Source organism: Meriones unguiculatus, chromosome 11 (assembly GCF_030254825.1).
Source record: "Meriones unguiculatus strain TT.TT164.6M chromosome 11, Bangor_MerUng_6.1, whole genome shotgun sequence".
Lineage (NCBI taxonomy): Eukaryota > Metazoa > Chordata > Mammalia > Rodentia > Muridae > Meriones > Meriones unguiculatus.
Genome location: NC_083359.1, coordinates 100,231,980 through 100,376,158, shown reverse-complemented (window position 1 = coordinate 100,376,158; position 144,179 = coordinate 100,231,980). Strand labels below are relative to the sequence as shown.

The 144,179-nt window shown below is 41.8% G+C and overlaps 3 protein-coding genes and 1 non-coding gene across 12 annotated transcripts in view; 2 read left to right on the top strand and 2 right to left on the bottom strand.

Moving 5' to 3' along the window:
* Positions 1-14,161, bottom strand: part of Cnih4 (cornichon family AMPA receptor auxiliary protein 4) — a 16,221-nt gene extending 2,060 nt beyond the window's left edge. The window contains exons 1-4 of the mRNA XM_060364833.1: positions 14,024-14,161; positions 10,923-10,991; positions 7,916-8,028; positions 2,366-2,506 (exon numbers count right to left, since the gene is read on the bottom strand). Of these exons, the coding sequence (XP_060220816.1) occupies positions 2,366-2,506; positions 7,916-8,028; positions 10,923-10,991; positions 14,024-14,092 (392 nt within the window). The 5' untranslated portion in view covers positions 14,093-14,161. The remainder of the gene's footprint in view (positions 1-2,365; positions 2,507-7,915; positions 8,029-10,922; positions 10,992-14,023) is intronic.
* Positions 14,162-24,680: 10,519 nt separating this feature from the next.
* On the top strand, positions 24,681-101,880 carry Nvl (nuclear VCP like). Of its 9 annotated transcripts, none has more exons than XR_009584664.1 (24): positions 24,685-24,836; positions 26,584-26,657; positions 27,921-27,973; positions 28,058-28,154; positions 30,052-30,109; positions 31,360-31,632; positions 39,538-39,670; positions 39,850-39,926; positions 40,674-40,808; positions 43,337-43,438; positions 46,475-46,592; positions 49,614-49,758; positions 54,664-54,913; positions 57,782-58,000; positions 59,596-59,700; positions 62,081-62,143; positions 66,236-66,355; positions 67,851-67,950; positions 74,100-74,206; positions 76,285-76,361; positions 77,838-77,926; positions 79,567-79,637; positions 80,957-81,099; positions 95,387-101,880. XR_009584664.1 is itself a non-coding variant. In XM_021655564.2 (23 exons), the coding sequence occupies exons 1-23, from the start codon at positions 24,780-24,782 to the stop codon at positions 80,999-81,001; spliced, it is 2,568 nt and encodes an 855-aa protein (XP_021511239.1). In that variant the 5' UTR covers positions 24,685-24,779; the 3' UTR covers positions 81,002-81,260. The 9 variants fall into 9 exon arrangements, 5 of the variants coding, with proteins under 5 accessions (XP_060220814.1, XP_021511239.1, XP_060220811.1 ...); XR_009584665.1 differs by lacking the exon at positions 95,387-101,880 and adding an exon at positions 89,577-91,232; XR_009584662.1 differs by lacking the exon at positions 95,387-101,880 and adding an exon at positions 83,226-85,212.
* Positions 101,881-112,953: 11,073 nt separating this feature from the next.
* Positions 112,954-113,098, bottom strand: LOC132646601 (small nucleolar RNA SNORA48). Its single transcript, XR_009584863.1, has one exon. It is a non-coding gene; the product is annotated as a small nucleolar RNA SNORA48 (small nucleolar RNA).
* A 4,771-nt stretch (positions 113,099-117,869) lies between these two features.
* LOC110559919 (sphingolipid delta(4)-desaturase DES1-like) lies at positions 117,870-126,571 on the top strand. The gene is made up of 3 exons (XM_021655566.2): positions 117,870-117,999; positions 121,728-122,473; positions 126,241-126,571. The coding sequence occupies exons 1-3, from the start codon at positions 117,918-117,920 to the stop codon at positions 126,385-126,387; spliced, it is 975 nt and encodes a 324-aa protein (XP_021511241.1). The 5' UTR covers positions 117,870-117,917; the 3' UTR covers positions 126,388-126,571.
* The last annotated feature ends 17,608 nt before the right edge of the window (positions 126,572-144,179 follow it).

The following is a 144,179-nucleotide window of genomic DNA, read 5'->3' as shown; positions in this document are numbered from 1 at the left end:
CCTAGTCCACAAAGAGAGTACAAGACAACCAAAATACATAGAGAAACCCTGTATTGAAAAAAAAAAAGAAAAGAAAGAAAGGAAGGAAGGTGGGGGGAGAGAGAGAGAGAGAGAGAGAGAGAGAGAGAGAGAGAGAGAGAGAAAGAAAGAAAGAAAGAAAGAAAGATAGATAGTCAGGCATGGTGGCACACACTTTAATCCCAGCACTTGGGAGGCTGAGGCAGGCAGGTCTCTATGAGTTTGAGGCCAGCCTGAGAGTGAGTTACAGGATAGGGATAGCCAGGACTACAAAAATAACTATAATCCTTTCCTTTGATGTGCAGGGATTAACCTTGTTCTTGATCAACCTTGATTAACAGACCACAATGACTACAATGCTCAGAAATAACCTCAGTGTCACTCAGTTACTAACAGAATAAACAGGCATATTAAGCATACTCAATGTAGATTAAAGGTGGCCACTGATATCTTAGATGTTTGAGTTACCACAGGTGATAAACTTCACTTTACAGGCATTTAGTTCATGCTTCCACCTCATTAGGTAGGTATGAGTAAGAACCATTTTCAGAAGAAAACCTGAGGCACACAGATCCATTTGGCAAGCATCTTGGCCTGTAAGCCAAAGGCATGGGCTCTACCATTCTCTAAACATGGGAACATTATGCCTTCTATGTGAAAGGTACTATAGCAGGTGTGAGAGAATCATATAAAATAGCTGAAATAAAAGCTGATAATTTGATAATAACTTTTTAAACAAAAGCATCCATCCCAACCCTCTCAACTATGGATGACATTCAGGGGTAAGGTAACAACAATATGGCCAAAAATGACAAGCTGACAAAGGAAAAGATAGAAAAGGAGGCTATGCCCCACAGGGGCACAGCAGCCCAGAAAAAAGTTACACAGGCTGCCCTTTACAAAGTTGTAAAGAACCATAACTTAAACCTGCCCCTAAATCACTACTCCCACATTTTTGTTTTCTTGTTTTTAAGGTAGGTTCTTGCTGTAACTTGGAAAACATGGAACTTACTAAGTAGTCCTGGATGGCCTTGATTTTGTGATCCTCCTGCCTCAGCCTCTCAAGTGCTGGGTTTACAAATGTACACCACTATTCCTGGCTAAAATAATGGTTTTTAAAAACCAGTATCTTGGGGCTGGAGGCATGGCTCAGTGCCTGGGTGTACTTCTTGCTCTTAAAGAGAACCCAGTTTCAGGTCCCAGCAGTTCATGACTGTAACTCAAGTTCTAGGGGACCTGAAGCCTTCTTCTGGGCTCCAGAAGCACCAGGCACAAATGTGGGTACATAAGCACAAACACCATACCCAAAAATACAAAACTGAAAACCAAAACCAAACCATTATCTTTCCACAGGTTCACACCTATAATCCCAGCACTAGGGAGACTTAGGCAAGAAGACTGCTACAAGTTCCAGGCCTGACTGGACAATATAGCAAGATCTGGTCTAAACAAAACAAAACAAACAAAAACCCACGCAAACAAACAAACAAAACTACTTTTAAAAAACCAGTTTTACTCATGAGTCTGTCTGCATTTGTATCTGGTGAGAAGAGAGTGTCGGACTCCCTGTAACTAGATCTGGAGATGGATGTGTGGGTGCTAGAACTTGAACCTGGGCCCCTTTCTCTTCTTCCTTCCTTTTCTTTTATTTGACAGGATCTTACCATGTTGTCCTGGCTGATCTGGACTCAGTATGTAGACCAACTCAGAGACCAACTCAAAGTAGGCCTTTGCCTCCTGACAGCTGAGATTAAAAGCATGTACCACTATGCCTGGCAGAACAAAAGTTTCTAATCATTATAGAAAAAATATATTATATATATTTATTATATAATAATATATTATTATATTATAATACATTATAGAGCATATTGTATATTATATATTTGTATAATATATATATTATATTACATGTTATATTAGATGTATAAGAATATCATATATGATGTCTAATACATTATTAATATAGAATATAAATTAATAGATAATATAGTATATAAATATAATATAACTATATTATAAATATATAAAATATTACATATATTTTTTCCTTTTTGGCTTTTTGAAACAAAATAGTAAAACCTCTCAGGTGGATTATGAATAGCAATGGTAGTTTTAAGAACATTAATAGTCTCAACAGCTAAGGAGTAACTTAGGTAGTATAGAAAACTCTACTAGAGGTTAGATAAACACTAATTTAATGACATAAAAATATACCAGCCATAATAAATTCACATAATTCCTGAAGTTTTACAATGTTAACACAAAATTGTACCATACAGTAATACCTCATGGACTAAAAGCAAGCATGGCATCCAGTGTGCTGTGAAGAGGACTCTAAACTCACCTGTAGAGATACATGAAGAAACAGAGCAAATAGAAACCAAGCTTGATCATGGCTTCTTTCATGTGTGACTTTAGCTGTCCCCGATTGTGTATTTCTGTTGGATCAAACACTCCCATGTTACCACTTGGCACCATAATGAACCTGATAAAAGACAGGCATTAGAAGGAAATCAGATCTCAGCATGAATACTGACAGTCTCAAGACAGTAATCAACCTGAAAATGTGAGCCAGCCATTGCATCCAAGCAGCAGGATGACGTCTACCATCTGGTTTCCCTTTGGAAGCTACTGCTGACTTTTCATTTAATTTTCTACCCATGGAAACAAATAGAGTGGTAATACCTACTAAATACTGAGAACCTTTTATACATCTTCTGTTTCTCTTTAGCTCTTTCTCATTAGATACAAGTTAAAGGAGATTCCAAAACCAAACTAATGTTATAAAATTCTCAGAAACTTCTAAGGATGTTTTTGTGTATGTTTGTGTGTGTGGTGTACATGTATGTATGCTTATGTGTGTGTGTGCGCATGTGGAGGCCAAAGGCTGGCATCAGTGCTTCCTTCAGTTGCTTTCCACCTTATACACTGAAGCAGGGTTTCTCACCTGAACCAAGAACTCCTTAACTCTGCTAATTTACATAGCCAGCGTGCTCCATGGATAACCTGCCTCCACCTAAGTCAGACTACAGGCCCAAGCCATCTTGGCCACCTAGGATTATGTGGGTGCCAGGTTCTGGACTCCAGTCATCATGCTTGTACTTTGCCCACTGAGTCACTTCCCTAGCCACCCTTTTTGTGAGACATGGTCCCACTCTGTCACTCAAGCTGGCCTCTAACTCACTACAGTCTAGTCTAGCTTTGAACTTGAGCATCATCCTTTCCCAGCTTCCTGAGTGCTGATATTCCAGGCCTCTATCACCTCACCTAGCTCTCAGTAACCTATTTATATGACCCAAGAAGGGAAACTACAAGATAATCAATGGCTACATGCCTGGGCTTCACCATCCAGATGGTGCCAGATGTGAAACATGCATGTCTGTCTGTATGTCCAGGCTCCCTGATTTCCTCACTCTCGCCACATACCGTTTCTCAATACCATTTCTGTGAATTGTGAAAGTGTCTCTGAGCTTCACAGGTTTTAAACTCTTTCTTATCCTACTGTACCTGAACAGAGGGTGTTATTACTTGAATGTCCAAATAATACCCCCAAACAGTCTCAAAAGGACTGACAATTCAAAATCTGTTACCTAAGTTCCTTGGTGATCCTTAAAACTTTCTCCTCCCCAACCCCCCTTCCCCAAACCCGCCCTTGAGACAGGGTTTCTCTGCATAGCCTTGGCTGTCCTGGGCTTGCTTTGCAGACCAAGCTGGCCTTGAAAACACAGATCCACCTGCCCCTGCCTCCTGAGTGCTCAGATTAAAAGCGTGTGGCATTACACTCAACTAAAACTTTCTTCTCATCTGGCTCTTCCCCTCACCAGGGTTTCTCTGTGTAGCCTTGGCTGTCCTGGACTATGTAGACCAAGCTGTCCTTGAACTCAAGAGATCCACCTGCCTCTGCCTCTCTGAGCACTGCCACCACACCCAGTATCCTTCCCCAGCTCGTCTCATCTTTCACAGCTTGCCCACTGAAGTCCTGCCATTTGTTCTTTCTACTACCCCTTGTAAGCTGATTCTTTTTCATTCCCACTAATACAACTCTGTTCCAAAAATATAATCTCTTCTCCATTCTCTGAACCGAATTCTTAATATACTGACCCTTCTCTGTTAAACACATCCTGCTTATGACAAAATCTCTGCAAAGCATAATCTTGCTGTTTAAAAACATAAAATGTGGGCTGGAGATGTGACTCAGGGGAGCAACTTTTCCCAAGCATGCACAAACCCCGAGTTCAGCCTTTAATCCTAGATGGAAAAAAAAAAACAATCAAGTACTGATACAAGCTGCAAATAAAACCTGCTGTGCTTAGAGGCCAGTCAAAAAAGACCATGCATGCACTTATCTTTATGATGTCTTTCTGGAATCTGTAATGTAGAGGTCAAAGTAGCTAGGGCTGTGGCAGTAATTCAGTTAGCAGAGTGCTTGCCTCGAAAGCACAAAGCACTGAGTTTGGCCCCAGCACTGCATAGAGTGAGCACGCCAGTGTATGCCTACTGGCTCAGTACTTAAGGGAGAGAAGTGAGAGAAATCCAAGGACCCCTCATCTACTGTGCTGGCTAGTTTTATATCAACTTGATTGTCTTAGGTAGGGTTGCTATTGTCTTACACTTCCGTATCATGGTTAATCGATGAAGGAAGTCAGGAAAGCAACTCGAGCCAAGCAGGAACCTGGAGGCAGCAGCTGCTACAGAGGCCACTAAGCACTGCTTACCCAGCTCCTCATGGCTTGCTCAGCCTGCTTTCTTATAGAACCCAGGACCACCATTCCAGGGTTGTACCCACCCAAATGGGCTGGGTCCTCCCCATCAATCACTAATTAAAATTACCTATAGGCTTGCCTGTCCACACAGCCTGATCTCATGAAGGTATTTTCTCAATTGAGGTTCCATCCTATCAGATGACTTTGACTTATGACAAATTGACATAAAACTAGATGGTACACTCATACAAGACAGAGTCATTCTGGAAGAAGGAACCTCAAGGAAAAAAATGATCCCACTTGACTGCCTGTGGTAAATTTTCTTGACTAATGATTGATGTGGGAGAGTGGTTCAGGGAGAGCAAGCCAGTGAACAGTACTCCTCCATGACCTATGTATCAATTCCTATCTCAGCTGTGGAAAAGCTGGTCAGTCTTTGCACTTTTCTATAGCACAATATACACTTGGCATAAAGTCTTTTATGTTTTTTTTTTCCAGCTTTCTTATTGCTCTCTCATAAGAATCCAACATCCTAATCTGAGCCTTATCCTGGGAACATAGATTCCTTACAGCTGGTTAGGGCCCAGTCCTCGGAAGACTTTGGTTTTTGAGACAGAATCTTGCTGTGTAGCCCAGGCTGGCTTTAAATTTTAAATTCTTCTGTTTCAGTTTCAATTTCCCAAGTCAATACAAATGTGTTCTGCCAGGCCTAGCTCCAATGCTTTATGCTTTTCCATGCCCCCCCTTTTTTAAAGATTTATTTATTTATTATTTATATAACATTCTGCCTGCATGTGTGCCTGTGCATTGGAAGAGGGCACCATATTTCACTATAGATGGTTATTATGAGCCACCATGTGGTTGCTGGGAATTGAACTCAGGAACTTTGGAAGAACAGCTCATGTTCTTAACCCCATAGCCATCTCTCCAGCCACCCTTTTTTCCTACTTTATTATTTAATGTTTGTGTTCAAGCACAAGTATAGGTGTCAAGGGATGAAGGAGAGGACACATGCTTCTGTCATTAAGAAACATGAGGAGATCAGAGGAGCAAACATGAGGTCAAAGAACAACTTGCAGGAATCAGTTCTGTCTTACTATGTGGGTTTCAGAGAGCAAACTTAGGCTGTTGAGCTTGGCAGCCAACACCTTACCCACAGAGCATCTCACTAGCACTCCTTAACCTGTTTTGTTTTGTTTCAGATGGGGGTCTCACTGGGTCCCTCTGGTTGTCCTACAACTCTTTATATAGACCAGGCTGATTTCAAACTCACATATTTGCCTGCCTCTGCATCCCAAGTACTGGGATTAAAGATGTTTGTCACCACACGAGTCATTGTTATAACATCAGACTTAATCATCAGCCAATAATTCTAGGGAATTCTTTTTATGTTAAATGGCTCAGTGGTTAAGAGCAATGGCTCATTACCTACTCTTACATAGAACCCAGGTTTGGTTCCCAACACCACATGGTAGCTCCAAACAATCTGTAACTCTAGTTCCAGGGGATTGAACACATATATGCACACATAAGTAAATAAATATTATTCTATAATTCTTCACTAGATAATAAACTATTACAGCTTGACTATGAATGTTTCCCCTGGACTATTTGTAAACAAATTTTCTGTGATGATGACAACGATAATTTGGTTTTAATTTTTTTAGAAAACAGGGCTTCTTTGGGTAACCCTGGATATTCTGAAACTTGGTCTGTATGCTACCCTTGAACTCAGATATCAGCCTGCCTAGGCCTCCTGAGTACTGGGATTAAAGGCTCTCCCATCCCACCCCCATACCTGCCCAGCTAGGGATGGCTAACTTTGATCCTCAGTGCAGATGATAAAGAAAGACCGCATTAGTAAAGCACACCTCTGAGCGTGTCTGTGGAGTTCCCCAGAGCAATTAGATCATGAGAGCTGTGCTCAATCAATGGATTAATCCCTCCATGGATTCAAATATGATGCTATTATTGGAAAGTGGTAAAAGGCAGCAGGTGGGGCCTAAATAGAAATATGTCACTGGGTACATGTGCTAGGGGCTGTCTCTTGCCCTAGTTCTTTTCTACTCTCCTTCTTCTCTGCTTCCAGCTGCCATGGAGTAAAGAAGCACCTCCTGGTCAAGCAACCATGAACTGAACGTTCTGACATGCTCAGCTAAAATAATTCTTCCTTCTTTTAAGCTGTTTCTCATTTTGATCATAGCAATGAGAAAAGTGACTAACATACTTTCTAAATTAAAAAAACAATCTAATTCTTATTTGTTTGTACACGCACTTGTCTGTCTGTGTAGAATATAGGATGCTGTGCAGGGATTCAGGATGAGAGCTGGATCTAAACTCCCACTCATTACTGTGCAGTAAGTGCTCCTGACCACTGAACCATCTAGCTCCCTATGTCCTAATTTTTTTAACTAAATTTTTATTTTTTATATTACAGTTTATTCACTTTGTATCCCAGCTGCAGCTCCCTCCCTCCTCCCCTCCCAATCCCACTCTTCATCCCTCACCTCCTCCCATGCCCCTAATTTTGTTTTAAATAAAAAATTTAGTGTTATTTAATCTGCACTACAAAAACAAAAAGCTCAAAATAAACAAAACAAATCCCAAACCCAAATACCTACTTTGCAGGCAGTAAAAATGCAATTTTCTTTGACATATTTCCAGTATTATAGATACAAATAAAGGCCTTATTGTCTCAAGCCTTTGACTATCCTCAGAAGAAAATGATATTCAGGGCATTAAGACATTTCACAAGTCTTTAGGCATCACAAGTAAACATTAGCTAACTCTTATGCACGTGAGTTTTGTGCTTTATCCAAGACTGAGTGGCCAATGATACCCTTGGGGAAGGAGACCCACAAACTACTATCTGACCGATACGCCAAAGTGAACAATAATTTATTCTGATTTCATAAAATATTTTGTTGTTCTTTATTTTAATCACTGGGACATTTTGGGGGGGGACAACCTGCTGTTAATTGTTTTCTTTTATCTACGGTTTCATGTAGCTTAGGATGTCCTAAAATTCACTAAATGGCCAAGGACTTAAACTCCTGATCCTCCATCCTAACTCCACCTCTCAAACACTGGGATTACTACCAAGTGCTGGGATTATAAACATTTTCCACCACGTCCAGATGTTAATGTTTTTAAGAACGACTTACTGTATAAAATAGTAGTTACACGCTTACCTATATATATTCCAAGTGGCGACAGGTAAGTTGAGAAGAAAGAGGAACCAGTGCAACGAAATAAGCATTAACACAGTGACAATGGTGTGGCCAATCAGCTCTGGTATTACCCACTGCAAGCCAAGAACAAAGCATTACACCTCTGTGATCCATCTTTCCTGCCTGAACATGACACCTAAGCCAAATCAAGAGTTTTTATTTTTAGACTCAGAAACCCTAGGCACAACTATATCTTCTTAACCTACGCAAGTATATCAGGTAACAGCTCAAAATTAAAGCAATTAAATTTCAGTTCTATTTTACCCTAAATAAACGCTTAGACTCTTTCACTAAGCAGGTCTGAATTACTAGGGTAAAAGCAGAATATTACTTACTTTCTATTCAGTTTCTATGCCAGTATGCTAAAGCCTCCTGCTCTAAATTAGCATGGCTCATATCCATAGAAATGTCTTTTCAGTTAGACTGTCAATATTAAAATAACAATCTCCCCCCCCCAAAAAAATTTCCCCATCTCCAGAATCCTGAGGAAGCAAATGCTGTGCAGAAAGATAAAATTAAAATAAATGGCCAGGTATAATAAGTGCCAGCAATCCCAGCACTACAAAGGCAAGGGTATCACTGCAAGTTCAAAACCAGCCAGGACAACCTAATGAAACTCCGCCTCAAAACAACAAAACAAGAATAGAAATTCTAGCAGGGCCTGGTGGTGTACACCTTTAATCCTAGCACTTGGAGCCAGAGGCAGGCAGATCTTTATGAGTTCAGAGGCCAGCCTGGTCTATAAAATGAATCCAGGACAGCTAGGCTATTACACAAAGAAACCCTGTCTCAACTCCCCCCCCCCACACACACACACACAAAAAAACAACAACAAAGAACAGAAATTTCAAAATAGGGGACTGGAGAGATGGTTCAGTGGTTGAGGGCACTTGCTGTTCATAGAGGACCTGAGTTTGCTTCCCAGCATCCTATGGGGTGGTCCATAACTGCCTGTAACTCTTGAGGCCTCTTCTGGCCTCCTCAGGCATCTTCACTATGTGTCATCAACTCACAAACACATAAATAAAACATAAAAATAAATATTTTTTTAAAAGATTAAAAAGTAGGACTAGAGAAGTGGTTCAGTGATTAAGAGTGTGCACAGTTCTGGCAGAGGACCCAACTTCAGTTCCCAGTACCCACATCAGGTAAGTAAAATCTTCTAGAATTCAAACTGCAGTGGAAACTGACATCCCCAGCCTCAGCAGGCACCTGTACTCACTTGCACATACACATGCGCATGAACTTAACTAAAAGTAAAACAAAAGGGTATTAACTTGAATAGCAATGGACAGTAGAAGATTACTAAGCAATTTCTTTCAAAGTCAGAAAGAAAACATACTTGTCAGGCTATAATTCTGTACTCAGATAGAATCAAGGATACAGGTAAGATATGTTCAAGCATAGATATTTCCAAACTCTAATTCCTGCATGTTGCGATGTCCACCAAGAAGTTATTCTGCCAAAATGAAGTAGCAGCAAAGAAGGAAGACACAAGACTCAAGAATCAGGGGATACACTACAGAATGAGAACTATGAAACATGTTCAGAACAGCCAGCCAACCAGAAGACAGCATGAGGATGTGGGTCTGAGAAAGAAATTGGCCATGGAGGAAAAAATAAAAAAAATGACACATCCTTAGAACCTTTTGCTAATTAATTTTCAGGAGAGACAGTGGAAAGGATCTTGCTATGAAGCCCAGGCTGGCCTCAAAATCATGGCAAAACTCATGCCTCAGCCTCCTAAATACTGGAATGACAGGCACTCACTACCATGTCCAGCATTTTATCATATAGAAAACAGTACTGAAGGGCTTATGGTAAAAGGTAAACAGAAAACTACAGAAATAAAAGAAATATTTGATAGCCGCCCCTTTTCTTTCTCTTTTCTTCCTCTCTCTCTCTCTCTCTCTCTCTCTCTTTCATTTGTTTTCAAGACAGGGTTTCTCTATGTAGCCCTGGCTGTCCTGGAACTCTCTCTGTAGACATGGCTGGCCTCAAACACTGAGATCCTGTCTCTGCCGCCTCAGCACTAGGATTAAAGGCCTGGAATTAAATCACTACTGCCTGGCTGAAATAGTGACAATTATTAACACAAGGAAAGTACTGATACAGGGGTCGGGGAAGAAGGGGTTCAAAGAAAATGTTACTACTGTCTACTCTGAGAATCAGCAATGAAGACTTACATTTTTGTAAAGGTAGATTGTAATGATACAAATACTAGAACATCAACTTACTCTGAAAAGAAAAAAAGAAACTACCACAAGCTGGATATGGCAAGATGAGGAAGCAGGTGTTTTCAGTGAGGGAATACCTAACAACCAACTCCTCTGAACCTCTTGCTTTTTTGTTGTTCTTTTTTTTTTCCCCAATAGACTGAAGATGTGATGTCACACGGGAACTGTTTTTCAAGTCATGCAAAATGTGCCCGTCAATATATTTTTCCATTAACTTTTATCCAGAAAGCTTCTTTGTCTGCTCCTCTCATAAACTGAGTCAGGGACAAATGGTTTCCTGTATCTGTATTATACTACCCAACTTAGAGGAGTTATGTCAATATAAAGTTCTTATTATACTAAATACAAAATGGCCTTAAAACAAATTAACAAGGCCACTTTTTTCCACAAACCACACAAGGAACGTCTTCTTTCATTCAACAAAAAACAGTCTGAAAATTTTTCCATGAGTGGGAGGTGGCAGTATGGGCACCGAAAACAAGAACAATAAGCCTCATACAGACAAGACCAGGAACATGCACAGTGAAGAAACAAAATTTAAAGTCATATCTAGCACAACTTCATGATCTAAAATGCTGTAAAACATAGCAGTTCAATCTACAGCATTACAATGAATACACAGAATGAATACACAAAATGTATATACAAAATAAAAATGCAAATGTTGATTATCTATAGTAAAACTTAATAAGAATTGGCTGCCACCAAAAATGAGCAAAGAAATGTCTTACCTTGTTTAATTTTGAGCAACATGATCTAGCATTAATGTAATCACATTCTAAATCAGACAATGTAATGATCTGGTGAGCAAGATAAGGAATTATATACATAAAACTTCTGTGCACATGCATGCGTCAGACGGTGATGCTGCCCAGCTCCTTCTATTTCTCTCCACCTTATTTTCTGAGACAGGGCCTCTAACTAAACCTGACACTTGCTGTTTGACTACAAGCCAACAAGCCCCGGAATCCTCTGTCCACTCTCTGCCCAGTGCTAGGGATCAAAACCAAGTTCTCACACTTGTCAAGCAGGCACTTTGCCCCAGTGAGCCCCTCAAGTCTCAGCTATTATCCTTCCTGTTTAACAACAAAGTATTATTTATGTTTCAAAAAACAATTCCAGCACTAAGGAGATAAGTGGATTAGAAGTTCAGGGCCTCCTGAGCTACACAGTAAATTTTAAATTTCAAGGCTAGGACAGAATATATGAAACACTGTCTCAAAAAGAAAAAGGTAAAATTTAGTAAAAATGTAAAATGTTCTCACCCAAGTATCTCCTATCTCAACCACCTTCCCCACAAATTCATAATCAGTTGATACCAGCACCACAATTAACACTAAAATTCAAATTAAGAATTGGTTTATCTTCCAATCTTCCTATTTTCAATCTACTCTGCAGAACCTTCTTCCTAATAAACTACTGTATTTGAGCTTTTAAACTGACTGAATTGTATGTACTTATCATATATAACAATATATACATTATAAACCTCTGTACAGATGTAGCCCATGGCAGCTCAGTGTCCAAGTGGGTCCCTAATAAGGGGAACAGGGACTGTCTCTGACATGAACTCAGTGGCTGGCTCTTTGATCACCTCCCCCTGACAGGGAAGCAGCCTTACCAGGCCAGAAGAAGAAAATGCAGCCAGTCCTGACATGACCTGATAGGCTAGGGTCAGAGGGAAGGGGAGGAGGACCTCCCCTATCAGTGGACTTGGGAAGGGATATGGGAGGAGATGAAGGAGGGAGTGTGGGATTGGGAGGGGATGAGGGAGGGGCAACAGCTGGGATACAAAGTGAATAAACTGTAATATATAAAGAAATTATATATATATATTCACACACACACACACACACACACACACACACACACACATTGTAGAATGATAAAACCTAGCCAAGCAAGATGCACTACCTCACATGGTTACCTTCTGGTAAAAACAGGCTACCCTCACAGTCTTAGCATTTTTCACAAATGGAATACATTAGTACTGTAGTCACAGATGAATGCATTTCCCCTACTCTCTTGGTAAAGCTCCTTATCTATTCTATGGAGGTACTCTACCACTGAGCCACACTCCAGAACAACAAAGAATCACTTGAACTTGTTTCTAACAGAAATTGTGTATCTTTTACCTAAAACCACTTTATCTCAAAAGTTTGAAGTGATTCACTACTGCTTGCAGGATAAAACAAACAAACAAACAACAAAAAAAAATCCTCCTTGATTTAATTCTTCCTTCCCAACCTGCTCCCTTGCTACAGTCTAAAGTAACCATGTACTTCTGATGATCTTTAACCATCACCCAGAAATGAACATGCCTGCCCCTGCACCTTGTTCTTGCCAGGAACTGCAAATATCTGTCTCCTTTTCCCCTTCAGGTTTCTTCACTACTCGAATTCCAAACACTGCTAAGTCTACATAAAATCTATTCTGACCACTTTCGTAGTAATAAAGCTATTACTCCAACTACCCTACAAAACAGTACTATATGATGAATATTCACCAAAATGCACCCTGAATTTTGTTTAACCACTATTAAACATTCCAGTTAACATGTACATATAGACATGATCTGATATAGACCAAGACTGTTTTAATGATCAAATCTACTTTTCCAAACTATTATAATAATAATAATAATAATAATAATAATAATAATAAACTGTTGCATTTCTGTCAAACAACTCTGGTGCCTTATACACAAGCTAAACACAGGTCATCAGGACTTAAGCAAGAGACGTTGCCCTTTCAGTCAGTTCCTCAAAGCTAATAAAACATAGGGCTCTTTTCATTTGAAATCATTAAAGCAAGCACTGCTGTTAGATAATTCCAACAGGGCAGGCACTGCTGGGTGTTTAACCTAAGTTCTCCGGGTGTGTATCTAGGAAATAAACATTTACATTCCTAAAGAAAATCGAAGCAGGCAAGATACAGTGCTGGGCAAAGATTCCTAATTCCAAATTTTGTATTTTCCTATTTCAAAAAGAAAAACCCCAAACAAACCGTCAGTTCACAACAAAGTGGAGAATACACTGTGCAGCTATCCCAAAGTTGCACAGTGCCAAACAAAGTCAAAGTCTATCAGAAAAGAGGATGTGATTCTGAAGGAAAGGGTTAACATTCGAAGGTCCTAATGCACTTTTCTAGTCATATTTAATTACTTAAAACTGGACTGTGCTACAACAAAGACTATGACAAACGACGGGAAGCGCTGTAGCCACACAAATACTACAGTGCTGAACACCATTTATTGGTCTGGAAGAAAACTGTCTGAAGCCTGTAACAGAAACAATTGTACAGAAAATATTGAATTTTCAGACAGACAAGATTTTTAAAGTTTAGAAACTGGCCTCTAAGTCACATGCACTTATTGAATTTACAGATCTTCCACCTCCGAAGGCAAAAACACCTTGCGGATGCTTTCTGCAGTAACTCCTTTCAAAAACTCTCTGAAGAATTTGCACGTGCAGGAAGCGCATCGCCGGTTCTCGGAATGAGTCATGTCCTGGGTGTGGGGAGTCCCCAGAAGCGCAGACACCCGCGAGGACAAAGGGGTAAGGGTGCAGCCGGGGACCAGGGAAGGCAGCAAAGCCAACCTCTCGGGACCGCTTCGCTCTCCCGGAGGCACAGGCGGAGAGGAGGCAGGGGGAAGCCGGCTCAGGCCGGCCAGAGGCGCAGCGCGGCTCCTCCGCTCGCGACCCGGGCCCGCGACGCCGACCCCTCACCCCACACCTGCCAGCGCCTGCCGGGCCCACCCACCCTCCGCCCATTGCCCCAGCGGCGGGCCTGGGAATGAGCGGCGGCCGCGGCCCCTCTCAAGCAAGGATACGAAGTAGACGGAGAGGAAAATGAGCGCGCAACAGTCGAGGAGAGAGAAGAGGAACACCACCGACTCCATCCTCCGCCGCCGCTCCTCCCGTCAAACCAGCTCCGGGCCGCGCCGCCGGGACAGGCGGCATGCCGGGAGTTGTGGTCCAGGAGAGCCACCGGTCCGACGCGATGCATGATGGGAAATGCAGTTCGCTAATGCCCAGAGAGCATGGTTAGCTGCGGGCCTCACCCTTACTGAATATTGACTATAAGGAATTAACGTGTATGAAATTTTCTGTTTTTCTTTTTCTTTCTATCCATCCTTCCTTGTTTACCACTGTTGATTTGGGAGTGGAGGGAATATGCTCTGTGTGTGTTAGGATCTCACTTTGTAGCCCAGGCTGGCCTCCAACTTGTGTCTCCCCAGTGTTGGGATTACAGTCTCCACACGTGGCTGCTTCGGTGTCTGCTCTCTACACACTTGCATTCTATAAGCTTTTCTTCTCAAATACAAACCCCAGCCATGCATACCACTCTTGGCTTCAAGACTGAGGCCTGCCCTAAAGTTCCTAACCAATTTCTCCAGAGCTTGCCGAGTCTCGATGACGACAAGCATTCTGAATTTTAAGATTTTTACAGAATCCGATGTTGACTCAGACGTCCATTCTTTAGCAAACAGTATTGAGATGTATTCCAGGAGATGTACACTTCAGGCGCAGAAATGAACACATTCGTGCTCTGGTGGGTAATAAGCCTTTGGAAGCCAGTTAAACAGTGCTCCATTCACTCACCCATTTATTTAGCCTGTATTCTCCGAGCAGCTGTTGTATGTGAGGCTCTGTTCTAGGCCCTCAAGATACAAGTGAACGGAGAGTATGCACAAGCCTCTACCTTGCATAAGAAGTGTGCGTTGTTTTTTTTTTTTGGGGGGGGGGAGGGGTATCAAAATAAACCTTATCAATGAAAAGCAGTTCTACTTTGGACGGTGTGAGGAAACGTGCCAACACCAGCAGAGACCAGGCTGAGGAACTGGCACAGCAATGAAAAAAATAGTGTGGTAAGATTTGCAAGGGACCAGATAGGCTCAGGACAGTAGAAGCATGATGTGTTTAGGAAGTAGGAAAAAAAAAAAATCGGAGTTTTAAGAAGTCAAAGCCATGCAGGTTAAGGTCACATGGGCCTTGGAAACTTTTGGCGATAGATAAACAAATGACTGTTTTGAAACTGTTTACATTTATTTAGTTAGTTTATATATAGATAGGTGGGTGCTTATGTGGAGGTCACAGACAACCTGTAGGAGTTACCACATAGGTTCTGGGGACTGGACTCATACTGTCAGGCTTAGCAGCATGCCCCTTAACTTTCTGAGCCATCTTCCCAGCCTATTGAACTTTTTAAAAATAATTTGTGTTTTATATACAGTGGGGTTTTGTCTGCATGTGTCTGTGTTGAGGGTGTTGGGTCCCCTAGAACAGGAGTGATAGACAGGTGTGAGCCAACATGTGGGTGCTGGGAGTTGAACCTGGCTCCTCCTGAAAGAGCAGTCAGCACTCCTTAACTGCCTATGGCTCTCTCCAGCCCCGCCTATCTAACTTTTATTCTGAGAAACCGCCAGAGAGTTTTAAGGGGGAAAGTACCCTGATCAGCTTTACATGGAAAAATACATTGTTGTAGCTGTTTGGAGCGTTAAATGTGTGAAAGAACAAGTTTATCAGTAAGAAGGTCACGGAAGAGAGAAGCTAGATAAGAGAATTAGAGTGAAGGCAAAACCAAACTGGATTTGCCTGATAGCAGCGTAAACTCATAGATTCATTAAGGGGTCAAAGGTTAAAACTCAAAGGACAGTTAAGATTTATGTAGCAGATTATTACTATGCTCCACTGTACCTTGTACATGCCTCTATCACATTGTCTGTGTGTGAGGACTGTTCTAAAGTACAAACACTACAAACACAGGCAATCATACCCTGGTCCTTCAGAAGAGCAGCAAGTGCTCTTAACTACTGAACCATCTCTCCACACCCCAGCTTTATGCTTTTAATCAAATATCTTCTGATGATCATTCATAACCATTTTATTAAGCACTAGCTATTTACAGTGAAGGTGCTAGGACTATAAAAACCAACAAAATATGGTGCCTTTTAGAATAATCTATGGAATGACTGGCTAAGTGTGCTTATTTGACTGCCTTTGACTTCTCAAAACCTTTTTTTTATAGATTTATTAATGTATTTACTTATTTTCAGTGTGTGGCTGTTTTGCCTGCAAGTATTATTGGTACCAATGCCTTCAGTGCCTGCAGAGACCATAAAGAGGGCACTGTCCTAAGCCTGAGAGATACAAGTGAACAGACAGGGAATACTGCATTACTTTTTTAGACTATTTTATTTATGTTTCTTATGCTTCTTCCTTCTCCACCCCGATCCTTTCTGACATGCCAACACCAGGTAGGAGAAAAAGAAAGTGGGGAGAGGAGGCATAGTTTTCCTTAGCTGCTTCCTGCTGTTTAGGGTCGTCAGGTGCCTTGTGGCAAGTCCAATCCTCTGTTCAGGAGATCTCCAACTTCTTCTCGCCACACTACATCAACAGCAACCAGGAGCAGCAGCGGGGAAGCACCAGCAGCATTCTTCAACACACTCAACACTCTCTGGACTCTGCCGTATTCCATCTCTGAGTCCTTAGAGTTAAACCATCTGCAGCTGGCAGAGAGCCCTTCTCAGTAGTTTGCTGCTGTGGACAATCTGAATCAGCCCCATATCCACACCTGGGATTAAGACAAAAACTTCTGCAACAAGGGAAGATACCCAAGCCTGTACTGTTGTTTTAAAAATTAGAATCCCAGTTAGGCATGGTGGCCCATGTCTGTAATCTCAGCACTCTGGGAGACTGAGGCAGGCAGATCTCTGTTGTTAGTATTTTGGAACACAACCTGCTCCTGGGTTACCCAGCAACTTATGATGTCATCATGTGTTGCAGGCCAGGTGGCCACACCTGGAAGGTGTGGTTACCTTGCTCCTTAAAGGGCCAACCTCGACACTTGGTCTCCTCTTTCTCTCTCATTCCTTCTCTCTTACACTCTGTCTGTCTCTGTCTCTCTCTGTGTGTGTCTCTCTCTCTCTCGGGGCGCCCCCCTTTCTCTTTCTTTCTCTCTCCCCACCATGCCCTGTTTCCCACTCCCTTCATACCCTCCTGATAAACTTCCTGCATAGAATATCGGTTGACCAGCCTCAAGCTTTTATTTAATAGCTAACATCTGTGAGTTTGAGGCCAGACTTGTCTACAAAGTGAGTCTAGGACAACCAAGGCTACACAGAAAAACCCTGTCTCAAATAAAACCAAAAACTAAAATTTTTTTTTTTTTTAGATTTTATTTATTTATTATATGTACAATGTTTTATCTGTATGTAGACCTGCATGCCAGAAGAGGGCACCAGATCTCATTATAGATGGTTGTGAGCCACCATGTGGTTGCTGGGAATTGAACTCATGACCTCTGGAAGAACAGCCAGTGCTCTTAACCTCTGAGCCATCTCTCCAGCCCCAAAAACTAAAAATTAATAAAAAATAAATAAATAAAACCCCAGTTGTTTGATTTTTTTTTTTTTTTTTTTTTTTTACTCTCAATTTTACTCACCCTCACTGTGTTACATCCAGTTCGTGAGCCCCCAAAAGATCTACAGGAATCGACTCCGTTGCAAAACACATGAGGGTCTTTTTATTGTAAATTACAAGCTGCAGCTTGGGCCCACAACACCCACCGGCTGAGCGCGCCATGCCCAGGTTAGTTGGGTGATTTAAAGATTCTGGTCCCTCCCAACATGCCCAAGGCAGGGGCAATTTCTGCCTGGCAAGCATCTATTGGTCAAAATGCTACATTTTGAATTGATTGGCTATAGGAAGGTCCCCAGACCATAATGACCTGGTGTCCCTCCCTAGGGGGATGGGCCAGTTTCCTAGCAACTGTTATCTCTAGTGGGTAGGGAAAGAATGCAGTAAGGCAGTCCTTCCCCTCAGGGCATTACTAGACTTCTCCACCCACATAGTTCAGGCCTTAATAATAGCTGCTAATTTTTAATCTTTTTGGCCTCTCAACCGCACCCCCTTATGATCCAAGCTCGTCCATGTGTCCTTCACTGCTTTCTCCTCATCCCAGGTCCATGTTCGGGAGGGCCAAACTGCTGGAGCTCGCCAGCAGAGTCGAATAGTACCTGAGTGGGGAGTGAGGATTTAAAATACTTAAAACAAATCACACTACTCACAGGATGGCTTGAGAGCGCTGTCAATATGACTGAAGCAGCTTGGGTTTATTCCAGGTTCATTTTTTTAATACATAAAACAAAGACAAGTCACATCAATTCAAAAAGAAAAGATTCATGGAAACGCCCAACTTACATTTCAAAAACTATCTCCTTATAGCAGATAAAGTTCTATTCTAAAACTAATTCCCTAAAGCAGTATGGTCTAAGGTCACACAGACAAGCATTAAGGAATTTGGAACAAGCTTTTAATGAATTTGGCAAAACTTCCTCTTTTCTTTGTCAAGGTCAAGGCCAAGATGAAAACATAACAATGCAGCTTAAAGAGTGGCTCTCCACAACTAATGAAGACTCAGGAACCAGATGCTGGGGTGAGAGAGTCAGAGAAAGTGCCCAGCTAACCCTCCTACTCAGCAGATATCCCAAAAGAAAAAAGCTCCTTCTCTACAGCCTTTTAAATACCCTTCAACTCAATGCTCCTCCTTTCTGTTTACTCCCTGTCAGCTGGTGTATTGTATAACCTCTTGAACTATGGTTGACTTTATTTAGCTCTTGAATTAAGGGTATGTGCTAGGGCTGGGCCATACCACAATTGCTTGTTTACAGTAAATGGGAAGCTCTAGGATCAAAGGCTGAGCCATACCACAGTGAGAAACAGGTTCTTACAGTTCACAATGTGATCAAATATTCTTTTATTTCTTTTTTGTTTTATTTTGTTTGTGTCTTCTTCGAGACAAGGTTTCTCTGTGTAGTTTTGGCTGTCCTGGACTTGCTTCATAGAGTAGGCTGGCCTTGAACTCATAAAGATCCTTCTGCCTCTGCCTGCCTGAGCACTAGGATTACAGGCGTGTGCCACCACACCTCCCTCCAACTGTGTTTTCAAATGCTGCTTTCAGTGCCGTGAGATGTGGTTGCCTCCCTGCCATGGCCATTGTTATGAATATTGAATGTTGTGGATATAAACATGTTTTTGGTCCCAGGTGTGGGACTGACTCAGATGGTTCACAGCAGCAGACTATTTGCTTTGTGTGGGTTCCGAGAGGAGCTCCTTGCCAGCTGCAGAGTTTAAATCTGGAGAGAGAATAAATGCCAGAACCCACAGAGTGCAGAGGATCCGAGAAAGAACAAAGCTGCTGCTTCTGCTCCCCCTTTGCTGCTTGCTCTGGTTGCTGTTTTGAGACAAGAAGTTGGAGATCTCCTGAAATGAGGATTGGACTGGCTTCAAGGAACCAGACAACCCTGACCAGCAGGAAGCAGCTAAGAAAATTGCACCCTCTCTCCCACTAAACCTTTTCCACTCCTACTTGGTGTTGGGGTGTTGAAAGGATTGGGGTGGAATAAGGAGAAAAAGATAAAAGAGATGCAGGAAAAAGAAAAATATAAAAATTGTATTGATAAGAGTTAAGCCTTAGAAGAAAAATTAGAAAGACCTATATTTGGAAATGAGAAATATGCTCAGAGAGAGAGAGCAATTAAGATAAGAGCCCACTGTACTACTGCTGTATAATGAAATTGAAGAAGGTCAGCCAAAAATTTGTTTAGGAAACCAATCTCAGCTTATCTGGATACTATATGACAAATACTAACAGACAATAGGTTATGAAGAATTTAGATGGCATCCTGTAGAAATGCTAGATTAAAAAAAAAATTAAGAATATATTGTTTCATATGGTATGCATTCACCATATGTGAAGCAGATCTTAAATTCTTGGGCAATTCAAAATAGAGTAATTTCCCCAACAGGAAAAATATGACAAAAGCAATATTAGAAGCTTGTCCTCAGTTACAGCAGTGATCCTGGTGGAAGGAAGAAGCTAAGGAGATATGTAGAAGTCCGTTTGTGTCTGTACGGAAGCATCACCTGTCAATAAAAAGATAATGGTTTGTGAGCTGAGGCAGGAAATAAGGAGGCGGAAATTCCAGAGGGAGAGAGGAACTCTGAGATGTAGTCAGAGGTAGGGATTCGCTGGGATTCTGAAGAAGATAGACTTATGAAACTAAGCAAAGATAACCAGCCAGCCAAGTGCATTACTAAGAATAGGATAAATGGGATATTAGTTATGAGCAAGTCAAGGAACATGCCTAGCTATATTATCCTAGGCTTTTTTTTTTTTTTTTAATATACTTAAGCCTCGAGTCATTTCAAGAGCTGAGTTGTAAGAGGAAAACATGCATTTACAAATGGTGCCTGTCACGGTAGACATATAAGGATTTTTTTGACAACAAAACATGTCAGCTCCTAGAAACATCCCCTTTTGACTCCAAGGAAGACCAAACTTCTTATGGAATTTGCTTGAATGTGGCAAGCCAGTCCTTGTGTGTGTGCGTGTGTAACAAAACCGCCCTTGCTTCAATTGCTGACAGTATGCTGTCCAAAGCGGACAAACTTCCATGCAGGGAAGTCGACTGTCAAGCTTTACAAGGACAGGGTAGGCTCATGCTTCATAATTCTTGCTTCACCAAAAGATCTGTCATATATTCTGGGCCAGAAGGCTGAAGATGGAAACTTCAACATTATGGAGAAACACGGGTGACTTTCCAGGTAGCCAGCTACCGCTATCGTTTCTCTAACTGGAAGAACTGCTTCCTTTGCACTTCCTACAAACTCAGGATAGTTCTCTGATTCCTTCTCAGGTCTCTGATTGTCCGGGGGCCTTCTAGCACCTTGCTGCCCCCTGAATTTTGGCATCTGGCTTGATGGCCTACTGCTCAGATACAATAGTGCATTCCTGGCTGACCTGGAGCTTTCGATAAGATCATCTTTCTGAAACACCTTAAACCCTCCTCTCCCTCAGGGCTTCCTAAGTAATACTTCTGAGGACCTTTCCAAATAACCATTAAAACTCATCTTGGTGGGCCATCCTGTGATTTCTAGTCACTTAGTAATCCTGCAAAAGGCAATTACACTCCTTTCGCCCTGCCTATATAAAGGATATACTAAAAATAATAAATGGAGACTTTGATCAGAGAAACTGTCTTGGTCTTCATTTCTTGCGCCCTTGTTCCCTTTTTCATTCCCACTCCCCCATTCAGGATCTCCGGTGACAGACCTGCAGGACGGGTCATCTGATAGGGTTGCAGACTAGATAGTAACAGTCTCACAATTAAGCTTATGTTGTTTAGCATCTAAGAAAATGTTTTAGGTCTAAAAAATTGTTTTTAGTTCGGAAATACAAGTTATAATAAAAAATGGTTTAGGTGCAAAACTCTATAAACTCACCAAGATAGGGGAGACAGTACTTTCTCCAAACTCACAAAATACGTATGGCCTGGACATTGTGAATGTAAATCTTAACTGATTGATTCATAATTGTTTTTTTATTGTGTATGGTTTCTTGTTGTAAGAGAAAGGGCTTTCTTATTGGACTGAAAGGGGGAGATATAGAAGGAATCTCTTGTGTTTGTATAGAGGCATCACCTGTCAATCCTCTGTTAACACCTACTGCCACCTTTAGCACACCAGAAGCCATTTTGCCTCCCAGTCTCCATTTTGATTATAAGGTGAAATTAAGTTCAAGTTCTCAGGGGCTGAAGAGATGGCTCAGAGGTTAAGAACACCAGCTGCTCTTCCAAAGCTTTTGAGTTCAATTCCCAGCAACCACATGGTGGCTTACAACCATCTATAATGAGTCTGGTGCCCTCTTCTGGCGTGCAGGTGTACAGACAGGCAGAACACTGTACACATAATAAATAAACCATAAAAAAAAAAAAAGTTCAAGTTCTCAGGCCCTATGTGCCTGAGACCAGGATACAATTCAATAATTCGATACAATACTTGCTGCTTAGAATAAAACAATAGACGATAAATGGATGTTCTGCTGTGTTCCTCACTCCCACAAAGCTGGAAAGTTCCCAAGAGCTCCTCACCCCTAAATCCCAGCCAATTAGCTTGAAGTGCTTTGTATAGCTACCTAGATACAATACACTTGGAACAAAATCAATTATGTTTTGGAACAAAATCAATTATGTTTAGCTAGTCAAAATGTTGTAAAACCACCGCCTCTCCCCAACTTCCTACCCCTGGTTAGCTGGTTGTTACCTGGTTATGTTTTTTTGTATAAAAATCCTGCCTTAGAAACAGATTGGCATCATAATCTGGCTCCCAAGTTAGATTATGTCCCTGACTGGTCAGTTTTTATTCAGGTTCAGAACTTCCATCAATCTGAGTCTGATGTTTGAGTGGTCAGTGGGCAGCTATTCCTGAACCTATAACAGGCTTACTCTCAAACCTGTAGCAATCTTGTTGCCTTAGCCTCCTGAATGTTGGAATTATAAAATTAGCCTCGGTGTTCAGCTTGAATAACTAATTCTTACACATGTTGGTGGCAATGTAAAATTATATACCTGCTATTGAGAGCATTGTGACACAGGGAAATGCAAACAGCTTTGCTGCTGGGTTTCCATCTCTAGTCAGGAAGGCTATTACAAATAATTAACAAGAAATGCTGACAAGGATTTGGAGAAAAAGGAACCCTTATATACTATTTGTGGGAATATAAACTACTACAGATACTACGAAAGAGAGTAGGAAGTTTCCTAAAACTAGAACTATTGTATGATCTAATTGGCCCACTCCTAGATATATAGCCAAATGACTGTCAGCACGCCAGAGATACCTATATATCTATATTTTATTACAACACTACTCCTACAGCAGTCCAGTTATGGAACCAACCCAGACACCCACCAAGACATGAGTGGATTAACATATAAGCATATACAATGGAATATTATTCTGGCATTATGAAGAACGACATTTGGAGCTAGAGATATAGTTCACTTGGTGTAGCTCATTTGGTGGAGTGTTTTTGGGTTTGATATACAAAACTGAAATATAAGGACTGCCAGGCATGGTTACTGTGGTGTTTGAATAGATGTCTCTCACAGTCTTGGGCGTTTGAACCCTTGTCTACTGTTGACGGCTGTTTGGGGAGAACTAGGTGTTGCCTTGGGAGAGGAAGCATGTCATTGGGGGCAGGCTTTGAGGTTTCAAAAGAGTCCTACCAACTTGAGTTACTCAGGGCTGTTTGTGGTTAGAGGCATGTACTTTCAGCAGCTGGCCCAGCTTCCTGCAACCTCTGCTTTGCTATCAAGGACAGTTATCCCTCTGTAAGGTCCAAAGAAACCCTTCCGTAAGTTGCCTTGGTCATGCGTTTTATCACAGAAACATCATGGCCATTCTGTATTCTCAGCACTTCTCCCTCATGAGTTCAGTTTTCTTTTTTCTTTTTGGCTTTCGAGACAGGGTTTCTCTGTGTAGCCTTGGCTGCCCTGGAACTTTCTCTGTAGACCAGGGTGGCCAAACCCAACTTTCCTAACAACCATTTAAACCCTATTGTAAATTACTCTTTGAACAATATACCTTAAAAACAGACACCAATTAACAACTCTTGCAAAACAAAAACAACAACAAAAACGCTCCCTTGAAAAGGCCAAGAAACCCATACTCACTTGGGTTATTTATGTTACTCTTGGGTTATTTATATGTTACTCGTTTCCTGAGCATCTCTTTATTAACCACTGTGCTTACGACTGTTAAAACTATCTTTTTTAAAACAATTTTTTTTAATTTTGTGTGCATTAGTGGTTTTGCCTGCATATATGTCTGTATGAGGGTCTGGATCTGGAGTTTCAGACAGTTGTGAGCTGTCATGTGGGTGCTGGGAATTGAACCCAGGTCTTCTGGAAGAGCAGCCAGTGCTCTTAACTTCTGAGCCATCTCTCTATCTCTCCAGCCCCTAAAATTATTTTTTAATAAATTCTAATTTTTCTTTATATTGGTTCATCCTGAAATTCTTTTCTGCAACAAAGCCACGAATCTTCCTGAAAAGACGTCTCTAAGGGGAAAAGTCCTCAGGCTGCAGTCTGAGTTCCACACTATCCTGAATTTACAGTGTAAGACACCCCCCCACCCACACACACACACTGTCTCAAAACAAAAAACAAAAGCAAAGCAAGCAAGCAAGCTAACAAAGAAAAACCCCACCAACATGTTGCGGTTCCTAGCCTGGAAGGCGACACATCCAAACTTTTTTTTGTTTTGTTTTGAGACAGCATCTTGATACTTGGCCCCGCTGCCTTTGAACTCTCAAGCAATCTTCCTGGCCTCAGCTTCCCCAACATTGAAATGACAAGCAGGTGCCGCAAAGCCTGGCTCGGCATCAAGTTTTCTAATTCCTTAAGAGAGTCTGCGCAGCCGCTAACGGTGCCCGTGTCTGTTTGCTCAGTTGAGAACCAATAAAGTTGAACATCTTCAAAGCTGGCCCACCCTCCTAGGCCCTGTTGGACCGATAGTCTTGGGAAAGAACCGGAGTAGAAACTCGCGCGCACTGCCAGGTCTCCCCGATCTCCTTAGCAGTACAGTGGTCCCTGCCCGCGGAACTTTCCTGCTGGAGGGAGAGTGCGGCGGACATTTCCGGTGCCGCGGCACGCCGCGTGCTCCGCGCTTCCGGTGCGGCGGGAGGGCGGCTGCGACAGGCTTCCCCGGCAACGGGAGGCGCGAGCTGCTTGCTCGGGCAGCATGAAGCCCAGGCCTGCGGTGTTCGTAGACGGGAAGCTCAAGCAACGGGTCATTCAGGTGCGTGTGTGTCCGCGGACGCCGCGTCCCCCTTTTTCGCGCGGCTGCGCGGCCTGGCGCTTCACGCCGCCGCTGGGTCCCGGCGTGCTCTGTGAATGTCCGCATCCCGGAGGCCCACGCCGGCCTGCCTTTCCCGTTGAGGGTGGGATTCCGACCTCTTCTTAAATCAGGACAGAAAGGGGTTTTCTTTCAGTGCCCTCGGCGTCCATAATTCCAACATTAAATCCCCTTCTCCAGAGCTTGCGGTTGCCTCAGGGAACAGGAAAACAGCCTTAGGAGCCTGGATGCTTTGCCTGTGTTTGGTTTTGTTTTTCCTTTATAATCCTTTCCATAATGACGTCAGTGGTGCAGTCAGCAGTACGAATTGGAGGGAGGGAGAGACCTGATTTCTGTTTGGTTTTGTTGAGACAGCGTCGCACCGCGCAGCCCTGCCGGGCCTGGAACTCCCAGAGAGCCGCCTCCTGAGTGCTGGGATTTAAGGCGTGCAGCACCGCCGCCCAGCCTGAGACTTACTCTTTACACTGAGGATGTACTCGTGTATCTTTTGGTTACTGTTTTGAGACAGTGTCTCTTGAATGCTTTATATCCAGCCTCCTAGTTGTTACCGCTTATCAGCGACTGGACGCTGTCTGCAGCCCCAGATTTCACCTTTTTTTTTTTTAAGAGTATTTTTATTTTATAAGCACTTTATGTGAATTGATGTTTTGCCAGCATGTATGTCTGGGTGGGGTGTCGGATCCCCTGGAACTGGAGTTATAGATAGTGTGAGCTGCCATGTAGGTGTTGGAAATTGAACCTTGGGCCCTTTGGAAGAGCAGCCAGTGTCCTTAACTACTGAGCAATCTCTCCAACCCAGAGGTAACGCTTCCCCCCCCTCCAGATTTCTTTAGTATTTTTATTTCAGAAAATGACACAACCTTCTTCATCTAGTTGTTAAAGTGTAAAGCCTCTTTTGGATTTACTCCTTTTTATTCTGTATTTAATCCCTTAATAATCTAGTTAACTATTCCAAAAACAGGTCAAGTGTAGTATTATTTCTCTAATTCCAGCACTTGAGAATCTCAGACAGGAGAATTCGAAATTGAAGGTCAACCTAGGTTACAAATGACTGAAGAAAATAACCATACCAAACAGTAATACCTCCAGTTGATCATCTGTCCTTCCAAGTATTCACTGGCAGCCTGTTTTAAATTCTGGTAAAGCGTAGAACTGATCATGGTCTTACTTTCCAGCTCCGCAGAACAGCCATTGAGATCATTTTAAAGCTAAATTGGAGCTTGGCAGAGTTCTAGTCAGAATATTCAGTGGTCTTTGAAATATCTGGAATACCAACTGTATGCATTTTTTTTCATGAAGGAATGATACTGGGAGATGGAACACAGGGCTTTGCATTTTAAGACCCGCCTGGGCAACAGCAAGACCCGCATCTCAAAAAAAAAAAAAAAAAAAGGTGATTAAATGGTAACACTGAATTGCCTTCAGCTGATAGTCAAACATTGCTGCTATATTTTTTGTGTTTGGGACATAGGTTGTATACTAAGCTCTCACTGCCTTAAAGATACTGAATTGTAGTGCCTAATTATGCTAATTCTCTAATTACAGATGTGGTAATTTTTTTAAAAAAATGTGTTTGTGATGCGCTTTTCTATTTCTTGGTACACTTCATTGCTGAAGAACTTACATTAAGTATGTGTTGGAGTAACTCAGCCCCTTGTTTATTGGTTGAAATATATATTTTCTCTTTTAGTACCTCACCAGTAACAGATGTGGCAAATATGTAGACACTGGAATCTTAGCCTCTGATTTGCAAAGAATGTACAGGTAAAGAAGTATACCTCTGAATCTTTGCTTATTTTTTTAAGCGCACCCTCCCCCCTCATTTAAAATATTCCATCTTGCTTAATTTTTCAGTTGATATCATTGGCTGCTGGCATCATTTTACAATTCATAAACCTGGATCTAAATCAGTTATACAAACATCTGTAATCATGTATAATATATAGTGTTAATTCCTTACACCAGAGGAATTGGCTACTTTTTATCTTTTCCTCTTTGATTGTCCAGGAGATAGAGATACTGCTGTATTACTTCCTTTTCTGTTCCATCAGAAAATTAAAACCACTAAGCCGTCCTCAGCTTTCAGACTCTATCAGGGAATGTGAGTCAGGTCTGATGGCTGTGTCTATAATCCCATCACCTGGAAAACTGAGGAAGGAAAATTTCAGGTTGAACAAAAAGCAACAGTGAATTCTCAATCTGTAAAGTGATTGAATTTGTTAAACTATTCAAAATTAGTTTACATAAAGAGCAGATGGATTACAGCTTAGATAACTAAACTCAGGTTTTTCATTGTCTGAAGGAATGGCTTAACAGTTGAAAGTTGAAGAACAGATTTTTTAGGTGGAATTGTATGTGAGTAAGAATATCCAGGAGCTGTGTCCTTACTCACTGAATCTCTTAATGTTCTTCAGTCTTTGTTACCATATAAACTGCCCCTCACAAGTTCATAGTACCCTCTCAGTGGGTCACTGTCATTATCATTGAAAGCTACTCCTCAGACCTATTGCTCACCAAAGTCATTGAAGGATGTCTTTAGAGCATATGTTTATTTAGCCTGAACACCTTCCTTTTTTTTTTTTTTTTTAAAGACTTATTTATTATTTATACAGTGCTCTGCCTGCATGCCAGAAGTGGACACCAGATCTCATTATAGATGATTATGAGCCACCATGTGGTTGCTGGGAATTGGACTCAAGACCTTTGGAAAAACAGCCAGTGCTCTTAACCTCTGAGCCATCTCTCCTGTCTCGCGCCTTCCTTTTTTTTTTTTTTTTTTTTTTTCAAAGCTGTTAATTCTGTCATTTTGTGTCAATGGTACCTTCTTTCTCCTCCCACTCCAGGAAGCAGGTGGATTTCTTAGGAAGTTCCAAGACAGCCAGGGTTACAAGACCCTGTCTTTAGTCTGAGACAAGGGTCCCTCATCTTAGTCCCAGAGTAGCACATGACAGGTTACCAGTATAACCAATAATATTTAGTGGAAAATATTTATGAAAACTGTGTGCTAAAATTATTTTCTTTTCCCAGTGTAGATTATGGTCGAAGAAAAAGAAATGCTTTTAGGATTCAGGTAGAAAAAGGTAAGTCTTTCACCGTTTGAGTAGAATTATCAACAGTTGCAGAAATAATTATTTTAGCTCATGGCATTTTGTTATTTTTTTCAGTATTTAGTATAATTAGCAGTGAGAAAGAACTTAAGAATCTTAAAGAACTAGAAGATGAACATCTGGCAAAAAGAGCAAGACAAGATGAAGAAGATGAGTAAGTACTGCAAAGCATTTTCCCTCAAATCCAACATTCATATGTAGAGAATTGCCAGTGCCTCCTTTTGGCCAACAATGCAGTTGTACCTGAACATTTTTCTACTTTACTTTGTTGTTTCCTACAGCCATATTGATTGTTCTCTAGTCCCTAAAGACATTTTGACTGGTTTTTAGTAACTTGACTATTCATTTCTATTTCACAAATCTCACTCAGCCATGTGAAAAAGTCAGGGAAGATGTCAGTCTTTCTTGGGCCTTCTTGGGTCCCTTGTGAGTGTTTTCTTATGATCTGGTTATAGAAATATACTGTATTTTAGTATCATGTGGCGTTGAAGTTGTTACAGTTTTATATTACCAACACAGTTGTCTCATTATCTTTCTTATTCTTTGCTTTACCATAATGCCAGGTATATTAAAAAGATGACAGTAAATTTTGATGTTTAAATATGTTATGGCTGGAGCACTCACATTAAAAATGCAAACATTTTTTTGACCTGGAGTGATGGCTCAGTTCTTCCAGAGGAAGCAAGTTTGGTCCCAGCACTTACATAGCCACTCACAGCTGTCTGTTACCACAGTTCCAGGGGATCCACACCCACTTGGCTTCTTCGGGCACTGCACACATGGTATACTACATACATGCAGGTAATAAACCTATACACATACAGAAAAAACACCTCAATGAGACATTCCTTATTATTTGATAGATTAGGGACATGGCACTCAGAGGCACTAAGCACGGGGTTCTAAGTAGTTAAAATGGATTTCTAGTTTACTTTAGTTTTGTTTAGTTTTGAGACAGTCTCTGTGTAGTCCTGGTTGTCCTTGAATTCTCTGTGTAGATCAGGCTGGCCTCAACTCACAGAGACCAGCCTTTCCATGCTCCTCAAATGCTGGGAGTAAAGGCTTCCACAACCAAGCCTGGCTGTTTAAAGTTTAAAATTTAGTACAGTGTATTTTGATCATCCTAGATTATCCCCACCTCCCAACCCACCCAACTTCGTGATCCCGATCCCTTTCTCTCTCCCTCTCAAACATAAAATGAAAATCAAAATAAACAAAAAGCTAATAAGACAAAACAAACAAACAAACAAAAAAAAAAAACAAAAACAAAAGGGCCAAACAGAAACTTTGGAGTTGTTTGTGTTCGCCAGCTAACTACTCCCAAATAAGGGGCTTTCCTTAGAGTGTGGTTAATCTATCCAGTGACCTCCACTGGAGGAAAGGATTTCCCTTCCCTGGTAGATATTAATTGGAATTAATGGCTTGTGTTCGCTTGCCCCTCTCAGTGCGGGGTGTGTCTGGCTTGAGCCTGTGCAGGTCCTGTGTGTGCTGCCGCAGTCTCTGCGTTTACATGTGCATTAGTCCTGCCGAGTCTGCAAGACACTGTTTCTTTGGAGCCATCTGCCACCTCTGGCTCTTGCAGTCTTTTTGCCTCCTCTTCTGGGTAAATCCCTGATCCTGAGGGAGGCTTGGTGAAGACAGTCCATTTAAAACTGAATACTTAAATTCTCTCACACTGCGCATGATCCAGTTGTGAGTCTCTATTAATTCCCATTTCTATACAAAGAAACATCTCTGATGATGGGTGAGTGGGTGAGCAATACACTGAGCAATACAGTGTGTGTGTGTCCCCGTGTGTCCTTTGGAGGCCAGAATAGGGCATCATGCCCCTTGTGAGCTGGAGTTGGAGGTCATTGTGATAGGACCCACCCTTGGTCTTCTGTAAGAACAGCAAGCGCTTGTAATTGCTGAGCTGTTTCTCCAGCTCTCAGCCCTAGGACTCTTAATCATCATGTTTTTGCCTTAACATACTGACTTGTTTGGGATAGTAGTATTTTAGGTTATCAGAGAAAAGGCTTTAAAATGTTTTTTTCACTCTCTTTAATATTGAGGTACACTGAAAGCTCTTCTGATGATGATTCAAACATGGACGATTACCCAGATCCACAGGTAAGCAAAACATGCAAAAAGCTCACTTTGATTTCTTTCTTTCTTTTAAAGATTCATTTATTTTCATTTAATGTGTATTACTGTTTTACCTGCATGTATGCATATGCACCATATGTGTGTCTAGTGCCTGAGGTCAGAAGAGGCCGTACCTTGGAACTGGAGTTGGGAGCCATCATGTGGGTTCTGGGAACTTAACTTGGGTCCTCTGCAAGAGCAGCCAGTGTTCTTAACAGCTGAGCCATCTCTTCAACCTAATTTTTCCCCTTTGCTCATTATGATCCTTTTTTAGAAAAGAAGCCAAAAATAGAATAAAGGACCTTGTCCATCTTTATCAATACATAATTGAATGCTTCCTATACGCACCAGTGAAGGTTTAATCATCCAGTACTTATGTTTGATAATCAGTTATATAATGGAAAAGCCAAATAGCCAAAACTAAAGGCAGATTAAACTATTGTATTGTTTTTGTTTTTGGAGACAGTGTTTGTCTGCATAGCCTTGGCTGTCCTAAACTCACACTGTAGACCAGGCTGGCCTCAAATTCATAGAGATATCTCAGCCTGCCTCTGCCTCCCGTCCCAGAGTGATGGGATTACAGGCATGCACCATCATGCCTGGCCAGATTAGAATATTAAGGGAAATAATAATAAAAAAATTCATCAGGTCTATGTGACTTTTAATCTCAGCATTTGGGAGGCAGAGGCTGGCAGATGTCTGAGTACTGGACCATTCTGTTCTATGTAGTAAGCTCCAGGTCAGCTAGATCTATATAATGACATGTTTCAAACAAAAAGGGAGGAGATAGACATGCTTTTCTGCCAGGGAGACAGCAATTACTGATGACAGGCCTAACTACAACGATAAATCAAAATGCACCAAGGTACTTGGTTCTTCTTAGCTTTTCCTCCTTGGTAAATGAAGCTTTGAATTTATGGTTACAGTACTCCATTATATTTGATCCAGTAGTGAATTGATGAGATAATACTGACTCACGATTACAGTTCATTTTCATATCTCTTCATTTTATTCAATCACCAACTTTGAATTGGGCTGGTTTTCTGTTGACTTAGACTAGTTATAGTGTTTTGGATAGTAAAAGTTTGGGAGTTTCCTAATCGATAACCTGTGTATTCTGGCTGTAAATGTTGTGAGAAAAGTTGTTTAAAGCAAAATACACAAAGCTTTTTAGTTTAGGTACTGGAGTTTTAAGACTTACTGAGTAACTTACACTGAAATCATGTTTCTGCCAGTCAGCAAATCACATGAACAGTTCCCTGCTCTCTTTGTATCGGAAAGGAAACTCTGAATCTGTTTCAACCACTCCGAAGCTAGAACAAAGAGAAGCTGCCACTTCAACACCGTTGCTGACTTCTAAAGTGGGCTCCATGCCAGTGAAGACCCCTGCCCGCGAGTCTGAGGGAGGATGGTTTATTGACAAAACCTCAGGTGGAAAGAAAGAAAGTTTTACCTTGGACCTATCAGATGACCAAAGCAACTATAAAAAGCCAGATTTTGAGATACAGGTATTTTTATACTGAAAGTTTAGTTTGTGTAGTTGGGGTATATTACAATCTCTTCAATCAAGCAGATCCTTATGTTTTGTTTTTAAAAATCATAAGTACTTTGAAATACACAGTTAGCTTCTGTAAAAGTAACTTTTGTTCACCTGATTTAACTATCGTCTTGGAAGCTTACTGCCTCTGTCTGCTAACCTAAGCCTCATCCTGGAAGCTTCTAGTCTCCATACAATCTAATCTAGGCCTAGAATGCTTTCAGCCTTTGAGATTTATTGCTGAATAAGCTCACCCTTTCTAGCTCTTTCTGAACTCTTGCTGTCTGGTTCAATTCAGCTATTCTAGCTCAAACTCCTCTCCAAGCTGACTGATTTAAACTGACTTCTCTCCCAGCCTCTGACTGAATTGCTCTGTGTGGCCTCATACTAGCTTTGACAATATGTTCTAATCTCTTTTTTTTTTAATTTATTTTTATTTATTTATTTTTATTATTTATTTTTTAAATATGTTCTAATCTTTTGGTTCCTTCTCATTTTCTGGCTTGTTTTCTTCACCTGTGTCTAGCTTGTTCTTCCCTCAACCTGTCTCTGTAAAAGTCCTGGTAAAACCGCCTCTGAATTTCACAAACTGCACTCCACAAACTGAACTTCACTGCACTGCCTCTCAACTCACTGATTCAACCAAACTGATTGAACAGAACTCAGTAATCTGCTTGCCTCTGTCTTTTGAGTGCTGGCATTAAAGATGTGTACCACCATGCCTAGATCTAAGCTTTTCTTTATCTGAAACCTACCCTGTACCAGGCTGACCTTGATTCAGAGATCTCTTTGCCTCTGCCTCGTTGGGTTAAAGGCGTGTCTGCCTTCTAGTTTGTTCACACTGATTTAGAAGGTCTTTGGATATGATCTCTTGCCACAGCAGCCATGTTCTTAATTAAAATTCCTCTACAAATTGCATCACTTTTGACTACTTCTGTCATTTCTTATCTTAGTCCAGGATCTTTATTGCCTTAACTGTTGAATAGATTTCTAAGTGTGATCTGTGTCTTTTTACTCTACTCTATGTTTCACATACAGTATTTTTTCATGAATTTTTGGGTCACTGCCGTTCGTGTCAGCCTTTTAATTGCAGTGGGAAATGCCCGAGAAATAGTTTCAAGGAGGAAGAACCTATGAAGTAGTATTGCTCCTAGGCCAGAGGAAAGGTGTGGCAGCATGGTGAAAAGAGTAAGGCAGAGCAGAGTTACTCACCTCGTTAGACAGTAAGGAGTGATAGGAAAGGAACACAATTCCAGAATTTACTTCAGTGACATCCACCATTCTCCAGTGACCCTTTTCTTCCAGTTTGGTTCCACCTTCTAATAACTATTTAGCAATGAACTGTTTAGCTATGAACTCAAATGGATCAGTCATTCTATTGATGAAGCTAGTACCCTCATGATCCAGTCTGGGGACCAACTCTTCAGCATATGAGCTGTGGGATACTTCATACCCAAACCACAGTACGATTCTGTTTGTAATCTTTAGTGCCTTCATTCAATCTCGGATCAAAAGCCACAAAGCCCGGTATGATTTGGTTACCCTGCTGTTCCTTGATGTCATTGTTTGTCTCCCCACCCCTTCTCCTCTTCAGTGACAGCAAGTTTGTGCTGTTCTAGAGCACTAAGCTCTCTCACTTGGGGTCTGAGCACTTGAACTTTCTAGCTGGAGCACGTTCTCCAGACTTCACATCTCTTTCTCTTACAGTCTCTTTAGAAAACCTTTCAGACCATGCAGAGTTAAATTGTGATGTGCCGGCTATTTTCCTAAATCTTCCTCACTAGCTTATTAGGTCACTTAGCTTATTAAGTAGATGTTTCTTTTCTTTTTTTTTTTTTTTTTCAAACCTCAACGCTTTGTTTTAAACTCCAGGAGAGCAAGGACTTTTTTAAAATTTTTTTTTTAAGATAATCAACCTTTGTTTTGTTTTTAGATTTATTTATTTATTATGTATACAATGTTCTGTCTGTATGTAGACCTGCATGCCAGAAGAGGGCACCAGATCTCATTATAGATGGTTGTGAGCCACCATGTGGTTGCTGGGAATTGAACTCATGACCTCTAGAAGAGCAGCCAGTGCTCTTAACCTCTGAGCCATCTCTCCAGCCTAACAGCAAGGACTTTGTTTTTTTTTTTTTTTTAATAATGTGTTCCTGGCTGAAGTTTGTCTAACACAGGGTAGACATTTGTTGCATTTGTAGTGCCAGATGAACTTGTGGAGACACAGTTATTTAGGAGTTTATCCTCCTTGGGGATAGAATTGATAGCTTCAGTTCTTGAAAAAGGATAGCTGCTGAAACAGCAAGGCAGTTTGTGTCCAGTGAGAATAATACCATAAGAAAGAAATAGTGTAGAATAGGCAAATACCTATATATATATATATGACCTGTTAGTTATTTGCTGCAAAACTGTAATATCAGTTCTTGGGAGATTGAGGCAGAGACTTAGAGGATCAAGGTTATCTACTCCATAGCAAGTCCAAGGCTGGCCTGAGCTATATGAGATCCTGTCTCAAAAACTCAAAAATGGAGCTTGGGAAATGGTTAAGTCATTAAGTGCATATGATGAGAGCATGGAGACTGGAGTTTAGTCTCTACCGTCCATATGAAAGCTGCTTGCAATAGCACAGTTCTGTATACTCGGTGCTGAGCAAATAGAGACAGGAAGGACTCTTTTTTTTTTTTTTTTTTTTTGTTTTTGCTTGTTAGTTTGTTTTGGTGCCTTTCCCTGAGATCTTACTTGTCATTTCCATTCTAGGCCCAGCTATAAAAAAGAGGGGTTCCAGGTCCCAGTTCCCAGGCCAAGTGGAACTGAAGACCTGGAGGACAAGGGGCTGCTAGGCTCAGCATAGATTCCTAATCTTCAGGGCTAAGATTGGCCCAGGTTAATGAACCACTGGGAGGACTGGCAGGGATCAAAGTCTAGCCCTAAATAGAAGGGCCTGAGAGGAGGCTGCAGGCAATGCCCAGGTAGGTAGAAGGCTCAACTCCTGTCACCTGTTACTACAGGCTGGCATAGGGATCAACCCCTAGAACAGAGGTTTTCAACCCTCAAACCTTTGGGGATCTAATGACTTTCACAGGGTTTGCCTAAGACCATCAGAAAACACAGATATATAAAATTCGAAATTACAGTTATGAATTAGCAATGAAAATAATTTCATGGTTGGGGGTCACTAAAACATAGGACTTGTGTTAAAGGGCCATACCATTGAGAAGGCTGAGAACTACTGCTCTAGAACCACTATAGGCTACCCTCTACCCACTAATGAGCACACAAACCCTGTAGAGGAGTGTTAATTCAGAACATGGCTGTTCTCGCAAGAATTCACTTACAAAGACGTAAGGTCTGTGTGATCCAACTGGAATACAAACACTTCTTTAGTCCAGGAGACGGAGGCAAGCAGAAACTTGTCTAAAGTAGAGCATGTTTCAGGTAAAGAAAAGCTAAGGTCCACGTGTGGTGGTACATGCCTTTAATCCCCAAAAGGGAAGCTAAAGTAGTGTGTAGAAGGAAGCACCCATGTTTGAAAGTGATGTCTAATTGATTGGCAGAAATAGTGACGAATCAGAGAAAAGCTTGACAAAATAGGATACGCCCAACTCTCACAAGAAGAGAGACGAAAGGGAAGCTACTTAAGGGACAGTACAGAGAGGAGGCAGTTTTACTGGGACAGTAATAGACAGGTTGCAGAGAGAGAACTGAGGTGAAGACCAAATGAGCCAGAGAATGAAAAGGAGCCAGGAGATTAGAGCAGATTGCTTGAGTTAGTTTGAGGCCAAGTAGAGCAATTCAGAGACCGAGAGAAAAGCCAGAATGTAAAAGTCAGTTGGGAGAGGAGTTTGAGCCAGAACATCTGAGTTGAACCAGACCTCAGTAAGAACAAGAAAGGGTGAGCTTATTCAGCTGTAAGTCTCAGACTGAAAGCGCTCTAGGCCTGGGTTAGATTGTTTGGACGCTAGAATCTTTCATGACCAGGCATAGCTTAGCAGAAGGAGGTAGTAAGCCTCCCAGACAACAACTGAAAAGGCAAATAAAAATTCCTTTTACAAAACCCAGCTTTCCCCACCCACCAGGGGTGGCCAGTCCCATCAGACATCCCTTAGGCCCAGCCAGCTCCTGCTTGGTATGTATGTTCCAGTTCTTTCCCCTTGGGTTTCTTAGCCAGTTAACTTAGCCAAATGGGCCAACTGCAGCTTTAGTGAGAGATCCTGTCTCAGAAAATAAAGAGGAGTGAGGTTTAGTGGCCGACGCATGCCTTTAATCTCAGCACTGGGGAGACTGAAACCAGTGGATCTCTTTGAGCTCAAGGCTAGCATGGTCTCCATTGATAGTTTCCAGACAGCCAGTCTATGTAGAGAGATCCTGTCTCAAAGGAAAAAGGTGGAAAATAATTGTAGAATACACTAGATGTTGACCTTTGTTCTTCACACTCATACATATACATAACACAAATAAGACTCAACAGATGTACGTAAACATATATGGACATTTGCTGTCTTAACTGATTATTCTAAAATAAATTCATAGCCAAGCAAATGAGGCTTTCTGCTAATTTACCCCATTGTACATTGACAGGTTATCTACCTCCATACTGTCTCGAGGCACCAGCACCCAAGTGATGACACGGAGACTTTTTATTTATATATAAAACTTGGCCTTAGGTTAGCTCATACAACTTTAAAAAAAAAATATTCTTTTTTTTTTTTGAAGATTTATTTATTATTTATAGAACATTCTGCCTGCACACAAGATCTTACTATAGATGTTTATGCGCCACCACGTGGTTGCTGGGAATTGAACTCAGGACCTTTGGAAGAGCAGCAAGTGCTCTTAACCTCTGAGCCATCTCTCCAGCCCTTATTTTTTTATTTTATGTGCCTGCATATATGTCTGTGTGAGGGTGTCAGATCTTGGAGTTACAGACAGTGGGTGCTAGGAATTGAACCCTGGTCCTCTAGAAGAACAGTCAGTGCTCTTAACTACTGAGTCATCTCTTCAGCTCCAGCCGTTATAGCTTAAATTAACCTGTTTATATTAATCTACATTCTCCCATGTAACTTGTTAACTGTTTTCAGTCCTGGCACCTCTGTTCCTTCATGTCTGGCTGTTGAATCTCCTGTTCTTGATTCTTTACCTGAGTTCCTGGCTCTGCCCAGAAGTCCTGTCTATCTTCTGCCTAGTTCCAGGCTCTTCAGCTCTTTACTAAATCAATCAGAAGGTGAAGGAGAAGAATGTGTACAAAATATGATGCAGCCATAAGAATAACAATAGCAGAGTTGCTGGTACAGAAGGACAACTTTACACAGTGCATAAAAAGAACATTCCAACACAGGTATCCTGTAGGGCTCTCCTGTGTGGTAAGTGCTAGCCACAAGTGGTTTCATAGTACTTGAACTGTGGCTGGTGCAACTAAGGAGTTGTGTTTTTCATTTAAATGTGAAGTCAATACTTGGTTTTTGAAAAACCTTGAAATAGGAGGCTCTATAGAGAGATGGCTCAGCGGTTGAGAGCACTGACTGCTCTTTCAGAGGTCCTGAGTTCAATTCCCAGCAATTACATGGTGGCTCACAACCATCTGCAATGGAATCTGATTTCTTCTTCTGGTATGCATGAAAACAGAGTGCCCATATACATTAAATAAATAAATAAATCTAAAAAAAAAAAAAAAAAAAGGAAAAACCTTGAAATATATTTGAAACAACCAGATATAGGGACCAACCTTTTCAGGTATAAATTTTCCAAAGTCCAAATAAAGTACTACCCTTAAAAATTTTGTATCCAAATTGGGTTGTATTATGAATTTTCAGTATACTTTAGCATGTGAAGAGTTAACTAAAAAGCACAATATAAAATCTTAGTGCTGGGCAGTGGTGACACACACCTTTAACCCTAGCACTCAAGAGGCAGAGGCAGGCAGATCTTTCTGAGTTTGAGGCCAGCCTGTACTTTTACAGAGCTAGTTCCAGGACAGACAAGGCTACACAGAGAAACCCTGTCTCAACCAACCAACTTACCCACCAACCAACAACCAAAGAAACCTCATTAGTAACTTGTTTTGAGACAGAATTTCTCTCTATATTGTTCTGGTTGCCCTAGAACTTGCTCTGTAGACTAAGATGCCCGTAAATTTGAGGCAATCCTACTTGTGTCTTCTGAGTGCTGAGATTCTAAGTGTGCATCTCTATGCCTAGCTCTTTACTAACTTTTCTAAACTGTTGAATGGTGAATGTTTGTGATGTGTTACTTAAAAAGGAGTATGGCTCAGTGGTACATTTAGTGTTTAGTATATGTAAAGCCCTGGGTTCAGTAGTCCCCAAGAAAAATGAAATGCATTTGGTTCTTTACGTTTAAGTGGTTATTAGAATATGTAAAGTATGTGTGGCTTGTATTGTATTTCTCTTGAACAGTGCTGCTATAATTAGTTTCTAAGCACTGAGCCTTGATTTGACAAATTTTTTCATGAGTGCATATGTGTTTGGAGGGGGTGTGTGTTGTGTGTGTGTATGTGTGTCTGTTTGTGTGCGCATATTTGTGTGCAAATGCATGTGTGGGGTAATATACCAGAGATGAATGTCAGATGTCTTTTTCAATTGCTCTCTATCTTTTCTTTGAGAAAGAGAAGTCAGCTGGGAAATGCTAACTCATTTTCAAGGCCATCCTGGTCCACAGAGTGAGTTCTAGCCAGGACTACCCAGAGAAACCCTGTCTCAAAACAAAACAATAGAACAAACACATACACAGAGGGGCGTGTCTGTGGTTTCCAAGTATCTCACTAAATCTCGGCTATACTGGTAACCAGCAAGCTCTGGGGAGTCTCTTGTCTTCTCCCTAGCACTGGCAATACAGACCCACCCCATTATACACAGCTTTTTAGTGGGGTGGGGCTGGGGGGTTCTGAACTCAGTGCTCATGATTTTATGATAAAGATTTTACAACCTGTTTTGATTTTGGATTTTGAAATAGGGTCTCTTGTAGCCTAGTCCATCCTTGAAATTGCCATGTAGCTAACTTCTGATCCTTCTGGTTTCACTCCCAAAGTGTTGGAGTTACAGGTTTTTCTTTTATGTTATTAATGGGCCTTTTTCTAGTGGGTTTTTCTTGGACCTGCCAGCGGATGAATGAAGACACTTATTATTTATAATTATAATTGTAATTATTTATAATTTAGGCATTATAGATGGACAGATTCTCAGATATTCTAACCTGACAATTCCTGGCCTACATCCTGTTACCTCTCTCTCTCACTCAGTTCCTGCATCTGTTCCTTCCCATGTTGCCCCTGCAAATCCCTACATTTGGTTCTTAGCCTCGAGATTCTCTCTCAGCCCAGAAGTCCTGCCTTTTTTCTCCTGCCTATCAGCTGCAGCTCTTTATTAAGCCAATCAAAAAGTGAGAGGAAGAGTGTTTACAAAATATGAGGCAGGTGGTAAGACATAAGAATAACAATAATCTGCACAGTACTCAGCTTTCTGCCTGTTTAGCAATCAGTGATTGCATATACAAAGACACCCATGACAGTATACTAAAGATTACCCCAACTTCTTTTCCCAAATACCTTTGCTTTAAGCTGTAACTATTCATCAATGGAGAACATTATTACAGTTGATAAGAACCTGATGTTAATCTGCCTTAATTCAGATTAAGTTTAACTGGTCAATTGGCGGAGCCTAGAAAGAAAGTTAGTAAATTTTAAGATTTAATCTATGCATTTAGGTTTCTGAAAGAAGGGAGCATCTTCGAGCAAAAAGGTTGGCAGCAGTTAGCAGTGCAGCAGCACAAATGGATCTATGTCTCTATATATTTCTGTCTTTGAAAACTATCTATTAGCATTGTAATTGAAGTACAGCATATTTAAATTTTATTTTCTCCCCAGAATTTAAAAGATTCTTCTCTTCTGGAAAGTGATAAGAAAAGGAAAGGTAGGCCAAAGAGCAAAAGAAACAAAAGAAAGACAGAGGATCTTCAAGAAGTAGATGGAGAAATACAAGCTGTTCTACAAAAGAAAGGTGAGCTGTGGGCTGCAGTGGTGTGTTTGCTCTGAGAGAAGAGGGGTCACTGTTTTGAATTGTTTTGCTTGAGAACTATTTGTGTGTGGAAATAGCCAGTTGAAAACATTTGTTATCTAATGGAGCTTTAGTTGTATGTTTGTATGGAATCACTCATCTTTCCACCTTTTTTTTTCCAGCTAAAGTAAGAAGTACAGAGTTGCAGATTTCCAATGTGAAGTTTGAAGATATTGGAGGCAATGATGCAACATTAAAAGTTAGTGCCAACTGAGAAATGCCATTACATGAAATGGGTATATTGTTAAACATCTATACAAGCCTACCTGTTTGTAATTTAAATTAAAAAATTACTTTATGTATATAGGTGTTCTGCTTACATGCAAGTCTGTGTACAACCTACATGCCTGGTGCCCTCAGGCTGGAAGGGGTTGGCAGATTCAGACAGTTACAGACAGTTGTGAGCCACCATGTAGGTGCTGGGAAAGGAACCCAGGTCCTCTTCAAGAGCAGCCAGTGTTGTTAACCACTGGCCCTTCTTTCCAGCACTTTTGGTTCTTAATGTGAAGTAAGTATAGAAAAGACTGGGAAGGTGAGATTGGCAAACATGATCCTTAGGGTTCCAAAGAGAAATGAAGTTTCCTGTCTTCTCATATTTTTAGTTCCAGTGTGTGTGGAGTACATGCTTTATAAGTTGCACTGATGATAGTGCACTAACAGCACTGATGATAGTGGCTACAGGTTTTTAGTGTCTCCTCTTTTACGGTCACTAAGTCACTTTTCATGGTGTTTTATGAGATAGATATTTTCCAGCATAGGAAATAGAAGCATGTCGATACTGAAGTTATTTGCACGGTATACTAAAAGCTGGCATTCAAGCTCAAGTCCCAGCCTAAAGTGTGTTCTAACTGCTATATTTTGGTGTTCCAAAAAAGGGACATTTCATTCTGCTTTGACTTTCTTTCTTGGGCTGAGGAAGACATCTTTTTTGTTTAATCCTTGACAGGAAGTCTGCAAGATGCTCATACACATGCGCCACCCAGAAGTGTACCAGCACCTTGGTGTCGTGGCCCCTCGCGGCGTTCTCCTGCATGGGCCACCAGGCTGTGGGAAGACGTTACTTGCACATGCAATAGCTGGGGTGAGGCTACTCGGTGCTGGGCTTTGATTTTTGTTGTTTGCTTTTACCTTTGGTCAATTTCAACTTCAGTTAAACCTGATATCTCCTTAGAAAGCAAGTTTGACCAGTAAGAAATATCCCTTCCTTCTCCTCTCTCTTTCTTCCTCCCCCATCATCTTCCTTACTACTGTCTTTTTGTTGTTGTTTTGAGACAGGGTTTCTCACTGAGCCTGGCTCTCAAGTGATTTAGCTAGAATGTGTAGCCAGCAAATTCCAGGGATCATCCTTTACCCTGCTCATTCTGGGGTTGCAGACAGGGAGCACCACTGGCTGGCTTTTACATCAGTGCTGTAGTCCAAACTCTGGTTCTCATGCTGCAAGCACTTTACAGACTGAGCCTTCCCTAGCCCCAACTTTCCTTTGTTTACCTTTTTCATGCTGCTACTTATGCTGTGTTTTTATTTTTAATTTTTAATGAATGCAATTATTGTGTCTGACAAAAATTGGGTGAGGAGCAAAACATAACTGTAAAAACTCTGAACACTTAGTTTACATTATATTTACTTTTCTTCCCCTTTATCCTAGTCATTCTTAAAATCACCAAAATAGGAAAACAGTATTTTTTTTTCTTGGAGCTAAATTAATTTAAAATTTTCATTATTATAATGCCCTATTTAAATAGTTTTAAAAGATCACTTAGGCATGCATGGCAGTATACACTTGAAATTCCAGGTGGGAAATTCGTATGCTTAAGGCAGGATTGCAAGTTTAAAGCTAGCCTAGGCTTAAACTTTGTATAGTGTAATTCATTGTGTTGTCAGATACGCATGTTTCTAAAACTTCTCAAATGCAGTGTATCTAATGCAATATATCAACCACACCCACCCCTGCACTCGCAAAAAGAGATTTCTTTTGTAAAATAAAAAGCTAGCACTCCCAACTTTGTCCTATCAAGTTTTTCAGAATCTTATTTCATGATACAGTATAACATAGTTCAAGGAACTTCAGTTAGCAGAACAAGTATATTCTAGTCATTCATAGAGCAAGCGCTCAGTTTTTAAAGTAAACTTGCTTTGTTATTTTAAAAATAAATTTATCTTATGGCCACTGCATAGCAGACCTTAGGACATAGTGTTTGCATATATGTTTGAGGAAAGCCTTAGGTTTCGTTAAAGACAGGGTCTCACCCTGTTAGCCCACACAGCATTGAACTCAAAAGTCTCCCAAGTGCCAAACATTACAGGTGGAATGCATTGCAATTACTAGTTAGATCTATAGACTTTTTTTTGTTTTTTTGTTTTTGTTTTTTGTTTGTTTGCTTTTTTGAGATAGCGTTTCTCTGGCTGTCCTGGAATTCACTCTGTAGACCAGGCTGGCCTTAAACTCGGAGATCTACCAGCCTCTCCCTTCTGAGTGCTGGGATCAAAGGTACACGCTACAACCACCACCCAGCTGACTTTTTTTTGTTTTGTTTTGTTTTATTTTGTGAATATTTTGCCTGCATGTATGTCTATGCACCATGTGTGTGTCTGGTGTCCATGGAAGGCAGGAGAGGGCATGGCATCCCCTGGAGCTGGAGTTACAGATAGTTGTAAATTGCCATGTGGGTAATCTTAGCTGCTGAACCATCTGTCCATACTTTTTAAGTAGCATTTGGGCCCATACAGAGAAATCAGGAAATTGTGGAGGCTGGAAAGATGGCTCAGTGGGTAAAGGTGCTTTCCACCATTCTTGATGATCCTATGTTGAAACCAGAAAGAAACAAGGTAGAAGCAGAGAACCAACTTTTACAAGCTGTCCTCTGACCTCCATTTGTGCACAGTGGCACACACATGCTTGTGCTTGTACATGAACAGACACACTAACTGATAAATACAGACACACACTAACTGATAAATGTGTTTTGTTTTGTTTTTTTTCTGACAGGCATACCTACTTATAGTTTATTTCTTCTTTTTTTTTAATTTAACTTTTATTAATTACACTTTATTCATTTTGTATCCCCCCATAAGCCCTTCCCTCCTCCCCTCCCGATCCCATCCTCCCCCCTCCCGATCCCATCCTCCCCCCCCCCGATCCCACCCTTCCCCCCCCTTTCTGCATGCATGCCCCTCCCCAAGTCCACTGATAGGGGAGGTCCTCCTCTCCTTCTTTCTGATCTTAGTCTATCAGTTCTCATCAGAAGTGGCTGCATTGTCAGGGTTCTAGGTTATCTCCATGAATAGTCCTTGGTTGGAGTATGAGTCTCTGGGAAGTTCCCTGTGTTCAAATTTTCTTGTTCTGTAGCTCTCCTTGTGGAGTTCCTGTCCTTTCCAACTCTTGCTATTTCCCACTTCTTACCTAAAATTCCATTCACTCTGCCTGTCAGTTGGCCATCAGGCTCAGCATTTGCTTTGACAGTCTGCACGGCAGAGGCTTTCAGAGGCCCTCTGTGGCAGGTTCCGAGGTTGTTAGAAAACCCATTTTGATGGGAGAGACTGTATAAGGAAAATGTGGGGAAGTTAAATATTGTTTAATGTTTGGTCATTCTTTTCTGTATTTGTACACAGGAACTCGACTTGCCGATTTTGAAAGTGGCTGCTCCAGAGATTGTGTCAGGAGTTTCTGGAGAGTCTGAGCAAAAGCTCAGAGATTTATTTGACCAAGCTGTGGTGAGTCAGCTCTTGCCTATGACAGCTTGTCACATGCTGCAGTTTTCAGTAGAGACTGCTTTTCTGGTGCTAGTATTTTTTATCCTGCTCACTGACCTTCCTTGTGTAAAAATTTAAAGTGGATTTAATGATACAGACTCTTGGGTAAGTAATCTGTTTCATATGAAACAAACCTAAAGGTAATTAGTGACACACTTTGAGCTGTTGTACCCAGGAGTTAAAAATGTTCAAAACATACTGACCTTAAGATACTTTATTCACTTTGTTTCTCCAGCTTATGTTTACTAAACAACTTGCAAATAATATAATAGTTATCATATTTAGGATTATGCACACACTAAAACTCAAGGGCAAAGTCCAGTGTGGTGGCACATAACTTTAATTCCAGTGCTCAGGGAGGCATTGGCAGGCAGATTGCTGTGATTTTGAGGTCTACAGGATACCCAGGGCTGTTAAATGAAAACCAAAAACAACCAAAAAAAGAAAAAACTCCAACCCCCCCCAAAAAAAAAAACCCTCAAGGACAAATGCTGTTTATATGATTAGAAGTGTGAAAAGAAAATTCTTATCAGAGAGAGATTAAATCTAACTACAGTTTCTGTATTAAAATTTAGAAGAGGATATGTGGATCCTGTTGAAGCTCTATCTTCAGCACAGTATGGTGGTTAAATGACTGTATTCTCATAGAGAAATGTTGTAGTAACTTAAAATTGAGTATTGGACTATATATAAGGTTTATATTAGCCCTAAGATTATCATGGCAGTATTATTTAACCTGCTGTCACAAATAACAAGGTACAGATACCTGTTAGATTTATAATTGCCTTATTTACCTTAGGCTGGGCAGATATTTCACTTACACTGTCTCAATATCCTCACCATCTATCTCCCAGCCCCCATCTAATGCCATCCGCTTTAATCCTCAACTGGACTATCTTTCATCCATAATTCCATGGTACTTGCTTATATTCCTCATCTGGGTCTTTTCACACTATTACTGGAGTTCTTTTTCTTGGCCCGTGTGTTGTTTTTTTTTTTTTTCCTCCACTCTAACCCATTGTGGCATCCTCCTTCCTCCTCTCTTCCAGTCTCAGGTGATTCTCTCTGTCTTCTCCAAGCCCAGGAACCTTAGCCATACCTACCCCTTTCTGCCTGCCCAGGTATAGGCTGTTTAATTAGCCAATCAGGTAGGTTTACACAACATGGATAGATGTAACCAGATCTTGAGGGCTAGTAACATGTGTCAGACCAACCTTCAACAAGAAAGATGAAAACCAATTCAGTATCTTCACATAACATTAGGGAAGAGACCTACCCATCTACTCTGTCTCCTAGTAACCTGGGATGCTAACAGCACCCAGTTCTCATGGGGCTTTGAGTGTTTAAATCAGAAGATGCATTTATTTTCAGATGGTGTGTTGCTATTTTGTCTGGCCTGGCCTTAAATTCCTGGCCAGCCAGCCTTCCAACCTCAGCCTCCTAAGTGCTGTGATATAGGTATGCACCACAAGGCCCAGTTGAAAGTGTTCTTAAAAAACCTTTAATTATGTGTAATACATAGCAAGAGTCTTGTAAATCATGACATGTGCATTTTAGCAGACATGAATCACCTCTGTAACTAAAACTAACAAATGATAAAAAGTTTTAATGTTTCCTTCCCCACCTACCCCTTTCAGACAGGGTCTTATGTAACAGAGTGTGGTCTCAAACTGCTTATGTAGCTGAGGTTGACTTTGAACTTCTGATCCTTTTATTTCCACTCAAGTGTTGAAATTACAGTTGTGTGCTACCACACTGGATTTAATTTTAGGTCTTTATTTGTAGCTAAAGCATATAGTGTCTCATAAACAGACCATTGTAACTACCAGAAGCTGATGTGAAATTAGGAGAGAAATGTATTTTAGCAGCAATAATAATAAGTAATTATATATATTTGTACTAATAAATAATTAGTATAAATTATAAGAGCAATTCATTAATTTTTGAAAGAGTCTTACTGTGTAGCCCTTGCTAGCCTAGAACACACTGTACAGATCAGGCTGGCCTGAGCTTAACAGAACCTGCCTCTGTCTTGCTCTGTTGTGTCACTATGTCTAGCAGAAAAGATGGGAAGAAGTAGAGGCTGGCTGCTAAGTTTGTTACACAGACTGGCATGTTGTGTAGCAGTCATCACCACCCACCTCTAGAGCTGCTGCTTCCCCGGTGAAGCTGTAGCTGGTACACAGGAACTGCCCATCCCACCCTCTCCCTGTCTCTAGCATCCACTATCCACTACTTGATGCCTTGGAGAATTTGGCTCTAGTAAGTGGCTGATCTTTATTTTGAACATTCTGTCTAAACTCTAGTGTCTAGTTTATTTTTATGTATGAAAAAATAACGATCTGGGGGCTAGAGAGATAGATCAGTGTTAAGGGCACTTACTGCTCTTGTAGAGACCTAGATTTAGTTCCTAGCACTCACATGGTGGTTCACAACCATCTATAGCTCCAGTTCTAGAGCATTTTATGTAATCATTTTGCCTCTGCTGGCGCCAGGGGCCCACGTGGTACAAAAACATGTATACAGACAAAACACTAATACTAAAAATATTTTTTTAAGTAACATGAATTTTAAAAACCTGAGCAACAACAACAACAACAAAACACCCAAAACGTTCTGATCATGTGTTAACTGAAAGATTTAAATGTCTTATCCTTCCTAGGATGTCCTTGAAGTCTTGATCTCTCTAAGTGCCAGAATTCTTAGCATGTACCACTATGCTTAGTTTCAGTCTTTTAAATTTGCTGCTATATTCTTAGCATACGAATGTGTGACTTACGGAAGCATTTCAGATTATTTCACAAACCATGATACGTTCTGTTCTTTATGTCTCCTGGTTCTCTTAGAACACAACAGTAAGAAGCATTAATGTGAACTGCCTTCTTTATGGTTATTTTGCTGATTGATCCTTCAGCTTAAAATTCTATGACTACATAAACACTGTGTGCCAGTATAATTTATTTTATAGTTATATTGCTGTGGTATTTTTATTTTTAGTCAAGTGCACCCTGTGTTGTTTTTATTGATGAAATTGATGCTATTACTCCTAAACGAGAAGTTGCTTCCAAAGACATGGAACGAAGAATTGTAGCTCAGCTTCTAACGTGCATGGATGGTAAATAACCAGATCATTTTTAAGATAATATGTTTCTTAATGTAATGTAAAAGTCATACATGTGTGGATGAACCACTTAAATAGTGAATCTCGTAAAACAGGATCTTTTTTTTAAAGTGATTTACTTATTTATTTATTTATTTTTATGTACATTGGTATTCTGCCTGCTTGTATGTGTGTGTGAGGGTGTTAGATCTTCTAGAACTGGAGTTACAGTTTATGAGCTGCCATGTGGGTGCTAGGAATTGAACCCAGGTCCTTTGGAAGAGCAGCCAGTGCTCTTAACTGCTGAGCCAACTCTCCAGCCCCTAAAACAGGATCTTTTTTGATGTTGTTTTGTTTTTTTCCAGACAGGGTTTTTCTGTTGTAGCCTTGGCTGTCCTGGAACTCACTCTGTAGACCAGGCTGGTCTTGAACTCACAGAGATCTGTCTGCCTCTAATGTCTGAGCGCAGGGATTAAAGGCATGTATCACCACATCTGGCTCAGGATCTTTCTTTTGTAAAAGATTTTCCATTCATTTCAAATTGTATTATGCTCTGTTTGTGTATGTATGCATTTATGTGGGTGCACATGTGTGTGCCAGGAGTGTGTGAGAGAAGGGAGCGTGTCTGAGAAGGGAGACCAGAGGTCAATCTCAGATATAATTCTTCAGGAGTCTTCATTGGTCAAATTGGCTTGGTGCTTACCAAATGGGCTAGACCAGCTGGCCAGTGAGCGCCAGGGGTCTGCCTGTCTCCAGCTCCCCAGCACTGAGATTACAAGCATGCCACATTAAATGCATTTTTTTAACATGAGTTCTGAGGCTTGAACTCAGAACTTCATGCTTGCATACCAAGCAATTTTCTACCTGAGCTGTCTCCCCAACTCTGTGTAAGTAAATTCGCCTATACTAGTGTATTGGTTTGCTTTTGCTGTTTATTTTCAGGGTTGCCTAGTACCTTTGTCCCTTAAGAAATGTTGAAAATTTAATGAATTTATTTACTCTGAAAAAGTATTTTTATGGTGATGGAGAGCACTGGTTGTTCTTCCAAAGGCCCTGAGTTTAATTCCCAGCAACCACATGGTGGCTCACAACCATATGTAATGAGATCTGGTGCCCTCTTCTGGCATGCAGGCACACATGCAAGCAGAATACTGTATAAATAATATATAAATCTTTTATTTTTTTTTTAATCTTTTAGCCTGCTGTAACATCAGGTACCTTTAATCCTAGCACTTGGGAGGCAGAGGTAGACAAGTCTCTGAGTTCGAGGGCAGCCTGGCCTATATAATGAGTTCTAGGCCAGCCAGAGCTACAAAAGTGAATCCTTGTCTATATCCTCCTTTCCTCCAAAAATTATTTTAAGTATGTGGGGCAGTGATTGTGTATGTGACTGTAATACCTGTGGATGCTGTAAGAGCTCTCACAGATACAGGTGATTTTCAGCCTTTAGGCCTGGCTATTTGATATAAAACTAGGGTCTTATGTAAGAATATGAGCTCCTAACTGCTCTGTTTACCTCTTTAACTGTTAATAATATTCTTTAAACTTACTATGCAGATTTAACATTTAACATTTCCATTATATGGAAGCATTTCTACCAATATTTCCATATAGAGTTTGAGGCCAACCTGGGCTGTTTAGTGAGTTATAGGCCAGCCTATGTGTCATGAAAACAAACAAAAGCAAGAAAAGGAAGAAATAACATGTTTTGGTGTCATATGCCTGTAATCTATTATCCAGACACAGTCTGGGGACAGGATAATTGCTGTGAGTTGTAGCTAGACTGGTTTACATAGTGAATTTCAGGCCTAGTCTAGTCTGCAGAGTGAAACCCTGTCTTAAAAAAAGAAAGTTAATTTGAAATATTACATAACATCATATGTATTACAAGTTTCTCTGGTGCCCAGTTGTAAATTACTTGTATTTTACTTTTTGTGCAGTCCCAGGGCTTGAACCTGTGTCCTGGTGTGTGTTCTGTAAGCTTTCTGTTATGGAATTACACCCTAGTGCCCGAAACTGTTTTGTTTTCGTCTCAATTTTTTCTACCATGTTTTTGTGGCCTATATTCTGAGAAAAGCTTTTCACAGATTCTTGCTAATCAGATATTTATAATGTACTTAGATTTGAATATCATGTTATTTCCAGTGAGGCAGTATAACAGACTCTTTTATATAATTCTGGTTCAACTGGCAGAACACTTATGAAAGATAAAACTGACAAATTTGTGAAAGATAAAATTTAAACTCTGTATCCTGTTCACTCCTAAAAATGTATCTCTAAAGTAAACCAGAGCAGCTTAGACTGTTCTGTCTGCTCTTCTGGTTTCTCCTGTACTTGTGGGGCAGCATTGCTGTCTTCCCCAGGCTCCCTGGGCTGCTCACATTGTCTGTGTGCCTTGCATGTGCCACATATGTGCTGTTACTCATGCTGCTGCTCATGTAGAACTTGGCTAACTTTTACCTTTGCTTATGGAAACCGTACTTGCCCTGCAGGCTTTCCTGAAGTGTCTGGTTCTATGGTGCCTCCATCACTGTCTCCCTTGATCTATTACAGTGCTTAGTTTATGCTGATGTTATTAAACTTCTTTAAACTCGTCTTACACCATGTTTCCTTACTTATATGCTTTATATTTCTCAGTAGATTGTGAATTGCTGGTAAGAAAGGCAGTCTTTATCCTCACACTTTTTATCTATTAGACAATGTTTATAAGTATGTATATGTCAAAGTACACAAGTTTTTTTATAAAGATTTGTGTAAATATTGTTGTCTTCCTATGAAAGACAGTCCTGATGAGACCTGATAGGCTAGGGTCAGTCAGGTGGAAGGGGAGGAGGACCTCCCCTATCAGTTGACTGGAGAAGGGGGATGGTAGGAGATGGGAGAGAGGAGGAGGGAAGGATTGGGAGGGGACGAGGATGGGGGCCGTAGCTGGGATACAAAGTGAATAAATTGTAATAAAAAAATGATTAAAAAAATTGTTGTCTTCAAATTCCGGATGTCTTATTCTCTACTCTTTTTTTGTCTGGTTCTTACTAGATCTGAATAACGTGGCAGCTACAGCTCGAGTCCTAGTTGTTGGAGCTACTAACCGACCAGACTCATTGGACCCTGCTTTGAGACGTGCAGGAAGGTTTGACCGAGAAATATGCCTGGGCATCCCAGATGAAGCATCCAGAGAAAGGTATATTCTTACAGAGTGATGTCGTTTGCATACGGAGCTGAATAGCGTGTTTTGAAAATAAGTGATATGAGATACCATGTAGTTCATGTTCATTCTCTCCCCTGTGTTTCACCTGTCTTGCTCTCTTTCATTGTTCTTTTTCTTTTTACTTTTTTTGGTGTTGGGCTTGTACTAAGGACCTCAAATGTGTTGCCAAACAACCTACCACTGAGCTATATTTCCAGGCTCTTCCCCCTGTCTCTTTAAAATTGACTTGGAAATGAAAAAAATAAGACGATGTTTAACAAAACAACTCACTCATTTGTTTTGGGTTGTTGGGTAGTGATAATCATTGTGTTTTCTTGATTGTTGTGTGTGTTTTAGTTGGCTTACCAGCTAAGTGTCTGTACCTACGGAGTCGTGTAGTGCCGTGTAGTGCATATCCTAGGTATGTCTGAGTACCATTGCACTAGTACCCAAGGCCATATAGCTCATGAAAAGATGCTAGTGAATGCTACCTAATGGTTGGTATAGAAAGAGCAAAAATAGCTGTACACCAAGAACCAAAATAACCAGTATGTCTTTTTTTTTTTTTTTTTTTTTTTTTAAGAAGCACCCTTGAGGCCGTGTGCAGTGGTGCATGCCTGTAATCCTTGTGCTTGGGTGGCAGAGGCAGGCACATTTCTGTGAGTTCAAGGCCGGCCTGGTCTACAAAGCAAGTCCAGACAGCCAGAATTGTTACACCGAGAAACCCTGTCTTGAAAAACAAACAACAAAAGATTGTATTTACTGTTTATGAGTGTTTCGCCTTCATTTATGTCTGTGCACCACATGCATGCTTGATGCCCATGGAGATACGAAAGAATATCTGGAATGTGCAGTTACAGAAGGCAGTTGTGAGCTGCCAGTGGGTACTCGAATCAGATGCAGGTCTTCTGCAAGAGCAGCAAGTGCTTTAAATCACTGAGCCATCTCTTAACACATAACCCTCAACCCTGCCTTTTTGCTTTATAAGAAATTTCCATCATACATGAAAGGAAACCTGTTTTAATTGGTTATTTTTTATATAAAGTTTTTTGAGAACTTCATGCATGCATACAGTGTGTTTTGATCATATTCACCTCCTACTCTGAGCCCTATCCTTGCATGTATACATCCCCACTACTCCATTCCCTCCCGGCTTCAAGTCTGCCTGTCTGTTTTTCTCCTTCCCTCCCTCCCTCCCTTTCTCCCTCCCTCCCTCCCTCTCTCCCCTTCTGTTCAATAACCCAGAGCCTGTGCTGAGGTTTGGGACCATTTACTAGACAGGGTCAGCCTACCACTTAACCTTAAAAGAAAAATAACTCTTCCTCCTCCCAGAACCTATCATTTGTCAGTCTTCAAGAGCAGGAGATCATGAGTTCTTTTCCCCTTCATTGTTACAAAACACCTGAGAATTTTGTGCCCTAAACAATTTATTTTATCTTTACTTGTCATTTCTGCGAATTAAAAGTTTAGAAAGATCTGAGTTGAGCCAAGTATTTCTTTGTGTCATATAGCTTCCGTAGCTGAAGCAAGAGTATAGTTGTGGGTTTATACATCCATGCTTGTGTACATACATACATACATACATACATACACACATACATGTATATTAGATCTGTCTTAACAGTATCTTATCATTTCCCTTTCCTTTCTCTTGTCTAACTTAGGACTTGAAGTGGCCAGTTGCTTACGTGACAGCTTAGGGATTCAATAAGAGACTTTCAGGAAATAGGCCTGGCCAGCATTGCTTTTTAAACCTAGCTTTAGAAGTTACAACATATTAATATCATTATACAAGATGGTTTTGTTACTGAAGTCGGCCCAAATTCAAAGAAAAGATACACCAAATCTTCCCAGTAAGAGAAGGGTCATGCATCTTTGGACGTATTTTAAAACCATTGTAGTGATGGAACTTCATGTATTTATTACCCAGTGTCAACAATTACCAAACAGTTTCAGCCTTTCTGGATTGCCAAAAAGAACTCTGTCCTTTCGATGTAACCTTAATAGCTTTGGATAGTTTTTCCTACTATGTATCCTGGCTAGTTTTATGTGAACTTGATACAAGCTAGTCATTTGAAAGGAAGGAACCTCAATTGAGAAAATGCCTTCATAAGATCCAACTGTAAGGCTTCTTAAAAAAAAAAAAAAATAGTGATTGGGAGAGTGTCCAGCCTATGGTGGATAGTGCCATCCCTGGTTTGGTGGTTCTTTTTCTATAAGAAAACTGGCTGAGCAAGCCTATGAAAAACAAGCCAGTAAGCAGTACCCTTTCAGTAAATAAATGGTTAAGAATATATAAATAATTTGGAGGTAGAAGGCAGATGATCTGTAATTCAAGCCTACTTCTAGGCCAGCGAGGGCTACATAGTGAGACCCTGTCTCCAAATACACACAGACAAGAATTGCAAATAATTATTGTAGATATAGCACCATTAATACTATTAAAATGCTACCAGTGATGTCTTTTTCTTTCTAAAGAGTGTAGTTTGAGGAATAAGTTGTAAAAATTATTAGTGTAGTTTGATTAAGTGTAGTTTAATAAAGTGTAGTTTGATTAAGGAATAATTGTATAATGACAAAACTTACATATCATCTCAGACCAAATAGCCAGGGCCAAAGTCCGCAGCACTGAGCTGCCCATGTATCCTCCCTATCGTGTGAAGAGAATGACACTGCTTCTGTGGTTTTCTTCCTGAGTCTGGACATGAGAAAACCCCAGACAGTACCAGACAAACGCCAGTTGGGAGCATCTTGTAAACACTGGACCAATCCTAGCATGAAATGGGTTGGGGTATACAGAGTTCTCTGTGCTGACTTTGAACTTAACTTAAGACTTAACAACTTAACTTAAGACTTAACTTAAACTTAACAACTTTAGAACTAAAGTTGTTCTAAAAATAAAAAGGTTTTGTTTTGTTTTAAGCTGGGACAAGGTGGTTGTACACTTTTAATCCTAGCATTTGGGAGGCAGAGTCAGGTGGATTTCTGAGCTCAAGGGCAGCCGGGGCTATGTAGAAAGACTTGCTCTCAAAAAAAAAAAAAAAAAGGCAAAAAAGCATTTTTTAGAGCATTAGTCAAAAATGGTAGGAAAGTGGTGGTTGCCTATAATCCCAGCACCTAGGAGGTGACAGTTAGAGAATTAAATGTTTAAGGCTAGCCTGAGCTATATAATATGTATGGGACTAGCCTGGATAATATGAAATCCTGTCTCCAAAAACAACAAAACCTGAACCTTTTAAGCTAAGCTCATCCTGTTACTTACCAATGAATTGTTTAGACTTGTACTGTTAATTCTGAGAACTCCTAATTGTAGTTTGTTTTTTAGTTTTTCGAGACAAGAGTTTCTCTCTGTATCCTTGGCTGTCCTGGACTTGCTTTGTAGACCAGGCTGGCCTTGAATTCACAGAGATCTGCCTGCCTCTGCCTCTGCCTCCGTGAGTGCTGGGCTTTGTACTGACATGGAAAGACCCAAATTGGATAACCTTTCTTTTTGCTAGTGAAATATGCATACACTAGGATCTCCAAAATATGTTTCCTTGACAATTCTCTACAAGTATGAGCACCTCTTTGTATATAATTTACCTTGAAGCCTACATGCTTAGGAAATGGTAGTACCTTAAAGACCTTTTAAAAATAAAGTCTAACACCATTTAGATGCCATCTTAAAAAATTGAAAAAGCATAGATTAGAAGCTGGATGTGATGTTATGTACGTGCAGTCTCTTATACTCAGGAAACTGAGACGGAAAAATCACTTAACTAAAGACAAAAAATTCACCAGGGTAGCATAAGAAGACCCTCATCTTTTAAAATAAACAACATTGATGTATACTGTATTGCCACTTGGACTTAATGATGTGTTTTACATGTACGGTATAGGTCTGAACAACTGGAAATGGTGTAAATTGGAACAGAGCTATCCTAATATAAGATGATGTTAGCTGATCATGGTGGCACACATCTGTAATCTTAGTACTTGGGAGGCGGAGCCAGGAAGATCGAGAGTTCAAGGCCATCCTCTACTACATACAGAGTTTGAGACCACTTTGAGCTGCGTGACCCTGCCTCAAAATTTAAACCCCTGAAATGTTGGATGTTAGATATATCAAGATAAATACCATTATGAAACCTCCATTTTGTATAATGAATTATGTGCTTGTAAAAAATAACTTTTATACCTGGACATGATGGAACATGGCTTTAATTCCAGTTTTTGGGTGGCAGAAGCAGTCTGAGTTCAGCCTCTTCTGTATATCAAGTTGCAGGACTGCAAGGGCTACACGCTAAGACCCTTTTTAAAGAGGAAAAAGACAACTTTTGGTGCTCAATAGAGTATGGTTTGAGTGTGGCAGTTTCTCTTTCTGATAAGTGCATATTTAATTTGCTCTGCAAGTATCCCCAAAGCTGTTTGCTCTACAGTATTGCAAAACACTTAAACATGGATTTAGAAAACCAAACAACTGTTTATAATCATTTTAGTGCATAGGATAGTTCCCAGTAAGCAGATACTTAGCAAAAGCTTTTCCGTAATAAAGTTGGGTATATAGTAATGATTATGTATTTATTGAATGAATGACTTATTTCATTATACTGTATTAGGAATTAATATACTATAACCTTTCACGTAAACATAGGTACGAATTTGCTTTTACTGTTTGTCTAGGAGCTTGAATTTTTTTTCTTTTCTTTCTTTTTTTTTTTTGTTTTTTTTTTTGTTTGTTTGTTTGTTTTGAGACAGGGTTTTTCTCTTTAGCCTTTTCTGTCCTGTACTTGCTTTGTAGACCAGGCTGGCCTTGAACCTATTGCAGTCCGACTGCCTCTGCTTCTGTGGATGCTGGGAATACAGGTGTGTGCCACTGCACCCTGCTAGTCTGAATTTCTTAAACTGTCTTTTCTGCAGAATTCTCCAGACGTTGTGCCGAAAACTGAGACTTCCAGAAACGTTTAATTTTTGTCACCTAGCACACCTAACGCCAGGCTTTGTTGGTGCCGATCTGATGGCACTTTGCCGAGAGGCAGCTATGTGTGCAGTCAATAGGGTCTTGATGACTCACCAAGAACAGCAGAAGAAAAATGCTGAGATTGAAGGTTCGCCCTCTGAAGGAGACCAGGAGAAAAGGCTGGGAGCTGAGCCCACTTCTGAAACACAAGTACTGTTCTTTCTCTTGCTTTCTACTCATGCCATGTCAGTATGATTGAGAGTTAGTCCTTTACAGAAAACACTTGCAGCCCCTGCTAGGCCATTGGCAGTTAGTGACACTTATGGTTAAACTGGCAAGTCATATCTCGTAACAGGTAACATACAGCATTATGTAATTTAGGTAGGTGGCTTCTGGAAGTTATGTGAAGAAAATAGTATTTTTCTCATTTGTTTTGAAAGACAGTAAGTTTAACATGCTGTGACTTTCCCAGGTCTACCTTCTCTGCTATACTAAGCAGGTACTCAAATCCAGTCTTCTGTTTTTAAACCAGTTGTTTTCCCTTATTTGAAACTATCATTATGTTAACCATGATAAACTCTTTTTTTATATATAGCATTGTATTCAATTTAGGATTTTAATTTCATTTGTTTATTTGGAAGTAGGTTTTACTTATTTTTTTTTAATTTTTAATTTAATTTAAAAAAATATTTATTATTTATACACTATTATACCTGCACGTGTGCCTACAGACCAGAAGAGGGCACCAGATCTCATTATAGATGGTTATGAGCCACCATGTGGTTGCTGAGAATGGAACTCATGACCTTTGGAAGAACACCCAGTGCTCTTAACCAGTGAGCCATCTCTCCGGCCCTTATTTTTATTTTTTTAAATTGCAGTTCCAACTGACTTCAAGCTTAAAACAGTCATCCTGCTTCAGCTTCTAAACTATAGGCATTAGCTCTCATGGTGATAGTGCAGGATTATGACCTGATTTGATGACTGGTTGATTTTTAAAAATCAGTTTAGTAAAGCAGGTTTTCTAATCTGTAAAAAATAAAATAGTTTCACAAAAATGTTAGAAATACTATGTTTCTCAATTTCCAGTTAGGTAACTATTTTCATACATACACTGGAAGATGGTGCTGGATGCCTTATATGGGATTTACCACATAATTCTACTAAGTAGAGCTATATTTTATTTCACTTTTCTTTTAGATTTTATTGTTTTTGTGTATTAGTGTTTTGCCTGCATGTGTCAATGTGCAAGCATGTGTGCTAGTGGAAGTCAGAAGAGAGCTTCTGATCCTCTGGGACTAGAGTTACATACGGTTGTGAGCCACTTGTGGGTGCTGGGTGGGAAACTGATCCCAGGTCCTCCATGAGAGCAGCAAGTACTATTAACCACTGAGCCAATTCTCAACTCTAGAGCTGTATTTTAAAACTTATTTTCTTCAATTTAACTTTTATATGAACTTAGCTTAACCTTGGGGCTTACATTAGTCCAGGTTTGTCTGTTATTAATAAATAATTATCACTAATGTTTCTAAGTGCTAGAAACAAAAAATGAAAAATCAGGTTTTGCATTTAAATACCTTGACACAGTATGACTTCAGGGAGAAATAAAAGAGCACAATAAGTATCAGAATTTCTCAAATAATACATTTACAAAGGTATTGGTTATTTGTTTCATTTTAATTTATTTTATGTGTACTAATGTTTACATGTGTGCATGTCTGTGCACCACATGCGTGCCTGGCATCTGAGGAAGCTAGAAGAGGACATTGGATGCCTTGGAACAATAGTTACACCCAGTTCTGAGTGGCCATGTGGGTGCTGAGGGTTGAGCTTGGGTCCTCCGGATTTGCAGCCAGTGTTTAGCCGTCACTCCAGTCTGGGTCTGGTGGCTTTAATGGCAGCAGTTTGCTACATAGTCTTGCCTACCTTGATAATCTGGCTGAGTCAAATACAGGTTTTTCTATTTTAATCTTAGTTACTAGTATTAACTTTCCTAGCACAAAGCACACAGAAAAAAAAAATCAGTGTCTGTCTATATGTATAGATGTTGGATATAGAATAAATAAAAGCTAAAACGGGCTAGAGAGATGGTTTACTGTTAAGAGCACTGGCTCCTCTTCTAGAGGATCTGTGTTCAAATCCCAGTACCCACATGGCAGCTCACAACTGTCTATAACTTCAGTCCTTGAAGACCAACCCCCTCTTCTAGCCCCTACAGGTATCAGACTTTGACGGTGTGCACACACATACATGTAGGCAGAACACCTCTTCCCATGAATTAATTAAGTAAAGAAATTTTGCCAGGTGGTGATGGTGCATGCCTCTAATCTTAGCACTTGGGAGGCAGAGGCAGGTAGATTTCTGTAAGTTCAAGGTCACTCTGGTCTACACATCCAGTTCCAGGACAGCCAGGGCTACCTAGAGAAACCCTGCCTTGGTGTGAGATGGGCGGGATAGGGTGGGATTTGTTTTTGTCCCTTATTGGTCTTCATAAAGCAAGAAATTTACCTTTGAAGTTCAAGATTCATTGAACTAGGAAGGTTGCCTTTTGTAGATTTGGTTGATAATGCGTTAGAAAAACTTATGAATATATAATTATAATGAATTATAATTTTTTGCCAGAATAACTTTGTCTTAAGTCAGCTGCTTTGTGACTATTTAGAAATGAAATGGAATTGATGAAATGGGTATTGGCCAGCAGCCTATGTTTGTGTTATCTAACCCTAATTTAAGATTTAGCATCATGTTTAATATCAAATCAATCTCTCTCCTCTTTCTTCCTTAATCTGACCATGCTGGCCTCAAACTTACATATTAGCTGAGGATGACTTTGAGTGGCATGGGCCACTAACACTGGCCTGGAAATTTGCTTTTATATATCTTGACTTTAATTGATATATCCTTGTTTAACCAAATATATAATCTCCTTAGAATGGAATGAATATATCTTGTGTAAAGGAGAGATAAATTATTATTATAATACATAGTTTATTATGTTCACTGTAACTTAGAGAATCTTGGAATATTTAAATTACATGTATTGCTTCACATTTTTTTCCTTTAATTGTTATCTTGAAGGATGAATTGCAGAGGCTGTTGGGGTTGCTAAGAGACCAAGATCCCCTCTCAGAGGAACAGATGCAAGGACTATGCATTGAATTAAATGATTTCATTGTTGCTCTAGCAGAAGTTCAGCCTTCTGCCAAAAGGGAAGGCTTTGTAACTGTCCCGAATGTGACATGGGCCGATATTGGTGCCCTGGAAGATATTAGAGAAGAGCTCATAATGGCAATATTGGTAGGTATATCAGCTATCAGTGATACTGGCATTGGTCATGAGTTAGTATCTAAAAGAAAATTTGTATCTATGTCTACCAGGTTATATCATTGAGAAAAACATTTTAGACATTTATTTTTTATTTTATGTGTATTAGTATTTTGCCTGCATGTGTGTACGTGTGCTGTGTGTGTACATGCCTAGTACAGGCAAAGGTCTGAAAACATCGATCTTGTGGAACTAGAGTTATAGATTATTGAGAACCACTTCTTGTAGGTACTAGAAGATGAATCCAAGTTCTCTGTAAGAGCAATAAGTGCTCTTAACCATTGAACCATCTTTATAGCCCCCAAATACATCTATTGACTATATTAAAATATAGCTATTAAAATATAAAATATAGCTATATAAATATAGCTTTACTGAGATATAATTCAAATATTATAATAGGAAATTCAGTCTCAGTTTGTCTTTTTTTTTTAAGTCGAACTGTCCTGACAGTAAGATGTCATTCTCTTGAGATGCTTCATACTCATTAATTTTGGTTGTGTTTGGTTACTCCTATAGTGAATCCAAGAAAAACAAATTCAGGTTTCATTCAAGATCACTTCATGTGAAAACCACCTTCTTGGTCATATTCAAGAGGGTCAAGGCAGTTGACACCCATGAAACTTTGGATTGATTTAGTTTACTTTTCTGCTTACTGATTATTTTAACTGAATTATGGTCCATTTAAGAAGTGTGTGCTACCAATGTGAAAGCACACTCAGATTCTAGAGAACAGGCACATGTGGCATTTGACTGTATGCCAGGTCTACTGCCTTGATTTCCTGGAGAAAGCTATCACCTTTCTAATTTAGTTCATAACTTGGAAATTTGGTTGAGTTTCTAAAACTTGATTTTAATATATTGAAATTGGCTTGGGGGAATAGCTCAGTGGGTAAAGCATTTACCATGCAAAGGATATGAGTTTGTATTCCCAGAAGCCATGTTAAATCAGATACAGTAGTGAAAGTCTATAACTACATCACTCTTAAGAGGCAGAGGCAGGAAGGGTCCCTGGAAACCTGGGACCTAGCCTGCTTGGTACACACAACCAAAAAAATAAAGAGACCCTGATTCAAAGAAGATAGAAGGCAAGGATCAAAGATTGTCCTCTGACCCACGCAAACACTGGCACACACATTATAATGATAAAAAGAATGAAATAGTATATCTTTTTGTCTAAAATATTCTCATAATTTACCTGTATGTATAAATTCCTTAAGAACAGTGAGTTTGGCTTTACTTGATAATACACACCTTTAGTCTTTGTTCTTAGGAGACAGAGGCAGGTGGGTCTTTGAACTTGAGGCCAGCCTGGTCTACATATTGAGATCGAGTCAAGCAAGACTATATATATAGTGTGACCCTGTCTCAAAAAAGAAAAAGAAAGAAGAAAAAAGAGAGCTTTTCCTGTTTATCACCATGTATTGTGTACCTGATATCTGAAGCAAGGGTCAGCAGGCTACTGTCATTTTCAGGCCTTGTGGTCAGGGTTGAGTATAAGAGATGAAGTACATTTGAAGATTTAGAGAACTATAATGAGGAGTCATTGTTGGCATTGTTTTTTCTAGGCACCAGTACGCAACCCAGACCAGTTCAGGACTCTTGGTTTGGGGACTCCAGCTGGCATCCTCCTAGCTGGTCCTCCTGGATGTGGAAAAACTCTGTTAGCAAAGGTAAGGCATAAGTTCTACTGCACGCATTGTATTTCTTGCCTTCAGTAGGATAATAAAGCTTTAAATAACATCATGAAGTAAACCTTGCAAACTTTCTGCAAAGCTGATTTTAGCAAAATAGTTTTTTTATAGATTTTTTTTTCAATAAAATTTTCTACATCATTTGTCCTTTAGAACAAAATTGTTTTAATTGGCTGTGTCAGTATCATTCCTGTAAAAGAAGCAAGAAAAGGGTCCTGTCCTCTGAGGACAGAAAGCCTTATATGTCTCTCACAGTTACGGAACATTTTATGAACTCACCATTCATTCTTGCTCATTTGAATCTTTGTATTGTCCAAGTATTAGTACATAACTTTAGTTTGTAGCTGATCTTGTTTCTTGCTTTTTATTATAACTAGAATATTTTTCACTATGTTCTTTACAGTATTAAAAGAAAACTTTCTGCAATAGAAAATATAAATTAGCAAAAGGGAAAAACGTTTATAATCTACTACTGCTTTCTGCTACCACTGTTTAATTTTTATGCATATCAAGATATAATATATGCAAGATAGTTTGTTAATGAGCTTTTGTTATGATAAAATGCCTGAACAACTTAGGTGAAGGGACATAGTTTGTTTGGCTCATGATTTCTGAGATTTTAGTCTAGTATATCTAGTCTCCATGTTTCTGTGCTTATGGTAAGGGGGAACATCATGGAAAAAGGGTAACAAAGGAAAGTAGCTCACCTCATGGCAGCTGGGAAGCAGAGAGAGGAAGAAAGTGGGACAAGATAAATCTTTCCAGAACGTGCCCCTGATGACTTACATTTTCAAGCATTCCACTACCTCTGAGTAATGAGATTAAATACCCTCCCCAACTCCCACCTCCAATCAGGATTTCTCTGTGTAGCCTTGGCTGTCCTAGAACCAAGCTGTCCTCATGCTCACAGAGGTCTACCTGCCTCTCCCTCCCAAGTGCTGGGATTAAAGACAAGAGCCACCACAAACCCAGGAGATTGAATTATGAATGTAGCAATCAGTATCATTTAGTTCAAATCAAACTTAGGATCCTGTTAATTCCTAGAACCCTGTCAGTAGAAGTTAAGCCTTTTCCATACAAAGATTTGGAAAATGTCTCATATCTAAATCATGACAATAATACGTGTAAATTTTTTAAAAATGTAAAATATCTTTTTAATTTTGTTAATTACGGGAAGTAGTGTCTTGTCCTGTGTTCTAGGTTGGCTTAGAACTCATGTATTGCAGGCTGACCTCAGACTCCTACAAATCATTTCTTAGCCTCCTATTGGCTGGGATTATAAGTGTATTATTATACCTAGCTTCAAATAAAAGGTCTTCAAACACACTTTTCTTGCTTAGCATTACTTCCTGAATACAGTGTTTTTGGAATTTAAGAAAAAAAATCATTTGTACCATATGTGTGCCTGGGGCCCAGGGTTGTCAAAGGAAAGCATCAGAAACCCTGCAACTAGAGTTACAGATGGTTCTATCCACTAGCAGGTCCTCTGGACAAACATCTAGTGCTTTAACCATTGAGTCGTTCTCTCCAGTCCCTGAACACACTATTTTTAATACCTTAGGCTGAAGAGATGGCCAGTGAGCAGTATAAGGCACTTGTTACCAAACCTGATGGCCTGAATTCAATCCCAGCACCCACACTGACGAAGAAGGAACTGACTCATGCAGAAGAGTGCTGTAAAGCACGTGTCCCCCCTCCCATATACACATGCATACACAAATAAGTAAATGTAACAAAAAAATGTAAGGATTTTTAGTGTCTGAGTTATATTTTGCCATAGAGCTGTTTTGTAGTTTATGGTAATATGGATATGGTTGTGGAAGCTTGTAGTCTCAGCACTTTGGAGCTAGAGTCAGGAGGATCAGGAGATTAAGGTTATCCTCTGCTACACGGTGAGTTTGAGGCCAGCCTAGGCCACATGAGACCTTGATTCAAAAAAACCAACTGAGCAGACAAAAATCTAATTACATTACATAATCGTGTATTCACTGGTAATTTTATTAGAATGTAGTCCTAAACCATTTTTCAGTGAATAGAGTGCATATTTTTAAAGTATATCAAGGTGGCTTTCTAAAGGTTTGTACCATTAGTAAAGTGAGTATTCATCTCACAACTTAAATTCGTAATGGCCATTTAAAATTGTTTTTCTTTTTTTAGCTGGCCTGGAACTCATTGTGTAGAGTCGACTGGCCTTGAGCTCTCAGAAGTGTGCCTGCTTCTGCCTCTCAGTTGCTGGGTTTAAAGGTGTATACATGGCACCATACCTGGTTTAAAAGTTCTCTTAATATTTGACAACCCAGTAAGTACAAAGGGTTTTTCCTATTTGTCTTATTTGTATCTTTTTGTTTCCTCTGGGTAGGCTGTGGCAAATGAGTCTGGACTGAATTTTATATCTGTCAAAGGCCCTGAATTATTAAATATGGTAAGTTGTGTGGCAGCAGTCATTATTTTAATTAAGATAAACTGTGACGATTCTTATTATAGGATTTGGTGCTCTCAGATCTTAGGACAGTTGTGACATTTTGACAAAATCTCTGATGTAGAATAGGAAGATTGAGCTTGCTCTAACGGGGTTTGTAAATGCTTCTTGAATAAGCATATGATCTTGAGTTTCTGTACCTCTAAACTGGAAATGATTTATTGCAGTTATTAACATTGAAATGTGTTTGTTCTCTTCTATTTACTTGTCAGAAATTTCAAATGCATTGTTGAAGAGCCTGCAAAGTATGAGTTGTGTGTGTGCGAATGCGTGTGTACAGGTGCATGGAGGTCAGGAGCTGCTTGGGTGTTGTTCTTTAGGAGCTGTCCACCTTGTGTGTTGAGACAAGTCCTCTTGTTGGGCCCACGGGCTTGTGAGACTATACTGCCGTCTGGTGAACTCCAGGAACGTGCCCTTTCTGCCTCCCGAGTGCCCACCCTCTTCAGTGGGTGCTGGGAATGGAACTTGTTCTCATGCATGCAGGGAAGCACATACCAGCTGAGCTGTCTGGCCAGCTCTTGGTTACTTCTCCTTTGCTGACCAGTACAGATAAGGAATGCTTAGTGTGGAGAAGCGTTGTAACTGGAAGGACTTGTCAGTTGGAATACTGTAGTAGTGTTGAGGTTTGAATTTGTGTCGTGTGGCTTGCTGATCTGTATATAAACAAGTAGAAGTGCTTTGCAAGAAAGAAATTACTAAAGGTTGTGTCTTCTGCACTTGCTTCAAACCTAAGAGACTTGGATTTTTGAGACAAGGTTTCTCTGTGTAGCCTTGGCTGTCCTGGACTCAATTTCTGTAAATTCTATAAATTGGCTGGCCTTGAACTCAAGTGATCTGCCTAGCTCTGCCTCCCGGAGTGCTTGCTGGGATTTCAGGTTTGTGCCACCGTGCCCCATTGAGACCTTTTTTTTCCTGCCATCCGTACATAAAGCAAAAAGGTTATTCAGTATTTGTCATATATTTAAACAACAACAAAAAATAGATTGCATTAATTTATTTTCTTTTCATCCTGACAGAATAAGAGATCAAATCAGGTGTGTTCAGGATCTATACCTGACAAAAAAGCAGAAACAACATGAGGAAAAGATGTATTGTCACTGTTGTAGAAGGTTAGCACCATTATAGAGAAACAGCTTGGTGGAATAGCTTTCATTTTAATCTGTGAGGTGGTGCCCCTCACTTTTAGGTTGAGGCCTCAGACATCTTCAGAGGTATGCCTTCCCCGTTCTCTAGGTGATTTTAAATCCAGTCACATTGACAATGGACATTAACATTATATTCATGCTACTTGTTCAGTGTTTTTTCTTTGGGTGCCAAGGATTGAATCTAGAGCTGGTCTCAGGAAGCTCAGTGTGCTCTCTGATTAGCTACTCCCCATCTTTTATATTTTTCTAGAGTTGGGGATGGAAATCCCAGCACTCCCCACCCCTTCTCTCATCTTTTCTGCTGTGTTTAACTTTTCCTATTAAAGTTTATACTTTACTTTCTGTGGCCTTTTTATGTACCTTTGTACCTTCCTTATTTAATAATTGTTTAATTTCTAATGAAGGATATATTGTATATTGTAAATGAACCTTCAAGGTAGTTGATTGGTAGGCAATAAAGTTGTAGTTGAAGAGCCTTTATATCAAGTTAGAATTTAGATGCTGTGTTTAGAATAGGTGCTAATAGATACATTAAATTAAAGCAAGAGTAAAATATTTTGAAGACAAAATTTTTAAATTGGTATGAAATAGTTGGAGAATATAAGAAGTTTTAGGAGTGCAGGGAATCTTATGAAAGAAGAGGGAGTTATTAAGACCTGGAGAGAACAGGAGCTCCACAAGGAGAGCAACAATACCAAAATATCTGGGTACAGGGGTCTTTTCTGAGACTGATACTCCAACCAAGGACCATTCATGGATATTACCTAGAACCCCTGCTCAGATGTAGCACATGGCAACTCAGTATCCAAGTGAGTGCCCTAGAAAGGGGAACAGGGACTGTCTCTGACATGAACTCAATAGCTGGCTCTTTGACCACCACCCCCTGAGTGGGGAACAGCCTTGCCAGGCCACAAAGAAGGACAGTGCAGCCAGTCCTGATAAGACCTGATAAACTAGGGTCAAATGGAAGGGAAGGAGGACCTTCCCTATCAGTGGACTTGGAAGGGGCATGGGAAGAGAAAAGGGAGGGAGGGTAGGATTGGTAGGGAGTGAGGGAGGTGGCTACAAAGCTGGGATACAAAGTGAATACACTGTAATTAGTATAAAAAAAATAAAAAGTTTCAGAGTATGGACTCTAATGTGTTGTTACCACCCAGTGTTGGGGAGAGGGAGCATTACATTTGAAGCTTCCTGTAGACCCTCCTTAATCATGTCTCTTAGTCTCTTTCCTAGAATTTGCTTCAATCTCAACTTTGGTGTTTGTTCCTAGACAGCTGGCTGGGTCCTTTTCTGCCAGGACAGGAATGGCAGGAGGACTAAAGGAGCTGGTCATTGGTAGCTTTTGTTGGATTAGACAGCAGTGAGCACTCTGGCAATCAGGTGGTGGCTCTAGCATCACCACCTCTGTAGGCCTCAGGTTCCAGGACCCACAGTCCTGCAGGTGTGACATAAAGAAAGCTCCTTTGCCATACACAAAATAAATAAGTGAGAAAATCAAATATCTATAAAATAGTAGAGTGTGCTTATGTTGTATGTATTGCGGGCCTCACCGGAGTGTGTGTGTGTGTGTGTGTGTGTGCACAGATTTGTAAGTGTATGGGAAGGCCAGAGGTATTCCCTGGGGGTTGTTCCTCACGTTCTGTCTACATGGTTTTATTGAGACAAGGTCTCTGAGTGGACTGGAACTTGCCAATTGGTCTGTACTGGCAGATCAGCAAGCTCGAGGAGCCTCCATTATCCGCCGCTCAGTGTTGAGACTATAAATTCTAGCCTCCTGGGGACTGAACTCTGGTCCTCATGCTTGCACAGCAGCTGTTTATCTCCCAAACCCTGCTCTTACTTAGTGTTAGTTATGGACACTTTGTTTGTTTGTTTGTTTGTTTTAAAGATGCCTGGGCCTTGTGTATGCTGGGCAAATACTGCTACTTGAGCTACACTCTTATCCCTATCAGAAAGAAAAAAAAGAAAGCTATTTGTCTAGCTAAACATCAAAACCTTGTCCTTACCTATAAATTGTTATTACTCAGTCCTAATATATGGCTACTTGTGGATTGTTATATTTTTTGACTGAACTTATTGTTTATATTTAGATTTTAATATAGAGTACACCTCTGATAGGTCTAGCACATTCACCCTGACTCCACTGTTGCTTTTAAAAAGCTTTTATAAAAAGTTTTTTTCTGTTTTACCAAGAATGTTTGTTTGTTTATATAGGAGAGTAGGTATCACTTGATTGGTGGGTGTTTTAAAATACTGTTGGATGTGTAACAATTACTCCAGGGTATTTTATTATGTAAGAAATAGGCAATTGGTTTTAGAATACAATGGAATTAAGGGATTTTATATTCTACTTAATCTTCATCATGTGAATAAAAACAGCTTATCTGATTAAATATGCAATTGGCTGTCTTTTAAGACATGGCTTTGCTATGTAGTCAAGTCCGGTGTGAAACTAGTGATGCTGCCTCAGCCTGCCAGATACTGAGATGATAGGAGTATGCCCCCATATCCAGTGGAGTTAGCTATTTTTTTTTTTTGGAGTTAGCTATTTTTATAGCTCAAAGTGATTTAATATTAGTGGTTGCATATAGTTTAATATGATACTTTTAGAACTCTTGACACCTGTGTGACTTTCATTTTTAAGATATTTTTTAAGTTAGAATTACCACATTTGCTCCCTTTCCTTTCCTCTATCCAACCATTCCCATGAACCTCTCCCCCTGCTGCTCTCTATCAGACTCATGGCCTCTTTTTCTTTAAGTGTTGTTTAACATCCCTAAATATATAAATACAAAGGATCTACATGATGTGAAACTGTTTTTACTATCTGTTGCTACTCAGCCCCAAGATTAAGCTGTCTCCCTTTTATCCACCTTCTGTATATGTTTAGTATGTTGGTGAGAGTGAACGTGCTGTGCGACAGGTTTTTCAGCGAGCCAAGAACTCGGCACCCTGTGTGATATTTTTTGATGAAGTGGATGCTTTATGTCCTCGAAGATCAGATCGAGAAGTAAGTATCAAAGATTTTCTAGTTACATAGGAATGTATGTTTATAAAAATTTATAAAAATCTAAGTCACATTTGTGGAAAAAGTTAAAAAGTTCTCCTGATTATACTTCTTGCAGGTGCTGATACTAACATTGCACTGTCTGTGTGTATCATTTTATGATTCTTTCCAGACATACTTGTGTAATTTAGACTTGTGCTTTATAATAAATATGGTTATATTATCATAATGAATTTTTATCTCTTGTATAATATCCAACAGTCTAGCTCTAGCAGAATTCACTTGATAATGCTTTGTTTTAGATATTTATATTTCCTTTTCTTTCTTTTTTCTTTTCCTTTTTTCCCCCTGAGACAGCCAGCTATCTATCTGTCTGTCTATTTATCTATCTATCCATCCATCCATCCATCTATCTAGTGTGGCCCTGGATGTCCTGGAACTTAATGTATTGACCAAGCTGTTTTCAGAGATCCATCTTCCTCTGTTTTCCTAAGTATTGGGATTAAAGGCATGTGCCACCACCGCCTAGCTAAAACCTAGTGGTTCTTAATATTATTGCGTCTGGATTTTGAGTCTGTTAATGTCTTAATTACTAGTGCTATATCACCAGAGAGTGGGAATAAGGCTCTACAAATGCATCTTCTAAAAGAATCAATGGGTTAAAGCACATTGCTGTGTCCATTCATAAATTTATATTGAAGAAAGGCAATTAATTGTAAAAGATCCGTAGCAACAATCTCATTTCCTTCATTATCTATGTATTTTATTACCATGTTTTCATATCTCTGTATCTATGTACTTCTTGAAGCATTTTCTTGGGTATGGTCGTGAATAGGCATGCTTTATACCATTTGCTTCAAGAAAAAGATAAAGATCCTAACATATTCAATGTTCTCTTGTGTATTACATTGAAACATGTGGGACACTTGACATAATCAGAAACCTAGAGCTTGGAGTCTAGAGTTGCCCAGATGGAGGTTTATGGTAGCTGTTGAATAATTCAGAAGCATGAGGTTTAGGTGTAAGGCTTATCTCTCCCTTATGCAGAAATGAGACCTTAGATAAATAACCTCTTCTAAGCTTCAGTTTTCTCATCCTGGCTGTGACTACTAACAGCTTTGCTAGGGAATCCTCTGATGATTGTGTTTTACATAATCTATAGTGAGTCTTTAAGAAAGTAGTCATTGATGTCTGCCTGCCTTCCTTTCTTTCTTCATTCCTCACTTCCTCTTCCTTTCAGTGCTTCGTTCCTCTCTCTCATCTTTCTAAAATGACTCTTTTTGTAGCTCAAATTGACCCTATCCTCCTAGATTCAGGTGGTCTTGCCTCAGCCTCTGGTTCAAGCTACTGTTCAGTCACTGTAATCTTTCTTGGACAGAAGCTCTCATTCAAGTTAGTAAATAAATGTGTTCTATTGTGCAGATGAAAAATGGAGGTGGGAAGCTGCTTTCCTTATGTTAAAGATGATAAAACTAGACCTTTTTGTTTTTGTTTTAAGACAGGTGCTAGTGTCCGTGTGGTTAATCAGCTGCTGACAGAGATGGATGGTTTGGAAACCCGTCAGCAAGTCTTTATTTTGGCTGCTACTAATAGGCCAGGTAAGAAACGACAACTTTACATGATGTGTTAATAAAGTGAAATAAAACCTTAAACAGCTCTTGTGTATGCTGCAGTAACTGGAAAAGATGGCTCAGCAGTTAAGAATACTTGCTGCTCTCCCATAGGACCTGTGTTCAGTTCACAGCACCCACAAGGCAGCACACAGCTGTCTGTAACTCTGGTCCCAGAGAATCCACTGCAAGCATGTGGTGCACAGACATACTGGTAGGCAAAACACTATGCGTATAAAATAATAATAAATCTTTTTTCTTTAATTAAAAATATTTTCTGATTCTCATGGAATTGTTTTTCTTTATTGGTTTTTGTGCTGGTTGTTTTTGTTGTCAACATGGCACAACGTAGAGTCTCCTGGGAAGCTAGACCCAGGTGAATAATTAGTTGTTCAGATAAGACTAGCCTTTGGCCCTGTCTCTAAGAGTTTACCATGAGTGTTGATTGACATGAGAGGGCCCAACTGTTGTGAGAAGCAACCTTCCTAAAAAGGTGGAGAAAGGCTGCCTGAGAAAACCAGCTGAGGGCTGGAGAGCTAGATGATTCAGAGGTTAAAGGTACTTGATACTCTTGCAGAGGAATCAGGTCCAGTTCCCAGCAGTTGTGTCTGCTTGCAGCTATCTATGACCCAGTTCCAGAGATCCTATGCTCTCTTTTGGTCTCTAGTCACTAGAGATACACAGTGGACACCTATGCATGCAGGCAAAACCCTCATAAGTCACATAAAATAAAAATAATAACTCTTTAGAAAAAGAGAAAGCTAGTTAAATATGAGTCAGTGAGCAAGTCGATAGCAGCATTAAGTGTAAGCTAAATAAATACTTTTCTCCCCTAAGTGGCTTCTGGTCATATTTTAGTCTTGATGTTTGTTTGTTTTTGGAGACTGGATATTGCTATGTAAGTTGGCCTTGAGCCATCTGTCTCTCTACCTTAGCTTCTTGAGTGCTGATAGAGGCATGGACCATGCCTACCTTAATGCACTCTTTTGACCCTAAATGTAGTCTCAGAATTTGTATAGTATGGTTTCTTTCAAGTTCATAGAAAACAAGATATAGAGTTGCCATTATACCTGAAAATTTAAGATAAATTTTATAAAGATTTTATGCTGAAGTCATGCCTCATTATTGGCCTATAACTGTGATTTAAAAATTGTTTTCAAGCTTAAGCATTCTATGATGGCTTTGAAAAGAAAAAAAGGCTAAAAACTTGCAACGTGCTTACGTTAGCTTTTCTATTTTACTCTAATTTCTGTTCATAGTTTTAATCCTTTGCCCTCCCTGCAATCCAAACTTTCATAGGAAGTCTGTTGTGAGCTTTGATAACTGTCTGCTACCAGGAGATGTCAGATTCTCCAGAGCTGGAGTTATAGGCACCTGTGAGCCACCTGACATGGATATTGGGATCTAAACTCAGGTGTCCTGGAAGAGCATCAAGTGCTCTTAACGGTTGAGCCATCACCGTTAAGAGCAGTTTGCAGTTTTTGTGTTTTTGTGTTTTTTTTTTGTTTGTTTTTTTTTTTTTTTTTAGATAGGATCTCACAAAATAGCCTGGGGAAGGCCCAGTACTTAATACATCCCTGCCTTGACCACTTTTAAGTGCTGTGGTTACGCATATGGACTCCTCACTTGGTGTCTTGAATGGATTTTTCAGTTGTCTAACTGGTGTAAGTTTTCATTTGGAGGAAGTTACTATCTATAATGATAATGAAAAATGGAGAGTTATGGTTTATAGTTTGTCTTTCGTAAAAGAACAGAATGTGAACATGACAGACTTTGGCTTGAGTCCTAGCTGTAGGACTTTGTTTCTTACTGTGCTATTAAGTGGGAATAAACCCCAAGACCCACCAAATACTGTTGTTACAACCTCGATTGGCCTAACAACTAAATAGACTGTAAGGTGATTCTGATACTTACTTAGCAGGTCTCACTTACTAATTCAGTCCTCACGGGACTGCACCACTTTAGTGTCAGTTCTGGGCAGTGTTCTCAGGATACCTGTACTTCTGAGCTTGGGAATTCCCATGACTCTCAAGTTCAGCAACTTGCTAAAACTGTCAGTATACCTCAGGAAAGTGTTAAAATTTATGTTACAATTTTGTTACAAAAGAACCCACATGGTACCTAGTCTGGGAGAAGCACAGAATTTCACTAACTGGGAAGTTTCCTTAAACTTTGGGGGCCAGACTTTTTAGATTGTAACTTCATTATGGAGACCATTTTAGTGTTCTGTTGCTGTGAAGAGATACCATGACATGACAACTCTTATAAAAGAAAATGTTTAAATGAGACTTGCTTACAGTTTCAAAGATTTAGTCCATTGTCATCACAGATAGACATGGTGTTGAAGAGGTAGCTGCTCGTTCTGTCTATATCTGGATCCACAGGCAACAAGAGAGAGAGACTCTGGGCTTGGAGTGCGCTTTTTGAAACCTTAAACCGTCCCCCATCCCCCCCCCACCCCCGTGGCACACTTGTTCCCACAAGGCCACACCTACTTGAAAATAGTGCTGCTCCCTAAGCACTCAAATATATAAGCCTATGGGGCCATTCTTATTCAAAACACCACAGAAACATACTAAATTGGCCACATGATTGAATTGGGTCTTTCTGCCAGAATTCAGAGAGAGAGTGTGTGGCTCAATTTTTGAACACTGATTACATGCCCAGTCTGTGCTGTGACTCATCCTTATCCTAATAGTATCTAAGGACTCATCACAAGTCACTTCATTAGTATATCAGAGACACTCCTGTCACTCAGGGGATTGCAGAAGTCCTGTGCTTGGACAGAAGCAAAGACTATGTATATTCTTTTTGATGGTTTTCCTTGTTTTGTTTTGTTGGTTGAGATAGTCTTGTGTAGCCCATGCTGGCCTCAAACTCACAATTCTGCCTCAGTCTGCCAGGTGTCAGGATTAGTTTGGTACAACCATTTTTAACTCATGCGCGCGCACGCGTGTGTGGGTGTGTGTGTGTGTGTGTATCATACCACATGCTACACCATATTTAACTACATTTTAGTGACCATCAGAGGAGAATACCTACTTGGCAGGATTGTCTTAAAGACCAAGTGATGTTGATGATGTTAGCAGGTCATGAGCAGGTAGAGTACTAGTATTGGGAATAATCATTGGTCATAAGATTACAGAGTCTTCCAAGACAAAACCTTGAAAGCCCTTTAGATTTAAATATGGTCATATACTATACCTTTCTTGAGCAGATAAATTTTTTTCTAGCAGATTTCAAAAAGATTGTCTTCAGTCTTCTGCATATTCTATCTATCCTTGATGGGTTGTAGATTGTTGTTGATATTTGTGTACTGAAAACAGTTTTGTTTTTATCCAGTCCCAGTAGATTAGAGAATAATAGGCCCTTCTGTGTCATTAGATTTTCTTTAAATTGTCTTCTGGTTATTTACAGACATTTTATCCTTCCTGAAAGGTTTCTTACCCTTATTGTATCAGTTATCTTAAGGTTCTTTATTCTCCAGGTCTTTATTCTTAGTTGTAAAACAGTATTCTGTTTAACGTTCTGTACTGAGTTTGTCCTGTGTTGAGTGACTGATGAATCTTAGTTTACCTGTGTTTGCCCTCTCATGCATTTGTTTTATCTTCTGCTCTATTGTATTTCATCCATTCTTTTTTCCCTTATAACAAGCCCTATTGTGCCAGTTTACTGCATATATTTACAGATATTGTCTGGACCTTTTTTGGTTGTATTCATGACTATTTAGCTGTTCTATTTTATTGTATGTGTGTGACTATATATATTATATATATATAATTATTATATATATATAATTCTGCCTAGTTTTCTTTTTAATTAATTTTTTTGTCTGTTTGTTGTTTTTGAGACAGAGTTTCTCTGTTTAGCCTTGGTTGTCCTGGACTCTTTGTAGACCAAACTGGCCTTGAACTCACTGAGATCCACCTGTCTCTGCCTCCCTGAGTGCTGGGATTACAGGTGTGTGTCATCATGCCTGACTTAAACAAGTACTCTTATCAGTAACTAAGCTACAAAACAACTCCACATATTTGTGGGTTTTTTTGGGTTGTTTTTTTTTTTTGCGTGTTGAGTTTTTGACTGCATGTAAGCATGTGCACTGTGAAGTTGAAATGACAGCATACTTATATCAAAAGATAATAAAGGCTACAGAGAAGTGGTATAATACTTTTCAAGAGCTGAAAAAACTGTCAGCTCAGAACTCTGTATCTAAAACATATTTCAGAATATATTTTTCAGGTGAAAAACTAAGAGAATCTGCCAAGAGCCATGCTACTCTAGGAGAATAGCTAAAGGAAGGCTGGGGAAATTTTTACTTAGTAGTAGAGCACTTGCATTCATGAGGCCCTCCACTTGCCCTGTACTTTAAAAAAAAAAACAAAACATAAACAAAGAATAGTAGAATGAATTAAATACAATAGAGTTTTCCTTGTGTGTTTCCAGATTTGCCTGTATAAACACTAGGGCTTTGTCTTTGTTTTTGTTTTTTGTTTGTAATACCCCTGGATGTCCTGGATCTCTCCTTGTAGACCAGGCTTGCCTCGAACTGACAGAGATCGTCAAGCATCTGCTTCCTGAGTGCTGGGATTAAAGGCATGTACCACTACACCCGCCTAAACACCATATTTAACCATTGGTACTTCTCGAATTCACTGTCTTGGTATAAAGATTGTAGAAGTTCAGCCCTGTGTCCTAGCTACTGAGAGCCAGGAACAGAAAGGAACATAAGGTAGTTTCTTTCAGAAGATTCATGGAAAGTTTAGGAACTTTGGGAAATTCCAACAGAAGCAGATAAAGGAAAGGCACCACTGTGAACACTGGGGCTGGGGCGGCAATAGGGAGGCCAACAGGCTGAAATGTTGGCCAAGTCCAGGAAGAGCAGGGTGTTATATTTGCCATCGAACATCCATGGCTGGGAATGAAAGTGCAGGTCTAGCTTGATGCGGTCTGCTAGGTTAGACTGGAACACCTGTGGGTCGCTGCTTTGGCGCTGTCTTGGATAGAAGTCTAAACAGTAGAAATAGCGGCAGGATACTGAAACATATATGGATAGAAGACAAAGTTGAGTAGGTTATGGAGAAAATTCTTTTAGGTTTACATTTGAAACTTTTTGGGAGCGCGAAGGGGAAGGAAGGTTATAGAGTGAAGAAGAGAAGCTTGGGCATAGGGAACCTTTGTTAACCTGATTGTGGGACAGGACATACTCTCTCAGATTGAGATTCCTGGAAGAAGAGCAGATATGAGCACAGGTAGGGATAGATTTTCATTTTCACATGGATGTATTGTAATAAGTAGTAACCCTTGGTTTGTATAGGAGGTGTATATGTGCATGTGTGTGGAGGTCAGTAGGCTGTCTTCCTCAGTCTTCTATTTTGGGGCTTTTGTAGATCCCATTTGAAGTTTCACTAATACACCGAGACACTGTATAGTTTAAAGCTGTTGGCCTTTTGCTGTGGCAGTCTCTCGGTTACAGTCTAATGTAACCTGACTTCTCCACCCCTTCTCCACACTCTTCTCTCTGCCTTCATCCGTGCAGTAGTCAGTCTGTCCGTCTCTGTCTGTCCCAGCTCTGGCTTGCCAGCTGTTTATTATGCAAAAGCCACATTCCTTACTCAACTAGTAGGCTGGGAAGGGCCACCTTCCCAATGACAGCTTAGTCTTAACTTTTAAAGGCAGGTGAGAAAGTGACATTTACATAACCTGGAGCTGGCCCCAGCTCCAAAAAATTGAGAATACACTTTTATAGCTAGAAAACACAATATTTGTGGGTCACCCCAACAATCTTCACTTTGTTTTTGAGACAGGATTTCTCACTGAATCAGGAACTCACTGTGGCTAACCAGCAAGCCCCAGGGCTCCTCTTATCTCTGTCTTTCCAGTGCTTTTATAGGCACTTGTTGCGATACTTTACTTTTTATGTCACTTGTGGGGATTTGAACTCAGGTCCTAATGCCTGCATTGTAAGACACTTTATCAGCTAAGCCACTGCCCCAGCCCCAGAGCATTTGACTTCAACAATACTCAGTTGACCACACTTTTTAGCTTTTTTTTTCCAAAAGAATTCTTCCTGTCTTTTGCTAATTATATACTTTTTTAAAGCTGTATTTCACATATTTCTGTTTTTCTCTCTCCTCTAGATATCATTGACCCTGCCATTTTGCGCCCAGGCCGACTAGACAAAACCCTCTTTGTGGGTTTGCCACCCCCAGCAGACCGTGTTGCCATATTAAAGACTATCACAAAAGTGAGTAAAGGAAATGACTTTTGTGTATGTTTATATCACTTAAAATGTTTTTATTTTGTTTTATGTATTTGTGTATGTGTTCCTGCATGAATTTTTGTGCACTACATGCGTGCAGTTGTCCAGTAGTGTCAGGCAGAATCGGATCCTCTGGACTGTAGTGACTCGAAGTTGTGTGCCTCTTCGTGTGGGTGCTGGGAACCTAGCCCAGGTCTTCTGCAAGAGCTTCTAACCGCTGAGCCATCTGCCCAGCCCTGCTCAGACCACTTTTAAAGTTACACAGTCGGCGTACTTTAAAAAAACAAACAACAAAAAAAAACTTTTATTTACATTTATTTTATCTTTTTCTCCCTACTCCACCCTAGTTCCTTCCAACACCCCAACACCAGGTAGGAGAGAGAAAGGGTTAGTGGGAGAAGAGGCACAGTTTTCTTAGCTGCTTTGTGCTGGTTAGAGTTGTCAGGTTCCTTGGAGCCAGTCCGGTCCTCATTTCCGGAGATCTCCAACTTCTTGTCTCACAACAGCAACCAGGAGCAGCAAGGGGGAAGCAGGAGCAGCCTTGTTCTCTCTCCAGAGTCCTCAGATTTAAACTATCTGCAGCAGGCAAAGAGCTTTTCTTTTGCCCGCATGAAGTAAATAATCTGCTGCTGTGGACCATCAGAATCAGTCCCACATCCCACACCTGGAACCAAAACAAAAACATGTTTATATCCACAAAACCCCCCACCCCCACATGCCTAGCTTTGAGATTGTAGATACCTAGGTATAGAAAATTGATATTTGTTCCACTATTCTGATAGGAGAAAAAAATTTTGTTCTGGGTCCTCATGCACACACAAAGGATGTGCTGAATGATGTCTTTAGCTACATCCTACAAACATCACTTTAAAAAGCCCCTTGGAATGAGCCAGGGCAAATCTGGGTGTCTCATGTCAGCTGCAGGACAGAATTCAAGCCCAGTTCATTAAGTGTTAGGAAAGGTCAGAAAAGTGTACTCCGAGCAGATCCTGGGTTTGTGAGTGCCAGCTTGACAAGAATAAAATTTAGGTTTTGAGAAATATATAAGAATTTTCCTTATGTGAATCTGTTTCTTATAATTGAGCTTTTGATTTAGAATCTAGAAGGTTTAAAGTAAAAGTTTGTAATGACATATAGGATATATGTGGGAGGTTCTGTGTACTGAGTGACAGTCAAGGTGGAAGGTTTTTTGAACAATAAATCCTGCCTTTTAAAAACTTTCGTGTGTATGAAAGCTATAGGTACTGTACCCATGGAGGCCAGAAGAGTGTCAGATCTCCCAGAATTGGAGCTACTGGTGGTTGTGAGCTATCATTTGGGTACTAGAAATTAGACCAGGTTTTCTTGAAGAGTAGGCAAGGCTCTTAAACAGCTAAGCCATCTCTTCAGGCTCTAAAAATATCTTTCAAAACTATGCAATATTTGCCTCTGTCATGTAATCTACTTAGAATCTACTAAGCATGGCTTCTGTATGTAGAGCTTTTGTTTTGTTTTGATTTAATTCAAGACAGGGTTTCTCTGTGTAGCTTTGACTATCCTGGAACTCACTCTGTAGACCAGGCTGGCCTCTGCCTTCTCTAGTGCTGGGATTACAGGCATGCGCCACCACACATGGCTTGTATGTAGAGCTTATGTTCAGTGTTTGAAATTCTGAGGTTTTTCTGGTCCTTGTTTTCAGCATCTGTAATTATGAGCTGGGAGGAATTGGTTCCAATGTAAAGGTTGGGTTTTAGATGAGGGATTAAAAACATCTTGGGTCCTGTGTAGAGCAGGCTTTTTCATTCTCAACAAGCTGGGTTCAGTATTATTCTCCTTCCATTCAGTCTCATGACACAAATTCCTCCAACTTCATGAATATCAGTGGTTTGCCTTTCCAGCTTCTCATGCTTAAACCTGCCTCTTACCCCACTTCTCCAGACTGAAATCTGTGGCACTCTGAATTGGTTTTGGAGTTGGTTTTGCTCTCTTACTCATCAGGCATTCTTCTTCATTAAGAACCAGCGACAATGATGCATGTGAATCTTTAATACCTCCAACAAAACTCACATTTCTCTCCTATTCAGAATGGCACCAAACCTCCACTGGATGAAGATGTAGATTTGGAAGCAATTGCTAATGACCTTCGTTGTAATTGCTATACGTGAGTATTTGAGTCTTCAGTCTCTTAATCCTCTGGAGTATAGCAGGAAAGGAAAAGATGCCCATTACTCAGATTGTTGGAAGAGCTAATGATGTTTCCTGTGTGCCACCTTATCTAGTGCCTGCCTGGTTCTTGCTCCTTTCTTCTCAGACAGCTTGCCTGCCCATTTGGAGGCTGACTTCTGGCATAGACTGTTGACACTCAAGCTTCCCTAACCACGTTGTTACCCTTCACCATTAGTTCTGCTTTCAGAATAGGTAAAGAATGTGTTTCTTACTGCATAGCAAATCCCTAAGGTACATCTGTACAACAGAGGTTAATCTGCAAGACGGTGTGCTCCCTGAATACATGTGCCTCTGATGGCCTGGGATTTTTCTGCCTTTGGCTTTTACGTTGTTGTTGTAGTTTAGCTGAGACACCCCAACCATTCTGTAATTTTAAAAAGCCCCATTGTTTGTCCTTAACACCCTTGGTACTTGGTGTATGCCTCTAGAGCAAGGCCAAATAATACTGGATTTCCACAGGAAAGTAAGGTAAGTAAGTCAGTATTTTCATCATTAAGAGCATTAGGGCTGTTGCTCAGCAGTGTAAACTTACTTTCAAGACCTATTTCTGAATAGTAACATAGGCACTCGATTATTTGATACCTGTAAATTAGGCTTAAGTTCCTTAAAGAATCTGTGAGTTGTGTTAAAGCTGAAGTGTGGGAAAGCCCCAGTCTACCCAGATGCTTCGATAACCTGTTAGGACTATGCTGACCCACCCTGCTATTGTTACATGGAATGATTCCACAAACTAAGCCTTTGTGTGTGCATCTGTGTCTGTGTCTCTCCACTCAGCTTCGTGTGCGTAAAGTTTCTACTAAGTGTGTGTGTTTGTGTGTGTAGGTGCCTGTAGGGGTCGGAGGACAAACCCACCTTAGGTGCTTAGGTCTTGTTCTTCAGAAGCCACCCTGTGTTTTGAGACAGTGATTTGGGGCTTAAGTTTTGTTTAAATCCTGGAGCTCATGTCTCTTAGACTAGGCTGACTTAAACATCAGTGAACTCCAGGGATCTGCCTGTCTATAGCTTTGACTAGATTTTTTTGTTTGATTGGTTTTTTTCATGTTTTTTTCCTCCTACTTTTTTTAAATTTATTTTTGTATGTGTGTGTTTTGCTTTGTTTATATGTAGTTTACAGGAATTGAACTCAGGTCATTATATCCTAGACTCTGACTGGATGTTTTATATTAACATCAGTATCTATGGCTAAGAAAAGGACATTTTTATTTTTATTGTATCACACCTCCTACAAATCCCTTTCTTGTAAAGGTTAAAAAATCTTGAAGTGAAAGCTAAACACTCTTTCCTACTGATCCTAGTCAGTTTGTCCCACTTTCATTTACTGCTCTTTTCCTCATTGTCAAGTGTTATAATTGAACATCTTTCTTGGCTCTTGGAATACCTAAGAATGCATAAGAGCATGTCTTCTTTACAGGGGTGCAGACCTCTCTGCTTTGGTACGAGAAGCTTCTCTCTGTGCCCTGAGACAAGAAATAATGGGGCAGAAGAGTGGGATTGGAACAGGTATGTGTCTCTCCAGGATTTCTCTGTTCTAGTTTATCATTCTGGATATTTAAAAGCACTGCTTTAAAGTGCTTTTAAAACAATGTGTAAAAAATTTGACTTTGTTTTGATGAGACCCTTAGAAACTGTTGTGGAAAATTATGTAAGCTCTCGTTGATATAATGGTAGTGATTTAGTATCTCTACTAAGCAGCATTGTATCTTATCAGTATACACAGAGATTAGATAGAACCAAGTGTGTTTGTCCACTGCCGTTATCATTTGAGTTTGCTACTTAACAATTTGAAAAAAGTCTTAATCTATTTTCTTAAGGTAAAGCCCATTTACCTGTCAAACGGATAATGTTAAGATTCAGTTATTGAAACTTCTTTTTTTTTAAAAATGTTTATTTATTTATTTATTTATTTATTTATTTATTATGTATACATTCTTCTGCCTGCATATACACCTGCACCAGATCTCATTACAGATGGCTGTGAGCCACCATGTGGTTGCTGGGAATTGAACTCAGGACCTTTGGAAGAACAGTCAGTGCTCCTAACCTCTGAGCCATCTCTCCAGCCCCCTGAAACTTCTTTTTTTATAAACTATATCCTGTTCCTTTTGGGAAGTTAATGATAATAGGCAAACTTAGAACATTTTATATACAAAAATCAGAACCACTTTAAGTTGCATACTTTTAATCCTAGTGCTTAAGAATCCAAAGCAAAAGAGTCTTGAAAATGAGTCACATAATGAGACTTTGCCATGTCCTTTTTCGCCCCTGCTCTTCATGCCAACCAAATCTAAAATGATGCATGCTTCTTTGGAAGCTGAATCTGACCACTTTCTTAGGGTATGATGGGTGACTAAGAAATTAACAGGCCTTCTCCTTGCATGGAGTTGGTGCTTACTGTTGTTTATATACACCTTTAACAAATTTTGTCATCTCTGCTTTGCTGTGGCTTTCATTTTTAGCTCTCTGGCCTTTAGAGACTTTGCGCCATTACCTTACCAAAATCATATCTGGCTCTGCTATCTAATTTATCAGTAGCATGTTCAGCAACATGTAATACTTTATTTTAGGCAAATGTATTATCCTAATATCTGTTCACTATTTTGAGTATAAATTATTATTACTTAAGTTATCATGTTGACATTATAAATCAAGTTACATTTTAGTATTTAGCTATTTTATCACCTAACCTTATAAAAACTATAACCCTGTATAATCTAGTTCGGTGATATGCATATGTACCCTTAGTATTTTTGGCTTTGAAGACTTCTAGCCTTTGTTGCTTGGTAGTGGAAATTTCTACTCAAGAACATGCCCATGGATTCCCAGTTCCTTGAGTTCTAGCTCTTTTGATATCTCTTCTTATAATCTCTTATTAACTCAGTTCTACCTGAGACCACACTGGTCATTTCTGACAGTGTGAGCATCATGCACAGCCTGACTTCACTGTTTCTTCCATCCCAACATTCCTGAGAGACAGACTGCCTACCAGCAGTCCTGTTTCCCCAAAGGAAGTGGGGAGATTCTCAGTGAGGGGAGCTGGAGAGAGGCATATGTAAACGCCTTGAGTAGGTTCCATATGATCGCCCATCTCGGTTTTCTTGTCTTACTACACTGAGTTGTATATATATGCATATCCTCCACAGGTGAGCTCAAGGTCAGCCACAAGCACTTTGAAGAAGCTTTCAGGAAAGTAAAACCATCCATATCAGTAAAGGTAAGAAACACAGTGTCTAGAAAAGAGGTGGGAAATGGCATCGGTGAATAGAAGCTCAGAAATTTTATTACTTAATTTTATTTTGTTTATTTTTATTGAGGGATAGTCTCTTTGTATAGCCTAAGCTAGCCCGAAACTTGTGAGACTCCTGCTTTAGCCTTACGAGTGCCAGGATTACAGACATGTGCCATAGTGCTGTTTCCTGGCACATACACTAGTAGACCAGAACTCAGATGCTCTCGTGATGAAATGGTATAGCTACTCAAAAATGCCAGCAAACATCTTCCAAATTTACTATTAAATAAAAAGCATAGGAGTTGTGTTAGGCTACAGGCATGAGCCATCACACCTAGCACAATTGGCTTTTGAAAATAAATTTCACTTTTATTTTTTTATATTTATTTGTATGTGGTGGGGGTATACTTGAACCATAGCATACAAGCAGAAATCAGGGGGTGAGTTGTGAGAGGTCTCTCCTTCTATCATGTAGAATCTAAGGATTGAACTGCTGCCTCTAAGATAGATGCTAAATAGCTGGAAATAAGTCAGCAACATTGTAAGTTTTTCTTTGGGACACATACGTAGGAGTGGAATTGCCATTTAACACTGAAAAGGTTCATGTGATACTGAGCTTCCACTGTATACCTGCTACATTCAGAATTTGGAAGGATTGGCCACAGCCAGGGAGGTGAGGTTGATGAGATGCTAGCAGTCTCGGACATTGTGCTGCAAAGAGTGGAGCAGTCATTGAGAGCCATTTTGGCAGTTTCTTGGAATGTTAAGACACTTTAGAGGTCTTTTAGTCTCCTGTTCCCATCTGATTCAGGGTTAGTTTACAGGTGCAAATCTCTTGACCCGGTGTGCAAATTTCCCTGGACAAATGATGGCAATCATGGTATTTCCTAGAAAGAAGCATGAGCAGACTCCAGGTGCAGGAGCAAGGTGGGATCTGGGTCCAGCAGTCAGGGCTGGACCTCAAACAACAGACTGTGTTTTCTCATTGTTCGGGGCCAGACAGCTAAGGTCAAGATGTTTTCTTGTCAGAGTTCTTAGGTCTCCGTCACTGCAGGTTTCCTCTCTATCCTGTCTCCACACATCCTTCCGTTTGTGCATTCTGTGTCCAAACTTCGTCTTGCACAATAACCCTACTCCTTTGGACTGAGGCCCACCCTCCCCTCTCGCCTCTGCAGAAGCCCTGCCTCCAAGGACGACCACCCTCTGAGGTCCCAGGGCTTGGGGTTCAGTGCAGGAGCTTGCAGGTTGTGCCTCCCGTGCCAGAACTGATGGTCAGCGCGATGTGGTGTTTTCTGTCCTCACAGGATCAAATGATGTATGAAGCTCTGCAGAGGTCGCTCCGCCAGTGACATCTGCAGTACTTGGCATGGAGGTGTCTACTGCATGGAACTCGCCAAGAACCACACTCTGGAGGGTCTACTTTCAGCTTGACACAGATGACCTCATTGTAAGCATTTTATTTTCACATTAATGAGGCCAAGCTGGAGCCAAAGACTCTTCCTCTCTAGCCAGCCCTGTGGGAAAACTCTTGACCTCCTTTTTAAGGGAACAAACAAAAACAAAACAAACTGATAAAACCTTATTTAAATAAAGTTTTATTTTAAACTATCTTGATCATACATAAAAGTGTTTCCCTGAGAAGTGGTCACCTTACATACCATTACTCTGGATTTACATTCATATCTGTTTTCCTTAAACCAGGGCATTTTTCTTCATAACCAGCCATCAAAAATACTGACACATTACTACTTTATCAAGTTCCAGTCAGTCTTTCTCAGCTGTTCTGATGTCATTTATCAATAGTAACAGGATCTGCCTACAATTAGTTTTTCCAGTGTGTTAAGTCTTTTAGAGTTTCCAAAAGTTGTTGGGTTTTGGTTTTTATTTGGAGAAAGTGTCTGTGTAGCCCTGACTGGCCTGGAACTTCTTATGTAGAGTAGGCTGGCCCTAAACTCCCAGAGTTCCCGTTTAATTTACACCTGTGTGGGGTGTAAGTTTCACCTCTCATACCTGTATCCCACCCTCACCAGATTCAGGTGAGTGCGTTAGTCATTATCATGGTTTGATATTCAGATTGTTTTTAGTGAATTTCTAAGCTGATGTTTTATGAGAGATTTTGTGTCATTATTTCATCTGACCCTGTAAGTGTTGCTGTATACTGTATAAACAGGTCTGGTTACTTTATTCCTAAGTTTTTATTATATGTCATTCTACAAAGTCTTTGATGTTACAGATTGATGGGGCTGGAGAAATGACTTAGTAATTAAGAGTACCTACTGCTCTTTCAGAAGACCAAGTTTGATTCCCAGCAACCACATAAGCAGCTCAAAACTGCCTATACTCCTAGCTCCAGGGGATCCTGCACCTCTGGCTTCCACAGTCACCTGTGATCATGTGAATGTAACCCCCTATCATATACACACAATATACTTTTTTAAGAATAAAATATATTTTTATAAAAAGAATGAAATTGATAGTGGGCTGGTGAGATGACTCAATAGGTAAAGGCACTTGCTACCAAGCCTCACAACCTGATTTTGATCTGGGGACCCTTATGGTAGAAGGAAAGAACTAACTCTGACCTCTGTGGGTGGATCTCTCTCTCTCTCTCTCTCTCTCTCTCTCTCTCTCTCTCTCTCTCTCTCTCTCTCCCTCTCCCCCCCCCCTCACACACACACACAAAATTGGAAAAATCAGGGATATAAAAGTCAACAAGCCTCTTTTCTTGAGGACTTCACAGAGATTTGTAGGTACTGAGCAAAGTGGCACTGTTCAGTGAAGGACATAAAGGAAAACGGTGCTAGATCCCAGGAAAAGACCAAGAGGCCAGCAGGACCAGTAGAGGTAGGTGATAGGTGATTGAGGGTGATCGGGGAATTAGAAGTAAATGCCAAATGGAAACATCTTCAGGCATATCAGAGATCTTCCTGATAACGGATTGTTAGGTCTAAGTACATTTATTTCTGGTAGCCTCGGGATAAAAGACAGATTGTATGAGAGGTGACAGTTGTGGTACAAGTTGAACGGAAGTCAGTTACTGGGCAGAAAATAGATCCAATGTTTCTGCAGATAACATCTTTTGAATATATGTGCTCTTTTGTAGTATTCCCAACTCAATAGGATCTTTTGATACCCACATTTTATAAAAACAAAGATTGAGATTTTGCTGATAGTAACAACTAACAGCTTTATTTTTCTACTCTGGCTATCTAACTTTTCTCTTTTGAAGAAGACACATCCTTGTGTTTCAAAATGTCTGGAATTGTATCTACTGTCCTCTCACTTTTAAAGATTTAGCCATCTTAAATATATTTTGTAGCCAAGTGTGCTGGCACATGCCTTTAATCCCGGTACTTGGGAGGCAGATGGATGAATCTGTCAATTCAAGACCAGCCAAGACTGTGTTATGGACTATCTAAAACAAACAAAAAACCTCACAAAAGTACATTTTGTGTCATACACTGCTGACATGATGGGGGAGCAAGCTCAGAAGAACTTTGATGCTTAATTTGGTGTGGGCCAAGTACTGCTAATTGTTTCTTGATACCCATTCTTTCTTTTCCCTTTGTTAAGAGGAGCCTAGAAATCCAGCCAGCTACCTGGGCTGGTAGGTCATGGATCTTAGAGAAGAGCCTACTGCCACCGTATAGACCAGCATAATTCCTAACTGCAGTCTAAAGAATTGACACAGATCAGTGCACCTCTCACCCACAGCTAAGAAGCTTTTCGCAGCAAACAGAGCCCGTTACAGAAAACCACAACTGGCTGGAATGCAGACATAACTGATGTGGGGTTCCTGGCCTCAAACAGATACAACTGCAACATACCTCCTGGACCTAAGGCTCAGGGAGTATCAAGGAAGAGGGAGTAGAAAGATTGTTAAGAGCCAGAAGAGCAGGAAGTCTGCTGTGATATCGTGTCTCCTAAACGTGACAAGGAGGCTACGCCCATGATACCTCAGTAATATGCCTGTCTAACAAGATCTAACAATGACGGTACTAATAGACCTCCTAATGCAAAAGGTTTGAGATCTCATGGGTCCTATCCCTTGACAAGAACAATAGGCAACTGATGACTGCTGAGAGAAAATTATTCTCTCCCAGGGTTGAGCCCCCCCTTCCCCTTCTCCCCCCACCCAATAAAAAGTGGCCAGCCCTGAAACATTAAACTGACTTTACAGGTTGTATGTGTGTGTGACGATAAGAAAAAGGGCACTGATTAAAGAGGGGTGGGAGGAATAGGAGGAGTTTGAGGAAGGGAAGGGAGGAAGTAATTAATTATATTTTTAAATTTGTTTAAGGACTTTTATGCTGGTTGTGATGGGTGCATGCCTTTAATCCTAACACTCGGGAGGCAGAAGCAGGCAGATCTTAGTCTGAGGACAACCTGGTCTTTACAGTGAGTTTCAGGCCAGCCAGGACTATATAGCAAGACCTTGTCTCCAAAAGAGGAGGTTGTAGGGAGCTTCTGTAGGGAAAGCAAATAAGGTCTGGCTAACATAACAGAACTGTTAATAGTTTATCGTCCTGTCCTAGACAGAACCAACTTGGAGCAGCAAGCATTGAATATACGTGTTATGATCGATGGCAGAGATTCTGGGTATGTCATCAAAAAGCCACAGAAGAAAAGTGTTAAAATACCCATCATCTGTCAAATGGATCAGCACTGCTTTCATATTCCAGAATATGATCCAGCCATGGCAATTACACAGCAGGATCCACTCACTGGTAGTGTAGAAGCTACCCTCTAGATCATATGTATAATGAACTTAATAACACATTTCAACCTTCTAGTAGTTTGGAAGATAATATTCAGTAGGAGCTATATTTTAAAACTTGGGTTTTGATAGTTCTCAGCCAATAGTGGGTGATAATCTCAGGATGCATGGTGTGGCAGTGAGTCAGTGGGCATCTAAGCACAACGTTCAAAAGTACAGACGTACTGATGCTGCTGTAAGTGGTTGGTTTTGGAGGAGTAGAGGCTAGATGGCTTCATAAAGTAGGACTTGGAAGTGCTGTTGACATCTTGGTTAGGAATGTTCTTCACCAAGTTTCTTGCTAGCTCACCTCTCCCTTCTTGTGCAAGAACCTTTGAGACCCTACCCTTCCAACTTAAGGATGAGAAACCAACCCCAAGATCAGAAATTTAACTGTGTAGGAGTACCCAGAAGTAGTACCCAGATGGGGAAAAATGGCACCTTGAACTAAATTTCAGGTTGCTTTGCTGCCCTACCAGCAAATGTCCTGACTTCATTTTGTCAGGGTACTCTTTCAGCCAGCCCAACCCTGTACCACTGAGTAACTACCTATATCTGCCTTGGCAGCACATTCAGGATTTCTTGTGACCCAGATGTATAACCCAAACAACTGAATGTATAAACAAAAACAAACTGCTGTGTTCTTTCAAAACAAATATTACAAAGTTACTCACCTAAACCTGACAACAATGTCATTGTGGTTTTTGCCTTTATAAATGCCACATCCCTGAACTTTGGGGCAAGAATTCTTTGTGACAAGAGCCTGCTCTTTATAGTAAATAAAGAACTCTTTCTCTTAAAGAACTCTTATTTGGCCTTATTGTGGTCTGTAACTTTCTCTCTCAGACTGCAACAGATACACTGTGCTGCTAGAATCCCACAGTACCAGAGCACGCCAGTTGGAGTGAAAACCTTCAGAACCAGTTTTTACTGTTTTCAAGTTGATCTTGTATCCTGACCACTGCAGAACTTCACACATTTGATAAAAGTTTTCTAAGGAGTTTAATTATGCAAGGATCAGGAGTGTGAGGTAGCAGAAGTCCCAAGTCTTAACCTCCCTAGGGTTTGGGCTATGGGTTTTGAGGTAAAGAAGTGTGCAACAATCTAGAGTGGCAGCTAGGCTTGTAACCCAGCCCTTATGAGGCTGCAGCTGGAGGATCTTAGCTTGGACTATATAGGGACTTCCAGCCCTTCCTGAGCTACATACAGAGATCCTGTCTCAAAAAAGAAAAATAAAAGCCAGATAATGAAAAGCAAAATGAAAAGAAATGACCATTGAACTGAGAGAACTTGGCAGAGCGAAGAACTTGGCTGCACTGAACATGTTCCGGTGTCCACACAGGGAGCTAAAGAGGCCCTGGATTCCCTTGAATAAAGACAACTTGGGGCTTGTGTGATGTAATTTCTGCTGTGAGTCACTAACCTCCAATACAAGAACCGGCCATTTTGATGATTTGCCCACATAGGGCACAACTTGTAGTTTTTTTTATCTAAGGACCTGTGCTGTTGTGCACAGCCTGTCCATGTAGGCTAGGCAGATTAATTTTGTGCTTACTGTTTGCCAACCCGACTTTGGTTTGGACAGCATCATTAGTTGGGGCTAGACATTGATCCATGTGCTTTTAGTTCATTGAAGTTTTACAACCTTAAAAGGAGCTTTTCTGAATTAAGATGGTTGACGACACCGACCCACTGAGTGCAAGATTCTTGAATAAACCAGCCACTTGACGTAGGTGACACTGAAGTATCTGCAAAGAAAGAAGGAAAGCTTTGAGAAAGCAGAACAGCAGGAGAGGAAGTTCATTATTGAAGCCTTAGCTCCAAGTGGTGAATGATCAGCTTCTGATGAGAGCAGAGAACTACTGTGAAAGGCAAGAAGAAGGCCTAGCAATTAAAAGAACAAAGGAAGTAGGGGGAGAGGTGACACCAACTGAAAACAGCCAGAGAAGGAAAACACAAAATAGAGACTGGCTGCTCTACCACAGACAAGTAACATCTCCAGGGCATGGAGCGCCACCTATTTTAAAATTTATTTTGTTACTTTGTTTTTTTTTTTTTTTTTTTTTTTGAGACAAGCCCTCTCTATTTAGCCCTGGTTGTCCTGAGCCACTCTATGTAGACCAGGCTGGCCTCAAACTCAGAAAGATCTGTCTGTCTCTGCCTCCCAAGTGCTGGGATTAAAAGTGTGTGTGCCACCATGTCCCTCTTACTTTAAAAACTAATATATTCTCAGTTTTACTCTTAAGTTCTTCCCTATATTTATGTCCTATCTTTTTTTTTTCTCTCTGTTTAAAGGAGATATTTCTGAGAATAAGGTCTCACGTAGCTCATGCTGGCCTCTAACTTTCTGTGTAGTGGAGGATGACTTGGCATCCCCCTCCCAATCCCCCTCCCACTCTTTCTGAATGTGGGAGTTACAAGCATGTACCACCATGTTTGGTTTTATGTGCTGATCCAGGGATTGCATGTACCTTACCATCTGAGTCACATCCCCAGCCCTGATTATAGGAGCTGTATAGTGTGCTGGCTAGTCTTATGTCAGCTTGACACAAACTAGAGTCATCTGAAAGGAAGGAAACTCAATTAAGAAAATGTCTCCATAAGATACAGCTATAAGGCATTTTCTTAATTAGTCATTGATGGGGGAGAGCCCAGCCCATTGTGGATTGTGCTATCCTTGGACTGGTGGTCCTGGGTTCTATAAGAAATCAGACTAAGCAAGCCAATAAGCAGTACCCCTCCAAGGCCTATGCATCAGCTCCTGCCTCCAGGTTCCTGCCCTGTTTGAGTTGCTGTCCTGACTTCCTTTGATAATGAACAGTGATGTGAAGTTGTAAGCCAATGAACACTTTCCTTCTCAATTGCTTTTGGTCATGGTGTTCTGCTGCAACAATTGAAACCCTAACCAAGACATATAGAGACTGTTTAAGTCAAAGATTAAATCAGAGCAATTGAAATATATGCATACAGTGTTTTAAGTGCTTTCCCTGTTCTCTTTAATTTCTCTTATTTGATAGCAAATTTTGTAGCCCATTTTTGTCCTTGCTCATACTCTTCACCCCCTCTCTCTCAGCTGTCAACATAGGACGTGAATTGAGGACAGAATGAACTCAATAAAGTAGAAAGGAATAATAAAGAGAAAATAATGAAATGGAAACGAAAAGAATAAGATAAAAAATGAAAGTTGATTTTTTGAAAAGGTAAATAAGACTGACAAGTCCTTAACCAAGCAAAACAGAGAACCAAATCAAAAAAATTAGAAATGGAAAGGAAGACATTACAACAGATAGCCCATGAAACCCAGAGGATCAATAAGGAATACCTTGAAAATGTGTATTCCAACACATGGGAAAATCTAGAGGAAACAGGTAAGTGTGTAGAAATAGCTGGCCTACCAAAACTAAATCAAGGCTGTATAAAACAACTGAAGCAGATAATAATGAGCAATAAAAATTGAAGTAGTAATAAAAAGAGTCCCAAAATAAAACCACTCAGTCCTGAATGGAGTCAACTGCTAAGTTCTACCAGATGTTTTGTGAAGAACTAATACTAATGTTGAAAGAAATACTACCAAACTCATGTTATGGAGCTAGTATTATTTTGACACCAAAACTGCTAAGTACAGGCAAAAAGAAGATTGTAAACCAATGATCTTGATGAATATTGTCTTAATTTCGATTTTATTGCTATGAAGAGACACCATGACCATGGCAACATTTAATTGAGGCTGGCTTACAGTTTCAGAGGTTTAATCTATTATAGTCATGGCAGGAAACATGGCCATATCCTGGCTGACATGGTTCTGAAAAAGCAGCTGAGAGTTCTACATCTTGATCTGCAGGCAGCAAGGAGAAGACTGTGTATCACACTAGGCATAGCTTGAGCATATAGGAGACTTCAAAGCCTGTCCTCACAGTGACACACCTACTCCATCATGGCCATACCTCCTGTTAGTGTCACTCCCAACAGGCTAAACATTCAAACACATGAGTCCATGGGGGGGGGCATACATATTCAAACCACCACAAACATGGATGTAAAACTTATTAAGTCAGACATGTGGCACATACCTTTAAATCTAGCATGTGGCAGGCAGAGGAGGAGGACCTCTGTGTGTTTGAGGCTAGCTTGATTTACAGAATTCCAGGCCATCTAGAGCTACAGAGTGAAACAGCAAAAAACACAAACCAGAAACTAAACAAAAGAAAATAACAAAATATCTCTCTCAATAAGATACTTGCAAACTGAAGCCAAACAACACATTAAAAGGATTATTCACCATATCAAGTGTGTTTTATTCCTGGGATGCAAGTGTAGTTTAATATGCAAATTAAAAATGAAATTTACAACATTAAAAAATGGAGAAATGCCTTATGGTCATTTAAATAGATACAGAAAAGGCCTTTAACAAAGTTGAACATCTCCTTCATAATTAAAAATCCTGAACTTGAAATAGAAGGAATGTACTTCAACACATTAAATCTACAGTAAAAAATATGATAAATGGGGAAAAAATAGCATTTTTCTCTGAAATCAGGAATGAGAGTGGTGTTACAGAAAATTATGAGCCACCATGTGGGAGCTAGGGATTGAACCTAGGTCCTCTGGAAGAGCAGTCAGTACTTTTAACTGCTTTTCAGCCCAAATTTTATGTCCTGCAGTTTTTGTTTGTTATTTTACCGTGTAGCTCCGGCTGTCCTGGAACTCACTGTGTAGATCAGGGTGGCCTGGAGCTCAGAGATGTACTTGCTTGTGTCACCCAGGTGCTGGGATTAAAGGTGTGTGCCACCATGCTCAGCTACCTTTTACTCTAATGATAGTGGTGTTTTCTTAAAGGCGTGTGTGTGCAAGTCTTAGCCTGCTCTATACTTCTTTCTGAATGTGGGCAGGTTCTTTGAACTATGAATGTCACTTTCGAGATCTCTTTTCCAGGCATATTAGGGCCCCCAGTCCCCTTCCACACTGGGCCAGTGAGGCCCTAATTATTCCCTTAGGACTTAGGATAGAGAATGGTGTGGGAGAGGTAGTATCACACCAGTGGGGCAGCACAGTTTCTGATCAGGTCCCTCCTCTCCTGTCTGTCCACTCAAGACAGTGATTCTTAGTGTAAAAGCCTTTGGGATGGTCCTCTTTGCCTAAGAACTTTCTCTGTCCCTTTCACATCACAGGGATTCTACTGTTCAAGATCACTCCATAGTGAAATGGGGCTGAAGCTGATTAATGTGCAACTCTACTTTCTCACTGCTCAGAGAGACTTAAAAAAACTCGTGTAACGTGAGAAAGAAGATACAGTAAATGTACAATTTCATGAAGAGCTGAAAAAACACCATTGGTGAGACTGTCCTTAAATTGTCTCAGGAGTCAGGGTAGGGATGTGCTTCCCTTGACCACTGGGTTAATTCTCTATGGTTTCTACTGCTTCCTTTGCACTCTCCTCTCTTACTTTTCTGACCTACTCCCACTCTTTCACCCTTCCCCTAAGGTAACACTCCAGAGAAGCCACTGACACCCTGATTCTTGTCTCAGGGTTGGTTTCAGTAAAACTGAAAAATCAAACAATTGTATAGGAAAGGCTTCTAGAAAGAGGACCTCTGAGCTGAGAACTGAGCACAACGAAGGAGTTGGCTCTATCGGAACCAGTACAGGAAAAGTGGAGGAGGCCCTAATTTGACAAAGTTGTGAGCATGGAACAAAGGAATGTTCTGGGGCTGGCACACAGCAATGACCAGGGAGGAGAGGACACAATATGCAAGAGGCAGGCACGAGCCACATACGGCTGCCCATCACAAATACATGTGCAATGTGTGTGTGGCATGCCTGCTTTCTCTTTCCATCTCAGCTTTCCTTACTTCAGTGAACCCAAGCTGGAGGCAGAAACAGATTACTGCAGCCCCTGGAATATGAGATTCCAGGAGAGTATCCATCCATCACCATGAATAATTAGCTTCCCACTCACTGAAATTCTGTCTCATCTTTTAGATACCCCAGTTTCCAACTAAAGACATCACTTCCCACCCTTCTGTCATATGTGAGCAAGGAGAAGCTCTTTGTGGATATCTAACTAAAGAGTGTCATCGCAGACAATGGACAGGCTTTAAACTTAGAACAAAGGAGGCTCAGAACTGGTTCCAGTTCCCCACCACAGTAAGAGGAGACTTGGCCAACATGAAAGAAGTTATCTCATATTTTTGATTCTCATTTTTTACTTTTATTATTATTGTTTTGTTGTTGTTGTTGTTTTGAGATAGGGTTTCTCTGTGCAACTGCCCTGGCTGTCCAGGCACTCTCTTTGTCGGTTGGCCTTGAATTCACAGAGATGTGCCTGCCTCTGCCTCCCCAGTGCTGGGATTAAAGGCATGCACCACCACACCTGGCTTTCTTTTCCTTTTAATGAGGACCAGATTATTCATGTCCGAATGTGCACATTAAAAGGAGATGATGTTAAACTGAAGCAGGATGGCCATTTACCTGAGGTGTGCATGCACTGCTTCCTGTTGAAAACAGAGATGAGGGGCTGGAGAGATGGCTCAATGGTTAAGAGCATTGGCTGCTCTTCCAGAGGACACCAGTTTGATTCCCAGCACCCACATGGCAGCTCACAACTGTCTGGTCAAATTCTAGTGGATCCAACTCCCTCACACAAACACCAAATGTACATAAAAATAAATAAATTTAAAAAAGAAAACATAGATGATAGGGGAGGTGCCTCAGTGGGTAAATGCTTGAGACTCAAGATGTAGATACAAGTTTAAAGCCCCAGAAACTACATAAAGCTGAGTGCAGTGGAGACTGCCAAGTGTTTCTCCTTCCCAGCCTCCGTGGGACCATACTTAAGACTATAGGTTTATGCCACACAGTCTATGAGTCTTTCTAGGCTTTTTTTTTTTTTTTTTTTTTTTTTTTTTTTTGTGGAAGAAAATTTCCCCAAGTAGTAATGTAACCATATAACACAGAGAAAAGACGACAATGGAATATATTAAAAAAAAAAAAAAAAAAACAAACCAGTAAGTACATTTTGATTGACAGCATAGCTCATTAGCAGTTTTTATTAAAGTAAAACTTAATATTAAAAATCATGTAGTAAAGTAGGAATTTCATGATGTGCTTACAAAGTGATAGACATGGGTGAAGACAACAGCAGGAATTATAATTCATTAAGCAGGTTGACTGAAAACCAGAGTGATTTCTTGATATTTTGGAGCTCTGAGTTTAAATTGGAGCAAGACAGCTTCTGACCATCACCGATTCCAAGTTTAACCAGGCAAAAATCCAGGCTGTGAAGATAGCTCATTGGCAGAGCTCTTGTTGAGTATGTATGATACTCTAAGTTAAATTACCAGTGAGAGAGACAGGGTCGAGGAGATATTTCCACATTGTCAGCTATTATAAAATGTTAGAGAGGGTTTTCTTTGGCAGTGGTGACATTTATTTACTCAGAACTTTGTTCTTTTTTGGAGGCCTCTTTATCCTTGAGTAGAGACTAATTGTGTCATCCATCACAAAATTATACAGCACTTTGAACCATGAGTTGTAGTGGGGGAGGTTATCATATTTAGCTGCTATTTTCCGCACCTGGAAGTGAAAAAACACAGCGAGTGTTACAGAGTCCTCAAGATGACGGTGAGTGTCTGACACAGACAGAGGGACAACATAGGAAAGCAGCCAAAGGACAATGCCTTTGCTCAGGGTCCTTCAGACCCCTGCAGTTCTTCATGAATAAAGATGGCCTTCAGACCACATGCACATACACAGCTCTGTCATACTCTACCCTGGACATACGGCAAAGCCAGTAGTAATCAGTTTAGCTTAGCAGCTGGATCAGAGAGACCCTGGAGTTATAAAATTGTAAAATGACAGAACCAGTTCAGAGTTCAGACCCTGAAAAAGCACTTAAAACATTATTGAAAACAGAGTATATTATCAACCAGGATAAAATAAAAGTTGATATTTTTTCATATTTTAAGGGCATAAGATAAAAAGTCAGTAATTTCTTAATACTTGGAATTATCATAGAGAATTTATTAGTCTTATGTCCAATGCAATTCAAATGCTGATATAAGTCCTTGGGTGTCTAAATACTTTACAATGTTGTGAACAGCTGGAAAATATATATACTTAGAAATTGTTTCGTGAATAACAAATCTCAAAAGTAAATAAAAAACATACTTTAAAAATTGGGATATTAGTTGGGCATGGTGGCACATGCCATTAATCTCAACAAACAGGAGGCAGAGGCAGGTGGATCTCTGAGTTAGAGGCCAGCCTGGTCTACTTAGTGAGCTTCAGGACAGCAAGGTACAGACTGAGACCCTGTCTCCAAAACAAACCAAAACAAAACAAAAAAGGTATATTAAAATTTTTGTGCCCCATAATTAACTATTGGGATGATTGCAAAGCACTCTAAATATACTTTAAAAAACCAATAAATTGTTCATTTTAAATGGGTATTAGCACATTTTAAATGGGTATTTAGCCATTCAATAATTATGTCATAAGGGTTGGGATACAGCTCAGTGATAAAGTATTTGCCCACTATGTGTTATTGTTGTATTTACTGTGTCATAAACAAATAGATAAAATATCCATTTTGTTATTGTATTTATACTAACAATGCAGTGCATACATAAACTTTAACTACTGTAATTGGCTATGCCATGAGTAGCAGGTAGCTATTCAGAAGCAAGGAACTCCACTATACATATCACAGAAAGCTCAGAAAAGGCTATCCTTGTGAGGTTTAAGGCTAGTTGTAATATTGTCTCAGGAAAAAGAAGATGGCATGGATGAAAGAGGGACATGAATAGTTGCTGAGGTACCATGGCTGTTAAATAAACTGATGTCAGAACTAAGTTTTTAGTACAGGGTCGTCTGTAGAAATTACACATACTTATATATATATATACTTAGATGACGGTGAGTGTCTGACACAGACAGAGGGACAACATAGGAAAGCATATATATATATGGCTTCTGTTAGAAAAGTAATTATCTTCAAAGTGTTACTACCCTTATTTTTTCCAACTAGAGTCTTATAAAAAATAATAACAAGGCCAGCATACACCTTCAATATCAGAACTTTGGAAGCAGAGTCAGATGAATCTTTGAGTTCAAGGCGAGCCTGGCCTACATAGCAAGTTCGAGAACTGTCAGGGCTACATAGTGAGACCCTAGCTCAAAAAACCAATAATGATGATAACAATAATTCAGTGCTTCACAGAGGGGAAAAACAAAAGCTGAACTCTGTTCATAGTAGAGCAACATTAAGGAATTGGAGGCATCACATCACATAAACTCAAGGTTGTGTTCACACAACTATGTGCTTCATTTACAAAAGTCTTGTATTATGATAATGTAAAGTCTATCAAAAAGCTGAAATAGTCAAATGAATCTCCAGACACTTTATGAGTTTAACATTTTTGCAACAAAATTATCCTCTGCGATGCTCTCTACAAAATGAACTAAAACCATTTGTTCTCCTTGCTGAAAGTTGCAGACATAATTCATAGTTGTTCAATATCATTGCTCAATATTTCACTATGCATTATTTTATAAAGCACATTTATAAAGCCACATTGCAGGTACATAGCTCTGTTTTCCATAGAGAGACAAGGTCCCTGCCTGAGGAGGAGGAGTATAGATTACACATTGATGTCCATTCATTTTGCAGATCATTTTTGCAGGTCACCTCATCTTTATTTCCTAAAGGGGCGGGAAGATTATAGGATCCCGAGGGCAGGTGAAAGACTACTGCAAAATTGTGTCTTCTCGATAGATTCAGTTAAAAATCAGGCAGAGCTGGTTAAAGTTCCCCTAGCTGAGGCACTTTGGCCCTTAAAGGGTGCTGGGGTATGGAAAGTCAGTTTTTTTCAGGGAAGTGATCCCTGTTAATTTCCCATGCTTTGTTAAGGACACTACACCCATGAAAACAAGGAGAGGGTTGATTAGACTCAGTGGGATATGAAAAGAGGACATAAAATTGGAAGGAGAATTTGGCAGGGTCACTTGGAAGGAGAATTTGGCAGTGTCTGGGCCTGCTAAGAGTTGGGGATTGATATTGTCAAAATATGCATAAAATTCTCAAAGGATGAAATAAAGAATAAACGTATCATAACAGAGCCCATCAGCTCAACGTGATGGACTGATGTTCACTTTACAAATGAATTTAATTTTAATTGAGTTATTTTATCAAACAATCCATTGTACACATCTTCTGACACTTCTGAATTCTAATTGTAACCACCAACGAAATGTAAGAATCCAAGAGAGTGAACTTCAGTAAAATTAGGCTGTCAGATACTTGATGTACACTGTGCTTTATTTTTTTTATTTTGAAGTGAATTTTTTAAAGATTTATTTATTATGTATTTGAAACAGATAAGTGATAACAGCAGAAACTCAGTTTTCTTCTTTTAAATTGAAACACAGGCTTCTTGATATATTTTAGGTATAATCATTCAATATAAAATTTTAAAATCCAACTTGATCCCATATTTTGAAGTGATATGTACCATTAGGTGGTATGTCAGAACTTGTAATTCTGAATTTTAATTCTAGAGAAGGAAAATTTCTAAAAGTCTGGAGTGGCTGGCCACTATGCTTCTTTGAAAGCACAGGCCATGGGACCCAGAGACTCTGGATCCAGGAGAGTGAAATAGAGAGTGTTATGGGTGGCACTTTGCGTGGTTAGACACTCACCAGATATGTCTCATCTAAACAGGGAGGCAGGGAATTTAGAACAGCTGCAATTAGAACACACTCTTTCAAATCAGAGAGTGGAGATAAACTAACATGACTTTCAGACTCAGGCATTTTAAACTTTCCTTTTTTTAAAATCAAATATAACTATTTTTACTGCCTACATGTCTTTGAGAAGTAATCTGTATTAGACATTTGTTTTATACAAACAGTTATAGATGTGATAAAACTAAACTTGGTCAAAATGTACATCTAAAATGTGTCTTTATTTTTTATTTTTTAGGTTTCTTGGAGACAGAGTTTCTCTGTGTAGCCCTATCTGTCCTGAAACACACTCTGTAGACCAGGCTGCCCTCGAACTCCCAGAGATTCGTCTGTCTCTGCCTCCTGAGTGCTGGGATTGAAAGCATGCGCCATCATTGCCTGGCAAATTGAATATTTATTAACTTTGAAGACTGAATGGTATTTTTTTTCTCTGTGTAGTAAAACATCAATCAAGAGAAATAATTCCATTTCTAGCTCAATCTGGCTCTGGGAGTTTTAGTCAGCAGGAAGATACAATACAGTAAATGAATCTAGCTTTCAGCGTTCCTGGCTAAGATCCACCTAAGCACACTGCTCTGGGCCTTAAGCACACTTACAACAAGCTTGGTAAAACTGACCTGAGTTAAAAGTTCAGTACTTTATATGTTTTCTTAATTCTTGACCTCTGTTTGGAAAAAGCTGTACTGTTTTCAATATATTGGCATCCCACCACTCTGTCTCAATATGCAGGGTAAACTGCCTGTGTTTACCCTGCATTGAATGAATGAGTTGAATGGAGAAGCCTCCCTTTTAATACAGTAACAATCAACATTCATGCTCTCTCCATCACTCTCTCCCAGACAGAAAACGAACCCAGAGCCTTATACATGCCAAGCACACACACTACTGCTGAGGACCAGATTCGAAAAGTTAGAGTAGGTAACCTGGGGAGGTATGCGTAGAGTCAGCGACTGATCACTTGGCAGATTTTTTTCTAAGGGTAAAAAGCTTGATTTTCCAGGACAGACCTGATTGTTACCAATGGGGGCTCCAACTGATGGTGTCAAGTGTAGGCCAGCACTGATTGTGGCAGTTCTGAGGACCAGAGCTGGTGGCTCCTGGTGGGGCCAGAGCTGATGGTTCCTGACAAGGGCTGCTACTGATGGTAGCAAGCAACTAGGGAAAAGGAAAGGAGGAAAAAAAGAGACTGTACGCTTAACTATTACTGGTCAAGCTCTTAAAAATAAATGACCACAACTGGCACAGTGGCTGAATATTTAGCCATGGATAGAATAAAATGATCACACATCTTTATCATTTCTTCCAACTCAGGAAAAATCATGGAAGAAAGGTATTGCAAAGAGTATAAGAGACAGGATAAGGGAGAGAAGGTTGTGAAACTATTTCCTCTGAAACATTTCTCCATACAGGGAAGCTCATTAAGACTCAGAAAGTCAACAGAACCTTTAAAGCTTAGGAAATAACTCAAGTCTCAGGAGGTTCCTAAAACATACAGGATTTACAAGACCCCACTACAAGTTTGTTTAGCAATTTCAACTGCTCTGGAGAGAAGACTTTCTGATGTACTAAGATATTTGTAAATTGTGCAGGGAGCTACAAGGATCCAATTTTCACAAGTCATCACCCATGCTGGGGTGTAGCTGATGTTGATCCATCCATGCTCCTGCTAGTAACCCCAATATAGCTACTGGTTCAGTGAACTAAGCTTGGATGGAATTGTTTTCTTAGTCTTTCATTACTGCTATATCTTGTTGGAAAGAGATGTTTGTTTATATCTCCCCAGGAAAAGTCATATAGCATCAAAATTTTTGATTGAGTTTCATATATTAAGCATAATATTCTTGGGATACCAACATATAGATGTTTGTTATTGTATTCTTCTGCCTCCACCTCTGGGTTGTGGGATTACACATGTGCCTTGTTTAATGCCACACTAGACCCTGGTCCCTGGGCTTCCTGCATGCTAAGCAAATACACCAAGATTGCTTCTATCCCAGCCCACCAGAACGTGTCTCCAAACTAACTTTTCCTAGTCACCCACATTATACAGTTAATTCTTCTTACAACCCAAAGGGCCGAGAGCCAGTAATGTCTTCACTTCTTAATGAAGAAACTAAAATAGAGAAAGAGTGGATATGAGCAAAGTTCCACAGTTGACAAGGCACAGGGGAAGAATTTGTACTGAGGCACTCTGCCTCCAAAGCACATCATCTTAAGCATGTGACATTTGGTGTCACTTTTATTGACTGTACTTAGTATTACTAAAAATAATCTTAAGTGTTTCAGTGACCCTTTGTCCAAATAATAAAATTGCTTTGAGAGTGTCTTGTACAAAAAAAAAAAAAAAAAAAAAAAAATGTGTGAGCCTGGACTGGAGAGATGGCTCAGCCATTAAGAGCACTGGTTGTTCTTCTAGAAGACACAGGTTTGATCCCAGCACCCATGTGGTGGCTCACAACTGTCTGTATCTCCAATTACAAGAAATCCAGTAGCTTCTTCTGACCTCTGTGGGTACAATGCACATAAGTGGTGCACAAACATACATGCGGGCAAAACAAACAACACATTAAAAAAAAGTGTATCTGAGCTATTCCTTGGCATTCTCAACTAACCATGCTTTGAGGTTTTTCTTTTCCTTCAAAAGAAGTCATCAAGAACTCAGCATCATTTGGTTGAATGCTTGATGCTGGTAGTTGTCATCTTCTGGTTAAATCTCTGCCTCCTTGAGGTGTTGTCTGTGGCTGTCTTGGTTCTTTCCCACTGTCTTCAGTTGCTCCAGGGCTTGGGGAACCTACCAGGCTGTCATCTCAAAACAACAGCAAGTGTGACTGAGACAACGTGATCTTTTTTATTGTTCTTGGATCTTGTCTGTGACTCAATGGCAGACTTCCTGAAAGGTAGGGAGTGTGTGAACAACTCAGACAGAACCCACTCTCAAGCCCTTTATGCTGGAACAACCAGCCACATCCGCCACAGAATGCCTTCAGCTTTGATGGTGTGGTTTTTGCTGGTGGTGGAACCCAGGGCCTTCCCAGTACATGCTGCTATCACTGGGCTACATGGAGTTCCAGGAGCAGGTTCTGCCGAAGGACGTGGAGGTTATTTCTGGCCCCTGGGAACTCTTCTTTGCTGTTGTTTCCCTTGTTCTCTCTGGTAAGCCAGCAGTACATGGTTTATCCTGTTGCTTTCAAGGTGCTGCCAGCCTCCTGGTAGCTGCTAACCACCAGTGCCACTTGTTTTCACAAGAATTCTCAGCCTTGAAATCCCCCATGATCTCTTTTGCAGGGAGTTCATTCTTCTGAAGAATTTTCCGTTACCTGCTTCTCGCCATTAGAAAAATTCTAATAACTGTCTGTGTCCAAGTTCTTCCCTTCAAAGAACACCCTGCTTTACAAGCTGGCTATGAGGCTGGCTTGGATGCTTTTGGCTTCTTATCTCTCCTTTCCATTGTAAGACATTCATTCTACAACCAAAGGGGGTGAGATTCAGAGCCTACCCAACTGCTGCCAGCCTTCACAGAGTCAGGCGAAGGAGGGTGAATGGATCCCCGGACTGCGTAGCTTCATACTTTCTTCTAACCTTTGCAGGCACCAGCCACACAGCCGTTGCACTTTTTTTTTCTTCTTCTTTAAAATGTATCACTAAGGATTGGAGAGATGGCTCAGCAGTTGAAAGCACTGGTTACTCTTCCAGAGGACCTGGTTCATTTCCCAGCACCCACATGGTAGGTCACTGTAGTGACAACTCCAGTCCCAGGGGATCTGATGTCTCCTTGGACCCTGCATGGACATACTTTCAGGCAAACACTCATGCATACAAACTATAAATAAAATCTCCAAATTAAAGCATTTTCACTGCTTTGAAAATTAGCATGTGTAAATAGCATATATACGCAGAAAAATACATATATACATTAAAAAGTAAAATAATGATAATGCCTGGGTGTGCTGCTTAGAGGAAGTTTGTATGTGTTGCATCATGAATTATTCCGCATCAGCTAAACTGTTGATATTACACTTCTTTGTTAGATTTATTTCTAGATCTATTTTAAAGTTTTATAAATGGTTTTAAAGATTATTTACTTATTATGTATACAGTATTCTGCCTGCATGCCAGAAGAGGGCACCAGATCTCATTAGAGATGGTCATGAGCCACCATGCGGTTACTGGAAATTGAACTCAGGATCTCTGGAAGAACAGCCAGTGCTCTTAACCTTTGAACCATCTCTCCAGCCCTAAATGTTATTTTTCTATTCATGTATTTCTATTTTTCATTTCTCACTTGATAGTATGTGAAAATACCAGAACGCTTTGTATAATGGTTTTCAACACAGCAATCTTGCAAAAATTTCTCATTTGATTCTGACAAGTCAGCTCTCTTGGTATTTGTAAACAGATGCTTCCAAAAAGCGTTAAGTCTTACTAACCTCCCACCCCCACCAAAATTTCTTTTTAAGTTGTCTTATGCTTTCCTCTTTTACTCTGCTGTTTTCTGCCAATACTGAATTCCAGAAGGCATGATTGGCTCCTCGGCTTTCTGGGGATAATCACTCTTGCAGAGGCTCTTGCTGTAGTATGGCACTAGCGTAGTAGATTCGAAATGAAGATGTAAGCTGTCCAAGCTGCTCAGCTTGAGGACAAACCATCTTTCATGCAGCTCTTCACAGTAAGCAGCTCAGCTGAGGGGCATCTCTCCAACCATAGAGGCCCAGCATCCCGGGAAGGCTGTGCAGCAGAAGAAGCTGGGGCAGGAGGAGGCAGTCTGGTACATAGATGCTGAGACTTGAGAGCTCGTGGAATGTAAGATGTGAGCAGTAAATGCACGTGATCCCCTCAGCACCGCGCAGGAGCAGCTGCCCTGAAGGAGGCTAGAGAAGCAAGGACAAACAGGCAAGGTGGTGTTTCCGAAACAACACTAAGGCTTCTCTAGTTGCAGACAATTTTGGAAGATACAATTTTGGAAGTGTCTTAATGGAAAATTCATGTATGCTAATTTTCTAAGGCAGTGCTAAGTTATAAAAAATAGAGAGTTTATTTATTTTTATTTTATGTGTATGAGTGTTTGCCTGAATGTATGTCTGTGTACCACATGCATGCGGTGCCCAAAGAGGCATCAGAACTCCTTGGAATGGAGTGATGGATGGTGAGCCACCAGATGGGTGCTGGGAAATAGAGCCAGGTCCTCTGGAAGAGCAGCCAGTGCTCTTAGCTGATGAGCCATCTCTCCAGGCCCAGTGATACATTTTAAAAGAAGTAAGCTATTTATTGAGGAATAATTACTTATTGGATGCTATTTCCAGAAATACAGAGCAAAAATTATTGCAAATCAGTTTGGTTGAAGCAAAAAGGAATGTTTATAGGAAATGCCCTCTACAAATATTATTACTAAAGCTTCCCATAGGCCAGCACTTCTCAATGCTGTTATTAGTTTTAGTTGCATGTGTGTGCCTCAGGTGTCTTCTTCAGTTGTTGCCCACCATATTTTTTGAGGCAGGGTCTCTCTCTGCACCTTGAGCTTGCTGATAAGGCTAGCCTGTTTCAGCAGTGGCTCCAGGGACCCTCCTGTCTCTGCCTCCCAGAGAGCTATTCCAGGAGCCATCTCTCCAGCCCCCAGTGATACATTTTAAAAGAAGTAAGAGAAGCTATTTATTGGGCAATAATTACTTATTGGATGCTATTTCCAGAAATACAGAGCAAAAAGTATTGAGATTCAGTCTGGATGTCGCAAAAAAGGAATGTTTATAGAAATGCCCTCTACAAATATTATTACTAAAGCTTCCCATAGGCCAGCACTTCTCAATGCCGTTATTAGCTTGAATCATTTTTTTAGCTGAATCGTCTTATAGTTGAATCATTTTTTAAATTATCATTTAAAAAGTTGCCAATCTATTGTGTGAGTTTTCCTGGGGATCACCTCAAACAGAACATCAATGACAGAGCAAAGAAGCAACTCCACATGTCTTGGTAAACTAGTATGTTTGTTGGGGTTCCTTATAGGAATGTAGTTAAAGGTTATTTACAAGAATGTGGGTGGCTGCCTCAGCCAGCATGGGTGATGATAAGAAATGCTGCATCCACTAGGCTCTCTGCAGACCTTGCAGGCAGCGTACCACGTGAGAACACAACTCTGACTCCAGGGTATGAGGGGTGATCTGTGCTGTCTGGGAGGACACACAAAACCATGGTGCCGGCTCCAGGTCCTGTGGCTCAGGTATGCCAAAATAAAGCATGGGCAGCTGCTCTCAGATGGGCAGTGTACAGCAAGAGCCCTAAGCTCAGACACCTGGGTAGCCCAGCAGTGGACTAGTGGATGCTAGCCAGGCAGGCAGGCTCTCTGGGGTGTGCTGAACTCTCACGCAGCTGACGAAGGAAACGGAGTTTAGTTGAGAGGGTTCTGAAATAACAAAAACAGAGATGTTTTTTGGTGAGGTCTCCAGAAGAATCCACAGAAAGAAATACCTCCGGGAAGTGCTTGGAAACTGCTAGAGTGGTAGGAAGTACTGGTGCATTCCTGTAATACTGGTACTTAGGACACAGAAGCAGTGATGCTGCTCCCTCCATACATGCATACATGCATACATACAATGCATCTCTGTCAAGGGTGTTTTGCAAAAACAGTTTTATTTAACAAGGGAACATAGCATTTGGATTAACATTTGGAAATTAGTTCATAGTAATGCCTCCAAAACTGTGTTTTTACCAGTGTCATGGAATAAAGGTATGTTAATTGAATATCCCTTGATTTAGCTGTGTTGGTTCAGGGTAATTTTAATCTGGCACTTATCTCTTAAAAAATAAGGACTAAGATAGTGGTGTCATACACCTTTAATCCCAGTGCTTGGGAGGCAGAGACAGGTGGATCTCTATGAGTTTGAGGCTAGCCTGGTCTATAGAGTGATTTCCAGGACAGCCAGGGCTACACAGAAACACCATGTCTCAAAAGAAAGAAAAAAAAAGAAAGAAAGAAAAGAAAAGAAGAACAACCAACAAAACAAACAAACAAAACAAAAACCCTCAAACCCAACAACAACAACAAAACTCATATAAACACTTCAACACAATATTTTAACATCAACATTCTGATGCATCTACATATCCAGTTGATACTGGAATCAACCTTTGCCATATTGATTCTTTTTTAAACTATGAAACAGAATCTTTAACAGGTCAACCCACTGCAGTTGGTTGGTATTCACCCTTTAGTTCATGGGTTGCTTCTTTGTTAAGGCCTCCGATCATTGTAGAATGGAGTTCCTAAGGCTGCCTTGTCTTGGTCCTTTTCCTTCCTAGTTCTACACTGTGGGAGTCTATTCAAGGGATGCAACCAGTGGTGGTTCTCTCTATGTATACATGTGGTGAGCTATGTGAAGTGTGTGGTTTTTTTATTAGCAGATGTACCATGTCTAGTTGTCTTTCTGTCATCTTAGGTTTTCTTTTTTGATGCAAAAGTGGTCATTAATTTCAAAACAAGTTCTTTCGAGAAATGTTGGTTGATGACTTACTTCTGTTACAAAGTTGAGCAACTGTCAGGCAATGACAAATTCTGGCATCATATTCTATATTCACAAGAAATTTTTTCTTACATTAGACTTGAGGTATCACACATTCTTTATGTCACCCAAGAGTATCAGTTTTAGAAGGCAGCCAGAAAAGGCTTCAATGACTGACTTGGAATATGCCAAGATTCCCAACTGCTGACTTGCAGCAATCTGTGGTTTCTACTCTACTTGGTGATCTTCACCAACATGGGATAAAATGAACAAAATCAGACCATCTCGGGAGAAGAACTGATAATGGTACAGTGGATATGCTCTGTCTAGAAAATCAGATGCTGCTCCAAATACTGGCACCTGAAGGAATCTATGACAACCCTCAGCTCACTCAGATGACAGGAGACAGGGAGACAAGGAGGACCCTGGCCCTCAGTGATCTTAGCGCCAGTGAAAGCAGAGCCACGGAGTCAGGCTGGATGGAACTGACCCTCATACGTCAGTAGATGAGGCTTGAGGCAGAGAAATCCATGGCTTCTCCCTTCCCTCTAACCTCTTGGGTTCCCTGTTAGCCAACCCTAGCCAGAATCCAGGTGATTTGAAAACCTGAGGAAGGGCCTGCAGGGCTGCCTCTTTGCTATTCAGAATAGGAAAGACCCAAGAAATGTAGCAGGAAGTGGTCAGAGGGCAAACTGGCATGGTGTAGTGCAAATGCCCAGGGTGATGGGGACAAAAGAAGTTCCCCTCCTTACCTCTCAGGGGCCTGTAAAACACAGCCACAGTAAGATCCAGCTTCAGGTATTCTGGTTTCCAAAGTGGAGATGTGCCTAGCTCTGTGTACCTATCCTGCAGGGGTGACCATAACTGGGCAAACTTGTATAAAACTATTAAAATGACCACCCACTGCCTCTAGAGCAGTGGTTTTCAACCTCCCTAATGCCTCGACCCTTTAATTTAGTTCCTCATGTTGTGGTGACCCCCCCCAACCATAAAATTATTTTTGTTGCTATTTCATAACTTTAATTTTGTTATTGTTACGGAGCATTATGTAAATAGTGTAAGACTTGGGGTCTCACAGCTCAGGAGTTCAAGATGGCGCCCTTCCCAGAAACTCCCACAGACCACGACTCAATGCAAAAGCAAGAGGTTTAATTTAACCATTGCACAATGGGGTCACCCCTGCCGGTCAGCAAAGAGTGGCCCCGAGAGACAAAGACCTTAGGTTTTTAAAAGAAAAAGTGTGGGAAATTTGAAGTTGCAGTCTTGGCAATTTAAGATTGGATGAGGAAGCTACAAAGATAAATGGTTAGTCTTAGGTGCTCAAGCTTGGCCAGTCCTGCCAAGTGTGGATGCAGCTACAATTAAAGGTGGGGGTGGTGAGCTCATCCTTGAAGATCAGGGCTTCGGACTTTTGGCTGGAGGTCAGGAGCTACTCAGAAGAAGGATTGAGGCCGTCTGGGTTGGTTGCTAAGAAACATCTCGAAGACAAGGGTCTGGTCATTCTTTTTGCTGAGTGAAGGTCATTGCTTGCTCTGTTTTTTTTTCTATCTGTCCTCACAGATAGGGTCACATTTCTCTGTTCTCTGGAAAGGTACTAAGAGGCTTTAGCTTAACCTAGACCTAAAACTCAAAACTATAGGCTTTAGAAGACATACAGGTTACAAAGTTAGTCTAACCCTTTCAATAGATGATATATGGGTGTGATCCACAAGTTGAGAACCACTGCTCTAGAGATCGCCCAGGGACATACAGTACGTGAAGAAATATTTACTCCAGAGAATCTGGATTTTGGCAAGGAGAGAAGCGCCTGTAGCATCTGAATAGGTATCTATCTATCTATCTATCTATCTATCTATCTATCTATCTATCTATCTATCTATCTTTCCAGCTCAGCTTGGCAGCACTGCATCCCAAGCAGGTCAACCTAGGCTCCCTATCCCCAGCTCCCAGTCTAGGGCTTCAGTGTTTCCTTGCAGAGGCAGGTTGCCAACATTTCTTATCTGTTGTTTTTTAAAAAAAAAACAAACGAAAATCCCAACCATTCTATTTTACCAATATAGACTCGGGAGCCAGATGCTGGGGTGAAAACATACTAACATACTAGCTCAGAGAGGCAGAGAAAGCACTCAGCTGACCTTCCTTTTCAGCTCAGTTCTGGATGGAAAAAACCCAAAAGGCTTACTAGCTCAGCTGACAACCCAGGAGGAAAAGGCCAAAAAAGCCAAGGCCAGAGGCTTGCTAGCTCAAAGCCCAAAACGCCCCAGAAGCCGGAGAGCTAAAACCTAAGCCTAAGTCAAAGAGCTAAAGCCAAAAAAACCCTTTCCACGATGTTTTAAATATCTTCAACTCAAAGTCCCTCCTAACTCTTTAATTCCAGTCAGCTGACTTTTTGCTCTGCCTCTTGACCTAGGGTTAACTATTAAATCCTGTGTACAGAAAACTCTTGGATTAAAGATGTGTGCTAGGGCTGGGTGCTCCACAGCATAATCACCTATTTACAATAAACAGAAAGTTCTTAGATTAAAGGTGTGTGCTAGGGCTCAACCACACCAAACAAGAAACAGTATTTTACAGTTCACAATTTTGGGGTTTACAGTGGGCTCAGACATTGGGTGCTTAGCAGCTAGGAGGAGGCTGGCAGTTCCTTGAGAGCAGCAGGCACTGCTAGGCTACCAGCAAGAACCAAGGACAGCAAAGAAGAGCCATCCAGAGTCAGAAGAAGTCAACATGTCTGACCTCCAGACCTTCCCGGGAAGCTCTAGGTGTGCTCTGTAACAGTGGCATGCTCACAGGATGCCCTAGCTTCTGCCTCCAGCAATGGTAACAACTCCTCACCCAGAAACTGAAAGCCCACGAGGCAGCCATGGATGAGTAGGCCAGCTGGGAAGAGCGCCAGAGCTGCTTCTACCACGAGCTCTTTCCACAGCTCAACATCCTTCCAAGAATTCTGAGGCAGGCTCCATTGATAAGATCTAGAAACAGTAGACTGATTGCATAATTGCAAGGTACGTCAGCTGTGACACAAAGACTCTAGCTTGATAGCTCTTCCAAGCCCTGGAGAAGGTAGAACCACGAAACATGTTCAGGCACTGAGATCTCCATAAAGATGAGCTGCCAGCAAGTCTTAGGACAGACGGTGCTGAATTTGTAAACAAAAACCGGACCTTATTAATGAAGGTGAGGAAGCGGAAGAACGGAGCCACATATATTCTTGACAAGAACATACAGTTTTACAATCACATTGAGAAACAGTTGTTATTAAGTTAAGCACACACTGACTGCCTAGCCATTCCACTCCTAGCTTCTCTCCCTAGGGATATGAATACATGCTCAGCAGAGCCCTGTCTGTGACAGAGCCAGACTTGGTAGAGATACCAATCAGTAGGGAGCAGAGCAAACAGGCTCCGCACAATGGAGTCCTGCTACAGCAGCGTGTAGATGCATGTAGGAGCCTCAAAAACTAGGTTGAAGAAAATGAGCCTTGCTCAACAGAATCTAGGCAATGTGCCATTGTTCACATGAAAGCATTAAAAGGCAAATTCAGTCTGGCACAGGAAAGTAGGTCATCAGTTGTCTCGGTTGCAGGTGTGTCAGGGTTCTATCATGAACAGCAAAGTGAACATTTTGGGTGATGGAAACATCCTTTACCTTGATTGTAAGGAAGAGATGATGTATACACTAGTCCCGGATGAGGAACTGCACACTAAATATAGGCATTTCATTTTGTATTATATCCCTCAGCTCTACTAGAAGCTGTTGAAAACGTAGTCATCAATTTCCTGGAAGTCCGTATTTTCTCCCTGTCTCTTATTTATTGTTGTTGAAATCCAGAGTTCAGCTGTTGCATATGAGTTTTTCATTTTCTTATTTTTATTTTTAATTATTATTATTATTTTGTTACTATCTTAACCCTTTTGAGCTACTCTAAAAATAAATTCATCTCCTTCAGCTGTGGTCAACGGGAACTCCAAGGTCAAGGTTGTTGCAGACTCAGTGTCCAGTGAGGACTGGACCCTGCTTCACGGACATGCCTGCTCAGTACAGCTTCCCAGGCTAATGTGCAAACAACCCCCTCCCCCCCCCATCTTGTGAAAATACAGACTATGGATTTGGGGCTCCAAACATGCCCTGGTGGGGAGGGAGATTTCTGAGTTCCCTTCTTTCATGGAACCCTGTAAATGTACCATTTTGGGACTAAGTCTCAACCTTTGAGTTTTAGCAGTTTTAGTGATCTTTTAAAGATAATATTGGTGTGGACATGTGATGGCTGTTCTTGGTTGTCAACTTGATTATATCTGGAATTAACTAAAACCCTGAGGGCTGGATACACCGTGAGGGGCTCTGCTTTTCTTTAAGAGGGGGTGTTTGTTTGTTGTTGATGATGATGTTTTTGTTGTTTTGCTGGTTTGTTTGTTTGGAGACAGGGTTTTGATGTATAGTCCTGCAACTAACCCTGTAGACAAGGTTGGCCTCAAACTCAGAGACCCACCTCTGATCTAGGACATGCCTTCTGCTGGTGGCCTATCTAAAAGACACAGAAGAAGGAAGCTTCTACCCTTTGCCTGCTTGCCCTTGCCCTCCATACCAAGTCCATTCCCTCACTGGCATTATAGCCTACTTTTTCAAGATTCTGTTGTATACTATAGTCCAGCTGAGACGTCAGCCTCAGGGACTGAACAACTGCTGGATTCTTGGACCTTCTATTGGTAGACAGTCATTGTTGGATTAGCTGGACCACAGCCTGTAAAGCATTCTGATAAACCCTCTTTCACCTAGCACTCGAGGAGGCAGAGGCAGGTACAGCTCTGTGAGTTGGGAACCAACCTAGTCTTCAAATCAAGTCCAGGAGAGCCAAGGCTACACAGAAAACCCCTGTGTCTTTAAAAAATAAAAAATAAATAAATAAATACAAATTCCCTTTCTATACAAATATACAAATATGTACACACACACACTATATTGGCTCTGTTCCTCTAGAGAACCCTGAATAATATAGTATCTATTTTCATTGTATAGACGTATTTGTATATTTATATGGTGTTGAATATTGGTCCTAGACTCTACTGTACCCCTGAGCCACATTCCTGTCCTGTCTTATGTTTGATCACATTAGCATTCCTATTACCACCATGATCAAGGCCTGAAACCGTCCATAATGTCTAAAGTTTTGTTTAGAAAACCTGTTCCCCCTTGCATATCCCAACTGCAAAATAAAATGCTTGCTTTTAGTTATTTTGTGATTTTCTTTTCTTTTCTTTTTTAAATTCATATATGAGCAAAAGGACACTGGCATGGTATTTTTCTCATTTTTTTAAAGCAAAAAGTCATCGTGCTGTAATACTGTTTTTCACTTTGTTGCTTCCCATAGCAGCTTGACTGGGCTGTGTGGTAAGACCTTACTTACCTCAAACAACAAATCCACCAAGATGGGAATGCCACTATTGAACCATTAGAGAATAAGACTTGGGTCCAATCTTAAATTTCCCAACACTCTTTTTCTCTTTAAAATGTATATTTCATATCTCTTTTTGCCCCATTTTCCCTTTTTCATTGTATATCTGCATAAGAATGATCACTAATAACCACATCACATAGTCAGCCCTAGGTTATCTTAAAATCTCCTCTGCCGATGACATTAATCCAAAACTTTTCAATTTAGCCTCCGGCAGAGTCTTAGGACAAAGGCAATAGGCAGTCTGAGTTGTTGCCAAAATATCACAGGAATGGTCTCTAACATTCCTCCTCTCTGAAACCTCTTGCTGGGCCTCCATAATCCAAATCACCCTCATCACTACTGTCTTCCAAGTTTGCCCTCAGAGCCCTGCCTACAGCATTCAAATGCTTTTCTAGTTCCAAGTCCCAAGGTCTTCCATATTCCTTCAAACACCAACATGGTCAAGCTTGTCACAGCAGTAACCCAGTTCCTGGTACCAATTTTATGCCTTTTACTATTCTAGTGTTGTTAAGAGATGTCATGGCCAAGGCAGCTTATAGAAGAAAGCATTTAATTGAGGGCTTGCTTTCAGTTTCAAAGAGTTAGTCCATGATCATTACGGTGGGGTTGGGGGAAAGCATGGCACTAGGCAGGCAGGTATGGCTCAAAGAGATGAGAACCTTAAAGAAAGGCTAAGGAGAAATGGAATAAAGAGAATGGTGTCCTGGGGTAAGACAGCTAATCCTGCAGTTTGGAAAATTAGTAAACCCAAGAGATTTATTTAGTTTAAAAAGCATCAACATGTCAAAGCTTATGCAAATATAATCAAGGAGGGGCCTGGGCACCAGCCCCAGTATGTGGCAGAACTTGGCAGTTTCGCTGTGGTTCTGGATTTAAGGCTACAGGAGTGAAGGGTTGTAGAATCTTTCTGTGTGGTTAAGGTCTTAAGAGTCTGGCATATGCTGAAAGAATGTCCCCAGGCTTGAGCAGCATGCAAGCAATAAAGGACGTTTATTCTATAGAAGTCCAGCATGCTGGGGCCACCACCTTTACAATATGGACCCGGAGCAGAGTTTGAAGGTCCCTTTTAAAACCAGAAAGGGGAATTCCTGCTGTGGCTCTGTAACCTCTATTGAGCACCAGCCAATCCCAATCAAGGTCAGGACTTTTCAAACCTGTAGTTAAACATCCTTATCTTCCCCAGACCAGATGTCGTGGCTGTTTCTGATTAGTTGCCCCTTTTCTGTGGTCTTCCCTGCAACTCCTAGGCCTGTTCTGTCTAGCAAGAAAATGAAACCTATCATGGAATTGTTCAAGCTTATTCAGCCAGGCTCTCTCAAAGGAAAGCCATGGAGTCCAGATGTGTGACAGGAGAGTCTCCATATGGAGGCCTGGGGAAGCCATTGCATGAAGCTCTGAAGGTGAAGCCTGGATTGCATTGGAGTCGCTAGAGCTTTGGACATCTGACAAGATAAACTGTATGGGTGTGGAACTAGCCTAAGAAGAAAGAAGTATGTTGCAGTCAGAAAAACTGGAAGGAATAGGAGATTGGAAGAGCCATCTAAGTTAGGATTTGGCATTTGCCCTGCTGGATTTCGGTGTTGCTTTTGTCCAGTATATCTTTACTGTGCTTCTTGCCTTCACTTTGGAATGATAACATATATTATATGTCATTGTATGTTCAAAGTATGTAATTTGATTTTGACTTTTACAGAGAATTACAGTTAAGATATTACCTTGATTCTCAGAAGAGACCTTGGATTTTTAAAGTGTTGAGACAGTGAAAGACTATCGGGACTTTTGAAGTTGGATTAAATACATTTTTCATTATGATATGGCTACAGTCCACGGAATAGAATGTGCTGGTTTGATTGAGAATGCTCCCCCCCATAGGCTCACACATATTAGTGTTTGGTTCTTAGTTGGTGGACTGTTTGGGAAAGTTTAGGGGGAATGGCTTTGTTGGATAAGGTGTGTCACTGGGGATGGGCTTTGGAAGGTATATTTTGTGTGTGTAGCTACTATAAACACTTCTGTGTAGAATAAACTCAGGATTTGAATTTGAATTCAGTGAGACAGGTGAAAACTACTCTGTGTTTTCCAGTGCAAAGGATGAGGAGTCATAACAATAATAATAATAATAATAATAATCCAGCTTCCCAATAAGCATATGAAAAACAAAACCAAGACTGGAGAGTTGGCTCAGAGGTTAGGAGAACTTGTTCTTGCAGAGGACCTAAGTTCAGTTACCAGCACCCATACTGTGGCTCACAACTGTCCATAATTGCAGTGGGATCCAGTTACCTCTTCTGAACTCCTTGCACATCAGACATACTTCTGGTCTAGAACATACAGGCAGGCAAAACACAAATGAACACAAGGTAAATAAATTAGTTAAAAAGAAAAAAGAAAAGATAAAACCTCCACACTTATGATCACCAAGGAATTGCAAATCTAAAGGTGCAGGGGACCCTGCTGCTGTTAACAGATCCAGGGTTGAAGGATGTCATTGGTGACATGAACTGAAGTTCCCAAGGTGGCGGTAAGGGCATGAAAGTTACTCCTATGCTAAAGATTCTACAAGGCTGATTGACTGGTTAGAATTTCTGAGGAGATGGAATGTTGCAGAATCAGAAACAAATTATCTGGAGTATCTGTTGAATCTACTGTCTGTGTTTAATCTACTGTCTATCATCATGACTGTTTGGCAAAGTGCTTGTGGGAGGTGCACACACATTAACTTCCACCAACCTGATGGCTAAGAATGTGTTCAGATAACTTCTGAAGCCTACAACAGAGATCTTGCCATTTTGCTGCCTACGTATGCTTCTACCAACATATTATTAAAGTGTTTTGATTTTTAAAAAAACTTTCTATTGATTCCTTGTGAGTTTCACATCATGTACCCTAGTCCTGCTCATCTCTCTGTCCCTCATCTATGCCCTTCACCCTTGCAACCTTCCTCACCCCACAATAAAACACACAACTAAATTAACAACAACAATAAAAGCCATCTCATCATGGAAGCTGTAGTATGTCACAGTGTGTCCCATCTTAGATTCCTCTGTCCACACATCTTCACTTGCAAATGTTCATTGCAATGAGTCATTGGTCTGGCCTGAGTCCTCTGGCTTCTGTGGCACCATCAATATGGTAGCCTCACCAGGACTTGTTGGCCTACTTTTTAAAAACTCTTTCATTTACATTTCTTATATCTCTTTCTCCCTATGCCACCCCAATCCCGTCCAACACCCCAACACCAGGTAGGAGAGAGGAAGAGTTAGTGGGAAAGAGGGCACAGTTCTCTTAGCTGCATGCTGCTGGTTAGGGTCGTTGGGTTCCTTGGAGCCAGTCCAATCCTTGTTTCAGGAGATATCCAATTTCTTATCTGTCTGTAGCAACAGCAATGGGAGCCACGAGGGAGGTGGGGGGGGAAAGCAGGAGCAGCCTTGTTCATTCTCAGAGCTCTCCACACTCTCTGGCTCTGACATTTATTCTCTCTCCAGAGTCCTCAGATTTAAACTATCTGCAGCTGGTAAAGAGCTCCTCTCAGAGCCCACACAAGGCAAATAGTTTGCTGCTGTGGACCATCTGAATCAGTCCCACATCCCACACCTGGGATTAAAACAAAAACATGTTTATATCCACAACAAGGACTCCTCCAGGTCATACTGTTGCTGCCCTGTGTCGTGGAGATCCTGCAGCCCTGAATCAAAAGGACTGGACCCTTCGCTTGTCCCAACCATTCACAGATGATACAGATTTGGGTGTGGGTCAACTCAGAGCAATGAATCTTGGCCTGGGTGGCAGCTGAACTTATCTGCTTATCTTCCTTATCAGCACCACCAGGACAAGCTCTCCAGCATTGTTCCTGCTAGGCCACCCATTGCAACCATCTGTAGGAGGCAAGGTCCACTCTCTTACCCACACCCAATCTTCAGAGCCAGCTTCACTGTGCTGCTCTGTGAGGTGTCAGCGGGTGGGGAGAGAGAACACTCCCAAGTGCTACAGCTTGTGAGGGGATGGGGCAGCTCTCCTGCTCTCGCACCCTGTGGCTGGCTCACCCATGCCTTTGCCAGACCCACTGTGCTGCCCAGGTGAGGTGCCATACCCATTTTTCCAAATGCTACAGACAGAGGGAGGCAAGGCAGGTTCACCCATTCCCATGATCCCAGGGGTCAGCAATCCTGACTGCCTCAGATAGTGAGGGATGAGGGAGCAGAGAGCATCCAGGTCACCTCAAGGCAGGGAGTGGCAGGGCCAGCTCTCCCATCTCTCACCCTTGGGGCTTGCTCACCTGTGCTCCCATCATCAGAGTCAGCTCTGCTGTGCTGTTTAGGTGAGGGACAGGGCCTGTTCTCCCAAGTGCTGCCAGGGGAGAAAGATGGAGCCAGCTCTTTAGAGAACATTCCCTGGACATCCACATTGTCCCTGGTGGCTACCTTGACCAGGGATATCCCTATGTTCTTTAGTGGTAATATGAGCCATGGATATTGACATGGCTACTGCATATCAGACATGGCCCTCAGTGACAGCTTTGGCTTGCAACTTCACCATAGCCCCAGGTGGCAAGACTGGCCACTCACAACAGGTCACTCTTCTCCACCCTTCACTCTCCAGTTCCATCTCTTCATTATGCTCAAGCTGCTCCACTTCTCTTTCCCATCTGACCATGTGGTGGCTCCCACTGCAGGTTGGGCACGTGGCTGGGGGTCCCTGGGTGACATCCTCCATCTGTGCTGTGTGGTGTGACAGCAAATGGGTGTCTGTGACCTGCCTGTGCTGTGCCCTAGAGGGTAGGTCTGTGGGTGGCACGGCAGTCTGCGGGTCTCTGTCTGCCTTCCTTCCCCCATGTAACACTGCCCGGCTTTGCTTTGACTTTTATGAGTCCTAGGCATAAGACAGCTTCGGCCACCAAGCTGGGAATTAAGCTAGGAAGAACAAAGGACTGCCATCTGCTCTGTCCCCAACTGATGTAAGAACACCACCACCAACAATGTGTCTTTTTTCCCATTGCCAGGGAGCATCTTGATTTTTTTTCCCCTAACATCCCGGGAAGACGGTACAGTTTGTAAAGTTCTTTCTGTGTAAGCATGAAGACCCAAGTTCAATCTCTTGAAGCCAGGTTTAAAAACTCAGGTGAGGAGCTGAGCATGTACTTGGTACAACTGGTCCTTGGCATTTAAGTACCAGTGATGATAGAGAAGAGAAGCAGAAAAAAACCAAAGGGCTCAGGGCCCTAAAGACTGATGTGCCATGAGCAGCTTATGATTACTACCTAGGAGCATATTGAGGAGTGAATGCTACCCACCTTTTTTTTAACTTATTGATTCTTTGTGCATTTCCCATCACGTACCCCAGTGTTACTCATCTCCCTGTTATATCCTCTCTCTACCCTTGTAACCTCCCTCCACAAAAAAAAAAAAAACACAAAAAATTAAAATACAAAACAAACAAAACTGCTGTAGAAGCGGAGGTGTGTCACAGTGTACCACACAGTACGGTCTTGCCCAAACAGCTCTACTTGCAAATGTTCATGCAGCGAGTCATTGGCCTGGGGCGAGGCCTCTGGCTTCTGTCACACTATCAATACTGGATCCTCACCGGGATTCCTCTTGGACATCCTATGTCATGAAGACACTGCAGCTTTGAATCTGCAGGACCAGACCCTCGTGTGCTCCAGCAGTTCGTAGATGGAGTCATCATTGGGTGGGCCAACCCAGAGCCCTGGGTCAGTCCTGGGTCAGGCTCTCCTGCTCCCACAGCACGAGGGCCAGCTCTGCTGTGCTGTCCAGGTGAGGCGCAGGCCGGCTCTCCTGAGTGCTGCAGCTAACAAGGCCAGCTAGCTCACTTGCACTCACACTACTGGGACCAGCTTTTCTGCACCCGTGTCACCAGACAGATCTCTCATTCTGTCCAGGGGAGGGACAGGGCCAACTCTCCCAGAGTAGAGTGGTTGGTTAGGGGCAGGGCCAGCTTAGCACAGTGCTTAGACATAAAAATGGCCTCAGCTGGCTGCCTAGACAGGGACATCCCATGGCCTTTGGTGGTAACATGGACCTTGGACATCAACACAGACCCTGGCTGTGGCTGAACCACGGACCCAGACATGGCCCTCAGTGGCAGGCTGGGACAGGTGGCCGCACAGGCCACTCAGATTAGTTTGGCCCCCAACGTCAGCACAGCCCCTGGACATCATCATGATTGCAGGCAGCAGCCCGGACTACTGACATCTGTATGGCCTTTGGTGGCAGCATGGGCCACAGATAATCAGCACAGACCCCAGCTGCAGAAGGGCCGTGGACCCAAGCATGGTCCTTGGTAGCAGCCTAGCCTGGACGTCACCAGACCCTCAGGGGGTTGCATAGGCTCCTTAGATCCGACCTTTCCTCACCACTGCCCTGTCTCCCATTCCACCTCTCTCCACAGGGTGTCAACCATTCAGATCTCCTTTCGCATCTCTCCACTGCTTACTCCATCTTTCCCATCTTTCCAGCACATGTTTGCTCATTGTAGTGGTGCCCACTGTAGAGCTGGGGCCAGTGCTTGGATGGTGAAATGATTCCCTTCTTTATTATTCTTTATTATACTGTTTCTTCATAATGAACAGATACAGAACCAGGACACAGAATATTTTCATCTCTCAAAAGGCCACATGATCATGACTGATCCATAGGCCAAACCTGGACTTAGACAACCACTGACTTACTCCTCACCCCCCACTTTTTTGTTTTTCAAGACAGGGTTTCTCTGTGTCATTCTAGATGTCCTGGGACTCACTCACATATAGACCAGGCTGTCCTTGAACCCAGAGACCAGCCTGCCTCTGCCTCCTGAGTGCAGGAATTAAAGGTGTGTGGTGCTGCTGCCACCATCTGGCACTGACTTCCTTTCTATCATTAACTATTAGACTTCTTTTCTGTACTTTCCTGTAAAGGGAGCTCTACAGACTGTCTTTTTTTCCTTCCTTTCTTTCTTGACAAGGTCTCACTTGGAGTCTTGGCTGGTCTGAACTCGCTACATAGACCAGACTCTCTCTCTAAATTCAGAGCCCCCAGATCATGCCTCCTGAGTGCTAGGATTAAAGGTGCGTGCCACTATATTCAGTGGTAGGCTCTAGTCTTTTCGTAAATTTCCTTTCATTTACCTTAATGTTTTGGAGATTGCACCGTGGCTGTGTGCTGTTGCGTTGTGCTGTTGCATTGCTGTTGCCTTGTGGCTGTGTGGCTTTCTACCGTGTGGGTAAACTGAGCCAGAGTTTGTTTTTACTGTTATCTGTAAAAAAAAAAAAAAAAAAAAAAAAAACACACAGAAAGAAAGAAAAGGAGAATATGACTGCTCTTAAGGGGTTGAGGTTTTTTATTATAGATACAAGGCAGAGTTAGGGGCACGTGGAAGAGTGCAGCGTGAACAGGACGGGCGGACTGACCAGGGCGTGTGAGGAGAGCAGTGGGGGAAGGGAAGGGAGAGACAGAAGCCAAGAGACCAGGAGAATGGAAACCAAGAGCTGCAGCCAAGAGACAGCAGAGCCAAAATGGCTAAATTGTATAGGGACCAGAGGAGCTGGGGGAAGGGAGGGGAAGCCCAGGCCTTGGCTGGGGGATTTGGGGTAGGGATGGGGTGCTAGGAGGAGCCACAGGCACTGAGTGATAGTGGGAGAGCCAGCCAGCATCCGCTTTGATATGTTAATAGCACCTCAGCCATTTGTTCCGGGTTTCTTTGAGTCTTAACAATAGTTTCTGTGTCTGGGAATATACAGATAAGTCTGCCGTGAATGGTCACATAGAAATCTTTCCTGGAAAACATGTTCCTTTCTCTAGGGGAAACGTCAGAGCCGAGTGGCTGGGCCAATCGTATGGAAAAACACATGCTGGGCTTAACCCCGGACACCTGTGCTCCGGCCAGCGGAGCCTGTTTTTTGAGGGGGGGGGATAGAAGAGAATCCGATCCTGTGAAAAGATGAGCGAGAGAAAAGAACGAGTCCAAGCAAACAGGTGCTTGTCAAGAACTAACTTTACTGAGCAGAATCAGCTTTTATAAAGGGTTCAGGATAAGGAAGTAGGGTGGGTGAAAAATTACAAATTCTTCTCGGCCAGGGGCCTGAAACATCTTGTGATAAGCCACGGTTCTGTGAGCACATCTCTGCTGCTGCCAAGCAGTATGTTTACTGCAGGTAAGGAAACGGGCAAGTTGAGGCAGGTTGGTGAGTTTCTACAGGTGGTCCCTGACATCTCCAAGCAGTATGTTTACCACAGGAAAGGGAACAGGCAAGTTGAGGTAGGTTGATGAATTTCCACAGGTGGTCCCTGACATCTCCAAGTAGTATGTTTATCGCAGGTAAGGGAACGGGCAAGTTGAGGCAAGTTGGTGAGTTCCTACAGGTGGTCTCTGAAGTTGGCGAGTTCCCTCAGGTGGTCCCTGACACACCTGTTTTCCACAATGATCAGAACTCCACCCTTCCATCAGGACTGTCTCAGCAATCCAGTCCTCCCACATCCTCACCAGCACCTCATGATGCGAGCTTTCCTTTTCCACAAGGGCAATGCAGCGGTAACTGGTTGGTCCCGTCCAGCCTCCCTCCTCCTGAGATTTTGGTCTGCAGCCCCATCTGTTCTCGTCTGTTTTGTTTTTCCCTCTGTCTTCGGCCCTTCCAGGACCTGAAGGACTTACTAGTGCCGGCTGGTTTTACCAGGTCAGAGGCTGTGGCTGCTTGGCAGCAGGATAACCTCAGACTGTCTGGGGAGTGTGTGCTGGGCAAAGCAGCTCAACAGATCTCAGGCTCCTTATGCTCACCCCATCCATGTCCGTGTGGAAACTTTCAGTTTCTTCAGCTTTTTTTTTTTTCTTTTTAAATTGTTGTCATTGGGGGTGGAACCAAGGCCTCCATGCACATAAACCTACAAGTAAGCTTTGCGTTAGGCCCAAGGGTGATGGCCAGTCTGTCTTTTCTGGTTGTTGTGGGGTCCTCTTAAATACAACGTAACTCAAATACCAGGTCAATGCAAGTGACAAAAACTTATTGCAACCAAACCGGTACTGATGATCAGGGCTGAAGAAGAACTACGATCCCCGAAGGGATGTTGTTCAGCATACGTAAAAGATGGAACAGCAAAGCCAGGGGGAGCAGGGTAGGCCGCAGCATTGTCTGTCGTATTTTGACATAAGGGGTTGAGCAAGGGAGTTTCCATCAGTCAGGACAGGCATAGGTGTCCAGGCCTGGGGACAGGAGCATGAATTTAGGTGACCCTGCCAGCAAGATGGAGAAGTTGTCCTTGAAATGGCTGGACTCAGACAACTGTTTCCTCACAAAAGATGCTGCTCTCTTGTGAAGTCCCAGCTCCCTAGGGCCTGGGACCTCGGATTTAGTTTCTCTCTAATGATTAAATGGAGTTTGAAAGTGAAACGGTGGTGCTTAGAGTAAGTTTCTTTTGCTGGCTGCCAACACGCTGACTTCATGGTCCGTCGTTCTAGCTGTCATCAGCCTCCTCTTAGCTGCCGAGCACCAAATGCTGTTGTTTTCCTGTAAATTCTTAGCGTCGGCTCTCCCATACACTGTCTCCACCCCCAAGGCGGTGAGCTCCAAGTTTTTAGAGATCTTTCCTTTATAGCCCTGCCAGGGCGGGGCAGACTGCATCCATCCCTCAGACCCCAGAGGCACAGAGCACGGAGTCAGCTCGGGGCCTGCCGGGCCTGATCAGGCTGGAGGCTGGGGTGGGGTTAGCGCCGCCCTCCTGGGTGTTTCCTCCGCCTGTGCAGGCGACTACAGACCCAGGCCACAGGTGCCACCGACGCCAACACCTTCACGGTGTTGCACCTGGAGCAGTAGGGCAGGTCTGCACACAGCCATGGGGAAACACGGTTCACGGGAAGATTCTGAGTGGGGCGGCGCGGATCAGCTGCACGGGAATCGACGTCGGGAGATCTTGGGTGAGATTCTACGCCGGTGCGGACAGGTCAGGGATGCCTAAGGCCAGCCACTGCCGCCTTCCTATTCCCATCCCCAATTCTCTATCACCAAGGCTTGGTTGGGAGCGCCCAGGCAGGAAGCCCTCAGGAGGCTCAGAGCACACAGTGCAGGGACTCTGGATGAGGTATTGCACTGGCCTTTCTTTTCTGTTGGCCTTAGAGCAAGGGTCTCTTTGGCAAGGCTCTCTCTCACACGATCCTCCAGCTCAGAGATTCCTGAGCCCGTGGATGGTTTGTGATTCAGTTCCTCCTCAAATGCCCCTAGGAGAAGGGCAAAGCCAGGCAGAAGGTAGATGATGCACACGGCGTGAAACTGAGGGGCCCCACAGCCACTCACGTGGGACCATCACCCTACAGTATGATGCCGAGACAGGCCCTGGTCTCGCACCTGCCCTTGTGACAGAATTGAAGACATTTTTTAAAAAAGTATTATTTCTTTGGGATTTGTGATTAAAAGAGACTAAAATATCGAAGACTAGCCAAACAGGAAAGATTCCTGGCTTGGTCTGATGGTCTCCTGACAGTTTGTTTAGGGTTTTTAAACCAGACTAACCAGGCCTTACAGCTCCTTACAGCTGGGTGCTTCTGTGTTTCACGGAGGATTCTCTCATTTCTCCCAGGCTGCTCTTCACCACCTGCCAGGTTCTGAGTTGGCGGCTTTGCAACATTGCCTGACTTATCCTCATTCCAGGCTTTTGACTTTTCTGCCTTTTAAAAGATGCAGAGAGCATGAAGGAGATAAACACTAGGAGCAGGTTCTAATCTGGGTCAGCCTGGCTGCAGAGAATATGCTCTTAACCCGTTCTGTCTGTTTAAAACCAGTGAAGCTAGCAGGAGGGGACTGAAGGTGAGGAGCCCCCTCCGGGGCTGGGGACAAAACCCGGGGCCCACACAGCATCTCTGTGCTGTGCCACAGCCGGCCCCTGGAGCTCTCTCCTGGCACCTATTTGTCCAAAGAAAAGACAAGACCCCAATTTTTAAGAGTATCTAAAGTTAGAAATTCTTTATTTCATGAGTGACTTAGTAGGTGTCACTGAAATCAGTTTTAGCAACTGAGTCACTGAGGCGACGGGAACTTTAAGTTGCTTATTAAGGGAAGCCCTTTAAAAGGCTATGGGTTAGACAGGTATGATGGCAACCACCTTTAATCCCAGGACCCAGGAGGCACAGCCAGGTGGTTCTTTGTGAGTTCTAGGCTAGTTTGATACACGCAGAGTTCAAGGAGCCCTTGAGGGTGGGAAAACTTGCTTCCGGCAGGTTCTCTCTCACATTGCACATCACTTAGTCATACCTGACCTGAAGTGGCAAGTGGCAATCTTGTCTCTACTTATCTACATATTGCATAATGATAATGTAATATCTGCTCATATGAACACTGACTCTCAAACCCTGGAATCCAGCCTTTCATCGATAGTCAGAAAGTTAAACAAGAGGTTGTAATTGATGCTTGTGGGGTGTCTTTCCCAAGTCTAGCTTTCCCAAGTCTAGCACTGAACTATCACGCCTGAAAAACAGGACTTATGCTTCTCAATGACAACGTTACCACTGTTAAAAAAGGCATGAGTGCTTCTCAGTGCTCCCTTTCTGGAAGCAGAGAGAGATGGCCTTTGGTGAGAAAGTCAGGATGTTTGCTGGAATTGCATTGACATGATGGCATAGTTGTGAAACTTCTGTTCGGTTTCTCTATAGGAGGAAACAGAAGAGGTCATAGATGTTGTTTTAACGGCTGGCATGCACACACTTTAAATCTGCATTTAGAGTTAGTGTTAAAAACACAGTCCACGTTTACAGACAACCCCCTATGGGTGTACATGGACAAAGGAGGTGGAGAGAAGCTCCACCCAGCTCCATGCAGATGGGCTTCTACTCCAGGGATGCACTTCAGCTGAGGACTGTAAGGGCCGAACAGGGGGTGCTGGGCTGCCCACTGCCGCCTCTTTGAGCCCACACCTCTGAGAGGTCAGAGGACAAGGGCTTCAGCACGTCATTACTGCTGGGGCTGACAGTGCCACAGGCCCTTGCTACTGCAGAGCTAGCCCTAGCAGGGCCCACTGCCCTGCATGGACCACCAGTTGCACTATAGGAGAAACTACGCTGTGAGGACCTAATACCTCCCGCTGTCTACAGCACACTGCCTGAACCGTTATCATGTCCCCACTGTCATAACACTCTAGAGGACAGTGGCTCGCACTGATCTGCCATGGTAGGCATTGTGCCAAAGTTATTGCTCACAGTCACAGATGGTGTAGGTTAGGGAGACTATGATGGAAATAAAGTCAACATTTGCCACTGACTCACGCTTCAAGGCACATCTTCAAGAGAAAACCACTCACGTTCTAAGAAGTCCATGTCATAAAATTGGCAGAGGTGTCTGACCTACCAGACACACTCTCCCCCCCCCAAAAAAAAACCTCAAAATAAATGCAGAAAAATTATGTAAAACAAGGTAATTTGATGCCAGAGACAGAACAAGATAGCTTCTTAGCAATAGAAACTATGGTTAATAAAATGCTTGCTAAGAACTTGCGAGAATGGGGCTGGAGATGTAGCTGGATGGTCGAGTGATTGTGCAGCCCATGTGAGGCCTCAGCCAACATCATACTGAATAAGGAAGGACCTGGAAGCATTTGTTCCACGTCCAGGAAGAAGGTGAGGGTGCCAGTCACTGCTTTCCTCTTTCCTCCCTCTTGCCACCTCTCTGTCTCTCTTTTTGTCTGTCTGTCTCTCTGAACTCCTCTTCTCTGTGGTTCCCCCCCCATCAAATATCACTGTTTATTTAACTGACCCGCTTACAGAAATAGCACAGATGTCACCCTCCATCCTTCTCCTAGGGCTATCTGTCTGGTCTTCCCTGTTGCCAGCATCTCTACCACACATGGAATGGGCTGTCTCTTTTCTTCGTTCCACCTCGTGGAGAAGTCAGTTTGGGCCACAGAAGGTGGTGGTCTATGTGTGCATGGTATAGTGCTCCTGTGTGTGTGTGTGTGTGTGTGTGTGTGTGTGTGTTATATGTGCCTCTGTGTGTGTATGGTCTATGTGTGCATGGTATATGTATACAGTGTGTGTGTACCTGTGGGGAGAGTGGTCTGTGTGTTCATGGTATTTGTGTAGGTAAATGTGTACCTGTGGGGAGGGTAGTCTATGTGTGCGTGGTATCTGTGTATGCTGTGCTTGTACCTGTGTATATGGCCTATGTGCACCTATGTGTGTGTGGTCTATGTGTGCATGGTATATGTGTACAGTGTGTGTACCTGTGTGTGATCTATGTGTGCATGGTATATGTGTATGGTGTGTGTGCACCTGTGTGTGGGGTTCACAGCACCTGTGTGCACAGAGGCCAGAGGAGGCCGTTGAGTGTGCTGCCCTATCACCGTCCGCCTTGTCTTGCTGAGACAGGGTCTCTCACTGAAGCTGGAGCTAGACTGGTGACCAGGAAGGCCCAGTGACCCTCCTGTTTGCAGCCTAGCTCAGTGTTAGCGTCACAGGCATGGTCAGATTGTTTGTGGCCTCCATCCAGCAAACTTAACTCAGGTCCTCATGCCTCCACAGAGAGCGCTCTAACCCCCCGAGCTGTCCCCTCAGCTCCTATAGCTATAATTTCTTCACTGTGCTCACTTAAATATGCTTGATTATAGTTATAATTACACTAATCTTCACTTGTAAGTCTTGTTGTATTTTTTTTCTTGCAGCAAAGTATCCTGAGATAAAATCCTTGGTGAAACCTGACCCCAACCTGATCTGGATCATACCCATAATGCTTCTTGTGCAGTTGGTTGCATTTTATTTAGTCAAGAACTTGGAATGGAAATGGGTCCTATTTTGTGCCTATGTCTTTGGTGGTTCTATTAACCACTCACTAGCTATAGCTTCTCATGAGATTTCTCATGAGAGTTCCTTCTTTGGCCACCACAAGGCATCGTGGACCCGCTGGTTTGGAATATTTGCTAACCTCCCTCTCGGGATTCCATATTTGATTTCCTTTAAGAGATACCACATGGATCACCATCGATTCCTCAGAGCTGATGGCATGGACGTGGGTGTTCCTCATGACTTGGAAGGCTGGTTCTTCTGTACCACTTTCAGGAAGCTTGTCTGGATTATTTTTCAGCCCCTTTTTGTTATTTTTCGACTTCTACTTATCAACCGAAAACCAATTTCTTATCTGGAAATCATTAATGTTGTGGTTCAGATCACTTTTGACATTATAGTTTACTATGTTTTTGGAATTAAATCTTTAGTCTACATGCTGGCAGCCTTCCTGCTTGGCCTTGGTTTACACCCAATATCTGGGCATTTTATAGTAGAACATTACATGTTCTTAAAGGGACACAAAACATACTCATATTATGGGTCTCTGAACTTACTCACCTTCAATGTGGGCTATCATAATGAGCACCATGACTTCCCCAACATTCCTGGAAAAAACCTGCCCCTGGTAAGTAAAGGATTTGGTAAATATTTTCTCTAATAGCTGTATAATCCAAATTAGTCTTCACCTGTTCATTTTTAATGGAAGCTAGTACAATTTATCAACCAAAACTCCTCAATAAAATGAAAATCGAAGGGGCTGGAGAGATGGCTCAGCAGTTAAGAGCACTAGCTGTTTTTCCAAAGGACCTGAATTCAATTCCCAGCAACCACATGATGGCTTTCAGCCATCTGTAATAGAATCTGATTCCCTCTTCTGCTGTGCATGAAAACAGTGTTCGTATACATAAAATAAATCTTTTTTAAAAAATGAAAATCAAAGCATTATATACATCTAGTATCTGACAGGCTACTTTTATGAAGGGTACAGTCAGATATTTAAGCTCAGTGATTATTTTTAGGGATCAGGAACACAGGCAGATATTTAAACCCTGGTATGCAATAAAATAAGTGTGTTAACTACAGTTCTATGGCTGTGAAAAGGTTTATCGAGTGGCACCATTTGGAAACACATGTTGGATCACAGAGGGATGAAAAACCAATGTTAGATTTTCTGGAAGTCACACATGACACCTGCAACTTAATTTCAGTACGTTCAGAAGGAGGACAAAGAGCGAGGGTTTGTTTATCAGAACACTGCAGAGGGTAACTGCTACAGTTGACTGTCAAGGAACCTGGGTCACACCTTCAAATTGGTGAAGGCTGGATGAGAGCTACTTGATGATTCTTTCACCTGTTCAGTGGAATTTACATTTTCAGAATAAAGTGTTTGAGGAAAGTACACAGGCAAGTACCTGTGTGAACACAGCCTTGAGCTTGTGTAGTGTGACACTAGCTCCCAATGCCTTCGTGTCAGGATGCCCTGAATCTCTGGTGTAGCTTTTGTTGACCTGTGCTGTGACTGGGGAAATGAATTTTTATTTAACGATTTTTTTTTTACGTGCATATGTGAGTGCCTATATGTATGTATGTGAGACACGTTCATATTTGGTGCTCAAGAAAAACCAGAAGAGGGTGTCAGATACCCTGGAGCTGGAGTTACAGAGAGCTGCAAGCTGCCACGCGGGTGCTGGGAACTGAACTCAGGTCCTCTACGAGAATGGAAGGTGCTCTTAATTGCTGAGCTATCTCTCTAGCCTCGAATTTTTACTATTTTTAAGAGGGTCTGCCTTACAGACAAGGTAGTAATATTTTTAATGAACGGATTTCTCCAACATAAGCCACATAGAAAGGTATGTGTAGTTTTCCGTAGCCATCCTGATACTAAAAACTTAGTTCCATTCATACATCCTGACTTAAGGCCCATGGTACCCCTGACTGTTCATGCCCCTCCTTCTTTTACTGACCTAATCTTACAAACATCCCCAGATTTCACTAGTCTACCTTTCCCTGATCTTTCTGTGAGTTAGATCTAGGAACTTCATGCTTTGTGTCTTAATAATTTCCTGGTACTTGTTAGACAGTTAATTATAGCAGTTACAAGTGTACCTATGAAATGATACAATAATAAAATGGGCTAAGCTTGTTCCTTAGCTTGTTTGTGGTACTAGAGATAAAAGTATGTCCTAATGCACGCTACTAAATCATGTTGTCACTGAACTACATCTCCAAGTCTTATGGCTTTAACAGCTATGTTAAAATGTGACTCATAGACAATGCCGGCTCTGATGGCACACACCTCCAATCCAGCACTTGGGAGGCAGAGGGAGGTACATCTCCAAGTTTGAGAACAGCCTGGTCTACAGAGCTAATTCCCACAGCTGGGTCTACACAGAGAAACCCTGTCTCAAAGAAAACCAAAGTACATGTGTCAAAGCACATGTTTGTGTGGATAGCGTGGGTGCGTAACTCATACAAAGCAGCCGCTTGAAGTAGGTCTCAGAATATTCACAGAGCTGCGCAGCTAGCCTAGGAACCAATTACAGAACATTTCCATTACAAAGACATTTTGGAATCCCAACCTTTACATTTCTTAAGAGCATAGTTTTAGTGAGATTTGCTGTTCACGAAACTCTTGGAATTCTTACTTTTTTCTTCATGTGTGTTACATGCTGTGTGTGCGGAAGTCGAAGGACAGTTTGCCGGAGGTGGTTCTCTCCTTTCACCATGTGGATTCTGGGGATCGGATTCAGATCTTCAGGACTGCCAGCAAGTGCTTTTAACTACTCAGTGATCTCATAGCCTCACTTTAAGCATGCATTTTCCCCTTACTTACAGCTTTATAAAGTACAAAGACAGCGGGGATTCTGTAAGCAGCTGAATTGTATCGGACACACAGCTAATAGATTCTCTAGGGTTTATAAACCGTACATAATGTGAAGAATTTATTCATTTTTACCTTGTGACCCTTAAATGTTTATAATTTATCATTCTTTGCATTACCCTGGTGGCTAATACACATGCAGTCTTAACGAATGTCTTAAATGTTTATCTAATCTCTGACTGGCTCTGTTGTTTTACAGCTTTAGAACACTAGTGTCTTCCTTCCTTCCTTCCTTCCTTCCTTTCTTCCTTCCTTCCTTCCTTCCTTCCTTCCTTCCTTCCTTCCTTCCTTCCTTCAACATTTTATTGATTCTTTGGGAATTTTACATCATGCACCTCAATCCCACTCATGTTCCCATCCCTTGTACCCAACCCCTGCCCTTGCAACAGCCTCCATCTAAAGAAAATAAAACTCTAGCTGTGGGAGCAGTAGTGTGTCACAGTGTGTCCCACATCGTTGGACCTTTTGTCCACACTCATGTGTTTTGAAAATGTTCATTGTAATGAGTGCTTAGTCTCTTTCAAGGCCTTCTGCTATCCCATCAGTACTGGATCATCACCAGGAATCCCCTTGGATATCCTGTAGTTGCCCTGTGTCTTGGGGATCTTGCAGATTTGGATCTGTATGGTCTTCCCCTCCACGTGCTCCACCAGTTCACAGATGGGGTAGATTTGAAGGTGGGCCAACTCGAAGCCCTGGATCTGGGCCTGGGTGGTAGCTGAGTTGGTCAGCCCACAAGCTCTCCTGCTCCCACATCACCAGTGTGAGCTTTCCAGCACTATCATGGCGAGGTCCCTGATGTTGCAGTTGCCAAGGAACAGGGCCAGCTCTCCCGCCCTTGTGCGCTTGGAATCAGCTCACCTGTGCCCACACCAACGGAGAAAGCTCTACTGTACTGCCTAGGCCAGGTGCAGGGCCTGTAGCTTGTGAGGGCCAGGGCCAGATCTCTGCCAGCTCTCTTGCCTGCCATAGGGGGCTCAGGTGAGGGGGGACATCTCTCCCTTGCCTAGGCCATTCCACAATAGACAAGTGGTAGGGAGAGCTCTCCCATGATCCCCTGTACCCATGCCACCATGGTCAGCTCTATTATGCTGCCCAGGTGAAGTGTAGAGCCTTCTCTCCCTAGTGCTGCAGCCAGTGAAGAACAGGACTAACTCTCCAGCTCTCATGACCCCAGGGCCAGCTCTGCCACCTGCTGCAGGTGGCAAGGAATGGGGGCTGGTGGGAGGGTATTTCTCCATCACCACTGCAGTGCAGACATGCACTTGTGTCTTTCTGTTCCAGCCGTTAAGCTGCTGGCTTTGCCATAAGTCCAGGGTAGAGTATGACAGAGCTGTGTATGTGCATGGTCTGAAGGCCATCTTTATTCATGAAGAACTGCAGGGGTCTGAAGGACCCTGAGCAAAGGCATTGTCCTTTGGCTGCTTTGGTATGTTGTCCCTCTGTCTGTGTCAGACACTCACCGTCATCTTGAGGACTCCGTAACACTCGCTGTGTTTTTTCACTTCCAGGTGAGGAAAATAGCAGCTGAATACTACGATAACCTCCCCCACTACAACTCCTGGTTCAGAGTGCTGTATGATTTTGTAATGGATGACACACTGAGTCCTTACTCACGGAGGAAGAGGCTTCTGGAAGGGAAACAGCTTTTAGAGTGAACACTATCAGAGCCAAGACGAATTCTGCAAAGATTAGAAGTTGCCGGCAGTGTGGATTTCTCCCTTGTTAAAATTAAGACAGTGATGCTCAGGAGCTAGCCCAGAAGAATTTCATCTCCATAGTATCAAGAAGCTGTTCTGGTTTCCAGTCAGCTGACTCTGTTACAAAGCTCAATTGTGTGCTATCCAATTACCATCTCTGAGAGGGTGTTCACCCATGTCAGTCATTTCGCAGGAATATTGTAAAACTGCCTATTTCTGCTCTATGATTTTTGTCACAAAGTTTTATTTTAAAATAGTTACTACTTAGTTAATACTAAAGTATTAATCACACTATATCAATATCTATTGCTTTTTATATTTTTCTTTCTTCATTACATATGGTTGCCTGAGCACTAGAAAAACTTATTTTAAACTTTTCTTTCCAAAAGAGTACTTTAAAAAGATACGGTTGCACACACATACAGGCTCAGCCACACCTGAAGGAAAGCTATATAAGAGAATTGATGTACTCAGAGGTTGAAGCCATTAACCATGTCAAATAGCAGGTAGTTAGGCCAGAAATCCTGATTATCACAAAAGCATCACATAGACCCTATGTTATAAGGAAATATTATTCAAGATGAGAAAATATTTTCAAATTGTTATCAGACACAATGCAACTCCGGAAAGTGTCAAGGGAGGCACAGACAGTTGACTCTGGAGATAGAATCCTCTGTGGAGTTGAAAAACATGATGAACTGTCCCAGTGTCACCCCCAAAGCACTCTGTTTCTGACCTTCTCATGCAGGGAGGCTCCTATCATCATTCATTGTGTTACATAAAGAACTATTGATTTAACATTTAGAACGATGGAGCTAGAGGGATGGTCCAGCAGTTAAGGGCACACATTGCTCATGAACAGGGCCCGAGTTTGCTTCGCAGCACCCACAATTAGGCAGCTCACAGCTGCCTGGAACTTTTGAACTTCTTCAGTACTTTTATTCATGTGCACACTCACACACTCACACACACACACACACACACACACACACACACACACAGAGACAATTTTAAAAAAAGATCCATGGGTTTGATACAAGCATTAAACAGAGTGTGGACCCTTCTCACCTACTAACTCCAGCCAATGGCTTCAATTGGTACCACAATGCTGAAAACTCACACAGCAGCCGGCTCAGTCCTCTCTGAACTCTGGTGTATGGAGGACACCACCATCCCTCCCGAAACTGCTGTTTCCTGTCACACTGTGCTGCTTATCTGGGAGGAGGTTTCCATCTTCTGGGCAGACGCAATGCCGTGGCTCCACTAACTGACTCACGCTCCATTCTTCTTGAGATCCATCATCAGGGAAGTAGGAAGGTCAGGCTCTAGAACCTTCCAAGAATGAGGCCTGCCAATATGGTTCAGTGGCTAGCGCCTGAATTTGAATTTTGTCCCCAGTTTATTATTATTATTCTAGCATTCTGCCAAAGCAAGTCAAGGACCACCTATGACTTTGAAGACAAATGTTCACCTCTCTCATAATTTTAATCATAGTGCCCCTGGGCTGGTAACTCTTGACTGAATGGATATTTTATTTCTCTATCCCCAGCACTGTGCAAGGGCAAGGCTAATCACTTGATAAATACAGTGAAACCAGCAGGAAAAGTTTCCTTGAATGTGAGAAAATTATATCAAACTAACAGCTAAAGCCAGAGGTTTTTTTGTATAACCTTTAGGCCAATGTGCTTGACTAGAGAAAAAGGACATTAAAAAAGTATTCATGAAACAAACTCTGTGAAACACTCACGTTGCAATCCAAAACACAAACACGCGTATCCTGTAGGTTTCTTATCAGACAGTGTGTGTGTGTGTTTCACTCACTCCTACAGTGATGCTGAGGGCTCGTGGAAGTCACAAGGAACTGAGGAGCCTGCAGAAGCCCATTGCAGTGGGCTGTAATATAGACAGTGCTGGACTTAGACTCCCGTAGTGTAGCTGCCTGCATGATGTACTACTGACAGTTTTCCTAAGTGGCCACCAGTGGTGGGGTGGGCTCTTTGGTAATTCAGGCGTCAAAAGTTATCCATGTAAGTAAGTAATTAATGCCAGTAAACACACTGCTTTACCAGGCTAGACTCATTCATTTGATGTGTCATTGTATCTCTATCTGGAGTGCTAGATACAGATAGCTCAGGAAAACTAACACCAAGCAAAGCACAAGGCAGTGAGGATACAAAGTGTGGTCCTGCATGAAGGATTGATGTCCTGTTCCTGTGAGGTGCTCCCCACATTCAGCATAGTTTCATAATAAAGACTTCATGAAACATAGGTGAGGGTGTAGCTAGGGCTCACAGAGGGCGTGTGTCTGGCCTTTGGCTCTGCCAGACCCTGCTGCAACCAGCATTCTAACTCTCTGTCCACCTGATGACATGGCTGTTTTCTCCACATGCTCCCTGTGAAGGAACCATTCAACACTCAGGTGACCAAGCTGAGCCCGCATGACAGGACCCAGGGCCCAAACCCAGGTCAGTCAAAGCCTGTGCCCTTCTGTTATTGCACCTGCATAGCTGACTCTGGAGCTCTGTCTGAACAAGGAAATGTGCCACTTCCCACAGGAATCTGCCAGGAGCCTTTGTCATTTGAAAGGAATCAAGAACAATCACAGTACCGGGGCTGGGAAGGCCCATAGAACTCTACCCCCAGAAACCCGAAACAAAAAATCTCTGAGGTGATGTCCATGTAATGTTCCCAGACAGAGAGGAGCAGTGTGCCTAGGGCACCAGGGAAAAGAATCTCAGCCTATAGAGGGAAGAGCTACAGTTGAGACCTCACCATGCCTGGCTAGAATGGGAATGTTAGGCTAGAGCTCTTTGTTTACAAAATGAGGAACAACCTGCAGAAAAAGAAAAGTGGGGACTGTTTGAAAAAGGACAGTTTGTTTTGGCAAGTTCGGTCTGAAGGGCAGGTGACTCAGTAAGCCAGAAACTTCACACACAGAGGGAAGACATTCAGTGTTGACAAGACCACAGCCCCTGCAGGCCAGAGGCATCTGACAGGCATGTGTGAACCCCCATGGCCCAGGTCACCTTTATAGCCAGTGTGGATGGCACGCACGGCTCTAGGATGCTTTGTGAAGGAGGCCTGCAGGAATGGACATCCATCACTGTGGGGAGCCACATTCTGGCAGCTCAGCAGTTTCCAACAGGGACAGGGTTTCCATGGTTCTTCTTCCAGGGGGTAATTCTCAAAGGCTGCTCTCACAGGCCTCATTTGTTTAGTCTGTGGTTTCATTCTCACAGCCTCCTCAAGCCTGGTGACATAAGTGGGTGACTGGTTCTCATTCTCAACAGAAGGATTCCTGTCAGCCATGAGCACAGAGATAAATGTGCAGTTCTCTTCAGCCCAGGTGCTCCAATAACCAGAAAGCGGCTTCCTTCCTGCTGTCGTTCCAGAAGAAGCACTTTCATACCAGTGTTCCAGGTTCTATGTGATGAGAATGGTGGGCACCACAGAGCCTTCCGTACTGGCTCCCTTCCCCTGAATCTCCGCTTCCAGGCAGGGGCCTTACCGCCAACCCACTATCGCCTCTGGGAAGTTTCCATGTCCAGGGAAGGCTTCTAGGCCAGCTGAATTTCAGTCTCCCTCACCCTTGGAGGATGAGCCCCCGAGAGGCATGTGGGTGGGATTTCCTTCACAGACATGGTTACAAACCATCCAGGCAGCTCATCTCACCACTGAAACTCCAGCCTGAGGATAAAGAGTAGGAAAAGCTTCAGGTTTAGTTCTAGCCTATCATTCTACAGCTCCCACTGCGTGTCAATGTCTTTAAAATGAGCAAAAACAAAGACAGTGACTAAATGTCAGAGCTGAATAGCAACCTCCTTGGGTCCTTGAGGGTCTTGCCTCAGGCTTCTTGTCCTGGATGCTGTCCTTAGCCACATCGGTACACAGCAGACCATTCCCTCAGAAGACCACATTCTCTCCTTATTCAGCACCATGTAGGGCCCAGATCCAGGCAGAAGTCAGCACACAAGCTTTTGGCTGCCTCAAAGCCATTTCTAGGTGATGAGGGGCAGATGAGCAGCAGGGAAGGCTGGCTCTGGGTCCTTCTCCTCCAAGATAGTATGTAGATTGGGGCCTATGTCTGAGTACAGCATGCACCCAGAACCCAAGAAAAGTACACACTGAAGTCGAAGGAGCTGCAAAAGATGCTCTTGTGTTTAAGGCACAGATGCTGAGAACTGATCACAATCAAAACCACAAACTACCAAGGGTCCTTTTAAAGTCACACATGAGTAACTGCACAGCACATGGACACTGGACAAGGCAACGCTGCGGTGTGTGACACAGAAATGGGCATGTCTAAGACACAGAAATGGCTGATAGGAGCAGCCCTGTGTCTGCCCCAAGCACAGCCTCAGCCCTGCTGGGCTCTGCTTCCTCACAGAGATCTATTAGGTCTATTAGCATGACTCCCACTCAGAGCCAGTTCAGAGCCAGACATCCCTGTTCAGCCTTCCCTAGAGCCGGTAACACCAAAGCATGTTAGTCCTTCCTGACACCTTTCTCATGATGGAAGCTTCCCCCTCCCCATCCCCTGGGTGTGCTCCTATCTCTGCAGAGAAACAGGGCCGGCTTGCTCAACTGCAGATTGGCTCCTTGTGTTAGGAAATCTAAGATCGTACTGCATGCTGCTCCACTGACAACTGCGGAGGCAGAAATTAATGGTTTACTTAAGGCCAGCCCAAGGAAAGCAGCAGAGACTTTGGTGTCTCAGTTTCCATAATCACCAGAGCTCAGGGTTACAAAAGACCTTTCCCAGGCAAGAATGGTGAGGCTGTAGGCAGAAAATCCTTCTGCTGGGTGGAGCTTTCCCCAGGGCTCCACTCTCCATCCTTTCAGGACCTCCCTGACTTCTGAGCACCACCTCCTGGACAGCTCTGGTATGTTCTTCCCAAGCAAACCATTCTGGGAGTCCAGTCCAATTAGCCTCAACTCACTGGAAGCAGGGGCTTTGCAGAGGTCTCTGTTTAAAAGAACCCTCCAGCACCAAATAGAGGACCTTTGCGCAAGCATTTGCTCACGTGGTCTTTACCAAGCCCTTCTCTGCACAACCATCTCATCCATCCCCATGGGTAAGTTAAGATTTTTGTGTTAACAAGTAAAGGTGGTTTAGCTGAGACATTGGAGTTTAGAATTCTGATCTGCAGTGCAGCTTCAACGGGCACTGTTGATGTTGACAATTCTGGAGAGTTCCAGAAAGGAGAAGCCACTGTCTAGCTAGCTATGTGCGTGTCCTCACCGTTAGGAAAAGAAGGCTGCCAGCATTTACTGCAACTTACGTGCCTTTGTGATTGACCTAACCTGGCTGAGACAGAATGAGGACGTGACAGGCACACGTGCAGAGACGCTCGGACCGGGTGAGTCCTGCGCTTCAGTGGAGATGCACCGGCGGCCTGGAATCTCGGTGTGTTTACTGTGTGCTGCTGAAGAAGAAGGCGTGTTAGCTAATCTTGTTAGGTGTATTCTTAGAAGAGCAGTCTCAGGCCGCAGTCATCCAGGAGACAGCTGCGGTTGACACTCTCACACACACTGTCAACATCTGTACTGGGACCATGGGAAGGCCTTGCCATGCTGCTGGAGCCTGCTGGCAACATTGAACAGTACCTGAGTGGGGAGTGAGGACTGAAAGAAATAAAGCAATGTACAAGGGATCAGCATGAGAGGACTATCAGTAGATACCGAAGCCCTGAGTTTATTCAACAGCTCCTTTTTAGAGGAAAAGCAAAACAAGTCGCATCAATACAAGGAAAGGGTTCATGAAACAGCCAAACTTATTTTCTTAAGCCTCTTCCCTGTAGCAGATATGGCCCAAAGTCACATAAACAAGTTAAAGGAACTTGGCAAAACATCCTGCTTATCTCTGTTTCAAGGCGAAGGCCAGGGTGAAAACATGTTTTTCGCTGAATACTCAATAACAAAGCAGCTTGCCAAGCAAGCAGCTCTCCACACATGCCCTTGGGTCTGAGGCATTTGAATCCTTGACATGGCTCTGCTCATGTCATTTATACAGGAGTATACTCCCTCCTCACACCCAGTAAATTAAACTTTCTTGACCTACGTGAGTTCCAGCCTCTATTTGCTTTATCAGAGAAAGATAAAATGGAATGCTTACCCAGAACAGCTACTGTCTTTTCAGTGATTCTTTGTTTCGTTTTGTTTGTTTGTTTTGTTTTTTCTTGCCGTTCAGATAGAATGTCGAGTTTTGTACTGCAGCCTGGAACGCTCTGTCACTGACGTTGGCCTTAAACTCAAGGTCATCTTGCCACAGGGCCTGTGTGCTGGGATTACAGATGGGCATCAACACAGACCACCAGTGTCACCTGCACATTTTAAATTTATGAAGAGATTTCTTTTTTTTAATGTCATCTTGGTGGCCTGGGGAGATGACATGGTTGCTAGAGTTCTTGCTGCACAGATATGAGGACCTGAGTACAATCCCCAGAATCCACGATTAAATGATAAATATGAAAACTGATCTCAGTGAAGGGCATCTGGAATCGCTCTCTGGGAGGCAGAGACAGGAGGGTCCCTGGAGCCACTGCTGAAACAGGCTAGCCTTATCAGCAAGCTCAAGGTGCAGAGAGAGACCCTGCCTCAAAAAATATGGTGGGCAACAACTGAAGAAGACACCTGAGGCACACACATGCAACTAAAACTAATAACAGCATTGAGAAGTGCTGGCCTATGGGAAGCTTTAGTAATAATATTTGTAGAGGGCATTTCCTATAAACATTCCTTTTTGCTTCAACCAAACTGATTTGCAATAATTTTTTCTGGAAATAGCATCCAATAAGTAATTATTCCTCAATAAATAGCTTCTTTTACTTCTTTTAAAATGTATCACTGGGACCTGGAGAGATGGCTCATCAGCTAAGAGCACTGGCTGCTCTTCCAGAGGACCTGGCTCTATTTCCCAGCACCCATCTGGTGGCTCACCATCCATCACTCCAGTCCCAGGAGCTTTGATGCCTCGTTGGGCACCGCATGCATGTGGTACACAAACATACATTCAGGCAAACACTCATACACATAAAATAAAAATAATCAAACTATCCATTTTTTTTATAAATTAGCACTGCCTTGGAAAATTTGCATGCGTGAATTTTTTTTGGGCATGCATCCGAGAATAGTGGCAACAGCCTTTATGTTTGAGGGTTTCATGATACTCCCTGGCCAATAACTCCTAGGGAGGTTGCGTTGGCCCTTGGATTTCCATTCACAAACCTATGGCTCCTGGGTGTGCCATTTCCTGTTTACTCAGGGTGTCTTCATTTAAACCTGCTACCTTTACCACTCTTCCAGCGGCTTTTACAAGTCAGAAAGGCACTCAAATCTTAGAATTCTGGAATGAAACCCTTTCCAGAGGTGGGAAGAACTCTGGAGGTCCTCCATCATCTTTTCCAAGTATGTTCCGTTTTATCACTTTAACCACTGTCTTCTTAAAATAGTCATGTTGCGCGCAGCAGTGTGGAGGTGAGGCTCGACCCTGTCTCCAGAACCCATGCTCATTCCCGTGAGCCATCCAGGCTTCTCCTCTTTGGGTGCTGCAGGGCTACCGTGCTTCTCATTATGCTTGACGTCTTGGTGGGAATGGCTCATGCTGCTCAATCTGGCCCAGTCCAGAAGAGAAAGGCCACACTCTTCCTGCTGCTGGAGCTGCTTCCTTGACCCTAACCAGTTGCACAGCACCTTGGCCTCTCCATTGGCCACACCTGGCTATTGCAAGGCCCAGGCTGGGCAAGCAACCACCATCATTAGTTTTCTTTTCACCACATACTTGGTGGGGCAGGATTAGCTAATTGCCTCCTCTAGATTAATCTTAATCTGTTTCACCTGGATAGTTTTGACATTTCTGTTTCCTGTGAACTGCTGTCAAGGCCTTAACGCCTTGCCCAGGCTAACTGGTACATCATCTGTCTTTCTGTAGAATTATTTCCCAGGAATCAAACTTGACCTAAGCATTGTCTTCTGTATCGCATTCTCTTCCTCCTCACCGTCTGACTCTTCCCACGAATTCCAAAGTTTTGGATCCCAGGAAGGGTTCTTCAACACAGACCTAATTTGTACACTCTTCCCTTTGTACGTTCTGCCAGCCAACATGTCCCTTGCTTCTTTATCACATTTTTCCCTTACTCATATCAGAGGCTGATGCCAGGGAGAACACCTTGTTCATTTGTTAGTTTTTTCTTTTTGTAACACTTGCCCTAAGTGAGTATGTTCCATCTGGGAAGACAGGCGAGCTGCAGTTGCATGTCTTATTACACACATCAAAGCAAAGCAGATGGTACAATGCAGATTGCCTAGGACTCTGCCCTGTATGTGTCTTCTCTGGCACTGAAGTACATTCTTTAATCGATCAGCTGTTTGAGGAGCATCTCCACACTCAAAGAACGGAAGGGTGCCTTCCTTTTTTCAAGGAGGGGTGCCGGCCCAGATAGATTTCCTCCAACGATGTTCCACTCAGAGATGCTCAGGGAGAATGTTGCACCCACTACAGCAAGGAGGCTGATACTGCCTCAGGTTCAAGTCTCAGGACCCTATGGGCCAAATAACCGCTCTCCTCAATTCATCATCAAATCAAGCACCAACTGCTTTGTGGGAGTCCCTGGGAGACCTGAGCAAATGTTTCATTCCAGACAGGGTGCCGTCAACAGACCAAAGAAATGACTCTGCCAAAGGCAAGCCTAAGGGAGTCAGTGCGTTGACTGGGGTCACTTACAGGATCACTGATGACTCAAAAGCAGCTGTCTCGCTAGAAAGCCCACCTCAGCACAGGTGACAATTCATGGAGTCTACATTCCTGGAAGCTCCCTGCATGACTTGCAGGCATCTTGGCTAGCCAGACAGTTTCATCTCTTCAACAATTCTTGCTTTTTCCTAGAGGACTGGTAAAGATTGTCTTTAATGTTATTTTATGTATATAGGTGGTTTTAGCTACATGTATGTATGTGTACCATGGGCCTGGTGTCTGCAGAAGTCAGAAGAGAGCATGAGATCCCTTGGAATTGGAGTTACAGTTGGTATAGTTACCATGTGGGTGCTGGGAACTGAACCAGAGTCCTCTGCAAGAACAATAATTGCTCTTAATTGCACACTTAATGGCTGGGCTATCTCTCCAGCCCCTGTTACTGTTTATATGAGCTTGGGAACAGAGCCTTATAAATACTACAAGTCTTAGGAACTTTCTGAGTCTTTTAGGTTATTTACTTCCTAAGCTCTATAAGTTTTGCTCACTTCCTCTCTACCTCCATCTTTTCCTGCAATTCCTTTCATATCTATAGAACACTGAAAGTTTAAAAGTTTACCTGATTTTTTTTTCTTGACACAAATATGACATGAAAGTAGGGAGGGACTACTGAGAGGGAGAAGGAGAGAAGAAAGGGTTGGGGAGCATCCTAGCTGCTTTCTATTGCTGTGACGGAGCACCATGACCAACCTATAAATAGAAGCATTTAATCCGGGGACTCAGAGTTCCAGGGCGCTAGTCCATGAGCATCATGATGGGCGCATGGCATCAGGTAGGCAGGCATGATACTGAAGCAGTGACTAAGGGCTTCCACTCTGATTGACAAGCTGGAAGACAGAGCAAGGGAGCTAACTGAAAAAGGTGTGGGCTTCTGGAACCTCACAGATCATCTCCTGTCACTTACCTCCTCCAACTAGGCCACACCTCATAATCCTTCCTAAACAGGTCAGCCACTAAGGGATCAAGTATCCAAGTATTTGAACCCATGAGGCCCTTCTTGTTCAAACCACTAGAGGGTGAATATGGTCTGAGTACATGATATACTTGAATGAAATGTCATCAGGACACTTGTCAATTCGTATGATGAATACATACTAATAAAAAAAATCAACACCATGAAGGGAATGAACCGCTCCTTTTGACAAAGGCTGTAACAGGAACCCAAAGCACAAGAAAATACAGTTTAGAAAAAGGAAAAGGAAAGAAGAAAAGATCCTAGAGAAAAGAAGGTCCCAGAGCTACTGATGCTCAGCTTACACGTTTGACAAGAAAGACAAGAAAGGGATTACCTCTGGTCTAACTGGTATCTTGCCTCCTTGATCCCTGATGGCAGCAAAACCACAAAGCTGTGTCAGAAGATTAGACAAGAAACCTCTGTTCTGGAGGCATGGGATAAACATTGCTGTCTACAGTGGATTAGTGGCGTTAGTTCTCTGGTGCAGAGGACCTTGCTAAACAGCTGAGGGCAATGTTTAATGGTGTCTTTATCACCCAAAACCCACAGTGTTATCTCAGGTGACCCGGGATTTCCAGATCTGAAGTCAGTCCGAGGCCTCACCTTGAACTGGACACATGCCGTGGGAGTAAAGCCCGGCGAGACAGAATGTGGCAGTTCAAATGAGAAGTCCCCCTTATTCCCAGGCATTTGGACACTTGATCCCCAGTTGGTGGCTTTATTTGGGGAGGTGTAGGAGGAAGTGTGTCACCGGACACAGGCTTTGAGGTTTCGAAAGCCACTTGCCATTTTGAACTCACTCTCTCTGCTTGCTGTTTGTAGTTCAAGATATGACCCCTCAGCTCTTAGATTCCAGCTCCAGTCACCATGACAACCTGCAGCCACACTTGCCTAGTGCCATGGTGACAGACTCCTATCCCTCTGGAACTGTAAGCCCCAGATAGACCCTTCCCTAAGTTGCCTTGATCGTGGTGTTCTATCAGAGCAATGCAACTAACTAACAAGTAACTAAGTAACAACTAACAAGTAACAAGTAACTAAGTAACAACTTAGTTAACAAGTTAACAAGTAACTTAGTTAACTTAGTAACAAGTTAACTAAGTAACAACTAAGTAACAACAACTAACAAGTAACTAAGACAATTAACACATGCAAGAAATGACTTCGAAGAAGGCTGGAAAGCCCTCCCTAACAGGATGTCTGCGAAGGACAGTGTGTGCACAAGACAGGAGCATGACGTACAAGGGGAAGGCAGGTGCTGGGCACACGCCCCATAAAGGATCACAATGCTTTCCCAGGGGCACATGTTGGCTTCTTACCTGTCCTGGCTCTCAAGCCAATTTCCATTCTGGAAAAATGCCTTTCTTCTTCTTAATACACCATCTCTGTTTCTCTCACTAACCATCTACCCTGGTCCAATTTTTTGTTCTTGTCCCAAGAACCTGGATACCTCAGCAGGTGTCCTATGAACTCAGATCTGTGCCTAGAGCAGGCAAAGTTTAAGAATAAGAGCCTCAGTCATGAAACTCAAAAACTGAGTGTAAGGAGATGGGGGCGGGGTCTCTTAAATACGAGGTAATTGAATACTTGTGATTCGAAGGTGGAAGGGGATGACTAGAACGAGGAACAAGATGATCAATTGAGCTAGAGAACAAGGGGAATGAGGAGGGGGGAAACGAAGTATGAACAAAAATGTGGTCATGAAACCAGTTTCTTTGTGTGCTAATTCTAAGTTATAAAGGATTTTGTCTCTGATAGACAACACAGTGCTTAGGGAGAACCTAAGGAATTGGTACCATTTGACTGGACACTAATTGGGAAGGAAATTGTCTTCCCAAGAAAGAGTATGCATATCTCCTGGTTGTTTGTTCATTAGCGTTGTGGCCCTAAGGAGTAAACCTGGGGTCTTAAGAATGCTGGTGAGGACCTAACCACTGAGCCACCTCTCTAAATTTTGGGGAGGAAATATGAGCCAGGACCTCACTTACTTGTCATCTGTCTACCTCAGTTTTGCTAGTAGCGAGGATGACAGACAGGCCTGCTGCCAGAATGACTGGAATTGTAGAGCAGGAGGCATTCAGACATCCCCACCTACCAAGTGTCATGCATCCTGAGGCCGAGATGCACCTGAGTCATAGCTCTACTGCTTGTCACAGTCCCAGAAAGCTGACTACCACCCTGGATACACGCAACTATTCTGAGATGGAATGATTCCAAAATAACTCCTAATTCCAAGAATTTGGAGTAAGAGATGCGCAATCTGTATCCTTTATAAGCCACAGCCTCATGTCTTATGAAATAAATAAAATCACACTACCTGCCTGCAGGGCTGATCCACTCTCTAGCCTATCCCAGGAAGTCCAAGGTTTTGTACCTGAATCACTTTCTTATCATAACTTGCATTTATCAACCTAAAAACATCTTTTTAGATGCTAAAACATTTTTCTTAGATCATAAACATTTTAAGCTTTTATGTCTTTCATATTTGACAAGGAAACTGTAAGACTATAACTACCTAGTCTTCAACCATATCAGAGAACTGAGAAGGATAAATATTACCTGAGAAAACGGGAGTACAGAATGAGCAGCTTCCAACACTATAGAAATAATTGAGGCTGCTGGCTACCTGGACAGTCGCTCAAGATTTCTCTGTATCCTTGGGGCATCAAATCTTCAGTTTACAGGCCCAGGATAGTTGAAAGACTTTTCTGTGAAGCAGGAATTTTGAGGGACTGGCCTACCTTGTCTCTGTAAAGTTGGGCAGTCGACTTTTCAGTGCCCTGCCTGTCCCCAGGTTGGACAGCCTGATCGGCAGGCGAGGTAAAGAGAGTTTTTTGCCCAGTGGCCAGCTTTGCAACTTTGAAGCAAACTCCATGTGGATGTTCTTCAGTGTCCATCATCTTTGAAGTAGGTTAGGGGTGCTGCCAGGCACAGATGTATCTCTGTCAGAAAAGCCGTTTATTATGAAAACATCTTAAATGCCATATTCTGTAGATCTCTGAAGTACATGAAGACCATCAATCTATCTATACTATACTTGCTTGTTCATAGCTATTTATGATCTGCTTAACTTTGAGAGCATATACAAGACACTAAATAAAGCTTATTTCTGTGATTAACTAAACTATAACAAGAATACAAGTAGAATCTACCTTTTATCTTATTATCCTATGTCCCCCCCCCCTTTTAATATACTTTTAACATTCCTTTTCCTCCTCCTTCCCCCTAACACTAACAGATAGGAGAGAAAGAATGATAGAGGGAGAAAGAGATCCCTGATTTTAACCTCCTTCACTTTGCATCCTCCCTGACCAGGACCAGTAACAACTTGTCACCAAAACCCCTAAATGACAACAAACATCCATAACCCATTAAACAACCAAAAAACACCCACCCCAACTTCTGAGAATGGAGCACCACGTTCTTAAAATAGCTTTCTGCTGTCTGGGGATGAAGGCATCTTTTGGGGACCTTAAGAAAATTAGGATATTGACCAAGTCCTGGAAGAGCTAGCTATATCTTTTGGTGTCCAACCTCTGTGGGATAGGAATGTGCAACGCTTAACTGAAGTCCTGGATGAAACAGTCTGTGAGGCTGAATCATCTGAGCTTGAAGTTGACCTGGATACAACCATCTGAAGTTGACCTGGATACAAATTTTTGAGGAAACAGTGACTGAGGTGGTCTCTGGATCATCTCTACTTACTGTGTATTCATTGTGTCTGGTCTTTTGCTCTGAAAACACACAAACATTTTTTTAAGGTTTATTTATTTATTATTTGTACATTATTCTGCCTGCATGTACACCTACATGCCATAAGAGGGCTCAGGATCTCATTATAGATGGTTCTGAGCCACCATGTGGTTGCTGGAAATTGAACTCAGGACCTTTTGGTAGAACAGCCAGTGCTCTTAACCTCTGAGCCAGCTCTCCAGCCCACACACAAACTTTTAAAGGTAACATTATATGTACATTTCTGCATTAACATATATGGGATGTGTGGTGTGTAAAAATCAGCTGAAGATGATTTTCTGCTCTTGAGCAGGTGAAAGGCATTTATCAACTTTATAAGTCTCTATAATATAAATCATGATATATGAAAGGATAGCATGTAATAATAAGTCATGAGGACAAGGTAGCCAAAATTGGCTATGCAAAGACATTCATGTCTTAGCTAGAAGGAGGTCTTCCCTGGTCAAATCTAATCTTTATAAGTGTTGATGATAACCATATCTATTTTTCTTTTTTTAAATTTTTTGAGACAGGGTTTCTCTGTGTAGCCTTGTCTGTCCTGGACTCACTTTGTAGACCAGGCTGGCCTCAAACTCACAGAGATCTGCCTGCCTCTGCCTCCCTGAGTGCTGAGATTACAGGCGTGCACCACCACACCTGGCTGATAACCTGTACGACCCCCCTATCTTTAAACTGCATTTTCAGAGACCTCTAAGCCTATGTTAAAAAGAGACCACGTATCTGTAGCTATCCTCCTGGCCAGTCAGGGTTTGTCAATTGTCTATTTACCCTGCACCAATTATGCTGTTTGAGTTAGTTCAGAGGCAGATACCCCAAGAAGATTCCTGGAGTAATGGCCTCCATGTGCTTATCTGTACTTACTGATATCCAGGACATAAGGAAGACTTCCAAATAGTGGCCAGATAAAGTTAATTTTAGGATTTTCCTAATAAGACTCATACATAATTTTTCTCAGGAAAAGACATAAATTGAATCATAATGCAAAAACTCCACAAGAATGCAACAGGCAGAGACCAAAACTCAAAAGTTACAGATAGAAGGGCAGCGATTGTTGCAATCTGCTCAGCTTTGCTGGAACTGTGTCAAGCAGCTGTGCTGGCTTCATGACTCTCATGGTTTCCACTGGATATGGCTGTGCCAGACCAAAAAAAAAAAAAAAAAAAGTTAAATCTTGAGGTTGTGACTATGATAACAGTACTCAGTGGTTTACCATCTTATCAGAGTTTTATTGATTGATGTTGAAATTTTGAAGTTCAGAAGTTTTAGTATAACAATAGTATAAAGGAAGAAAGAAATATGAAACTTTTTCTTCATATACCTGACTTTGATTTGCCTCATGCTCTAGCAGAGGCGTGGCTTTCCAGCTGCAGATAGTATTTGTGATCATGTGGTGTTCGGAATTCTGGGAACTTTTCAGAGGTTATATAAATAGTAAAGCCCAGAGAGGCATGCTCAAAGAAGAAACAATAAGAAAGTAATTAATTAGATTCAAAGACCTCTCTCTCTCTTTTCCTTCCCTCTCTCCCTCTCTCTCCTTTCCCCTTCTTTCTCTTATCTAGTGGTAGGGGTGAAACTGGGGCAAGGGGGACAAAGTGGGAAAAAGAAGAACCCACAAAGAAGCAAAGACCAGCTAGCTACAAGCAAAGAAGAAGCAAGAAGAAAGAAATTAGGTTCAAGGATGTCTCTCTCTCTCATTCTCCCCCTCTGTCTTTCTTTCTCTCCTATTTCGTAACAGCGTGTGAAACCAGGGGGATAAAGGATAGAAGAAAAAGAAGAACCTGCTAAGTAAAGCAAAGCAAAGACCAGCTACACGAGTGGGTATCTGTGATTTCAAGGCTAGCTGGGGCTACCAGTGAGACCTTGCCCCCGAAACAAAACATGAGAGTAGTTCAGGTATCAGGTACAAGCAGTCGAAAGCAAGGTAGGAGTCAGAGCGCGACATTTAGTGTTTAAAGGCAGGCAGAAATCAGGTCAGAATTGAAGTAAACAAACAAACAAAAAAATGTGCAGCTAAGAACTGGAGAGATGACTCAGTAGATGAAAGTACTTACTGTTCTTGCAGAAGACCCGGATTAGGTTCCCAGAACCCATGTGGTGGCTCACAACTGCCCGTAACTCTAGTTCCAGGTGATTTAATGCCCTCTTCTGGCCTCCATGAACTCAGGTGCATGCTCACACACACACACACACACACACACACACACTAAATATTTTAAATTCAATTACTATAAACAATGTTAATAAAAGGCCTCCAGCAGTCTTTACGTTAATTTTTACTTTATCGGTACAGTTCATGGCACACACAGAGAAAGCCAGGACTTTGCATCTGCCGGATGAGAGGCCTTCCGCTGAGTCATGTCCCGACCCTATCATGTAATATCCCTAACATTCTCCTCCCTCTATCTGCCCCTCCTTTTTTCTTTACTTAATGGGGTTCTCAGCATATTGCCCAGGCCAGCCTTGAACTCCTAAGCTCATGTAAACCTTCTACCATTGTTTCTCCATTAGCCGACATTACAGGCATGTGTTACTGAACCACTTAATATTTTTTAATCTTGGTTTAATATTTATATGGCTTAACAATTATTTACTATTTGTTTATTTATTTTTTATGCAGAATCTTTGCTGTCCAAGCTACCCTCAAATCTGAAAACCTTCTGCCTCAGCCTCCCAAATACCTGGGACAAGAGATGTGCTAACATACTCAGTTCCTTTAATATTTGTGATTGTGAATACAGCGGCCTGCTGGGAGACCAAGTACTTGTCATTCATTTAAGTATTTGTGTTTTGGAGGATGGGCAGACATTTTGGGGGCTTTGAAACCAGATATGTCCACGCTCCTATTTTATCACAGCTCTCTGATTCCCCCATCCTGGCTGGTGTAAATATGTAAATGCCCAGCATTCTGTTCCCATTGTGTTTTCTGGGTCAGGATAAGCTTGAGATCCAATTAAGACAAGCGTAACCTGGAAGGAGATTGCTGGGGCCTCTACTGGAGTAAATGTCCTTCCCAATTTTAGAAAAGTTCTGTTACGGATCAAGTATGAAATGCCTCCTGCAGGCTGGAGTTATGAATGCTTGGATCCCAACCTTTTGAGGAGGTTGTGGGAACTTTCTGGTTTAAAGTTTACTCCATTTATGGTTTAAAGTTTTATTATGGTGCTAAAGGATCGTCAATTAAATCTTCCACTCAAATTTTAAGGCTCAAAACTAACAGAGATAAAGCTGTAAAATCCTAATCTCATAAAAGGTACTGACTTGTAAAGTGTTATGAAATTTTCGTAACAAGCTTTTTTTTAACCTCCTGTATGTGTTTTCAAGGTTAAAGCTAAAATCAGGTACACTTAACAGTTATAGTTAGTCAGTCCTCAAACTCTTCAGATATCTGCCAAATATGGCATTTGAAATGCTTAGCGGGGAAAGTCTTCCGTAATAGACCAATGCCAGACCCTAGAGGGAGCCCTAAGGTTGCCAAAGAAAACAACAGGGCGCTGCCCACTCCACCTGGACTGTGGTAAAACTAACCAATGGTCAAGACCGCCTCATGTCTTACCTGCCTCCAGGGCTCTGCCCAAGTGATAGCCCTACTCTGCCGGGTCCAAGTAAGATCAGTCCTCCGAGTTCTTCCTCTAAGGACAAAACATTCAGCACATGAACCGTTGGTGAACAATTCACATCCAAATGATAGCAGGAGCCCAGGGTACAAATGGGGACCTCTTTCCAGGACACCTAGTTAGTCTGACTACTGCGTGCTTGTGCCTCTAACCTTTAGGACCCAGCAGAGGGAAGCATCTCTTTCTATTCTGTATTCCTTGCCGCTCTCTTGGAATTCAGCTGTTCCCTCTAAAACCAGGGGCTTTCCGTTATGATGACCTGTAAATGGATCCCCCAAAAGATCCACGCTCTCTGCTCGGGCTTCAGTCTGCAGCAGAGAGTTCTAGGCTCCTAGGCTTTGTGCCCTGGATTATGCAATTGAAAATCAGTAAATAATGAAGCTTTATTGACACCAGTTAATAGATTTTTAAAATGACATGAAACACCAAAAATGAAACCAGAAAAAAGTGCCAAGGGTATGATTTTGTGGTTAGAGTAAGGACGGATCTGAGGCTGGGGCTCGACTCAGGTGACAGCTGGGGCTGCCGCTGCGGATGGAAGGCCAGAGCGCGGTGGGGTCTGGCTGGCCTGCCTCTGCGGCTGGCAGCTCTGCCTCAACGGCAAAGGTGGCCTGTGTCAGAGTGCGTGTGGAAAGCCTCCTGGAGAGTCGCAGAGGCCAGATGTTTAGGCCATGAGTGG

What these genes read in the sequence shown, in the direction of transcription:
- LOC110559919 (XM_021655566.2), top strand. Translation starts at nt 117,918, where the DNA reads ATGGGGAAACACGGTTCACGGGAAGATTCTGAGTGGGGCGGCGCGGAT. An exon ending in TCGACGTCGGGAGATCTTGG is followed by an intron (nt 118,000 to 121,727) that starts GTGAGATTCTAC and finishes TTTTTCTTGCAG; the next exon opens with CAAAGTATCCTGAGATAAAA. An exon ending in CTGGAAAAAACCTGCCCCTG is followed by an intron (nt 122,474 to 126,240) that starts GTAAGTAAAGGA and finishes TTTCACTTCCAG; the next exon opens with GTGAGGAAAATAGCAGCTGA.
- Nvl (XM_021655564.2), top strand. Translation starts at nt 24,780, where the DNA reads ATGAAGCCCAGGCCTGCGGTGTTCGTAGACGGGAAGCTCAAGCAACGG. An exon ending in AGCCAGATTTTGAGATACAG is followed by an intron (nt 31,633 to 39,537) that starts GTATTTTTATAC and finishes TTTTCTCCCCAG; the next exon opens with AATTTAAAAGATTCTTCTCT. An exon ending in TATTAAAGACTATCACAAAA is followed by an intron (nt 74,207 to 76,284) that starts GTGAGTAAAGGA and finishes TCTCCTATTCAG; the next exon opens with AATGGCACCAAACCTCCACT.